This window comes from Python bivittatus, unplaced genomic scaffold, assembly GCF_059951505.1.
Source record: "Python bivittatus isolate LINGU-HERP-01145 unplaced genomic scaffold, Pbiv_v1 ctg000570_np1212, whole genome shotgun sequence".
NCBI lineage: Eukaryota > Metazoa > Chordata > Lepidosauria > Squamata > Pythonidae > Python > Python bivittatus.
The window spans coordinates 6291014-6419450 of NW_028277097.1; the positions used below are offsets into that span (position 1 = coordinate 6291014).

Consider the following 128437-nt stretch of genomic DNA (forward strand, 5'->3'; position numbering starts at 1 on the left):
TGATGCATGCCTAAATGGAAACATGCATGGTTTGGATGATTTGGTCCATGTATGGACCTAAGTTAGGGTTCCCCAAAGTGGTCAATATTGACCCACAAATGTTGATGAGACTATCCAAGGTCAATGTTAATTATCTTCCTCCTCCTCCTCCTCCTCCTCCTCCTCCTCCTCCTCCTCCTCCTTCATAGTACTACTAAAGTAGCCTGGGGGTTGATGAACAATCTGAAACTTCATAAAGGGGTCAATGAGCTGAAGAGTTTGGGGACCTCTGACCTGAGCGAAACTTTCTTTGGACCAGAATGTGATTGTTCCAGGGAGAAGTGGTGGTATGGGATTATAGCAGAAAAAGCCAAGGACACTGACAGCCAGGGAAGAAAAAGGAAGGTGCAGGGCAGACTGGGGGCAGGTGGGCTGGTGGAATATGCTGTACTGGGAATGGCGAGCTGCAGTAAGGAACAGGTGCACAGGCCAGTACATCAGTGGTGACTGGAGAAGGGAAAGGACTGGGCTGAGGGTGCAATGGAGGCAGTGGGATGTGTTGGGCTCGGAGAGGCAGAAAGGGAAGGTGCTCGAAAGATCAAGGAAATGCATCAGGAATTGCTGAGATTATACACCAGCCTTGCTGCACACCACTGTGTTCCACTTGCCACATAACATCACCCTGGGACCCCTCTGAATTTTGCACCATCTGAAATCCAAAGCAACAGAATATTCCAGCCAATCCAAGGTGTTTGGGCCTAGGTTCTGGAATGTGATTTGTTCTAGATTCCAAACAAGTATTTTCTCTTTTGGATAGAACTCTACCAATAGCAAATTGCCACAAGGCAGAAAATAAAAATATCAAGCCAGTCTAGCCTGTTTCTCTGCCTTTAGCAGGGGTTTTAAATTGTAGAAAAGAATGTGAAACTGAAACGGCTGTTTTTAAATAGCTAATTTCCTATTCAAAAGGGAGAACTACCGGGCTTGATGTGAGATTGGGCAATTTTCAAACTTCGAGATTCACTGTTTTAGCTTCATGTGAGAATTCTTCTACTTCTAAACCCAACTCAATTCATTGAAGTGAGTGGTTCTCACTTCTCAGTCACCATAGCGTAATCTTAAACATGTTTACTTGTTTGTTCTCACTGCAGATTTAAAAGTGTTTACTTGGAGGTTCCAAGTGATTTCCCGCATTTTATCCTACACCCTGAGTCTATCCAGGCTAGCTAAGAATCAAACTTTCTGGGCTGTTCGTACTACGGTTCCCAAAGCACTCTTTCCTGAGAGTAAGCTCCATTCAGCACGATCGGGTTTCCTTGGGACGAAGCTTACACGGGCCTTCTTTCGCCTGCCCGGCTGCAGGCTTTTAGCTCCCGTTCCCGGGCCTGTAAGACCACCACCCTGGCCTCGGGGCTTTCCCCTCCAATGACTCGCTCAGCCCCCTATGAACCACGGTCCCTTCCCGCGCGGTTTTGGAAAGGGTTAAGGGTTAAGGAAAGCGTCGGGGCCGAGCCCCTAACCCTCCCCCGGCCTGCGCGGAGGTTAGCCAGCTGGGCGCGGTTTCTTTTCCAGCAGCATCGTGCAAAGGGGGTTGGGCATCAGCCGCCGCCTTCTTGTGCTCTTCAAGGCCGCCAGCGCCGCTCGCCCAGCTCCTTCCTCCTCGCCTCGCACGCCGCACACGCTCGAAGATGGCGGCCCACCACCTCCTCGCCCAGTTGCCCCGCTGCCTCTTGCCCGCCGCTTCCCGATGGGGGCCCTGGCGCAGGGCGGCGGCGCTCGCTGCCGGGGCGCAAGCGAAGGTAAAGCAGCAGCGTCAGGAGGTCTGGGACCCCGCAGGGAGCTACGGGCTTGCAGCGGCGCTGAGCTCTTGGCGGAACCTGATCCGATGCCGGTGGATGCGGGCATCCTTCGCCCGGTTCAGGGCAAGCGGGCCGGGCGGGCGAGCGGGCTTCTCCCGGGTTGGCCAAGGGCGCGCGCAGGAGCGCGGCCATCCATTTGGGGATCCTTTTCTCCAACCGGCCTCTTTAAGAGCGGCTCGATCCGCAGTTCTTGGCGGGGGGTCAAGTTCAGCTCCGCGCCAAGGAGAACCTGAGCCGGGCCCAGAGGGGTCGAGCCGCTCTTGCGGGCAGACGAGCCGGTTAGACCGCTTGCGATCACGACTCGCCGTTCTCGGGTTTCTCTGCGCCCTTGTCCGCCGTTGCGCGGACTCCCCTGACTGCTAGTTGGACCTGTTTCTTTCGCTCCCAGCAGGATCAGATCTACCCCAAGGGCTCTTTCCGCCCACCCCCGCAGGGAAAATATCCCGCCCCCGCCAGGGCAGGAAAGGTGACCTCCGATCTGCTGCAGAATGAATGACACGCCTGCATCCTCCTGCCTCCCTCCCGGCTGGCGAGGTCGGCGCGTTGCGAGCAGCGCGTCCTTGGACGCGGTTGCAGAAAAAGCGGACGCCGCGCCGGCCTGACCTTGAGGAAAAGAAAAGGTGCTTTTCAGCTCTGCTTCCGCATCTCGGCGCTTCATTTACTTAGATGGACGAAGGGAGATGGGGATCCGGTAGGCCCGACTGAGGGGCGGCTTTAATGGCACTTGGATCTCCTTGAAGCCGCTGGAACGGTGGCTTCTTACGGCTCGGTTCTGCGCGTGGCTGACTCCGAAACAAGGCTTGCTGGTCTTCAGCAGCCTTTCCCCGCTGGGAAGCCTTATCTGTGTAAAATGAAAAGAGATTTTTTTTTGTTTTACAAAAACTGCATTTCCCCTTGCAGGAGTATTTATTGGAGGACTTCATTTTGCTCAAACTATTAAAGCTGCGTTGTCTGGCAGTTTGCTCACCTGACTTGTTGTATTGGGCTATGCTAGTATTTTTCAAACTTGGCAACTTTACGGCGGGTGGACGTCAGCTCCCAGAATGCTGGGTGGGGAATTCTGGGAGTTGAAGCCCACCCATGTTAAAGTTGACAAGTTTGAACAACGTTGAGCTACCATCTGTGAGCTGTAAAAATCTGGATGACCACAAGATAGGGAAAACGAACTCCTTGCTAGATAATGAATTGCATTGCTGGAGTTTGCTTCTAAGTCAGAACGTCTTAAGAATTGCAGCCGTTACCAGTTCCTGGCACCTACTGATCTAAAAAGGGATGGTAATAAATGTTCCAGTTCCGTGGAAGCTCCAGAAAGAAAAAGTTAAGTTGGCTGGGGTAATGCCACTTTCAGTTTAATTTTACATATTATAACATTTTTGTTTCTTCCTCTTTAAGCAAAGTTCCCCAATGGCTAACTAATAATAAAGATAAAAATGGCAAAAGCATACAAATAATGTAGAAATTTAAAAGAGTTAGTAGAACACCTCTGTTCGAGCTAGGTTTAGTCATCTGCCTGTCCAAGATTTATTTATTTGTTTTTATTTATTTATTAAATTTGTATGCCGCCCATCTCCCCCAACGGGTGACTCTGGACAGCTCACAATTAAAACCAAAGACCCAAGAACCATTAAAAAAATGATACCATATAAATAGTTAAAATTAATTAATCAATTAAAATCAGACTATAAAAACAACCCCATACATAAATACTAAAAAAAAAAGTTCAAGATGATGGGGGGGCAAGGTGAATTACCCCACAAGCCACTTCCACTGATGGGAACCCCCATCTGGCCCCCAGGCCTTTGGCGTAGCCAGGATTTCACGCCTTTCCTGAAGGGCATGAGAGTGGGGGCACACCACACCTCGGGAGGTAGGTTGTTCCATAGAGTGGGGGCTGTTGCAGAAAAGGCCCTCTTCTTAGATTCTACCAGTCAAAATTCCTTGACTGGTGGGGTCTGCAACAAGATAAGGCTGGAAACATCTCTGCACAAGACTAATGACTTCCTCTCTGGCTGGTTTAAACAATTAAAAGCCTAGATATCTGTCTTCTTCAGCCTGATGCCTTCCAAATGCATTGGGACCACAATTCCTGTGGACCAACCTAACTGGGATTTCTGGGAGCTTTAATTCCACACATTCTGAAGGCTGTTGTAAATTAAAGCTTTGTTCAGAAAGTGACGGTCTTGTCAAAAGTGATACAGGCAATCCCCAGTTTAAGAATGAGTTCCGTTCCCATGGTCTGTCCTTAAATCAAATTTGTATGTAAGCCGGAACAGTATTGTTGTATAATACTGGATAAGTAGTATTGTGTATTTAACTTGAACCATTGTGCACTGAACTCAAATTTGACTTCAACAGGCTCCATTCTTAAATATGGGTCATCCTTAAACTGGGTGTTCTTAACCAGGGGACTACCTGTACTTGAGGAGAAGCACAAGAGGATTATATTTTATTATTAGGTTGTTTGTTGTTAGGTTTATATCCCTGCCTTTCCTCCAGAAACTCAAGGTAGCATGCATAGCAGTCCTTCCATTTTTCCAACAGGAACAACTGTCTGGGAATTTGGGGCTGAGGGAGAATGACTGGTCTAGAGTCAATCATTAAGTTTTCATGGGTGGGATAGACTAATCCCATATCTTAGCCACTATGTTAGCATTCTCTTCTGGGTGAAAGCTTACTTAGGATCTTGACAATGATCTAACTGGCCTCTAGTTAATCACTGATGTTTCTGACTCGTGTATATTCAGAGCTGTTTCTGTCTTCAGGAATTCATAGATGTTCTCTGAGAAGCCTCTTTAAAATTCTAGATCTTAATACTAAAGATGGTTCAAGGGTGAAGATGCTGTTTCTCTTTAGTTTATCCTCTTCAGAATTGTTTTGTTTTTGCTTTGCTTTTTAATTTATTTTTCTTACATTTTTATTCATACACAATTAATAAAACAAAAATAACTTAAAAAAACTTTTCTAAAAAATTAGAAAAGAGACAACCCCAAACTAAAAATATGAATTAATGAAGAAAAGAAAAAGGAAAAAAGTCTACCTTATGCTTTATACTTATCAATAGTCACTGGTTTACTCATCAGTACACTACAATAATATGCTCAGTACAAATATTATTGTAAAATATTACAAAATTTCTGCCATCGTAGCACATATTGTTGCATCCTTTGATTAATAGAAATTAATCAATTTAATTCCCTTTTCCAAAGCAGATAGGTCACATATTACTGACAACCATTCCTTGACATCTGGAATAATACCACATTTCCAATTTCTCAATATTCTTTTAGCTGCTCCCCCCCCACCCAATAATTGATACAACCATAATTCCTGATGAACAGATTCCAAAGTTTTGGTATATAATTCAACATCACATTAACATTTTCCCATAAATCTGTTTATATACTTTAATACACTATCCCAAAAAGATACCAGGTGATTGACCATTTCCCACAGGCCAATGAACCCTAGAATTGTTTGTTACCTGATAAGTTCCCCTGCTACTTATCTTAACTATCAAATGTCGATTGCTAACCCTTGACTAGAAGAGACGAGCTTCAGTGTAGTACATAGCCCAAGGATAATTATTCAAGAATCTGAGTAGTGGCACAAACAGTTACACTCTAATGGTGCATCCCACAGATGCTTATGAACAAGCAGAAGTAAACTCCAGGATGCAGTGAGGTTCATTTCCTTGTTGCAGCCTTAGTAAGAAAGTCACAAAAGTTAGCATGCCAGATTGTTTGTTTGTTTTACGGTCTCCGAGAATGCTGGTTCCCAAACTGTGGTCCATAACCACAAATGATCCATAGTAGTTATCAGGTTGGTCCTCTCTCTACCTTTGGGGTTTTTTGGGGGGTGGGTGGGGAGAAATCAACTGCTTGGTCTAGTACAAAATCAGGGCAGGATTTTTGGATTACTACATAAGACTTTTATTTTTGGAAAAGGTCCTTTGTGCAAATGTGTGACCCTTCTGTCAGTCTACAAGATCACCCAACTTGCATGGTCTTGTGTTCCTTGTAAGAGAGAAAATAGAGTACAAGTCTCACATTGTTGTAAGTGCACTTTTTAGAAGAAAATGTTCAAACGTATTTGGTAGTTCACAGAATTTCAAGGAATATGGCAAGGTTTGTACAAAGGAAAAGGTTGGGAACTGTTCTAAGAAGCATTGTAGCCTGTTTCTTTTGCACTTTCTGTGGAGGAGGAAGGTTCCCCTCCTTTGTGATCAACATCAAAATCTCTCTCTTAATCCTTGGCAGTTTAATGGCCCAGCCTAAATACTGCATTTTTATTAATTTGATTCCTAACTGCTGCAATTAAAAGATTCTTGGTGGGTTGCAAGCACATCCAATTACATGAAAACCATGGTAAAAATAATGGAATGAAAAATAAGCGATCAAAAATAACACTTGAACCTATGATGGAAGACTTGATGGTGGATTAGCGTGGTGTCTATACTCAGCTATTGTGGAGATTTTGGTGGCCAGTGGTTGCTGTTGCCATCAGTATTGCCCGTGGACATGGTTTGAGATGCAAATCTTTCATAGACCTATCTGAAGATCCTTGGGATTGAACCCATAACTTTCTATGTGTAAAGCGTGTGCTTTACCACTAAGATCTTGCTCTTTTCTTAAATCCCAAGTTTTTATTTTGATAACAATGTTTTTCGGGTAACATGGAGTAAAATGACCTTGGTTCTCAGAATGCTTGCAATCGGCTAAAATTCTGAAGTCCCTATTGAAGATGTTTTTATTTTTTTTATTTTTTGGGCAAGGCAATTCTGCAAATATACTAGGCCTATTTTGAAAGTCTGTATGATTTATCCATGCGATTTGGTAACAAGGCAAGATTTCATGAAAATGGCAAATGTGTATTGTGCTGTCACAGGGCAAGCTCTACCCCATATGTACTTGTGATGCAAATACAAAGAGATAGGTTGCATGTTTTGTCATGCCTGCCCTATATACAGTGGAACCTCGGTTTATGAACTTAATTCGTTCCATGACTCTGGCCGCAACCCAAATTGGTTGCAACCCGAAGCAAATTTCCCCATAAGGTTCAATGTAATTACCATTAATCCGTTCTGGCGTGGAGGACAGGGAGGCAGCTATTGCTTGGAGGGAGAGTCCCCCTCCCTACGACCACGTGTCAGGGGCGGAAAATGGCCGTGGACCATGGGTCAGGGGCGGAAAAATGGCCGCGGACCACGTGTCGGGCATAAAAATGGCCGCGGACCACATGTCACAGGCGGGAAAGTGGCCGCGGACTGTGTCACGGGAGGGAAAATGGCCGTGGATCCTGTTCGTGACCTGAGGCGGAGTTCGCGAACCGAAGCAAAATTTTGCGGCCGGAGCTGGTCGTCACCCAAAAAGTTCGTGAACAGAAGCGTTCGTAACCTGAGGTTCCACTGTACATTTTTGGATGCATCTTTATTCTGCCAAGTGTGTCCAGGGGATTTTATTCTTGCAGGGCGTGGGGAGTTACACACTGATTGTGTTCATGCTGCTTATCTGTTGCATACAAATGCATATTCGTTTCCTGCCTGCTGTGTGCTTCATACTAAAGCACAGAGTGGTTTTTGGGGGGCTTAGTGTGTTGTGGAAACCTCATTCTGATTTGTGAACCAGATTAATGGCTCATTGTGATGTGCAAACCGAGCCAATTGTGGCTTAATAAACCATTGTTATCAAAATTAAATAATGTCATAGATAATGGTTTGGCTAATGTGTATAATGTGGGTTCCTGAACTTTCCACTCACATTTGAATTTCCAGATTGCAGAATGAATTGGTATAGTGTAGTGATGGGTTAATCAGAAAAGGCTCTTTGAGTTAGCTGGCACCGTTTGATTAATTGAAAACTGAGCTCTTGTTAGTAAAAGGTGATGAACCGGTTGCTTGGGTGTTTTTTTGTTCCAATATTAGTGAAATGCGGCATGTGCCATGTGATTTTCCATGCCGGGGAGAACAAACTGTTAGCTGCTTCTTTCAGTTTCAAGGGCTTTATGGCCTGCGTCATGCTGCCAGGCATACCTTATTAAGTACTTTATTTATGTATTTATAGAACTTATATGGCTTGTTACACACAATCCTAGGAGGCTCACAACAAGAAGGCAGTATCATCAATGCATCTGTCCTATTTATTAATAATTTATTAATAAAGTGAGCCACTCTTCCGTGCTTCTTACTGTTTTACTGACTGAATAACCTAATGGTGAATGCTGTCATGTTTTACTTATTCAATCAGCCCGTGAGGCGTCTCACGTGTTTGTAAACTGGTTTAAATGTGGATTGCTGAAGTGAGGCACTGCTTTGTCTGTTCTTTAAAACTGAATTTATTCATTTACTTACAGGGCTTATATGCTGCTCCAACTGAAAGTGAGTGGCTTACGTGCCTTGTTTACATAAATAAGATTAAAAAGTACAGAGTCTAAAATACCAAGACCAATATTATACAAAACAGTGCCAGCGATAATGAAACACCGCATTCATTCATTCATTCATTCATTCATGAAAATTCACATTTTTCACGGCCCCCTTTTAGCAACAGTTTTGTTGGCATTCATCCTTGGAGGTTGTTGATATTCTTTCTGATTCCAAAATAATAATCATTTGGTAGGATTCATTTGTTCAGCTCCTAGCCGTTGATGACAGTTGACCGTTTCTGGCAGGAATGATTGTGAGAATATGATTCTAAAACAAGTCACGCGGCTTAATCCGAACTTGGAACTAAAATTCATTTCTTATGTTTGAAATGAAAATTGCTGCCTGGTATTTAGGCTATTGACGCACTGGAAGAAACCGATTCACAATCAGGAGCAGTTGAACTGGAGTATTAGACTAAATGTGTTCTTTGGGCTTGTCAATTGCAAGCACGGTTTCAGGCTTAAAATAGGTTCACCCTTGTTCTTGTATGTCTAGAAATTGCTTAAGATGATAATCACTGTCTGTGAAGTTCTGTTTTCTTAAGAATAGGGCCATCCATAGACAGAAATGTTGCAGTTATGTTTTTTTGAGCCTGTAAGAAAATCCCCGTTTTTGACCTTTTGTTTGCTTAAGTCAGGAGTATTAATATTTATAATACAGGTACTTCTGTTTTTCTAGCTGCGCAGTGTTCTTATTTTGAATAATTAAGGAGTAGTTAATTGTGTAGTAATCCCAGAGTTGTTATTACTTGTCTTAAATATATGTTTTGGAGATTTTCAGAGCTAGCCATTACCCACTAGGTTTTTGTGCGTCTTTTTCATATTTGGGTAAATAAAGCAATATTTCAACAGATTTTTGTGATCTCCTAATAAAGAAAACACTGTCTCAATGCAGGAGAAAAGCGTTTCAAGCAATTTCTAAGAAATATCAGCAATTTTCTTAGTTAACTTTTCTTTTGTGAGGTGCTCTTGGTGCTAAATAACTTGCTGTTCCAGAAAGATGAGAAAACAGTTCCAAGTGCGTGACACCAGTAAGGAACAGGCATAATAAAGATGGGCAATGTAAAAATGTTACAATGTTAGTTATGTTAGCTGGGGATGATGGAAGCTATTGGAAGGACACTAGCTAGAGTAAAAGTGCTGGAAGCAATACTGTGTTAAGCTATAGCTCCTTATTGAGACCTTCCCCAAGATGTCACCCCTCTAGGAAAGTGGCTGTTATTCTTCCAGAATGATTACTCTGCTTCCATGCGAATGCCAGTTCAGGCAGGATCAGGATGATTGTATACAGAACTAATGTAGAGCCAAGCTCTTAATATCCTTATAACTGGCAGTTCCATATTCTCTGCTGCTTTCCTCCCTTTGCCCTAAGCAAGTGTTTCTCAGCCTTGGCAGCTTGAAGATGTGTGGACTTCAACTCCCAGAATCTCCCAGCCAGAAAAGAGGATGCAAACTTGCCCAAAGTTACGCGTATACTAATTTATGTGTATAGGTATGAAATATACAGCTAAGCCATGATTCACATGATGAACTAAGTCATAAACCATGGTTTACAAATCACAGGGGCTGTGCTCATAGTACTGTATGTGCTAAGTGAGAATTAAAGAAACCAATTCTGGTGTAATGTGATGTGAGAATGGAGCCTTTTTATTTAAATAGAAATGGAATGTATCATGCTATGATGAGGAAGACAACTCACATGTCTGTCAGTCATTATTGCTGAATCAACAACTTCTCAACTTACAGTTCTTTAATTTTAAATTGGATGGGGCACCTCTTCTCTCTGACTGCTCTCAGTAAGATAGGACACGTGGCTGTCTAACTTCCAGTACTTGGCTCCTGCTTTCCTATAATTTTAGTTCATGTATTTTGCATATTTTTTGTCATACACACATTACATATATTCTGTCTGTCTGTCTGTCTGTCTGTCTGTCTGTCTGTCTATCTATCTATCTATCTATCTATCTATCTATCTATCTATCTATCTATCTATCTATCACAAAAGTTATATTATTTGGATATTTTCTTACCCAGAACACCTGCTGTTTCAGCTCATCATAAAAAAAAAAAAGATCTAAATTTAATAATAGGTGAAGACTGCACTAGTAAATTATATGGATCTTTTTCTTCTTTTGTTAAGTTTTAGTTTATTTCCTATATCGTAGTTTTTATTTTTGTTTGTTAAATTCATTAGTGCAATAAAAAGGGTACTGTGTTCTGTGTTTTATACATGTCTACATCTTTAATTGTACTGTGATGTAAAGCTCTAATGTGTACTTGGGCATACTTCGCAGTTTAGCTCAGTGGAAATTGCTTTGTGTACATCTGTGTGTGTTGTTCCAGGAACACACTTGCAAGAGATCTGTTATTTTGATTAAGTGTACAATGTAGGATCTCTGACATTTTCCTCCTCCTCCTTTTTTTCCCCCTTTCTTCACTTTTAGACTTGTGGCTGTTATTTTTCAACCAGTTCCTGTCACAATACCCAATTTTATACTGATCCAGTAGAAGCAGTAAAAGACATACCTAATGGGTCCACTCTCCTTGTTGGTGGTAAGTAGTGAAATTCCACTGTTATTCCTAGATAAACTACAGGTAATCCTCACTTACTGACCACTGAAGTTACAGCGGTGCTGAAAAAATAACTTTACGGCCTTTGCAAAGTCCCTCAGTCACATGATTGCCATTACAGTCAGTATGGATTGTCCGGGGTCTGAACTGTGGTTTTTCTTTTCCCCCCTTGCAGAGCAGAGAGATTGGAGAGAAGGGAACTTCATAAGAGTAAACAGTTTGCTCTTCTACACATTGAAAGCAATGCAGTTGCGCTGGGAGCCGTGGGCACGCTACGCAAACAGCTTACAGTATTCTCTTGAAATCTCTTCTCCAATCTCTCCACTTGGGGGGGGGGAGGGAAAAAAAGCAATCAATTTCTTTAGGCAATCTTTCCTTTGCCTGACCCTTCCTTGCTGCCAGGGTAATCACGTTGCTGTTGATGTGTAGAAGAGCAAACAGCTTACTCTCTTGAAATCTCTTTCTCTATAATCTCTCCACTCTGTGAGGGGAGGGGAGAAAAGCAAGCAATTTCTCTAGGCAATCTCTCCTTTGCCTGACCCTTCCACCCGCAAAGCAGAGAGATTGGAGAGGAAGAGATTTCAAGAGAGTAAGCTGTTTGCGTAACATGCCTGCGGCTCCCAGCCCCTGGCTGCAGTGCAGTCACATTGCTTTTGATGTGTACAAGACAATAAGCAGGCGCTTGAGCCTTCCAAGGCAGGGGGAGTGGTTAGGAGGCAAACAGAAGCCAAAGGTGTGAAACTGACTAGTCTTGTCTCTTTCCAGCCGGAAAGCAGTCGTGGTCACGTGATTTCCCACTTAGCGACCGCCTTGCTTAGTGGTGGAGTTGCTGGTCTAATTAGGATCTGTATGTATATATATCTGTAAATGTCAATCTTTCATGCATCCTTCTATAAGAGATGCATCTAAATTATGTACACATAAGATGTGTGTATTAAGGGGGGGGGTTTGTAGGTACTTGGGTTGATCTCAAAAAAACTAAGCAGAGTAAGACCTGGTTAGTACTTCATTGGGAGACCGCCACTGTCTTTTTATGAGATATATTTAGCTTAGTCTATAGCCCAGTGATTTCAGGAAATCAAAAATATATCTCAGAAGAAGGCAATGACAAGCTCCTTCCTTACTGTTGTGAAAAAACCCAACTCAGACTTATAGATGCAATGGTAGATGCAACGGTAGATCTTATCTTGAGCAAGACTTTACCTTGTATAGTAAGACTACAGAACTACGCAAGCGCGTAGGAACAGCGTGTTTTAGTGAGACTGAATATACTTAGTCTGTGTATAATGTGGGGTAAAATTAAGGTTGAAAAAAATGCTTAATATTTCAAAGGCAGTATGGGCCATTAGAATGGAGATGTTGTTTTCATACCACATAAAAATCCTTAGAAGCTGAGGGTGTAAAGGTTTTAAACAGTGGCTGTACAGCCTGGGGTCCCAGAAACAGGGGATTCTCTAGAAGATACCACTCAGTACTGTCTTTTGAATGTGATATGTGGAAGAATAATAATTTTGATTCATTTAATCAAAATGTTGATTTAAATTAAATCCTGGTTAATTTTTGTTCTGGCTGTAATTCCTTGTTTGTCCTGATCCTACTCACTATTGGGCAGTGACTTCTGGTATAACATTCAAAAGCTACATGTGACTGTTGCCTCAAATAAAGTTGCTCAACACTCCCAGTCCTTCTTGTAAATGGTTTTGATTGCTTCTGTAACTCTATGACCAAGAAGATTGCTTCAGCCTGGGAAAATGGGAAGATAATAATTTAGTACATTGTTTTAGTGTGAAAACTGAGGTGTCACAAGCCTCTGTTTTCAGAAAGAAGAAAGCAGTATAAAATTCAATAAATAAGGAAAGCATGATTGGTGTTTGCAAAAAGTGAGCCTGCATTCTGAGTACAGGTAGTCCTCGCTTAGCGACTGCTTTGGATAGCGACTGTTCACAGTTATGATGGTGATGAAAAAGTAACTTTGTGACCAGTGTCTCCATTTACAACCTTTGCAGGTCTGTAAAGCAAAGGAAACCTGAAGTAAGAGCAAAAGCACAGTCATGGTCATGTGATTTTTCACTTAGTGACTGCTTTGTTTAATGACTGAGCTGCAGATCCCAATTGTGGTCACTAAACAAGGACTACCTGTAGGCATTAATAAATCTGTTATAATAATTTGGAAGCCCCCTTCCCTGTAAACAGTTTTGCTTACAAAAACTACCAAATTTATTATAATGGAAGCTTTTGTGGATCTCAGTCCTACCTGTGCAGAAATAGACTAGATCCAAGGTGTTAAAGATCTTTCAGGACTCTTCAGCATATAACATTCTTATATATTCCCATGAAAGTACTTTCTGTTTTCATTTATGATTCAAGTCATCCTCCCCCACACTTCATTTCACAGTTCATATCTCACTGAGATGTTTGGGTTTGGATTATAAGTGAGTCATAACATGTGGTTTCTGCAGACTTCTTCAAGTCTCCCATGTATGACAAACTATGGTATGGGGTGTCTTACTCTGATTATTGAACAAAAATTTTGCCTGCTCCAAAATCCAAGATATAGGATGCCTTCTCCTGAATTGGGAAATAGAATTGGGTCAATGGATCAGCATGAGAGAACTGTATTTTCGAAATAGAGTTATTTATTGCTGAACAATTTGTGTCACCTAGGTTTTGGGCTCTGTGGAATTCCGGAGAACCTCATAGAAGCTCTGTTGAAGACTGGTGTAAAAGGGATAACTGCTGTCAGTAACAATGCAGGGTAGGTCTCTTCTTCTAATGCCAGTTATGAGGATTATTTTAGACATCCCTAGTAATGCTGCATGGGGGAAGAAATTCCTTATCTTTGCCTTGTAAAGAACCTATTTTGCAACTTGAACTGATGAGGCTATTTTTTTTTTCTGTGAGTTCAATTAGGTCTGAACCTTGGCTATATTCTTCTCTCTCTACTTATTTTGCTGCACCTGTTAATGGTGTGATTACATAGCAATGGTACATAATCATGTCATAAACAGGGCTGCTATCATTGCTATTGCAAAGGGTAAAGTTATTCATTCATTTAAATATCTGCTATAAACTTCAGCTGGTCATCCATAAAAGACATCTGCTTGAAATAATAAGACATTTGATGACAGAATGCCAGAGCATGAAATGAAAAATCTGCTGTCTTTCAGACTCTGCACAAATACCAAAACATTTCAGAATTTTTTAAATAGGAATTTAAAACTGAAATTTGTACATTGCCTGAAAAAATGTTGATTTTTGTAATATAAAATCATCAATATCTTACCACTGTATTCAATTCTTCAAGTATTTATACATAAAGCAGAAGTTCTCAAACTGCAATTCAGCAATAATGTGACCCCATAAAATGATAAAATGCCTTTCCCTTATGTATAATGACCTCAAGAAATAAATATACAATTTTCTTTAATAATTAAATTTTAATCTATATATATAACAAAGCAATGGTATAACTTTGCAACTGTATAAAATGAAATAGTTTAACTGGAGATAAGCAATCACCTCAATAACACATAAAACTGTATTTTTAATGAGAAGGATGAGTTTGCTTCCTTGTGCATAATTGTTCAAATCTGGGCTTCATTGTCTCATTTACCAAGTCATGAAAAACGAAAGAAATTGCCTTAAACCAGCTTTTCTTAAACGGCTCTCAATTTTCTGCTTTGAAAGGCAAACACAGTGTGATGAAAACAGAAAGAATATACAAGCTTTAAAAGGGGATCTGGAACTCTAAAAAAAAGAATTCTTTTTTATTCAGAATATATTTGCATCAGACTGGTGAGCCTACTCCTGCGAGGAAGGGCCCCTCTCAAGATCCTCCATCCATTGTCTTGTGACCCCCCGCATCCCCTGGGAGTCATGGTCCATGCTTTGAGAAACACTGCCTTAGTTGCAGGTTGGAAAAGCTCCTTGGGCATAGAACAACCCAAGTTTCTCCCATAATGTTGTTTCCTTGCATTTACTGGTAGACTTAACAGGTTTAGGGTGATGAAGGAGGAGGAGCTGTTGCCTGCACTACTGTGAGGGAATGGCAACACAGAAGAACTTCTGTCACCTCTACCAACCTGGTTCCCATAATATTTTTTAGATAGCTGTATCTATAGCTGTATAGATATTTGGCAATATCTGTACTGAAGGAAATAATCTCTTATACTAAATCCTTCAACAAAGGGATTCAGATGCCTGAAGATCCAGAATGTATAGGGGAAAAGTATACATGGATTTCCCCCTTCTTATATGCTCAGCTTTAAGACTCTGCTAAGATGTTCCCATCAGGGCAAACTATTGGTGGAAGTCAACCACAGTATTTTGAAGTAGATTGCAGGTCATAATCTCAGTCATTTCTGATAATTTCTGATCTTAGGTAGCCTTGATTCAGACATTGCATTTTAACCAGAGATTAGGAAAATATGGAATGAAATGGGAGCTATAATATGATGCTTGAATCAAGCCAGAGATTAGCACGTTATTGTTTTTTCAATGGATTTAGGCACATTCCGTACAAATAGATGGGTTTGCACATCGTACAACCATAACATATTTTTACATAGTGTATAAACCTGGCTGTTGCGGCTTATTCAACAAGCCATGATAAAACATGGTTTAACATTGCAGAATGGCTAGTTTTGTAAATCAGACTTTATTTCTTTATACAAATTTATAATATATACCCGTATATTGAAAATACTGATTCTATGCCAGGGGTCTCTAACATGCTGTTGAAATAGTGCTAGGAAGGCTCTCACAATAGGAGTTATTTTTAAGGCACTTCCAAGTACTAGTCTCTTGTTACTCCTTGGAGGAGTAAGCATAAAGCTTTTTGTGTCTTGTCCAAATAATTAAAGCACGGTTGACTTTTTAATTTATTTGTTTAATTAGGGGTGCATTACCTTGGAAATAATCCAGTGCATGCTTAATTCTGGTAGTGAGTGGATCAGTGCAAAAATCCTCATACCATAGTAGACAAATAGCTGTCCAATCTTTTCTTGGATCCTCTGAAATCTAAGCATTAAAAATATTTTTAAAGGGAAACCCCCCCCTTAAATTAATAATGTTTCATCATATGTTATATACAAAACATTAAACCCTACATTTTCCTTTAATTAAATGTTCCCGTGGATTTATTGATATCGGTGAGCATTTCAGGTCAAATATTGTAAGGATGTGAATAACTGTTTTGTAGAATAGAAAACTTGATTTAGGCTTGCTATTTTAAAACCTTCTTTGAATGTAATACTGAGGTTAAACATTAATAACATTTTCTCCCTTAGTTATCAATGCTACTGTTGACAGTGCAACTAAATGATTAGATAACTCCAATTTTTCAATCATTCAAACACTTAGCAATTTTTCATTTCCCAGTTTGAATATCATTTTCAGAAACATGATACTGTGCACCAGAACTGTATGAACCTTTACCATGATGCTTATGAAATACCAGAATTTTCTCTAATCTCCTTTGTTGAGAGTTGAGAAAGATTTAGGAACTGCTGAGGAATTGAGAAATTTGGTACTATATTTTGTACTTCTGCCTTTTCAGTGTTGAGATCTTTAAGTTCATGCTAGTACATTCCCTAAACTGTTACCAGTGACCATTTGTAAGGGGTTTTCTCTTTTTTGTTGTGACTGTTAGTTAATCCCAGATCTTAAGAGTCAAATATGTACTTGGAATGTGGAGGATGAGTGGATAGGAATTAATTACTAAGCATAGAAGATCTGATGTAGCAGTTGAACTTCTACATCCATGGATACAGATGTAGAAGATCATGAAGTGTCATTCAGGCTAATCTATAGTGGTAGGCAAGATTAGAACAAAGTGCTCCAATCGTAATTTAGTAACTGGGAGATTTCACACATTACACTTAGGCAATGTTTTCATATCATAGTTTGTTGAATAAACCATAGTGGCATGGTTCACAAATAAGTGAATCCACTCAGTATGGATTAGAGTTATTAGACAAAGTCAGAACCAAACACCATTATGCTTTAGTTTGATGTATGAACCAGTATTGCCAATAAAATTCGCATGCCACACTGTTTTTGTATGTTTTAACTTAGTATACTGGTGAGCCCACCATTTATGGATTGTTTGTGGTTTGTGGCGTAATGCACTGTGTGAATTCAGCCAGTTGTAGTTTATTCAATAAAGCACAGTTAAAGAAACCATAACATGATGTGATGCACGAATCATGCTAGCTGTAGTATACTGTTTTTCGACAAGTAATGGAAAAAAAGATCCATATTCTCTTGTAAGCTTCAACTGAAGAGAAGGTGCTGATTAGCTCTGGATCACCAATTTCACTCTGGTTGTGTCAGCAGTAGCTTCCCTGGGATGTTTTCCAACTAATTTTGGAATATTGCTGCTTTGTGAAGTAAGATTTATGGAAGAAAACAGCCTGATAGTCTAGGAGAATTGATGACATGCTGCATAGAGTTACTAGCCAACTACGTGTGAGGGAATGACCCCTTAAATACATTGAGGAAGGTACTTGCTCCCCAAGGCTCAGGGCAACTGTTTTAAGAACCCTTCAAGAAGCATAGTTGTTTTGCTTTGCTGGTAGTCATAGCAAAAATGAGGTCTGTGACCTGGGAAAGCTCTTGAAATAGCTGCACTGAGCCTGGGAGAGGAGATAGCAGCCGCAGTGCTTTCCTTTGCCCCAGAGCACATTGTAAAGTTGCCTTTGAATGCTTTGCATAGTCCTGATATGTACATTAAAACAGCGTGAGCATATGAAATGAGAAACACCGAGGGTACAGCAGGAGTATATAATATACTGTGTTCTGTATGAGAAGTTTTGGAGAAGAGAAGATTGTGGGGAGAAATTATCTCTGTCTTCAAGTAGCTGAAGGGCCATCATGTAGCAAACAGGGCAAAACTGTTCATGGTTGTTCCAGAAGACAGGACAAGAAACACAGGGTTTTAAATTACAAGGAAGTAAATTGGATTTCTGGAAAAAATTCCTAATGGTAAGAGCTATTCAACAATGGAAAAGAGTGCTTTGGGAGGTGGTGGACTCTCTTTCACTTGTATAATGGTTCTTCGGAGGCTGAGAAAGATTCGCATTCAAACCATCAGGACATTCCTCCTTTATCAATTAAGAGAACAACCACCTAATCAGTCTGTGCATGAACTATGAGCAAGAGATTAAAAAAGCTTCTACCTTAGAAATCTGAAAGATAAGTTAGATTGTCATGGGGAACACTCTTCGTTTGTGAGATTTCTTTGACCTTATCTTATTCTCTTTCAATAAATCTTGGTAAAGAAACCAGAACAGTCTTGCTTTCTCTGTAGGTGGGGTAGCTAAGAATTGACAACTGGAAGTACTTAAATGGAGGCCGGATGGCCATCTGTGGGGATGCTGCTGTGGTGGATTCCTGTACTGATCAGGGGTTGAACTAGATGATCCCTTTCAAGCCTTACATTCTATGACTCTATGATTCTGTTTAACCACTAAAGAGTTTTTAAAAATTAAGCACTTAATAGCTTAATATTATATTGCTAATGAATAGTTGTTTGGCTGTTGTTTATGATGTGATCCTAAATGGTTATTGGTGGTTATTTCTCTGCTAACACAAGTCATTGATCTGTAAAATGTGTAACTGAGACCTGGATGGATTGGAAGGGGGAGTGTTTTCCTCTCAGAGACATCCCCACGTGGGTTTCATGTCTGGCAACAGCTGTGACCTAGGGCAAGGGAGGTCAGGTGAGATGGGAGCTGTCATTCACAAAGCCTTGACAGCTTTCAGAGGCTCTGTGCTGTGAATAACCAGATGTGAGATCTCGTGGCTGAAATTAGTCTGTAGTTGAGTTCGTTGCAGCTGTATCAGTTTCCCTGCTGTGCAGCAACAACCCTGCCCGGGCTGATTGATACCACTGCTGGGTTGGCAGTGGAATCCCCAAGGCTGATAATCTTGTGGGGTTTTAACCTTCCCCCAGATGGCATTGAACTGGGAGTGGCTTAGGCATTCACAACAACCATGAACTTGACCCAGATCATCAAGAGTTCACCGCATACCAGTGGTCACACATTAAATCTGGTTTTATTTTGGGGCAGTCCCAATGTGATCTGAGGGTGGAGGATATTAGCATCAGTCTCTTGTCATGGCCAGATCACTCTCTGATTGCTTCTCGCTTGCTGGTGTTCTGTCTCCCCTCAAAGAGATATGTGCTAGTAAGTCAGTCTACCCCAGAAACTGGACGGATTTCAAAGCGAGCATGGTTTTTTTCCTGAGACATGGTGGTCTGTTTCTCTGAGACCTTAGTCTCTTCCCAGAATGAGGAGGTGATGAGGGCCTTTTACAGGTAGTCCTCATGTAATGACCATTCGTTCAGTGACAGTTCAAAGTTAGGACAATGCTGAACAAATGGTAGTTACGCCTGGTCCGCAAAGTTATGGCTGTTGGAGCACCCCTGCGGTTATGTGATCAAAATTCGAGCAGTTGGCAGCCTGCCCACATTTATGACTGCAGTATGCACTTCAACTCCCCCCACCCACCTATCTCCCCTTCCCCATCTTTGCCCTTTTGGCCATCCTGCACTGCCACAGCCTACCCCTGCCGCCCCCAGGTGACCTTTGCCATCTTCTTTCTCCCATTGCTAACGAAGTGTGCCAGCTGAGGCAGTTGCTGGCCATTTGCGAGGCTGCACAAGGCCTCACCTTTCTCATGAGGCCATCATTGGATCCAACCATCTTGGTCAATTTTCATTCAGTGTCCACCTTTCCCCTTTTGAGGAACATTGTTGAGAAGGTGATCAGGTTGCAGTTGCAGAAGTCTTTGAGAGAAACAGATTATCTGGACCCTTTTAAGTCAGGATTCAGGTCTGGACATAGCACTGAGATGGCAATGATTGTGCTAATTAATGACCTGTGCCGGAGCTGGGACAGGGGTGGTGCAACCATCCTGGATCTCCTTGATCTCTTGTTGGCTTTTGATATTATATCTTTCTGGACCAGCTGTGGGGAGTGGGGGCAGGAGGCACAGTGTTACAGCAGTTTTCTCCTTTCTCTGTGACTGATTTCAGTTGATTTTGGTGGAGGGAAAAGTCAGGTGCAAGACCACTAATCTGTGGGGTGTTATCAGTCCTGACACACTCTCAGCCTTCTTGTTTAATATCTAAATAAGGATGCTGGGGTCAGGTATTGTCAGTATGCCAAGCAATGCTCTCAAGATCTTGTCCTAGTCCTTCAGTCTGTTGGGGTCTGAATGGGGAGGAATAGCCTGAAGCTCAACCCTAACAAGACTGGTTGTGGGTTCTTGGCCCACCCAGACCTAGGGTCTTCTATGTCTGGTCTTCACTGGGGTTGCATTGCCCCACTTGGGGCTGGTGTGTAATCTGAGAATCCTCCAGAATCTCAACTCCTACTTGAGGAGCAGGTGGCAGCTAAGTGCCAGTTGGGCTGATTCTTGGACCAGAAGGCCCTTATAGTCATCTGTGCTTTGGTCACCTTGCAAGTAGACAGTTGCAATGTGCTGTATATGGAGCTGCCTTTGAATACTACTCAGAAACTGCAGCTGATCCAGAATGCAGTGTCCCGAGAGTGATGGGCAAGCTTGACTATGCTCATGTAACACTTCTAGTCCATGAGCTGTACTCATGTACTCATAGTTATCAGTAAGCTCCTGGGTGCAATTCAAGGTGCCGGTTATTACCTTTAAAGCCCTACATGGCATAAGGCCTAGTTATCTGAAAGATGGTCTGTCAACTGTAGTACCTGCCCATCCCATATAATTCAGCAGAGTTGGCTTGCTTTAGGTCCCATTGATTAAGCAATGCTTTTTGATAGAGCCCAAGTAGTGAGCCTTCTCTGTTGTTGTGTCTGCTCTCTGAAACAGCATCTCCCTGGATATTTGTATGGTTCCTCACCGTGTCCACCCTTAAATCCTTAAAATCCTGGCTCTTCCCCATGGCCTGGAGTCAGTGTGTGGTCAGCCCTTTTAAGCTGGGAGATGGGGTGAATGTTTTTAGATCTTCTCCCTCCAGGTGCCTGCTGTTTGTTTTCTGTGATACTGTTTTAACCATTTTTCACTGTGAATCTGCTCAGATGGAATTTGACAAATGAATGAATGAGGGAAGGAAAGGGAAAGGAGGTTTGGTGATCCCCCCCTTTCTGCTGAAATTCCCCCTCTTTAAAATCTGCTCCAAAAACTCCCCTATATTTCTGAGAGATATGGAGAGGAAAGAATTGAAATCAACTGTTGACACATGCCTTCTGTTGACAGAGAAGACCAACTGAATATCACCCTGTAATTTTATTTCCTTTAGCAACATATGTTGGTGGGAAAAATACATTCTGCTCATAGTATAACTATCAATCCTGCAAACAAAAATGAAATTAAAATGTGTAACAGTGGCAAGGAAAGAAAAATCTGCTCCATTTACTCGGAGTCAGCACTATCCTCATTGGCCCATTCATTGTGGAGGGCCTTTGTGTCCTGTTGCACTAGCCTCCAGGTGGGTTTTGAAGATGAATGGCTTCTAGAGGGATCTGGGTGATTCATCCAGGAAGTAGCTGGTAGAATCCCAGACATTTTTTTAATGTTAAAAAATGGTGGAGATTCAAAGACCATAAGGCACATCTGTGAAAAGCAGGGTGTGTGCTAATCGTGTTGTTGGAAGTTTCCTATGGAAGCTCTGGCTTTAGTAGGGATACATATCATCTTGGTGAATTACATCTTGAGTTGGCTGAGGGAAAATTGCAACTACTACTACATCGAGGAAAGGTTACTGCATATTCTGCCGCTGTCTACACGGTATATGAGAAAGGTGGAGAAGTTGGGAAAATATCCACAAAAAGTACGATTTCTTATTCTTGTCTCTACTTGATCCTATAATTTTTGTTGCTAATTTGTCCTGCCCCTTCCAAATTCTTCTGACCCGATCGATATCTTTGTCCCAGGATTGCCTGTTATCAGCTGCTTCTTTGAGTTCTGGTATGCTTGTCCTAGTGTCCTCAGTGGGAGTATCTAGCCACCTTGTCATCTGTTGGCCTCTTTTTCAATTGCCTTTGATTTTTTCCAAGCAATAGGGTCTTCTCCATTGACTCTTGCCTTTTCATTACATGTTCAAAATGTGTAAACTTCAAGGTCATTATTAGTGCTTCTTGTGAGCAGTCTGGTTTTACTTCATCTAAGATAAGATTTGTTCTTCTTACAATCCAAGGTATTCTCAATAATTTTCTCCAGCATCACAGTTCAAATGCATCATTTTTCTTCATTCAGCCTTTCTGATGATCCAGCTTTCATAATCATATGTTACATCTGGGAAAACCATGGCCTTGATCATATATATCTTTGTTGTCACTGGAAATTTTGGCTAGGTATATGTGCCAGCCTGGTTCTTAGAGACTGTTTCTTGTTTCTCTGCAGATATAGTCTGGATTCCTACATATTCAGGTTGAAATTAGTATCATTAATCCCATGAGTGGTGGAAGCAGATGTGTCTTTAAAGTATAAGATCGAGGGGATCTAAGAGGCTGCTCCACCTTTCAGAGTTGCAGGCACAAATACTCCATTCCTTGCAATTTCACTTTTGAAAGCTCAATTCATACATTATGTGAATTATGAATGTGTAGTATGAATGTTCTTGAGGTTGGGGATCAAGAGTACATTTTTTCTTTTGCAACTTTGTCTTGGCATACAAACCACTGAGGGTATGTGCAGTCATGTGGATGGTACTGGGCAAGCTTCAGTGTGAACTATTCTTAATTCTTCATCCGTTGATGTGCTGGCACAAGCTTAAACATTCCTGTCTGTTAGCAAGAGGACTAGCAAGTACAGAAGAAAGTTGTTGGATATTTATAAAATCAAGAATGTGCTCAATAACTGAAGGAAGAAATGCTAGAACTAATTCCAGTTAATTTGAAAGCAGATGCTTTCAAGGCTGCCAAGACAATATACTGCCTAGTGCAGGATATGGTTCATTTACTATATTTTATTCTGCTTTTCTTTCATCAGGAAAGTCAAAGCAGCATAGTTAGTATTGGCCAAGAAGATTCCTGTCCAGATTTCAAGCAAACTAGTGGCATCATCTATCTTCAAAAATACGAGTTTCCCCCCATCTTCTTGAAGATATATAATGTGCAACCCCTACCCTCTTCACTTTCTCTAAGTTAGTAAAAAGTATCCTTTTCCAATAGGCCTTCCACCCTTGGATGATTCGATATACTATGATAAATGTGGGTGGTTATTATTTTTAATTGAATTGAATTAAATTGGCATAGAAATGCTTGTAAAATAAATAATTGTGTTGAAATTCAACAAAATATCCTGGTCTCAGGGTAGATGTTTAGATTTCTGTTCTCAGAATTCCCCAGCCTTCATGGCCATTGCTGAGAATTCTGGCACCTGAAGTCCACACATCTGATGGGTACTCAGATTGTTTTATTAATTGTGAATGTATAACATTTTTAGGGAAAAAAAAAGAAATTAGAATAGTTTGAAGAATCTCCAGACTAGTTCATCTAAATTTTTTAAAAGGTCTTAGTACTAATAAGATAGTTAAGTTTGAGTTGATAATGTTACTCCTATACTTAGGATTAGCTGTTTCTAATTTTAGCAGGAAGATTATTTCTCAACTTGCCAGGTCAGGTTGCTCTGGAATATTCCTAAAATGTGAAGGCTCTAAAGAGCCATGTTGTATTGGCAAGCTTGTATGCATTTTGGGCTACAAATGAGGAATGGAAACCTGTGAGATTTTTCCAAGATGAAGTCAGCCTCTGCATTGGGACAGCACGTCTCACAGGAGTGACAGTGAAGTTTAACATTGGTTGGTAGACTGTATTAGATTTCATTTGCTAGGCATGGGAATGGCACATGGTGGGCATAATAGATGAATATGAAAAAAGCAGCCAACAATTGATAACTTTGTTTCCTCTCCTCCTTTTATTACCATAATATTCAGAGTGACCAAGAAACAAATACAGTGGTAGGTAATGCTTAGCCCAGTCTTACTTCTGATCATGTAATTACATTCATGACATCTGGAAGGCATTAGGATGCAGAAGGCTGGCTTCGACAATCTACATGGAAATAATGGGGCAGGAAAGTGAGCTTCACTCCCATCCCATTGCATCTTCTTGAAGGCCCCCAGTCTTCAATGTTACATAAACAGGTCAACAATAGATAACAGGGTATCTTCAGTGTATTCCAGGGCAAAATCAGACTTTCTTATCCATATCACTCTTTCAAGGTAGTATTTCTAAGATATACACAAACTTAGAACATACTCATTTACAACAGGAGGATGACAAAAGTGATAACATCTTATTAGCTAGGCAAACCTAATTGATATCTATTATAGGAAGCATGTGTTTCCTATGTACAAATAGGCTAATGTCATGTGGCTGCTTTCTGGCCAAAGGGAACCTTCAAAATGGCAGCACGAGGTTAGCGTGGCCACCTGGTTTCCTTATTTATACAACATACCAGTCGCCTTATCGAGAGCTCTTAGGAGAAAGTGTAATTGAAGCAAATAAGATCAAAATTTTAAAAGCAAAAAAAGAACACTTAAACAGCAGCAGCTGTTTTTAGCAGCAAGAAGGATGAGCCTTTTTTTAAAGATAATCCCTCCATGAAAAAGGAAAGATTCAACAGAGAAAACTGGTCTGTTTCCATTGCTATGTTTTCAACAAATCTTAAGATGACAGTTCCATTTTAAATATCTTGGGGAATGGAATGAATGAATCTTCAGGGAAAAGTCTCACTTTCAGATACTGTGGTCCCAAGACAGTGTTGTTATAGCTTTTGATTTGAATCTGGAAACAAACCAGGAGCTCATGAAAACAATTTATTATACCTGAGATTAGTGTTGCCTCTCTTTTTAAAAAAGCCTTGATTTAATTCTGTTTTTCAAAAATAGAAGTTATGCATTAGCCAGTGTTGGTGGGGTTTCTCCTTGGTAGTTCCTTGATTGGGGTTTGTCTGGTATTGATCCCTGCTTATCTGGGTGTTGGCTGCTGGACAGGATGTGCTCTGGTCTTTTTGTTTCCTTCTTAGCTTTTTTATTGTCTCTTGAATGGTGTGTAAATGTGGTTTATTTCGATGTGTCCATAGAACACATATCCGTTGTAATCCCTATCATAAGCCATGCTTTGTAGTTTAAGATAGAGTGGGTAACTTGAGCCACCGAACCCATTTTTACAGACCTCAGAGCTACTTATGACTATAGTTGCTGAAAACTGATGGCATGGTTTCCTGTATTTCGAGATGGGAAAGGCTTGAAATGTAGTTCTGTATATTTATATAGAGTGTAAAAAAACAAAACTTCCCTAAACTCTAAAAATCAGGAATTCCTGTTCCTGTCCATTGACATTTAATTTCTGTGACCTCTGGCCTTTCCTGAAAAGGTAACATTTTTTTGCTAGACCATTGAAAAGGCTGCTTTTACTGTGAATACAAAGCCAGCCAATTGTAGTTTATTCAACAGACTGTAGTTAAACTAAACTGTGGCTTAGTATGATACTTTATTTTGTTTTTTAACTTCTGGCCACAGTATTTTAGGCATAATCTAATTTTCCATCACTTGGCTCTCAACCCTAACCCTGTTTTCTCTGCAGAGTAGACAACTTTGGGCTTGGACTTCTGCTCCAAACCAAGCAGATCAAGCGTATGGTGTCATCCTATGTTGGAGAAAATGCAGAGTTTGAGCGGCAATATTTATGTGGCGAACTGGAAGTTGAGCTTACGCCACAGGTAAAATGCTTTCCTTAAAGGGTTAATTGGCTCTTCTTTGAAGGCAGGCTCTGTATAGTTAATGGCACCAGCTTTTTGATTTCAATTCCAGTTGCAAGATTTCCACATCAGGAGCTGCATGTTTGTTGTGTAACTAGTATATTGAATGGTCTTTAAGAGACTGTTGCAAGCCATGAAGACCAGGCAGCTTTCCTCATTTCTGGCATTTTGAAGATGACACATCTTGGGAGTGTATGAATTGCGCCACTGTGGGAATCAGGAGGCTGGGCTAGATCAGTCTTTGGCCTGATTTCCAAACCAACCCTAGAGGCTGATTTATTTGTGAAGTACCAGACCCATTATAATGAGTATAATGCAGTTTTAAAATACAAGTAACCAAACCCAGACACTCACATACCAGCTGTAAGAGTGGGAGAAGTAGGAGGTGTTAGAAACATACACATATTTAAAGCCGTTAGCATTGCATTGGCTGTTACATTTTTTAAAGTCCATTAATTATCTGCAATGTTATGCTTGACTGAACTATACTCCATTCTTTATGCACGTTTAAGTAGCTTTTTGAGAAAGATTGACTGCTTGCCTGGCAGCCAAACCTCCCTCCTACACCAGAGTTAAGAACACAAGTGGCTCATTTCATGCTTACCACTCTTTGTAAGTTAATCTTTTCTTGGCCCCAACCACACTGAGTAAAGGAATTAACCACAGGCAAACAGGGTCTGGCCCCCTTCCCCTCCAGGTCTCCAAATTCTGGGAATATTCTTGTAAGCAAAACTAGCACCAGAAGTTTGAAAAGTGTTGGAATTAGCATTGCAAAGAAGCCATAATTGCCTGAAAAATCCATAATAAATATAATTGGGGAAACAGGTTTTTGGTTTTTTTTGAGGAACAGTAATGTAAGGAGTCCCCTGGACTGCTAGGAGGTCAAACCAGTCAATCTTAAAGGAAATCAACCCTGACTGCTCATTGGAAGGATTGATAATGAAGCTCAAGCTCAGATATTTTGGTCACCTAATGCGAAGAGAGGACTCTTTGGAAAAGACCCTGATGCTGGGAAAGATTGAAGGCAAAAGGAGAAGAGGACGGCAGAGGATGAGATGGTTAGATAGCATCACTGAAGCAATGAGCATGAAACTGAGCAAACTCAGGGAGGCAATGAAGGACAGGAAGGCCTGGCGCGATATGGTTCATGGGGTCACGAAGAGTCGGACATGACTTAACGACTGAACAACAACAAATGTAAGGAGAAAAGGATGGAATGTACATGCCATGTATTTCACGAGTGAGACAGTTATTACATTAAGAGGCCCTGCTGATCATTGACTGTATGTTATTATTGAATAATAATAAACTAACATTAAGAGGATAGAAAGCTTGGGTACCTTTGCTCCACATCTCTAGGGGAAATGAGTATTCTACGCAAATCCTCTTGCAGTATTCAGGAGCCATCTTGGTGGACCTAGAAGAGTAGAAAAGGTTCCTTCACAATGTTTGTCAAAGAATGGATGTGCTATTGTGAGTTCCAGCTATTATGGCATTTTGTTCTTTCTAGGGTACTCTTGCTGAGCGGATCCGAGCGGGAGGGGCTGGCATCCCAGCTTTCTACACCAGTACCGGGTATGGGACATTAGTGCAAGAAGGAGGGGCTCCAATCAAATACAACAAGGATGGCACGGTTGCCCTGGCCAGTGACCCAAGAGAGGTAAAATACCTGTGGATTTGAATGATGTTGGGGATGGAGAGGGAGGGCCTTTTTGGAACTTTTGAAATTTAAGGCAGATTCAGGACATGCCACACTTTGCCAACAATATGATTGGTTTCATTTTAAGTTAGCAGGATTTGAGGTCTGTTCAGTAGAACAAAGTTGAACAAGTCCTAACTTACTGGAGTATATTAAGCAGATTATAAGGCCACTGTGCAGATGATATCATGGCTCCTGATTTTATCCAGCCTGCACATATGGTCTCCAGCTTTCATTACCATCAGGGGCATTGTCACCCTATAGCATTTCTGCTAAAAGATGATCGCGTTCAATTGTAGTGTGAGCTGATGCTTTAAAGAGAGCAAGGCTTTTCAAAACTTTTTAAACGTTCTCCCCCTTTTTGTAAAGGTGAGGGAATTTGATGGTCGGCACTACATTATGGAGAAATCGATAACTGGAGATTTTGCACTGGTAAAGGCATGGAAGTCTGATCGTGCTGGGAATATTATTTTCAGGTATGGCATATCCACAGAGCAAGCGTATTTTTTTAACCTTGCTTTCAAAGAGTTTTCTGGGAAATATGGAGATTCTTCTGCTTAGGGGGAATTGTTTGGTTTCTGTTTGGATGCAGCTTTCAATCACATGGAGCAACAGGAGAGGCCCAGTTGGTCCCGCCAAAACAATTTATTTTGAGTTTCAGTTTGCTGTTTAAAAGATTCTTAGTCACCCATTAGGACAATGTGAGAGGTTAAAAGACAGTAAAAATTAAACAAAACAGAACACCGCCATAATTTTTAAAAACACACAACAACAACAAAACCCAGCAGCAATATATTTTAGTATTGAGTGCACAGTCTACAGCCCTAGAATTGCAAGCAGTTCTCCAAGATCCTCAAGAGTAGACCCCAGCACTGTTCCAAACGCTGATACAAATGGAAAATGTTCATTTGATAGAAGAATATTACCATACAGAGGGAGTAATCATATTTAAATTTAATTTTAGAACAGTGTTTCTCAAACTTGACAACTTTAAGACATGTGGACCTCAACTCCCAGAATTCCCCAGCTACACATCTTAAAGTTGCCAAGTTTGAGAAACACTGCTTTAGACCCTAGCCTGCTCATTTCTCCATCTGAGTGAATCTCATCCATTTTTGGAGTGCATTCACTGGCCTGCCATTTAAAGTCCAAGTACAGTGGAACCTCGGGTTACGAATGCTTCTGTTAACAAACTTTTCGGGTTACGACCAGCTCCAGCCGCAAAATATTGCTTTGGTTTGCGAACTCCGCCTCGGGGTACGAACAGGATACGCAGCCATTTTCCCTCCCATGAGACGGTCCGTGGCCATTTTTCCGCCCCTGACACGTGGTCCGCGGCCATTTTTCCGCCCCTGACACATGGTCCGCGGCCATTTTCCGCCCCTGACACGTGGTCGTAGGGAGAGGGACTCTCCCTCCAAGCAATAGCCGCCTCCCTGTCCTCCACGCCAGAACGGATTAACGGTAATTACATTGAACCTTATGGGGAAATTTGCTTCGGGTTGTGACCAATTCGGGTTGCAGCCAGAGTCACAGAACGAATTAAGTTCGTAAACCGAGGTTCCACTGTATGACCTTCAGTCTGAAGCAAATTGTGCATTCCTGTCCTAGGATATGTCCCATAATCTTTTGAAGCAACGCAAGGGCTTCTGTCTCTGTGCAGTGGGGCTGCTTCTCAAGAAGGTTGATGTGGAAAGGGATCCCTGAAGGCAGAAAGTCTGAAATAGCAAAACTGAGTTCTTGTTCATCAAGGCTAATGAGGACAGGAGGTCGGAATAAATTCCCCATTTATGATAATGGCTGTCTCATTCCAGTAGTTTATTCCTTCTATCTCTATGTTGCCAGTGCTGCCTATCTACAGCTGCTCTTCAACAGCAAGGGCTTGTCTCCAGGTTTTGCTCCTTGCTCTGTTTGTTCTATTGAACAAACCTGTGAAACAAAAATAACCACATGGGGGCAGTAGAAGGCCACTGTTTTCGGCATTGTATGAGAAGCAGAAGCTCTAGACACTATTCAGAAAGTAGCATTCTTGATTTAACATTAAGCCTTTTCTATTGAGGCATATACCATCACTTGGAGACATGCTGTCAGAAAAATTGACAACCATATGAATGCAGTGCTAGCACTGATAAAAAAAACAAGTATTATAATAGTGCTTATCCAGGACAGGTTAGGAAGTTAGAAAAATAGAAGCAGAGAACCAGTTTTTCCTGATGATGTAATGAAAACCTTACTTTTTCAAATAACGTCAAGATAGTAAGTAGGCTGAGAGCAGAATTAAGTCTGCAGATTAGAATTTAAAACTATGATCTTTTCTTCCAGGTGGAAATGTTGTTATTCTTCCTGAAACCCAAAGTTTCAGGACTTTTCCCAAGTGGTATAATTCAGAACAGTTGCCATGGCCTGGGAGATTATCACCATCAGTGCCCATAGAATTGTAAATCAGAGTTGGAGGGATGTTGTAGGCATAGTAGTCCCTCTAAACCAGTGTTCCTCAACCTCAGCAACTTTAAGATGCGTGGACTTCAACTCCCAGAATTCACCAGCCAGCACTGCTCTAAACTAATCCATATTTAATGCAAACCATCCAGAACTAGAGCATCTCCGGCTGACTCTCTCCAGCCTCTACCTGAGAATCTCCAGGGAGGGAGAGCTCAGGACCTTTCTAGTCAAACTCCTGCTGTCAAAAAGACTCTTCTAATATTGATTGGAAATCTGTGTTGCTATAACTTAAGAAATCATTAGAGGTAGTCCTGGCTTGGCTACTATCTTTTATTATTTGCTTATTTGTTAGATTTATGTTTCATATTTTCTCCAAAAGCTGTATGGCTTACACGAAGATCTCCTTCCATTCTGTCCCCACCAGAACTCAGCTCAGAAAGAAAGGCTTACCCAAAATTACCCAATGAGTTTCCATGGTTGAATCTCAATAGCTTCATTAGTCTAATACCTTAACCACCCGCTCATCTTCTATGCTACAAGTACAGGGTCTGAACATTTCTTATGCATTTGTTCATAAATATGTTACATAGTCAAAGGGGTATCACACATCCTTGTCTTACTTTCTGTTCTGTGTTGACCATTCACTAAGCACTCCATTTATTCTCCCCCCTGGAAGAGTGGGACAGTCCCAAGGGAGACTTCCAGTATGAAGCAGAAAGAGAGGAGTGGCGGCTTGGGGCTTGGGTCATAGAGATGACAGGGGAGAGAGTTGCAGCTGGCAACTTAATGACGGAAGAGACAACATGGCTTCCTAGCAGGAAATGTAATTTTTTATCTGTTTACTTCCTGGAATGGGAAAAAGCAGGCTGTATAAATGTGATTAAAAGATAAAAAAGAGAACTGAAGATGAGACTGAAAACTAGGGCAACATTTGGTTGGCCATCATTTTCCATTAAAGCCTATTCTGTTGATGTTTTTGAGGCGGAAATATCTATTCAATTTGTATGTAAACAACCAATGCCTTAAGGAGAGGGGGAACTCCCTTTACTGGATGTGGTCAAGCAGAAGCCAGACAGCAAATTACTGGGTTTGCTTTGGCTGGGATTTCTGCAGTGAGTGAGAGCTTGGACCCGAAGGCTGGCTGAGGAATTCTGGGGGATTCTGGGAGTTGAAGTCCACCCGTCTTAAAGCTGCTGAGGTTGAGGAACCCTGGCCTAAATAATCCCTTTCAACTCTGAGATTTGATTATGCTCTGAATTTTGTTCAGTTGACTCCGTGTGTTTCTCGATATTATGGAAAATAATTAATGCAGCCTCTATTAAGCATATATTGCTCACTTTCTTCTCAAACAGGAAAACTGCAAGAAATTTCAATCAGCCTATGTGTAAAGCTGCCAGAACAACAGTGGTTGAGGTAAGACAGAAAAGTTCTTCCTACCCCCAGCAGCGGGTCCTATGCTAAATACGATTCATCCTTTCTCTTCTGCAGCTTTTTAAGAAAATGAGATTGTGGTGTCTGTAGCTTGGAGCTGGGCATCTTCTTCCATATCAAGTATCTTCAGAGATGGTTGGCCTCTCTTCCCTTTTTTTGTTGTTACATCTAAATCAAACTCTGTTTTACAAACACAGCCTTAGGTAAAATTGGGAAGAGATGAATATGGGGAGTGCACTGTCCTCTTCCTTTGTTGGGCAAATGTATGGAAAGACCCGTAGGCCTTTCTGAGTTGATATATGACATATATACATAATTAAAGCCAAGCAGCTGATGAGAATGGGGAATTGATGATATTGTATCTCTGTGCAGCAGAAATGGAATTAGCGCAGGCAATTATTTAATCCTAAAAAACAGAATCCTTGTTTCCAAGAAAAGGGTTGCTCCTTACTTAAAGCCTCAGTTACTATCCTCTAATGGAGGAGCACAGATCCTCTTTATGTTAACTATTTCTTTATACATTTATTTATTAGTTGCCCCTGTAGAAATAGCTCTAAATGGTGTACAGTACAGCACAGCTAAAACAATGTTGTAAGTAAAAGAAAGATTTTCTCAAGTTGAGCTTGACTCTTGATGACAGTAGGCACATCTAGGTGGTGGCTGTTGTTTTCTCCTGGGATTCTCTCGGGATCTCCCATGCAAATGCTAACCAAACTCAAACCTGCTTAGCTTCCAAGCCTAAACAAAATGGGCTATGTGCTTCCATCAAAGAGATTTATCATGTTGTAAAGCCAGTCTTAAGAAAAACTTAATTTGGGGGGACCAGGTCGAATAGAATAGAATAGAATAGAATAGAATAGAATAGAATAGAATAGAATAGAATAGAATAGAATAGCTTTATTGGCCAAGTATGAGACATACAAGGAATTTGACTTTGGTGCAAAAAGCTCTCAGTATGTTTGCACAGCATCAGGAAATAAGGAATAATAAAAAGTAATAACAATATATACTAAAAACTATGCAGTCAGAAGAGGAGAATTGGAGGAAGAATAATACTACGGCTATTATTTTTAATTAAGGTTTTATGTATTTATATATTTTATGTTTTAATGTTTGTTGTGAATCGCCCAGAGTTCCCCCATTGGGGGGAGATGGGCGGTCAAAAAATTTAATAAATAAATAAAATTAAAAAAATTATATTGTGCTTATAAAGCTTGTCATCCATTAAATTCAGTAGCAGAGGGCCACTTATGAAGTGAGACTGTGGAACATAGATAGCCTGCTCTTTTTGCTTTGTCCGTTGATATTTCAACCATAGATGATTCCTAAACTACCTGCAGTGGGAAGGACTTCCTGCCTTTGATCATGGAGAAATGTAACATTTAATAAAAACAGTACTAAGGACAGCTTTTACCAAGCTGGTGCCTTCAGATGTGTTGATCTTACAGGATTTGAAACCCAATGCACCTAGACCAGATTGAAGAAGACTTACAGCAGGAATCTTCATACACTCTATATTTCAGTCCTCATATCTGCCTCTACTCCCTCCATCCTTTTCACACACCATTCTGCTTTTCTTCCCCTTACCTACTTTTATTATGTTCTTTGCAAATTGATTTTTTTCTTGTTGGTGGAAGAAGCTAGAATAACAAAGGACTGTCTTTTCTTTAATTTTTGAGAGATTCAAGATGAATGTTGATTAGTGGAAGAAGAAATAGGGTGGGGGCTCTACATGGTGTGTAGAAATGCTCATTCACCCATAACTAATTAAGTAAATGTAATTAAAAATCCTGCAATGTATCCCAGGTTGCTTAGCAACAGCTGTCCTGTTCCATTATTATTCTGCTCTCTCAGGTACAATGGATCTCATTACAGTGTGGGGCAGCACTGAACTATTTCCTCTTCTCCCCTAAATGTTCGTATTTACATTGTTTTACTGAGAATATGAAGATTCTGAAAAAGGCTTATGTTTATAAAATATAGTTTATGCAATCTTAGTTTTCCTTAGTTCCAGGATTACCTTGCAAGCTAGAATGATAGGAATCTATTTCCTAAACAAATATATAGAAAGCACATTTTTCAGATCCCCAAACCAACTTAAAAAGAAGCCCATAAATTCAACTAGTCTGTATGATATTAGCCAGCCCATCTAGCGTAATACAATATGTCAGCCCAGCTGGATTTCTGGATCAAGTTATGCCTGCTCAATTTAGATGTATTTTCTGTGTGTCTGTTTGCTGCGTATATCCTATTGTCTCCAGCCTACTGTCAATTTTTTTTTCTAAATAGTGATAGAAAACATGCATTCAATGCAGTATGACAAAAATGATAAAAACAGCAATGAATCTAGAGATTGCCAACTGAAGCTTGATCAGATAAACCTCTATCAAATCCTTCTAAGTTCCCAAGTTAAAGTGAGAATCCAACTATTCCAAGTACTGTAAACTTAAACAAGGGTTGCCAACACATTTGAAATGTTGAGGACACATTGCAGGCACTTATAAAAGGTGCTGCAGAGGGGAGGCAGAACTTATCCATACGAAGAAATGGAGATCTTGGGAGCATAACCAGTTACAAGACAGAGTTTCTGCTTCCTGCCACTCTTCTAGACTCCTGTCCTCCACTGGATGCTCTCTGTTAACCTATCTTACATTTGTTATTTTCCTGGGCCCAGTAGTCCCTGCCCAAAGCACTGGGTTGTCCCTGCCCATCTTTTTGGTTTTCTAAGAAAGTTTATAGGGCCCATTTCCATGATGATGGTGGAGACAGGTACTTTGTAGAGGGCCTTTTTAAAGAGGAGGAGGAGGGGACAGAGACTATTGAACACCCACTATATGGATGTAGGAAGATGCTACAGGCGGAGTATCTGGAAAGACACAATAAAATAGCCACTTTGATTCATTGGAATCTTAGTAAGAATTATAACTTACCAGCAGCAAAGAATTGGTGGAATCACAATACTGAAAAAGTATTTACTGAAAAAGTGGTTGAGAACAAAGAGGTTAAGAACCTGTGGGATTTCCAGATACAAACTGATAAACATTTAACTCATAGTAAGCCAAACGGGACTGTACTTATGAAGAAGCAGGTATGGATAATTGACACTGCAGTCACTGGAAATAGAAGGGCCACTGAGAAAGAACTAGAAAAGTAGGGAAATATAAAGATCTTCAAACAGAGATTGAATGAATGTGGAAAAAGAAAATAGTACTGGTGCCAATAGTGGTTGGCATGCTTGGTGCCCTACCAAAAGCACTTGGACACAATAGGAATGGATAGAATTTCAACCTAACAGTTACAAAATTGAACAATGCATACATTGCAGCAATATATTTAGCTATCCTAGATCCCTGGCAAAAGTCCAAAAGTCAAAAGTACTAAACCCAGTCAGAACTATCTGGTAGACTGTGTATAAATAGCGATGATGATGATGACGACAACAACAGTACTAATAGTAAAGAATGTAAAAGCTCAGATAGGGCAGATTGTATCAAAATAAGTAACTGCAGAGCACATAGACCTGGAGAAAAGCTAGGACCATTTTCATATTTTTGTGGAGTCCTTGGGGTTCTCTGAGCTTGGTTGTTTTCTTGCAAACGTTTCATTACCCGGCTAGGTAACATCTTCAGTGTTAGAATGGGATGAGGTTTGCTCTCTGCTTATATATTGTGGCATGCCCTGCCAGTGTTGGTGGGGTGGGGGTTTTGTTCTGTTCTATTTTTTCCTCTGGTAGTTCCTTGATTAAGGTATTGTTTACTGCTTGTATGTCTGGTGGTAATCTTGGTATTAATCTCTGCTTATCTGTGTGATGATTGCTGGTGAGGAGATGTTCTGGTCTTTTGTTTTCCTTTCTATTGTCTCTTTTGAATAGTGTGTAGATGTTGTTTATCTCTATGTGCCTTGAAGATGCTCAACAACTTCATCAAAGGAATAAAATTCACCAGAGAGGAAGAAAACAACAACACGCTACTCTTCCTGGATATCCTCACCAGCAGAGGAAACAACAGCAAATTAGAAACCCAAGTGTCAGAAGACAACCCACACTAATCAAATACTCCATTACCCAACCTCCCACAAGAGGAGCTGTGTAAGAACATTATTCAAACGAGCACTAACGCATTGCAGCAACCCAGAACAGTAGAAAAAGGAAACAGACCACCTATATAACATCTTCCAACAAAATGGATATCCATGCAACTTTATCAAAAAGTGCCTGACCACTCAACCTACTATAACACAACCAACACACGCTTTGAAAAGGATAACACTGCCATATATCAGAAACGTTTCAGAAACTACCAGCAGACTATTACAACCACATGGCATCTCTGTAGCACACAAACCAACTAAAGCCCTCCAAAACATCTTAAGCAAACCAAAAGACCCAGTACCCAAGAAGAAAAAATAGGAGTCATCTACAACATACAGTATAAGGACTGTAACAACCACTATGTAGGACAGACAGGCAGAAGGCTTGCAGAGTATATCCATGAACACCAACTAGCAGTCAGAAGACATGATGAAGACTCCTTAATCTCACAACACATGGACAGACTTCAACTGGGAAACTGTCAGCATCTTAGACCAAGCTAAATCCAAAATGCAAGAGAATTCTTGGAAGCTTGGTATTCAGACAAGGCAGCCATCCGTATGCACATAAACAACATCTACACACTATTCAAAAGACAATAGAAAGGAAAACAAAAGACCAGAACTCTCCTCACCAGCAATCATCACCCAGATAAGCAGAAATTAACACCAAGATTACCACCAGACATACAAGCAGTAAACAATACCTTAATCAAGGAACTACCAGAGGAAAAAATAGAACAGAACCAAACCCCCACCCCCACCAACACTGGCAGGGCATGCCACAATATACAAGCAGAGAGCAAACCCCATCCCATTCTAGCACCGAAGATGTTAACCTAGCCCGGTAATGAAACGTTTGCAAGAAAACAACCAAGCTCAGAGAACCCCAAGGGCTCCACAGTTCAACCCTGAGCTACACATATTCGCTTCTATTGGTGCATAATATTTTGTATGATTTAGTACAGCCTTTGCCAACCTTGTGCCTGCCTTGCAGATGTGTTAGGAGTAGCAGAAGTCAGTTCTGGGAGTTGTATATTCAGTACAGCTGAAGGCCACCTGGTTAGGAATGGCTGGTCTACTATTAAGCCTGTACCTTCCTGTACAGCTCCGTATGGAAACCTTTTGGGATGGTGACATACTAGGCCTGTTGAGAATATTTCATGGGGGCTCTCACAGAATGACTGGCATCAGTTGTAATTGGCCTATATAGGAAATGGCTGTGAGTCACTCCTATAATACTCAATTATCAGAGTTAAACAGGTGTCCCTGTAGAACTGATCAACAATGGCACGCTGGGAGCATTGCAGAGCCTCTTGCCTGCAACACAGATTTTAATCCAGGAATTCCAGATCACAGATTGGATTGCAGTAGATCATGCTGTACAGTTATTAGCTAAGTTTGGAGGTTAAGAATCTATCTGTTTATTGCCCTGTTTTGTTCTGCTGTTTTTCCTTTTCAGACTTTAAAGGTGTTACATGAATGGTTTGTGTGGATGAGGAGTTGATGACTTACAAGAATAATAAAATTCACTGACTTCATTTTCTGCCTTGGTTTTCTGCTGTACAGTAATCACTGTTAAACAAAGGCAGGATGGAAGATTTTGCATTTTTGGATTTTGCTTCTTTCAAATTGGCAATTGCACATTTGTTTTTTCGCTATGCTCTTCAGACTGGTTTGTTGTTTCTACCTCTGCTCATCTGAGAGCATATGCAACTGTATGCGTCCACCTGTTTATTAGGAATAAATGATAGAGATCTTAGTGGTAAAAGGGCCATAGCAAATAATTAGTACTGGGGAAGATCATATTTAGGCAGTAATTTATTGGCATGTGCTGTAGGACCTGTTGAATCCAGTGAGACTTCCTGCTTTTGTGAGTTAGGTTTATCTGAACAACCTTCTTCAAATTACTGCCTTCAGGTACATTGGGATGGCAACTCCCATAATTCACAGCAAGCACAGCTTTGGACTATGTGTGCTAAGATTTCTGAGCATTGTAGTCCTATCACATCTGGATTAGATTAGGGAAGGCTGCAGTCTCCTTATTCTTGTAGAAATCATATGGTAGACAGTAATTCTGACTTTATCTTTCCTATTTTCCTATCATTCCAGGTAGAAGAAATTGTTGATGTAGGGGCATTTGCCCCTGAAGATATCCATGTCCCCAAAATCTACGTCCATCGTCTCATCAAGGGAGAAAAGTATGAAAAAAGAATTGAGGTAACTCCTAAGTGGGTTTGGAGCCAGTCTGTGAGTACAGGCATGTTTGCAAAAGATTTCCATTGGCAATGTTAGTTTGGATTTGATGATCATAATAAGAAGCAAGGAGCAATTTCATGTGCTGAAGCCTCATTTCCAGAGACAGGTAATGTCCTAGGTCCTGTCCCTCAGACCTCCAGACATTCAGCATAGGCAAATCTGATGTATGCTTTGTACTAAGTCATGTTTGAGAATGCAGATAACTTACAAAGCCATCTCTTTGTGGAACAACAAAAATCTCTGAATCAACTTATGGAGGCCATGGCTCCTAATGAGTAAATTTGGTCCCAGGGTATGTGCTGCATCAAATTTTCTGATATAAAGGGAGTCTGGCCTCATCAGTGCCTTGCTTTGAGATTGCTTTGAATTCTATGTATGCTACCTTGAGTTCTGCAAAGGAAATTACAGGTAGTCATTGCTTAATGACCATTCGTTCAGCAACTGTTCGAAATTAGATGGTGCTGAAAAAATAGACTTAGGACCTGTGCCCAAAGATGTGGCCATTGCAGCACCCCTGTAGTCGTGATCAAAATTAGGGCACTTGATAGCCCACCTGCACTTATGACCACAGGGGCTCTGTAATTCCCCCCACCCGCCTATCTTCCCCCCATCTATGCCTTTTTGGTTGCCCTGCATAGTGGTACTCGGCAGCAGCAATGCTGGGGCTGGGGCTGAAGTAGAGGCCTGAGGCCTTCAGCAGTGCCAGCCAACTGCCATCACCCACAGGCCTCGATTTCAGCCCCAGCGCTGCCACTGAGAAATGCCGCCTCATGTCCCACACTGCTGGCCTTTGCCATGTCGCGCTGTTCTCCAAGCCATGCCTCTTGTTCCTTCCTTAAAGTTGGTGTCCCATACCTTCTGCAAGCGGGCATTCCGTTCTTGTGATCCTTTGGAAACCTTCTGGTCTTCCCCAGGTCTTGTGAGAATGGGACTCTGGCTTTAGAGAAGGAACGGGAGAACGGGACGCCTTAGGCACGAAGTCAGGTGGGTGACCTTGGGCCAGCTATTCTCTCTCAGTCCTAGGAAGGAGGTAATGGCAAACCACCTCTGAAATTTTGCCAAGAAAACTGCAGGACATGTCCAGGCAGTCACCAGGAGTCAACACTTGATTCAAAGGCATGCACACACACACAGAAGTGTCAAAAAGTATTTTAGTTCTGCTGAAAAACAGCTTTTCACTTTCCCAGTTTGAGCCTAGTTTTCTAATTTTGCTTTCCTTCCTTCCTTCCTTCCTTCCTTCCTTCCTTCCTTCCTTCCTTCCTTCCTTCCTTCCTTCCTTCCTTCCTTCCTTCCTTCCTTCCTTCCTTCCTTCCTTCCTTCCTTCCTTCCTTCCCCCTCCCTCCCCTCCCCTCCCCTCCCCTCGTTTTAATTTTAGCCTTTGCCTTCAAGTCAGTATTGACTCTTGTTGACTGCCTGGACAAGTCCTTGCTGTGTTCTTTCTTTCTTTACATTAAGTCAAAAGTGTCTATGTCGATTGTCATCTTATTATTCAACCGTATCTTCAACTGTCCTTTACCTTTTCTTTTCCCCAGTTCTATTTTCCTTCTCCCTTTGACTCCTCATTCCTTTTTGCCAACTTATTTGAAATGTTTTCTATAGTCTGGACCAGAGTTGCAACTGGGATTGAATTGGGTTTGTTCATTTTTTAAATCCTGCTTGGGACCTGTCTTGGTAAACAGACAATGAAGCTTCAAGCTTCCCTATTTACTGAGTTGTGGGGTGGTGAGGGGAGCAGGAACTGCAGAGAGAGGCTATAAAAATAGCATCCATCTAGGAGGTGCTGATTGCATTTTCAGATAGAAATTATATTGGACGTAATACAGTTTTCCACCTGCCTGCAGGGTGAGGATTCTGGTATAAAACAGATTTAACTAGGGAGCCTGGCAAAGAAAGATAGGCTTTATCTTATTAAAAGAGGAATAATTACAGTCATATATCTGGCCCGACTGCAGTTGTGTAAGTTAAATAGCCAAAGAGATACCTAATTTCTATTTATCCCCCTTTTCCCCCTTCAATAACTCTGTTAAGATATTTATTCTCTTGATCATCAATTTTAAAATAAGAAGCAGAGACCAAGGTAACAAGCTGCAAATTTAGTCCAGAAGCCTTGTCCCTGGACATCACAGTAGCAGCCTGGCATACACGAACATGCAGGGCTCCCGCAGACACTGTTCTTGCAACCGTGGAGGTGATGAAGCTTCACTTCCCCTGTTGCAGCCCCTGTTGAAAATTCATTCTGCCGAATAAAACCATCTGTCTTGAATTAGGACCGAGCAGTGATTTATTCGACCAGTACAAAAAATGATTTAAAAAAACAACAACAGTCCAAAGATTGTATTGTTGAAGGCAATAGCCCGGAAGACCCACACCAGCCAGCCCAAAGATTTTTTTAAAAAACCATCAGCTTGTATTCAAGTACTTTAATGGAAATTGATGTCTGCAACCCCTTGCAATAATCAAAGGGGATCATTTTGCTTACTGGCTGTAGGTGATCTTGCCAATATAAATCACTTCAAGTCGAGAATTGCTCAAAACTTGCAACACCCTTCTTGGGAGTTCACATAGACAAATATCTGTAGGTGCTATCTGTTGCAAAACATACATTGCATAGTCGTCCTGCTTAACACCAGTACTTTTGGTAATAATGTTAATAATAATGGAACTATCAAGCATCCAGCTGATGTCTGATTCATTCTTGAGTTGATCTCTACACTGAGGCTAGAAGATTTCTTACTCCTTGTAGAGAGCATAGAGGATGGCTTTGACAGAGAGGGAAGATCTGTTACCAAGGCAATTAAGATGAACATGGCTTAGGCCCATACGGAGACAGAGATTTACGAAAATGCCTAAGGCAGGCATGTGAAGAAAAAAGAGGGAGGAGGGGAAACGCATTCAGACTTGCAAGATTCTGTTACTATAGCCATTCTAATAAAAGTAGTTTTAGGCATATGTGGTGTCTGCTTCTTCATCTGGTCAACTTTGTAGGGCTGACATCTCTTCTGTCACAATGTAGTTCATTGTTCTGGCTGTGCTGAGTCATAGCAGATATTTCTTGGCATTCATTTTGGAGAATGAGAGTGAAAGTTGGGTTGTTTGTGTGCGTAGATATGTGTACATGTATTGTCTTTCCTTTCTGAGCTACCATTGCAAATATCACTCTTTAGGACTAGGCACAAGTTGGAACATTATTCCAAGCAAATGGGCCCCTCCATCAGCATTGTCTGGGAGCAGAAGTTGGAAGCTTTGTGTTTGCTATGTTGTCTGAGTGAACAACCTTGGGTTGCTTAGGAAAAGCTTGTTGAAAAAGGGAGGGGAAGAAGTAGAGCAGGGTTCTTCAACCTCAGCAACTTTAAGATGGGTGGACTTCAACTCCCAGAATTGAAGTCCACTCATCTTAAAGTTGCTGAGGTTGAGGAATCCTACTATAGCACACCAATGGCTATGGAATGCAGAAGAGAATAGACGCTAACAGATACTTTTGAACTTTTATTATTATATTAGTGCTATTATTGTCAGTGTCAGCTTGTTTTTTATTACTTGATGTTGACCGCTTGGACTCTAGGAAGGAGAGTGGAAAACAATGTGAGTAAATAAATGAATATTGTCTAGCTCACCAGTGATATTAAATTTGCCCCCCTTGTTCTTTGATCTCTGAATAGGAAAAGAATGATCATCCTTGAGATTTCTCTTGTTAGATTAGTGGTGAAACTATCTACTGATTATTTATCCACTAGAAGACAACCCCTCCCACCCTAACAGCCCTAGACCTGAGTGCAGTCTGGGCATACATTCCTTGATAAAATCTGAATTCTGCCTTAGGTAGCGCCTGTGTACTGCAATGGAGTAATCAGGGTAGGACCCTGGGGAGACATCTTAAGTCTAAAGCTGACTGTATGGCTGATACAGTGCTTAGCATAAACCAGAGATACATAGTCTGAGGCCCCAGGGCTACATGTAGCTCCAATACAACCTCCCAGGCATCTCAAAAATTAATTAACAGATTCTGGAGTGGCTGGAAGAGCACCAAAACACTTCCAGTAAGGTCAGAACCACCTGTTCTAGGCTTGAAATGACCATTTCAGATTCAAAACCTTTGCTTTCGTCAAGGGATTTGGAACCTCTTTCTCTTGATGCAGCTTAAATTATGTCTGCCTTTTTTTCAGTCCCACCACACTGCTGACTCATTTTCAAAATGTAATTCACCAAATATTTTCACAAATACTGTTCCTAAGCCTGACTATATCCATGCATTTAATTTCTTTTTGCTAAATAAAGAATGTTGTATTTAGGTTGGTTAAATTTCATTCTATTTTCAGCCCATTTCTTTAACCTACCAAGATGTTTACATTTTTTTTTTCAGTCTTCTAGAGTCGCAGCTATTCTAGCCAGTTTTGTATCATTTGCAGATTTGTAAGCATTCCTTCTACCTCTTTATCTAAGCCATTAATTAAAGTGCCTGAAGAGCACAGAGACTAGAACCTAACCTCATGGCACCATCTCTTAGTACTTCTCTCTAGTTTAATAAGGAAATATTGATGAGAACATGTTGAGTAAAAAATTTGAGTTAGCTTTATATCCACTTATTTGCTAGGCCATCATCCACATAGATAATTGGCTGATCAAAATGTCATATGTAGTTTTCATTTGTTTTGCTGAAATTAAGGTGCATTCCACAGAGAGTCAGTTCAGTATAGTGGTTAAAACATCAGGCTAGAAACTGGGAGACCGTGAGTTCTAGTCATGCCTTAGGCACAAAGCCAGCTGGATGACCTTGGGCCAACCCCTCTCTCTCAGCCTTAGGAAGAAGCAGGCAATGGCAAACTACTTCTGAAATTCTTGCCAAGAAAACTGCAGGGACCAGTCCAGGCAGTCACAAGGAGTCAATACTGACCTGAAGGGACTGAAAAAAAAAAATTACAGCATACCCACAATCTTCTGCAAAAATTACCCAGTATAGCGAGACATGTTTTGTCAAAGCTTTGCCATTTTCTTATTATTATTTTGCTTTCAAGATGATTACAAATAAAACTTCTATGTTCTGCTCTAGAACATATTAATATCAACTGATTTATAGTTCCCTGGATTCTTCTTTTACCCCCTTAGAACATGGGACTCTTTGGAACACTCTTCATCTGATACTTCCCAAGATCTCTCAGAGATGATGAGTAGAGAAGACCACCAGCAAAGTCCTTCATTGACCTAGAATGCAATCCATATGGCCATGGAGATTTGCATTTACTCATATTAAATACGTGTTCCTTGACCATGTTTCAGTCAATCTCGGGCTTCAATATCCCCCTTCATCCTACTCTTCAGAATTGCCCAACAAGGCATATGTTGTTGTTTTCCTGAACAAGGCTGAGCTGAAGTAAGGCTGAGCAGCCCTACCTTTTTGCTGTCTTCATCAAGTGGTTCATATATTGATTCATTTCTCTTTATTTTGATCATATCTGAAGATCTTTTTAGTATTCTTAGTCTATTTCAGCTCATTCTGAATTTCCAACATCATCTCTGGGGTTCTGAAGTTTCCTATATGTACTCTTCCTTGATACCTGTCCCTTTTTTCATTTCTTACTTGTATCCTTTTTTTGTTTTCAATTATTCACTCTGCTTTTTGTGTAGCTACATTGGCTTTTCCTCCTGCTCTTCCTTTATTTCTTCTTCACTGGAATTGTTTGTAGTTATGCTTTTAGTATCTTGTTTTCATCCACATAGAGTTCCTTTTCCCATCAGGTTTTCTAGCCATGGACAGTATCCATTACTCTGAGTTTATTCAAATCTATCATTTTTTAAAAATTGGTATGCATTTTACTACCCTCAGCTTCAATTTCCTTTAACATTAAAAACTGTAGCATTACCTGGTCTTCTTTAATGTTCCTGCTGTTTTCAGTCTGTTGGTCAAGTTTTTGCTATAGGTTAATACAAAGTCAGGCATAACTAATCCTGTGACTTCTTCTAAAGAAGAAGGTTGTCAGCAAGATAAGACCAGATTGGATGCAATGAAAGAAGCTTGATCCCAATTCCCATGAGCAGCTGACACTCAGTCAAAACCCCGCTTTGACCATCACAAGTAAATCCATCTGTCTGCCTGTCCATCTGCATTCCCACATGTGTATGCGCACACACATACGTACATAGAAAAAAATGATATGACTGTGTTGGAATATAAAATGGTGGAGGGGATTGTACATTCTTTGGGGCCTACTCCATAACTGCCCTGTTTTGGTTAAATATTTATAAGTATGTTAATATGATGCTGAGACCAGTTTGGTGTAATCATTAAAAGCACCAGGCTAGAAACTGGGAGGTTGTGAGTTCTAGTCCTGCCATAGGCATGAAACCAGCTGGGTGACTTTGGGCCAGTCATTCTCTCTGAACCCGATGAAGGCAAACCATGTTTAAAAAACGTTGCAAAGAAAGCTACAGGGACTTGTCCAGGCAGTTCCCAGGAATCAAAATTGACATAAAGGCATGTAGACACGCCCAGAAGTTATATCAGGAAGAGAAATAAAATTCAAAGATATTCATTTCATGCTGAACTATGTAAAAAAAATTTGAAACCCGTGAAGAAGTCTGAACTTAGCACGCATGGAATATAACTAAGTGTGTGGGTGTGTGCACGCACTCGTTTATTTTGCTTTGGCTGTGTTTTAGGTTTTTTTCTTTTTTCCTTTCTGTCTGTTATAGGATGGATGAAAGGATAGAGGGATAGATAAATATAAACAATACAATGCAACACATAATATATAAAGAGAATATATTATATATTCTAAAAAGTAAAAACCAGGAGGCCTTGCTGGGCTGAATTTGTCTCCTAGCAGATGTTCAATTAAAGTCTACCATGTTCCTCTGCAGTTAAGAATGCATGATTTGCATCATCTCCTTGGCTGCATGGGTGAGAGTAGACATGAATAATAGTACTGCTTGCATTTGTTCCTCCACTTACTTTAATCCAAATCCTCTCTACTATTTTCAACATTCACTGCAAGTTTTCTTCCATTCTGTCCCTTTTGTACAGATAAATTGCCTATAATTAATTTTAATTAAATGCACATTTTAAAAAAATCAATGTAAGCTTTTGACCTTTCCTCACTTACTATTTTTTGGAGTGTAGATCCCAGGATCTCATTCAAAAACCAAGTATAACTCTCAACTCAGAGAAGGTTGCTATAAATAGCCCAGGCCACCTAATGCTGTTTCTTACCATTTTGAAATACCTGAGTGTGAAGGAGCATCTGTTTAAGACCCCTGTAGTGCTATTTGCTTGTTCCAGATGTCACATGGAAGGATGTAATTGTCACCAACTTTTTGCTCTCCTTGTTTTCTTAGAGATTATCACTTCGCAAAGCTGAGGACACCCAAACCAAACAGAAGAAAAGTGGTGATAACGTAAGAGAAAGGATTATCCGGAGGGCAGCTCTTGAATTTGAAGATGGCATGTATGGTATCCTTTAGCCATTCTGAAAGTTCTTTGCTTTGTTGTTTCTGAAGGCACAATTGAACAAATCATGTCAGGTAAAAGTTGAATGGAACCTTAACTTAATTAATTAAAGCTAACTTGGGTATTGGCATTCCCCTGCTTGCCAGCAACTTCATCAGTCCTGATATAACCGTGCATCTACAGAGCGAAAATGGAGTCCTTGGTTTGGTAAGGATAGAACATAGATAATACAGAAACCAGTCCACTCACCTACCCCGGCCAGATGCCTTCCAGATAAGCTGGACTACACTTCCTATCATGCCCTTGTGTGAAATGGGGCCTGTAATTCAGTCAAAAGCAACAATTTGTTGAAGGCTGCTGTAAATATGGCTGGGAATGCTTATGAATGAGTCCAACAAATATTTGGTTGGAACAAAGTTTCAATATTTTTTGTTGTTGTTGAATTAGGGACCCTATCCATCTGAAAAAGAAGTTGACCCTGACCTCATCAATGCAGGTAACTCCCCCCCACCTTTGTTGCTTACATTTCTACCCTGCTTTTTCATTGAGAAAGATCAGTGCAGCTGACTATCTTAATCCAGGTAGAATCCATGGGGAGGACCAGGAAGCAAAAGTTCAAGATGTAGAGATGTAGAAGTAGAAGTAGCTTTAGCACAGGGGCGCACCCTTTTTTTCCCGAACCAAAGATCTATTTGGTCTTTCAGTAGTATGCCCTACTCCAAAAAGCAAAGGTTGCAGCCATAGCAAAGACTAAACTTAATGTCATTGCCACTTAAATATAGTTGGTAAGATTAAACTCCAACTAAGTATTTGAAAAGCTTCCTGTTCTGTCATATCAAAATAACTTTTTACAAGTTTGGGAGTATTACACCTAAGACATTCAGGATTCACACAAAGCTAGGAGGATGTAGGCTACATGTACCCCAACATGTTTTTGCTAGTCACTTTAGTTCCTCAGCCTGGAGCAACTCTTAGCTTTAGTAGCCAAGTTACAAAGTGAAAATGTCACAAATACCATGGATATAGCAATGGAGGCGAATATGTGTAGCTCAGGGTTGAACTGTGGAGTCCTTGGGGTTCTCTGAGCTTGGTTCTTTTCTTGCAAACGTTTCATTACCCGGCTAGGTAACATCTTCAGTGCTAAAATGGGATGAGGTTTGCTCTCTATTTATCTGCTGTGGTCTGCTTTGCCAGTGCTGGTGGGGGTGGGGGTTCTGTTTTGCTCTTCTGGTAGTTCATTGATTAGCATCTGTTGACTGCTTGATTGTATGCCTGGTGGTGACCTTTGCTTATCTGGGTGATGATTGCTGGAGATGATTGCTGGTGATTGAATGCTGGTGAGGCGGCCTTCTGGTCTTTTGTCTCTTTTGAATAGTAGGTAGATGCTGTTTATGTCTATGTATCTGTTAATTGCTGCCTTGTCTGAATACCAGGCTTCCAAGAATTCTCTTGCATATTTGGATTTGGCTTGGTCTAAAATGCTGATGGTTTCCCAGTTAAAACTGTGGTTAAGTCTGTCCATGTGTTGTGCAATTAAGGAATTTTCATCATGTCTTCTGACTGCTAGTTGGTGCTCATGGATGCGTTCTGCTAGTCTTCTGCCTGTTTGTCCTATGTAGTGTTTGTTACAGTCCTTACACTGTATGTTGTAGATGACTCCTGTTCTTTCTTCTTGGGCAACTGGGTCTTTTGGTTTACTTAGGATATGTTGGAGTGATTTTGTTGGTTTGTGTGCTACAGAGATGCCATATGGTTGTAATAATCTGTTGGTGGTTTCTGAGATGTTTCTGACGTATGGCAGTGTGATCCTTTTCATGGCTTGTGTAGGTTGTGTTGTAGTAGGTTGAGTGGTCAGGCACTTTTTGATAAAATTATGTAAAATTTGATAATGCCTGGACATTTGCAATACACCCAAATTGAATCAAATTTTAAAAATTTGATTAAAAATACTTGCAAGGTCTCATGAGGCTTTAGCATTCTCTTAGGGGCAAATGCCAAGTACTTGAAACTATAAATACTTTCTCATTTTGTACTAATTTTATTCTCAAACTCTGGAATAGCTTCCATGAAGGTCGTGGACCTTCTCTTTTTACTTTTTTGCCTTACAACCCACCAATCAATTTTTTTCAGAGTGAGGTACTTCAGGAAAATTCTCTTTAATGCAGAAGGAATGGGTTTTCTTTCTGTACTAATCAAGGATCATAATAAATAAAGTAGAAATGAGTTGTGTTGACAGAATGAATTTGCAATGCCACCCTGGAAGTTCTCTGGTTTCACACCCAGTTTCTTTTTCAGGTAAAGAAACAGTCACCGTACTGCCAGGTGCTTCGTACTTCTCTAGCGATGAATCTTTTGCAATGATTCGAGGGTATGTAATGACCATCTTAAATTTACTAACTGTGCAGAGTACAGTCCCAGCTGGTAATTGAATTAGATAAGCGCCCCAAAGGGACTACATACTTATCCATCAAAACAGTCATGCAGTTGATAGTGAGATATTTGAACTACATCAGCAACTCCAGCAGCTTTAAGAATTGTCAGACTAACTGTTGTTTCTATAAATCCTTCTATTTTATGTACTCTTAGTATGGATGCTTTTGTAACTAATTATGCAATACATATAAAGTACTTTATTGTTTATTAAATGTTACATTTGCTTGCTTGCAACATCTACTGCTCAAAGTCTCTCTGTAATGAGCCAGTCCAAGCCACCAGTGATAGTGGTTGGTTTGTTTTGGGCTTAGCAAGTTGCATGAACCCAGCCATTGTGGTTTATAAACCATGGTTTAGAGTCCTAACCAATTGTGATGTAATCAGTTAATTAATGCCACATATGAACCCAATTACTGAGTTCATACATATTTCTCCATAAATGTCCCTGGGATTTCAGTCTTCTGTTTATCCAAATACATTTAAACAAACAATTGTTTAATCTCACTGCTGTTTAGTTTTTCAACAGCTTGTGGATTAAAGTAAATAGTGTGTCAGAATTCTATGTGTGGTTGTTCTTCCAAATGTGCACTGATTTTGTGCTTTGCTGTTTTAACAGGGGACATGTTGATCTGACTATGCTTGGGGCAATGCAGGTATCAAAATACGGTGATTTAGCCAACTGGATGATTCCTGTAAGTAGATTTAATTTTGTACTATTTTATTGCTGGATATAATTTGGAGTGCTGGTATATGTCTTTGCCAGAGATGCTTTCTTAACACTTGTATTTTGAAAAAGTGCTAAAAAAAGGTAGATAACTTGTGAATTCAGGCTCAAATAAATGGTATAGTCATCTCCCAGTTTGCCCAGAAGTGATCACAATATTATATTTTTGTTTTGTAACTGAAGCTTTCCTTTAAAAATCTAGCTTCGCTACTTGAAATCTTGCTAGAACAAGACAGCTGCAGCTGATTGGCTCTACCAAATATTTACATATGTATATCCAGCCTCCTATCCAGATGTTTTTGAACTACCAGCCTCATCATTGTTGGCTATTTAGGTGGGAATGATGGGAGTTGTAGTCCAACTCTTGAGCAGTATCTGGTTGGGGAATGCTGATGTAATCAAAATATTCCAGATATCCCATAAACCTCAGGAGGACAACTTGCAGCCTCCAAAACTCCTTTTCTACCTTCTAGATGCCTTTCCAGTTGTACCAAGAAATTCAGAAAATCAGTGACATAGTTTTCCACCATTTTCAAGTGGAAAAAACACACAAATTGTAGCATATGCCCTAAAACAGCATATACAGAGAAATTGTCCCACTGCTCCTTTAAAATGCAAAAAAAAAAAAAGGAAAATCTTGGTTCAACTCATTTTCTGTCACTGCCCCTCCCACTAGGGCCTCCCCAGTGTTAAGTGTAGCTTTTAACTATCCAGTGATGGCTCAACCATACCATACAAGCATAAAATGGCACCTTGAAACCAGTCATTTAGTCCCTGGCTGAGGAATGAATGACCTTCAGATTCTGTGGGATCAGAATTCGGTCACAGTCATGGTAGAAGTTGTAACCCAAGACATCTGAATCACAGAACAGAACCAAGGAATTTATAAAGTGAGAAGGGGCCAGTTAGACCACTGCTGAACTGTTCTTGTGCTTAGGAAGTTTTTTCTAACATTCAATCAGAATCTGATTGATTCTGTAATTTAAATCTATTTTTCTTTTTAATAAAAACTTTATTATATTATATAAAAAAGTACAATTAAAACACAAAACAGAGAGTACAGCAAAGAAAGAAGATAGAACTAAAAAAAGACAAAAACTAAAATAGTGAAAGTAGGTAGAAGAATGAAACAGAAAGTGACTTCTGACTATCTCCAATACAGATATAGATACAAATTGAAAGAAAATTAATCTCTTACCACTAATTAATCCAAGTTCACATTATTGCTATCAACACAAACCATCTAATCAATAAAACCCACAATCAGAGCCTCATTTTTTTCCCACACAAGCACGTAATCTAAGAAGGGCTGCCATGAGGAGACAAATTTAGAAACAGTATTATCTCTTATTAACACTGTTAACTTCGCCATTTGAGCCAAATCCATAATTTAAATCCATTTTTCCATGCCCTGTACTCTGGAATGAGAAAGAACAGGTCTTGATCTTCTATGTAACATCTATTCAGGTTTTTGAAGAGCGCTATTCTATTATCTCTCAGTCATCTTTTCTCAAGGCTCAACATTCCCTGTTTCTTCAATCTGTCTTCATAGAACTAAGTTTCTAATCCCTTAATCTTCCTTCTTGTTCTTCTCTGAATTTGTTCCAATTTCTCAAAATTCATTTTAGAACATGGTGCCCGGAATAGACACAGTACTTGATGTGGGGTCTGACTAAAATAGAATAAGGAATAATAATTATTTTTTGTGATGTGGAAGTTAGACAGACAGAAACTTTATTTCAGTCATTGACCAGTAAAAGTACATTATATAAAACAAACAAAACAAAATTATCCCCTAGTATCAATAACTGTTAGCAACCATTTGTGGGCAAAGCTTACACATAATGTAGCAGAATTTTGCTATTTTTAGAGAAATATATTTATCTTGATGGTTTAGCAGATAATGCAAATAAAAATTATCAGAGTGTCCTGGAGATTTAAATAAAAGGGGATGATCAACTGGTGGCAAATGTCCCTGTAGAACTGACAATACAAAAGAACATGGGCTGTGGTTTCTATGGCACCCGTGTCACGGGGCAATATCGGGTTTCGTATGGGGTTTTCCTATATTTCCCTTCCAGAACAGCTGTGGGGAGGACATTAAATCAGGCTAGAGATAAGGCTCTCCTGAATTTGGGGATTGTGAAAGCTGGTTTGGGTGCTAAGATTTGGTAATTAGCAATTATATTATGAGAAAATGCAGCGGTTTCTGTTTGGCCTTCTATATCGAAGATCCTTTGTCTTAACATTGATCTTGCTTGTTCTAACTCTAAGGTTAAAGTGGCATCACTGGAGAAACCATAAAGACTCACTTTCTTTTAAATGGCTATTTCCCAAGAGGATTTGAAGCTATCTGCCAATATTAGATGGGTCAGTCCAGTGGGGTTATGATGTAATTTTGTGATTTGGAAGTTATATTTCTGTTGATGCAGTCTAAACTTGTATTTGCTTTCTTTGCTGCCATATTACACAGCTGGCTCATAGTCAGTTTGTAATCAACTACTATTCCAAGATCTTTTTCACAGCTCCCATTACCAAGCCAAGTGAAGAACTTCGCACTTGTGTCTTGTTAAATTTCATTCCGTTACTTATGGCATTTTCTAACCTTTCAAAATGATTGTGAATGTTATTTCTGTCTTCTAGGGTTTTAAACTACCTGTAACGGGGGGAATGTAGGGGTTCTGAGGGCCAAACTGACAAAACTACAGCACACAAGAGTTCCGTTATTTTCATTACTCATTACATTGATAGAAAGCATTGGTTTCTCTTTCAGGCATACAAGGCTAATCATATAAATGATAAACTAAATAACAAACTAAGCAGAGATACAAATAGATCTCCCCTTGCCTTGTTCACTTGCCTGCAAAGATTTCAGAGAGGCTGGAATGCAGCAACTTGAATTATAGCTTTATTGCAATACCATTTGGAGCTTAACTATTTCACTGCCTGCAAAAGTAAGAGTTCTGTAGCTATGTGTGCAGTTATAACAATCCCCCTTAGGGTTAATCAAGGGCTTCAGATAAAACTAAGCTGGCAATATTTTGTGCTATCAGAACATCAATCTTCTTCAGGTGCTCTATTCTCCCTGGGAATTCTGTACAGGATAGACTGATTCTTAAAACCTGGTCCTCCTCTACCTTTGGTGATCTTCCTTAACCCAGAAACTCTTCAGTGCTCTTTGGTCTTCCCTGGATTCCAAAGATCTTCAGTAGTCCCAAATTCAACTTAGTTTGCCTAAATCCAACGGCTTAAGTCCAATTTAGTTTGTCAATCATAATCTTCTCCATCTCTCCAGATACTTTCCCTACCAGCTCCTTAACCTATTTCAACTTCTTCCCACTTTCTATGAGAGAGTCTCTCTCTCTCTCTGTGTATGTAAGCCTGTTTCTCACAATTATTTTTTCAGACTGAGTTTACAACCTCCAGGAACAGCTTGTCTATCTGGGAGATCGTATGGCAGAATGGCAGAAAGTGTTTAGCTTCTACATCTGTCACACATCCATTTTTGTTTCATCTACAGATTTGATAAACAGTCCCACCTTCTCTTCATTCAAATCATTAATGAAAATATTGAAGATTAAAGGACCTAGGACTAATTTTTGTATTATCCCATTTGATACATTTCCCCAATTTGATTAGGAACCATTGATGAGCACTCTTTTAAGTATGTTTTTCAAGCCAGCTGTTGTAATGGTATATGGGAAAGACCCTGGGAGGTGGGAAGAGATGCTGCCTAAGGAATGGTCAGATAAGAGACAGCATAGCCCACAGCTGGATAGGGGGTAGGGCAAGAGGCTCAGAAGGGACCCTCCCTAGTTTCTCGGGCTGTAAAGGAAACAGCAGGAGAATTGTACTTTCAGACTTGCAAGATTCTGTTAATGTAGCTATACAGTAAAGTAGAATTAGATTATCTGGTCATGTTTCCTGTCTGGTCTACCAGGTACAGTTGACAGCTGTATAGTCACTTAATTGTCATGCAATCCAGCCCACATTTAACTAGTTTACTAATCAATATGTAATGGAGTACTTATTCAAATAGTCTGCTAAAATCAAGGTACCATTATGTCTACAACATTCCTACAATCTGTTAAGGCAATTTCTCAATCAAAACAAAAAAAAGGGAAGACTCTGTATCTCTTCATTAAGCTGACTAACCATATACCCAAGAAGAAGAATTGCTTTCAGCTGAACTTGTTACTCTGTTATAATTTTATCACATGATAATCATAAGTATGAATCATCTCCCACAATGAGTGCTCCTTAGGACAAAGTTCCTATATATTTCCTCATTAAAATTTTTAAAAAATACATTGATTTGAATGCTTTGTCTACCAATTAAAGCATATTTTATTCCTTGTTCTGTATTTTACTTATTTCCACACCTCATTGATTTCTTTGAGGCTGGAATCCAGCTATTCATAGCCAAATTTAAAATTTAAGTGACAGGAGAAATTTAATCAATTTTCAGAGCTAAATAGATTTGTTATAAAGAGAGAGAAGGGGAAAATAAACTTTCAAAATCCACTAGGCACTTTTCTTCTTGCAAGAATGTTCTTTTATTACTGTGGAAGACTGGAGCTGAGATTCAATTCATTTCTTGCTGTGAGCCAACAATGTGTGATATTTCACTATTGGCAGTGAAGCCTTTTCGTGCATCCTCATCTGACATCAACTTAGCAATTCAGAGAAAAAAATAGGCTGTCTCACCCTCAAGGCTTGCCAAGGGAAAGATAAAGTTGCCTTATGATTTAGGTCCTCTGTGGCTTCCTTGAGATCTAAACAAAACTCTCCCAATCTTGTGTCCACTAGGTACAATAGGACTACAACTCCTATAATTCTTAGCCAGCTTGCTCATCACCTGTTGGCTATGATGCTGGGCATGTGGGACTTGCAATTCCAGTACATCCAGAGGGAACTAGGTTGGAAAAACCTTGTTTAAATCCATCAGTGATTTGGATGTGATCAAAGGAGGTTATTAGCTTTGTTTATTCATTCATTCATTCATTCATTCATTCATTCATTCATTCATTCATTCATTCAATTATATAGCCTCCCATCTCACTTTTACTTGACTCTAGGTGGCTTTTGACCAAATGAATCCTGCTTGTGACCTTTTTTGTTTTTGTGAATGTTGTTTAATATTGAAATCAAACAAATTGGTGTAAGAGACAGGGCCTTCTCAGTAATGGCCCCAAAACTAAACTCCCTTGCTAATGATGCATCTGTCCCTTTCCTTATCTGTGTTTATGTGATTACTGAAGCCTAGATTGTTTTCTCTATATTGCTTGTAAAGGTAAAGAAACATGCTGAAGTTACACAAATTTTTTATGCTTGGCTAATTTTTTTACAAAGACTGATCTCCCCTAATTTAGCCACTGTCCCCAGATGTTTTTCACTACAATTCCCATCAGCCTCAGTCAGTATTTCAGGAAGAACAGGAGTGGTAATCTAAACTGTTGGGAAGGCATTAAGCTGGGTAAGGTTGATCTTATTCTTCCTTGGAAAGCTTTAGAACACAGTCGGATGCTCGCATACCTTAAGAAAGCCCAGTTGCATACAGTGATATTTGCTGCTTCTTTGGTGTGTCAAATGGCATTGTAAAAGTATTTTTTTCATTTTAAGTTAAGCTCCATGTGCACAGTGGTGCAATTAGTGTTTATTAATATTTATTACTTCTCTTCAGCAGAAGTCTCTCACTATGCTTAAGGCACAAGTGAGTTGCCACTACCACTGGGAGTATCTGTTTGAAAGATATTAGTCTAAATGTTACATTAAAAGTGAATTAAAGAAAGAAAAGACTTGAGACAGTGCATTTATGTTTGCCATCTTTTCATGGGAACTTTATTGATAAACTTGTAAAACTTGGCCAGAAGCATAAGTGAAGCAGATGGTATAGAGCGAGCTTCTTGTAAACCAAAATAATGATAAATATTATTTCTCTACTGACTCATTCATCCTACTTACACAGCTACATATTTGAGTAGCCAACTGAAAGCAAGTGTGAGGCAGGATGGAGGAAAGAAGGTTGAGCATAAACTGGCTATTGCAGATAAGGTTTCAGCTCTTTTCCTTAGGGTTACATCTTTCATAGGTCCCTTGCTTGTCATCGTTTTGATGGATGAAGGATCAGGTAGCTGTGGGTTTTAGGACCTCTGGATCTGGAGAGTTTCCATCGTTACCTCTGGATGGGGCATAGCTCCCCAGACAGAGTTGTTGCATGATCTGGGGATCTTCCTGGATTCACAACTCAAGAAGCAAGTGGCAGCTGTGGCCCAGAAGGTCGTTGCAACAAATCCACTTTTATGTATTTATTTATTTATTTATTTTCAGACTTGTATGCCGCCCATCTCCCCCAACAGGTGACTCTGGGCGGCTCACAATAATAAGAAAGAAGAAAAAACACAGGTCTCTCCAAACATGGATAAAATCTATAAATAATTAAAAACATATATTAAAAATGCCCTAAAAACCTTCTATGATTTTAGCCCTAAAAAAACCTGTAAGATGCTGGAGGGGGGGACAACCCATCACCCCACCAGCCATCTTCACAGGTGCGGGCCCCCCTCTGGCCCCCAGGCCTTCTGGCAGAGCCAGGATTTGATTTTGTAAGCCAGTTGTACCCTTTCGTGGACTGGGAGGCTCTGGTCCTGGTCACTCCTGCCTTAATCACTTCCCAGTTAGTTTATTGTAATGCCGTCTACACTGGGTTGTCTTGAAGAGCATTTGAGAACTGCAGCTGCTCCAGAATGTGGTGGCATGGACAGTTTTGGGTGCACCACAGTATGCCCCTGTAACCCCACTGCTATGTGACCTGCAGTGACTTCTGGTAGGTTTCCAGATGCAATTCAAAGTGCTGGTTATCATCTATAAAGCCCTATATAGCACAGGACCAAGATACTTGAAGGACCAAGTGTCTCTGGTGATTTGTACCCACACCATCAGAGCAGGCAGGGTGAACGTGTTCCAGGTCCCTTCTGTTAAATGGTGCGATCTTGTGGGACCAAGGGGGCATGCCTTTTCGTTTGCAGCACTTGTCCTGTGGAACAGCCTCCCCCCAAGGTTCAGATGGCCTTTAGGAAGGCCTTAAAAACCTGGCTCTTCCCCCAAGCTTTAGGGCAAGGAAGTGGAGCCCAATATTGTTTTTGCTTTGTGATGGTTGAGGAGTTTCTTTTTTACCTGGTGTCTCTTATTTTTCTTTCTATTGTTTTTGTATGTGTATTTCTGTTTTTATTCTTGCTGTTCACCCAGGGTTATTTGATTAAGATGGGTGGCCATATACATTTGCTAAATAAATAAATCTTTCTTGAAGCAGGTAGTAATTAGGCTGTGGCCATTCAGGCACTCTGACTTTTTTTTAATTGCCTTGCTTGACCAGAAGCTGCTTATGTCATATTCTTATGACCATCCTTGCTGATTCTAGGAATCAGTCCAACCCTGGAAATTAGTACATCTCCTGGAATGCACTCTGCTTCTGTAAGGCTTCATGTAGCTACTGCAGCTGTCTTTTTTGGGGGGTACTTATTGTTCTTCTCATCTCTTTTTCTAGTACATTGTTTATTTAATCAATTTATTAGCAACCTCGATTGCTGCGACAGCTTTAGGCAGCATACACAAGATAAAGATGTTTATAAAGTAGCAGAAATGTCAGACCAACAACAATACCATAAAAACAGTCATCAAGCAGGATTACAGATCACTCTGCTCCAGGCCTGCTGGAAAAGTCAGGTTTTTATGGTTCTTCTGAAGACCATCAGAGTTAGGGCCATATAGGTTTGGGAGAAAATGCCCTTCCCCACCCAGGGGCTGCCACGGAGAACCTGCGAGATGACATTTCTTCACAGATGGGTTCAGGGCATGCTGACTCTTCTCAATCCTACTGGATGGTCAGAAATGTTTGGAAAAAGGCAGTCCCATAGAGCGCTTTACCCCCAGAACTTGCTTTGCAGTTTTCTCTCTGCCTGAAGTCATCCAGTCTCTTTCCATTTTATACCCTCTCACCCATGGCCTTCCTTTCTACAACGTTTATGTAAACATTTCCTTAGCTGTGTAACATTAGGTGAAATATTGCTCTGGCTCTTATGAATAGTACTATAAGTAACAATTAATAGAAAGGGGTCTATTGTATTGCAGTCCAATCCATCTAACTAAACTTTTTGGGCTGTTGAGCAGATTCAGAATTTTGAATTCATGTTGTGGGCTTCCAAAATGGCTGCTGAAGTGGTACATCCAGTCACACAGCTCTGATTTATCAGAAGGCAAATTGGTGAGGTTGCTCCTCTCCACTTCCCTAGCTTCCCAGGGTGCTGTCTACTAACATTCAACTTCACAAAGGGAGCTGACCTGAGCGAAACATCCCTTGAAACATCAAAGCATCTGTATCCTCCAGAAAGCTCAGTGTTGCACAGGTTCTTTGAAGACTTTCCCTGGCTGTGTGCACATAGGTGTGCATATACAGTTGCTTCAGTTCACAGAAGTATTGCTCTCATTAGGAAATCAGCATCTAAAGGATCTTTCTTGGTTGAAACTCCAGCTTAGAACAGGTACCAGGAACTAGGAGTGTTGGACAATTGCCAGCAGTCAGGAAACTCAAAAAGATGTCAGATCTCCGATTCCAGCAGTTCTCTCATCACCTTTTCGCCCGGGGCTGGAGCCATGTTGATTTTTGAGCTCTGACATAGCTTTGCTTGAGGTTGAAGACCATGAAAGCAGTGGGTAGAAATTCAGATTGATGGAATGGCCTCATTGTTGCTTCTGTGACTCTGAGCACTTGCATGGGTGTTGCATTATAACACCCCATCACATGCTAGGCATTTCTGTTAGTGCAGACTAGTAAAATCAGTTGTACGCTAACAAGGAAGCTAGCATGGAAAAGTACCAGCAACAACCTGGGGAAAAGCCTCAAATTTCAGGAGGCAAGCCCCCGCAGCTTGTCACGTGCTCAATCGAAGCACATGATCCCTTGTGTTTCATGTATTATCATATATGGTTATGGGCTTGTATTAGGTAGTGTGACGTATATATGCTTAACCCAGCCCTCTGATGTATTAACCCAGCCCTCTGATGTACTAACCCAGCCCTCTGATGTACTCAATAAAAGAGGTTTCCAGACTCCGGTCTGGGCGCTCTCACCCCCCTCGAAGGAGAATCAGTTTGGTGTCTTCTTTCCCCTCACTCGTGGGAGGCCCACTGTAACTGCGTGAATGTTACACATGGGAACATCAGTGACATCTGCTTGATGTATACTATCTCTTGAAAACTTCAACAAAAAGGACTTTGGGGACGGTGAGTGAGTGAATGAATGAAAAGTAGCAGGATAGTGTTGGAAAAGTTACAGAATGATAAATCTTTAATTTCCAAAGGGGAAAAGTTATGCTACTTAACATGAATTGATATGAAATCTTTCATTTTGCAATTTTGTAGTGGGCCAGACGTTTCCTGCAGGGTCAATTTTGAAATGTCTGACATTAACTGGCAATTTTTACATGACATCATTTGTGGGCCGAATTGCTGTTGAGCCCAAAGGCTGTAGACTAGTCTGGGAAATTAAACAAAAAACAAAAAACTTTCCTGGGAGAAGACAATGGCAAACCACTTCTCTATAGTTGCCAACCAAACAGCATGGACATCTCCAGGAAGGACTAGGTGTCAAGCCTGACCTGAAAGAGACTTTACCTTTATTTCTGTAAATGCAATATTGCAGTGAGTTGCATTCTCTGGAAAAAAAGGGGGTGGGGGAAGAGAGTTGCACTGAATGTGATTAGTAGTTTGCTTGACTATCGATGGTTTGGTAATGTTAGAATAGCCCCATGCCATTAAACATTCTACTTTAAGAGCAGAGGATTAAGAGGTGGAAGAGAGAATAGAAGTGATAGATGAGGTCTTCCTATGGATTTATCAATATTAATAACAGAAACACTGATGTTGCTGATACAGTGCAGCAACATAGTAAACTACCAGATCAATGGCAGATACCCTGAGGCTATTAGTCAATGAATCCAAAAGAATAAATGTGGCAAAAGTTCTTTAGGGAATATGTGAATATATGGAAATGTCACTTCCTACTTTTATTTGCTGTTCTTGGTTCAGAAGAGCAAATAAAATGTCTGTTATGAAATACTTACTTTTGACAGCTGCTTTTCTTTGGCGAAGAGCTTGTTATTACTCTTGTCTTACATGGTTTTGAACCTGTGGATCTGTTTGCTGTTTACGGCCATGCCCAAAGATCATTCTAATCTCTCTGTATTCAGCTTTATAATGCTTTGAAAGAACCCTAAAGTTTAGGAAGTTGCTATTACCTTCCCCACTTCCTTTTTAGCTCAAGCTACCACATTTGTCTATTGATTATTGACATTCTTTGAATTTTATAGAAAATTTTCTGTTTGGAACATGCTTGCTTTCAGCTTCCTTGGAAGAGGGCTGCTGGTTGATTTCTTTAATGGTTTCTAGGCTTGCAAAAGTAACATATTGCTGAGCCCTTTTTTGATGCAGTTATTTTGAGTTCCTTCCTGGGAAGGAAAATAAAAATAAATCTCACTTAACACCTTTTGAGTACTGGTACACACTGTAAAGTGCTTTCTCTCTCTCTCTCTCTCTCTCTCTCTCTCTTTTAAATTGCAATCTCCCCCTCCTTGCCTTCCCCTCTCCCCCTTACACATGCACGCCCAAAATTGATTTTGAGCATCCACAGGATGACACACAGACGTAAAGAAGGAAATTGATCGTATGTTCTCCCAACATATGTATAATGTTGGGATGATACTAAGTGAAAGTATCATCTGTGGCTTACAAATAAAAAAAGTAATATGAAAGCATGGAATACATAATGAAGGATAACATTTAAGCACAACAAAAAAGCAACAGATTAAAATCAGCCTAAATGTTAAATATCTCTGTTCTTCAAATCAGCAACAAACAGAATTAATATAAACTTGGGTTTTCTGATTTAAAATCACTGGAATTTCTGAACTGGTATCTTAACTGTGTTGCCACTATTAATTTGGCAAATACACCGAACCATCAAGCAACCTAGGAGCATAATCCAAAATCTTTGATTATGCACCTCAAATGTGAAATTGTATCTGCTTTAAGACAATAGAAAGTCTGTGTTTCACCTGTTGGCCTTACTTCCTCACATTTAAATGTGTCTGTTAGTGACCCATCTCATTTGGTGGTAATATAGGATGGACTGAAACAAAATGTGTGTTCTTAATATTTGCAGGAATTAACCATAAAAAAACAAAAACAAAATAAAGAACTTCACTTTTGGGACATTTGCATTTTAAATTTATTTATTTCTTTGTTTTTTCTTGAAATGTGTTTCCAGGGAAAGATGGTGAAAGGAATGGGTGGTGCCATGGATTTGGTGTCCAGCGCAAGAACTAAAGTGGTAGTGACGATGGAGCACTCAGCAAAGGTAAAAAAAAAAAAAAGTTTTTAGAGTGAAAATGTGTGTTGCTTCTATATATGCTTGTATCTTGATAGCTTTCCTTGACCCATTCCTATAGATAGTTTCTCTCTGTTATGGCGTCGTAGAGCAGAGATGTATTAGTTTGTTAGAAAGAGTCTGGTAATACTTTCTCTAATTAACAAACCATCTCTTTTCAAAAGCTTGAACATTTCTTTCAGTTTTTGTGGAAAGCTTAGCAAAAGTATTTCATGATTTTTATGATAGGTTTATGACAGGTTGATGATAGGTTGATGAAGCATAACATAGATAAATCATTACTGAGCCAGGAAAAGTAGTTTGAAGTATCTACATTACTAGTCTAAAAAGTCAAGATTCTGTTTCAGTTACACAGGTGAAGCCTTTTGTATGTGCATCAATGTCCCACAAATGTACAAGGAACAGGATGTTGATTGCTTGGTCATGACTGTATCTTTACTTCTGACCTTTGCTTTTTACATAAAAAACAGGCAGAATTTTGATTGTACCGTGGTGGATATGATCTTGACTTTTCCGACTACACTCTGTGGATATCCGTGTATAAATTAGAATGAGATAATTGTTTTCTCTAGCAAGAGATTGGAAAACAGAAGTGGACAGCTATTAACTAAGCTATTCACCTATTGCTGAGGAGCACTCATAAAACTAGTGAAGCCTTTTTCAGACTAGCTGCAAACAGAAGTTAAAGGGTTCACAATTAGAAGGCATTACTTCTTGCTCTCACTCTAAATTTACTGTGATATCAAATTTTTACTATATTAACATATGATTATTTACATGATATAATCACATCACGTTCATGGCATAATTGTGTGTTCGTGGGGATCAATTTAAATAAAGTTAAAGAAAATTTAAAATAGTGGTTGAAAAGCAGAACTGAGGAAAGAAACAAGCTGAAAAGGCAACAAACAATTCAAGCTGGAAGAGGTTATAGGAAAACATTTTATCCCTGCATCACTACTACCCTTTTGTAGGCAGAAATGTTCCATCAATAATTCTTGGTGCAAGATAAATATAGTTGGCTCCTGGCTGGGTTAGCTGCATTTTGTTCCTATTGAAATAACTTTTCTTGGGTGCAATCCCAAAACATCTGGAGCACCACTTGAAGACCATTGGCATTGACAAAATAACGATCAGTCAATTGCAAAAGGCAGCTTTACTTGGAACAGCTTACATCCTGCCTTTACCTTTAACACCATCAAACAACATCTGCCTATCTCAGGTCCTTGGGGAGGAGTCGATAGGTGGATAAAAATGCCAAATCCAGTCTAAACATCTGGCTGACTATGTGACCAACAACAATAATCCTTTAATAATAAAAATAAATAATAAAATATAAAATAATAAAATTTTATATATTTTGTTTCTTAGAACAATATCTTAAATATCTAGGATAAATACAGCTTCCATCTAAGTAGCATTTTAAAAATATTAAAGTTAGATGCAATTACCTGTCATGTTGGTTCTAAATTAACCTCCCAAGATTAATGTAAAAATTCCTAAAGCCAAGATATCAGTTAGGTGTATCTTCTGCCTATGAATGTATTCATATGTAATGTAATATTCATTTTATTATTTTGCTCTGTTGGTATGAAAAAATCGTTACAGTTTTGAAGTAGTTCTAGATAGATCTGTCATTCAGAATTCCTTGGTGGAAGATGAAGTTAAATCTGGAAGTGATTAATTATATAGCAAATCTGTTTGTTTATAGTACCGACACCTTCAAGGAACTTTGCAGATCTACTTATGTTATTTTAATGGAGTAAAGTGGAAAAATAGGACCCAAACAGGACCATTTTATACCTTGATGTGTTGCCTGCTCCTTGGTAGAGGAATATAATATAGTCATAACATTGTATTAAACAGAATCCTTATATCTTTCATACTGCAAAATATGATAATTATAGCTTACTTCTCTGAGTAGTAATATAATACTAGAAAAGTAAGATGTTTATGGAAGTGTTATTTCCATAAACTGGAGCTATGGTTGTGTGATTATTTCAAGAAGCCAGGGTCTGTTTGTGTAACCGTATATGGGAAAGATCTTGGCAGACTGGGCAAAGAGTCGCTGCCAAGGGAATGGTCAGAGAAGAGACGGCATAGCCCACAGCTGGATAGTGGACAGGGCAAGGGGCTCAAAAGAGACCCTCCCTAGTTTCTCGGACTGTAAAAGAGGTGGCGGGGGGAGGGAAGAACTGTATTTTCAGACTTGCAAGATTCTGTCAATATAACATTACAATAAAGTAGAATTAGCTCATCTGGTTGTGATTCCTGTCTGGTTTACCCCTCGAGGCCGACAGTTTGCAAGGCACATCTGAGCATCAAGCCCCAGAATGTGTCAGTAACATCTATGGGGGCAACATAACATAGGCCAGACAATTAACATGGTGCTTATGTTGCAAGCGTTGATGGTTCTTCAGAGAGAAATATTGCTGACAAGGCTCCTGGTATAAGTGAGGACAGTGAGGTACCTGCTAAATTTGGGCATTCAGTAGAAGAGTCAAAACCAAGGTCTGGGCTATGGAAGAAAAGGTACTATCAGGACCCTGGAAAGTGCACTGCCATAGTTACAGATTAGATTAACTCTGAAAGAGAAACTTGTTCCACCATCTGTTTATGGCCAACCAAAGGCATAAGACTAGAAAGCCTGCTGACTCTGACATCAAAACACTGTTGGCCCTTTCAAAGTCCTCAGATTCTTGGATGTCTGAAATGGCAGAAGCTATGGAAGTGTTATCTTATTAGCCTAATGCTCAGTCAGTGGGAAACTACATTCTCAAGTGGGGTGATATAAAAGAAGGGCTTCCCTTAATTGGCATGATCATTCTACTCTGAGTTCTCAAGATAGCCTTGGTAAGCTCCTGCCTGTATGGACATGATAGAACAGAAGGAAGTAGATTGGCCTTCTCCACAGCATAACATGCTTCTCATGTCTTATGCCTGCATATCCCAGTATATCTGGAAAGGGCCAGGCTAGGGAAGACTGAATTTAATTGGTCAAATCTTATTAATGGCACAGTGGAAAATGGCAGGAATGAGGACAGGAAATGCAAGAAGTAGTCAGATTTTGCAAAATGTTCTGTTGAGTGAGCCCTACTTTATGTCAAAGATGAGCCTAGACTATACAGATACCCGAGTCCTCTATGAAAACTTCAAGGGTAGCTAAGGAGTTGTAATGTATTTGTAGCATTTTGGAAAGGAGTGTGCTGTGAAACCTTCTGATTTTCAAGCAGGTAGTCTCTTGAAAGATGACTATTGATTGGAGTGGAATTTGTGTTTTGTTGCAGGGCAATACCCACAAAATACTGGACAATTGCACTTTGCCAATTACTGGGAAACAGTGTGTGAATCGCATCATAACAGAAAAGGTAAAGTACTTGGCTTGGGTTACTTTTAGCTTATTCCCCTTCTCCTATAACCTAAAGAACTTGGGAGAGAGGAGCCTTATTATCTTCATAACAAACCTGAAGACAGAGCAGGCAATAAATTGCCCCTGACAAGCCCTCGAATATTAAATGTGTTCTGCTCAAACGTGTTTTGCTCAAATGACCATTTTTACCTTAGTCTCGGAAAACAAGGGCAAACGTCTGCATTTTTGTTCTGGGTTATTTTCAGTTAAACTACTTAGGAGAAAACAGCCTGAGCATTAGAATTAATCTATATGAAAATATATTTTAAAAAATAGACTCTTCATTGTTTTCTTTCTAACTCATTGTCTGCCTGAACTATAAGTTCGCGGAGGAGGAATAATTAAAAGGCTTTTCAACTGGAGCTGTCATTCAAGCTAGCAGGCTGTTGCTTTAGGGCTCTTAATTATTTATGGCTTGATTCCCCAACCCCATGTTTTGGCTCTGCTGGTTGGGAATTGCAATCCCAGCCCATCTGGTGGGCTCTTGGCTGGAGAAGGCAGATCCTCGACTGGGTTCACTGGTGGGCTAGAGAAAGGGACTCTAAAGGACTTTGAGATCTATTTATTTTTGGGTGATCTCCCATCTTTCTGCAGACCTTCTTTTTTCCCAATCTGGCTCCAGTTTGCTGGGAAGATATTAGAGTGCTCTGCCGAAGCAAACCTTTCATTAGTGCTTTGTGGAGTTTATCAACAGGTTTCAAGGACGGGAATATAATGCTCTTTTCTCATACCACATGATAGCAATCTGTTATCATCTCGCTGTTGCCAGGCTGTACCATCTACAAATTGTCGGTGAGGAATGATGTCCTGATAGTCTTGTAAAAGCTCTTGACAGGTTAAAAACCAGCCTGTCAAGGAAATAACGGGGTTTAGCACTTCCCTCCATCCTGCTGGTTTTTACATACAGTGAGTTTAAATATAATGCAGTTGCTTTCAGGTGCTTAACTCTGGCCTGCCTTCTCCCCCCAAGATGCTTACTCTCCCCACCAAGCAATTAGGAATGACATCGTCTGACAACAAGTATATCCCGTGAGATTGTGGATCGTAGCATCAGTGCCTAGTTTTTTCTGAGTGAGTGAACTGCTCATTTAAAATAGTCAGAAGAGAACAGGGAAATGGGCAGCTATGTACCAGGACCTGAGGACAGGGATTGGTTTTCAGAGGCCGAACCAGGTTTTTCTAGGTCAGCAGAGTTTTCCCTTCTAACTAAACCTCTTTACAACTTACTTTAATCCTTCAGGCCGTATTCGATGTCGATAAGAAACAAGGACTGACGCTGATTGAAATCTGGGACGGCGTGTCTATAGATGAGATTAAAAAATGCACGGGTGCTGACTTTGCTGTAAGTCACCAACTGGTTAAATATAGATTAGACATAAATTGCTAAAAAAGACAGGATTCTCTTAGCCCCTTACTTTTTGCAGAGTGCAACATGGGCTGTTATGCTGCCTGCTGCCTTTTAAACATGACTGACAAGATGTTAACAGTTGATAATGGTACAGTTTTTTTAAGGCTTGGTAAGCCGTTCTATGAATTGCACAGGCTAAGGGGAGGGAAATATTTGTCAATTTCAGTTTGTTAGGAAAGGTGGTTCATTGGCTTGACTAAAAGCAGTGTTCCGCAATCTTGCAGAGTTTAAGATGGGTGGACTCCAACTCCCAGAATTCCCCAGCCAATTCTGCAAGGTTGCGGAACACTGATTTAGAGTGAGTCAATCTGCTGGCACAATGATAATATTTCTATACAATGCTGTCTTATGCCTGTATGTTTAATTACATTCATAAGATGCTGTGAAAGAAGATTTGAGTGACTGATCACTAAACAAAAATAAGCCCATTTAAAGTACACGAAAATTGTAGATTAATCCAGAACTGGGTATCAGCATGGATCAACATCACCACTTTCTGGCACTACTCTTTAAACTTAGGATTCAGGAACTGAAGCCCCAAGTCTCAGATTTGGCCCTCCAAGGAAGGAGAAACTGCAGCTATGCACTTATAGGCATAAGGGATATACTGTACAAAAACCTGGGGTCTTGCCCTTCATGACTTGATGAGAGTTCACTAGTCTTGGTCCTCTGTTTTCTTCCTTAAAATGGTATTCCTTTAAAAATGGATGCTACCCAGGGCTGTAAGCCTTTAGATGTCAAAGAACGTGTTCTATCAAGCCTTTTTTTTAAAAAAAAAACAGTTTTAGAACTATCCTTATTTTCAAGATTTTATGTAACAATGTATTAATTGTATGCTTTTGTGGAGAGAGATATCTTAGTAGTGGCCCTGCGACCTGGCCTTGCATTCTTACCAAGAGGGCCAGAAGAAATCATTGTTTTCTAAATCGCACTAAAGTTCTGAAACCTCTAAATTAAATTCTGCAGAAAAAGGCAGAGTGTGGTAAAAATCATAACATGCAATTGTGCTCTAGAAGCTTAAAAGTGAAATCAGTTGTCTTAAACTGGATTAGAAAGATCTGGAAAGAGTAGACAAACTGTGGCCCTAAAGCTGCCTGTGACCTTGGCCCAATTTCATTCCTTCTGCCTACTCACCCATTGGAAGAGGTCAACCAAGCCATCACTAAGATCTGTTTGTCTCTACCTGAAGCCTACTGTTTACCAGTAGGAGTGGGGAGACAGAGTGTCAGAAAGAAAAAAAAGGGTGTGACAGATAATGGGTGCTGACACCAATGTTGGTTGTAGCCCTATGACCGCTTGTTTCAGACTATGTGGTCTTTGCCAGATTACTGCTGAGAGAAGACAAGAGAAGTTTGTCCACACACTTGCCATTCAAGCTTATGTATTTTTATGCCCCACTGAACTCAGTGCGATTTTATTGGAAGAGAACAGAAACCAATCTATACATGGATTAACTTCCCCAATCTAGTATCCTCCAAATGTGTTGGACCAACTCCCAGAACCTTTGTGTTAAATATTTGGAGGGCACAAAGTTGGAGAAGCTGCTGGAAGCTTTTTGTTTGCTTCAGTGCACAGAGACAGTGGTGCATAATAGAGTTAATCCATGTATACATTTATTTCTGATCTCTTCTGCTGAAATGCTTGAAGGGGCATCAATATGCACTAGAACTTTCAGTGCCTCCAGCACTTACATTTCTCATGCAATAATTACATTGTTGCATAGACGTCAGTCATCAGTTGTTGATAGAACTGTAGTTCATGGATCATCTTTGATTAGAGACAGGTGGCCATTTTTTTAAGAGTTCAAAGTCGTTTGTGACATGACAGCATTGGTGTCATGGCAAACCAGGAATAGAACCTGAGAATATAAAATCTTGCTGGGTCTGTTTTACCTCTGGGAGTTACACTGCACATCCAAATCAGTAATAGCAGAATGAAAACTTAGGTGTGAGAATGCACTTACATCAGACATGGGATGCTGTGCTTTCTAATCCGGAGCTGGTTGAAATCAGAAGGCACCCCAAGGACATGTAGGGCTCTGTGAATGAGCATATGGAAGCATGGGTTGATACAGGACCTTTTCTCCCCTCACCTGCACTTCATAGGCTGCAGAGATTTCACTGTGCTATTTTGTAGCACCTGGAGGCCCACTGCAGGTTGCTGTCAAAAATGAGCATCAAATCATTTCAAGAACAGCAAGCAAGATCTTGATTTCGAATTATTTTAAGATGTATCCCTGGGTTTAGCGATCTTTCAGTTCTCCCTCGCATCCCAGGCAGTGGTGTCTTAGTTACATCATCCATTTCCATGTGGTTGTCAGCAAGGGGAGCAAGTGAGGGTCTTGTCCATTTCTGCTCTAAAATTAAACCCCAAACAATTTGTATCATTAAACTCTCCATCCTGAATAGCAATTACCTATTCACAATTTCTTGATTCTTGGACTTCTTACATGAATTCTGCTTAATTTTCTTTCTTTGCTTAAAGTTTACTCAAAATTGTTATTTTTGATCATGCTCTTGTCTTCATTCCTGAATCCTTTTTCTCATGAAAATTTGCATGGTACTTCTTGAGTGTTCAAAACAATGTGATAAAACTGTTAATTGTTATTATCCCTACATGGCATATGGTTTCTGGGTAGTGGTGGCTTACCTGAAACGGTTACTCCATCATTGGTTTGTAGTAGCTGGCATCAAACCAGAGTCTCTTATGGTACAAAGGGGTATTGAAAAAACGCAACAGCACTGCAAAATTTGTTCCTGTTTGTCTAAATCAGCCCCCCCCACCCCACCCAACTTGGGGATCCTCCAGGTTAAGGCACTTCAACTCTGCAGGCGCCTCTTTTGGCTGGGGAATTCAGGGAGTTGAAGTCCACAAAAGGGTTTAGTAGGACCAGGTTTCAGAGCCATAAATTTAGAGGTAGAATTAGGCATAGGCATTCACAAAAATCTCATTGTCTCCCATCACGTGTGTGTGTTCTACCAGTGCCTCCTAGGCCTGAAAAAGCTAGATTTTTTTTCTATTTTGATGGGGGTTCTAAATTATTTTTAGTCCAGCATAATTTTTATTTCCAAGTTGTTTTGGTCCCATCAGTATTCTTAGACACTAAAAAAGCAAGTGATCGCAGCCCAGTGTTTTGTTTGAAAGTGTCTCCAAAATCTCAAGACCAGGGTTCTTTCTGCTGGGGTTTTGATTAAGAAAACTGTCCATTGAATGCACAGGAGAGGTGATTCAGGGCTTCCTGGTTCATGATATCAAAACCTGATCTTGTTTCTCCCCCCCCCCCATTTTTAGAAAGTTGAAGTTGAGGCTGGAGTTTTTATTGGAGGTAAAGACCACGTGCTTTGCTTGTCATCTATGTTCCCTGTTATAAGTATTGAACAGTAATAGTCACTGGCTGTAATCAGTAGCTGCTTTAGAGGGCTGCAGCAATGCTGGGAATTATCTATCAATTCATTTTTTTTTCTCCTTTCTTGCCAGGTTTCACCAAACCTCTCACCAATGAAGCAGATTTGAACCTGAAATGTAGACTGGTCCTTTTTCCCATACTTCCAGGAAAGGGGAATCAAACATCTGTTTTTGCGTTTATGCATTATTAAGAGGTCTTTGTAAAGAAGTTTTGTTTAACTAGTTAGCATCCAGCTGACTTGTAAACATTTATTTGTATGCAACAGTACAGTACAGCTTCCAAATTTAAAATTTCATTTGGTACTTAGATATTTTTAATTATAGTATTGCAGGTTTGACTGTTAATAAACAGTAGCAGAGGAAATGGCTTAGTTAAATAATCATCTCGGCTTCTTAAGCTGAAATAGGCACAGACTTTTCCATACACATAGAACTGCTTTGCATAAACTGCAGTTAGGTTATAGTTACCAACTTCAGGACAATCCAGCCATTTTCAATGCCTCTGAACGTGTCCAGGGCCATATGTGACTCCCTTTGAGGTAAGGTTACTTTTACATGCAGAAGAGCAATTTGAGAGTGCCTGTGCATTAGCTACTACTACTACTACACACACACAGACACACACACACACACACACACACAGAGAGATGAACACAACGAGGCACATATTGTTTACCTAAAACGTGTGAATCACCAGAACTTTGGATATTTGGACATTATATTTTCAGGATTGCATAGCTAAAAGGCTATATAAGGGGTGTTTATATTCTCTGATAAAAAAGTAAGCATTTTTAAACCTCCTAGTGACTGATCCTACCAAACACAAAAATGGGTTTAGATGGCCGGAGCATATATTAGCTTGTTGAGATCTCAGAACCTCTAAAGACTTGGAAACCTTGTTTCAAAGAATTGCAGTAATATGTGGCTTCTGTTCCGCATAAGCACTTCCTGATGGGCTATGCCAAGAGCACTTACTTGCTGAAAGCATGAATATATACGTTAATAATTAAATGTCTGGCAGGATAAAAAATGCAAAATAAATTGGGGAGAAAATTGCTTAATTTGCAGGAATAATACTGGCTGCAACATCTGTCAGTCCTTTTGTTTGAATTGGCTTGGCACAGGATTCTGTTTATTTAACTGCCAAATATGCACAGCCCTGAATTGCATAGGAAATGTACAGTGAATTGTCCAGGTTGCACATAGCAGACGCTCTGTTGCAGTGGAACTTTGATTGTCATGATGCTGTTACGATAACTTTCCTCTTTTCTTCTTGCCAACCTTATTATATTTATGCAGGAGCACATATTCATGCATCTAATGTGTGGATCCCACGTTTTCACTAATACCGAAATTAATTGTTCACACAGATTTTTGATTACATCAATATATGTGCCATTTTGAATTTGATCTTTTCCTTTATATTTTCAAATAATAACAAATAACATCTACTTTTCTTTCTTGGTCTGAGAGATTTCAAAAACAACTTTCCCCACGTCAAAGCTTTTTTCCTCATTTCCTTCTTTCCCACGTAATCACTGTCTGCAGGAACATTAATACATGGCAGATCATTGGCATTCCAGATCACACTGAGATGTGCCTCTGCCTTTTTTATGTGACAGGGCAAGTAAATCAGGTTGGTTTTTCAGTAGCCAGCGCTGACTTGGGTGAGCAGTCAGTTGTACATCTTTTTTTCCTTTCCAAGAAGCCCATCTAACCTGAAATACAGAAATTAAGAAGCAACATCTAAGCAAAGATTTGGGAAGGTGGGAACTGAACTTCTTCATTTCTGTGTGATGTAGGAAGCTTGGGTGCTTGCATATGGGCTAGCGAGCAGCTAGTGATATTTGTCACCCTAGGGGCAATGGGCATTTTGCAGCAGGAGGAGACAGTGTTTAAAGGCAGTGTTGTCCAAACTTGGCCACTTTAAGATGAGTGGACTTCAACTCCCAGAATTCCCCAGCCAGCCATGCCTGGGAGTTGAAGTCCACTCATCTTAAAGTGGCCAAGTTTGGACAACACTGGTTAATGGGGGAAACATGAGGGATGCTGAAAGGTATTAAGAATATTCAGCCTCTTCCACCTGAACCCAGAGATCATTATGAAACCAATAGAAAGTAGCTTGAGGGCAGGTTCAGCAGAAGCAGTCTCTACACAAAGCATAATTAGCACATGGACTTTGCCATGGGATACGGTAGTGGCTTTTGGCATAGCTGGATGCAAGTGGAGATAAGAGAAGGTCATGGATAGCTAGATAGATATCAGCTTCTAGTGGCACCAACAGGAATGAGTAATTTGCTGATGGTTGTGAATCTGTTACTGTCCAAGGCATCTGGAGGTTAGGGAAAGATGCATATAACGTGTGAGAGTTCATCCTTTAGTCTGGTCCATCAAGTGTCAATTTATCCAGAGTCCCTTTCTGATTGTACACCTAATAACAGAACTTCTTCCCCTAAGTAGAATGTTTTTTATCCTTCCCTTTTTATCCTTCCCTTCCCTTCCCTTCCCTTCCCTTCCCTTCCCTTCCCTTCCCTTCCCTTCCCTTCCCTTCCCTTCCCTTCCCTTCCCTTCCCTTCCCTGCTTTGTGCTTTGTCAAATATTTCATTCTGCCCATTGATAAGGAATAAAAGTGAGCTGAAATAATGAATGTACTGTATACTGTATGTCCGATCTTTTATATGTAACTTTCAAAACAATAAAACAAAGCGCACAGTGGTTGTGTACTGCTGTCACTGTTGTTAAGTATGAACTTGCTTGGTGGAAATGGTTTATGGCCCGCATCCAATCCCTATTCCTCTGAATCAGTTCTAATAATCATTAAATGCAGCGATGCACAACTTTGGAAGCCAATGGCTGTACTGGGCATTGGTGTGATGCGCCAGGATTCACACTTTGAAAAATTAGGTGGGGCCAGGGCAAAGAGCTGGTCAGAGCTCGGTAAAAATTTGTATTTGCTTTAATATATATTTGAACACAACTAATATGATTACTTGCCATGTAATTATAGTTTTCCCTTTCTGTCATTGAAATTCAGTCCAGTGACAACTTTTGGAGGGGCTCTGAGCCCACAGTTAAGGCTTTTGGGGATGGCAGGTTATGTATCCCTGATTAAAGATCTAAAGCGATCTTGGTGCTTTGCAGTTACCATCCAAAATGGTAACTCTTCTCATTGACCTCCAGCGAGTTCCAGAGCAATTGTATGCATTGATTTCAGTAGGGCTTATCCCTGAGTGAGCATGCTTGGAATTTCCAGCTTCAGCTCTAACGCTGCTTAAGGTCAAGCGAACAAAAACCATTGTGTAGCTTAGTCTACCCGTGTGATACTGTCAATTAATTTTTAGTTTTCCATAGCTGTCTTGCTTGTGGAACATTTGTATTACCCAGCTTCATACATGCCATATGATTATTTTAGTTTTTGTTTAAGAAATAGCTACTTGGGAGTTGTATTCCAAGCAAGGCTATTTTGGCTTTGTTCACAGGACACAGTTACCATGATCTAGTCAACCACATTTTCTTGGTTTGCCACACCCTGAGTCATTAACTGTCCATGGCCTGGGTTTGTACAACATGCTAGACTAAAATACGTTGGATAGTTTATTGTGTACAGGTAGTCCCCAAGTTAAGAATGCCTGGTTTAAGGAGGACCCATACTTAAGAACAGAGCCTATTGTATCAAAATTTGAGTTAAATACACAATGATTCGAGTTCATTACACAATACTATTTATATAGTATTATATGATAATACTGTTCTGGCTTACATGCAAATTCGACTTAAGGACAGACCTTGGGAATGGAACTCATTCTTAAACTGGGGACTACCTGTATTGTGCCAATAGAAATAGAAAACATCTGAGATTCCTTCAGCTTGCTAAATTGGAGTTTTCAGATTCTTCCTCTTACTTTTCACTGCCTGCCTACGGGATTTATGGATTTTGGGAAGAATTGCCATGCAGTAGATTGAGTTTGTAAAGAAATCATTTGTCTACATTTATTGCTGACTGGAAACCCCTCATGGACTTTTTGTGTAAAACAGAAAAAAATGAACTTATGATTTATGGTTTTGATGATTAGACAGGATTGATGATAGAAAGAAGAGAGTTCTGTTGTAACAATAGAGTAAGAGGTAAATTTATAATTGTACTTACAACTGCTATAAAGTAGATTGGAAACTACTTTTTTCTTTCTTTTCTATTTTCTTCTTCCTTTCCCTCCCCCTTTCTTGCACTTTTAGCTTTCTCTTTGATTTCTTTTTCTTTTCTTTTTCTTACTTTATATTAGTTTGTATGAGTTTTTATCTTCCTTTTTAAAAATCTTTAATAAAAATTAAATATATATATAAAAATGAAATGATCATTTGAACTGAGCCACTGAGTGCAAAAAGAATACAGTGAGACATAAAAACCAGTGGCATTAGAAAGATTGAGAGGAACAAGGGCTCCTTCAGGCATAAAAGTTAGCAATTTAGATTAAATAGCTTCCTGGTTTGGATAGACTGCACGCAGGGTTACTCATACAACACAGCCACTCCAGCTAGAAACCACTGTGTAATAGAAAACCACTGAAATACAGTTGTTCTCTGAATACATATAGGTGTATATATCAGATGTTTCTTGCTCTATCAGAGGGGAAGGGCTCCCAATTGATGCTTAGCAAGACAATAGAGGTAGTGTGAGACTAGGCTGAAGCTGCCATAACCTAAAGATGAAGCAGCCATGTAAGCAGAGAGGACAAAAGCCAGGAAACTTATCTATGAGATCCCTTCGGGGAGGTAGATAAGAAGGAAGCAAGTCGTTAAGGAAAGAAACAAAGGACCTAAATCAGAAAAAAAGTTGGGCCTGAGCACATGGAAACTCCAATCCCATCAACAACTGCCAGACTTGTGAATCAACAAAGCAAGGACTTTGGGGATAAAAGGGGTCCCAAAGCCCGCCCACTCTGAGTTGTCTGAGTTGTCTTCTGAGTCATCTGAGTCACCTTTGGATCCAGACTTGGCGGCTTCCGTCCCTCTAGCTAGTGCCTGGCAGCCTAGTTGGGAAGGACATGGGTAAGTGCGTGTGTGTGTATGAGGAAGAGCAAATGTATCTTGTAACCAGCAAAGCCTTGCTGTTACTTCAAATTCACTGGGTCTCCGTGTATTACAAAGAACGTCTTGTGCCTCAGTGTTCAGTTGGAAGTGATTTGTGTGTATCCCCAATTATTTCCCCACTGTTGACCAGGGCTGTGTGTCTGTCTGCTCCAGCCGCACCTATCTGGAAAACCCAGGCAGAAAGCAAGGGGGGCTGACAAGATCCGCGTGCCTCAACAGGCTGTGCGTGTGTGAGTGAGTGACCATAAGCCGAACCTGGGAGCAGCGTGTGTAACAATAGGAAGTGTATTGTTGCTATAAGTGCTAATGGATGTTGGATGTTGACAATGGTGGTGAACTCTCCTACCCCATCAAACTGATGGAAGGAAAGAATGCTTCAACTGAGTTTTCTAAAGATCCTGCTGATAAGACAGTGAATGGGAATAGAGCAAGGAAATGAGAAATCAAATTTGCATGCCTCATCTCACTGAAATTTTGGCTAGAAGAAATCCTTGCCATGACAACCTCATCCATTATCCAGTCTGGATTCTTAAACATGTCAGCCCACCATTCCCATTTAACTGTTCCAAGGCTTGTGATCTGATCATCTTAAGTAATGCTGTCGCTGCATCCCAGCTCATGGCAGAGGCGGCGGGGGGAGATGTGTAACACTATGGCTAAACCTGCTGGCCATTGCTGAGTACTGAGCACACGTGATGATCTTCTCATCTAGGGCCTTGTTTACGGGGCCAATAAGAGGTCAGGGCGGTTGACAACTATGTCATCCTTATTTCCTAATGTAGCAAATAATAAGGCCATAGAGCCTAAAGGCAATGGGGTGGAACTGCAGCAAAACATAAGTCGTCGTCGTCTTTGACAGTAACTAGGGCCAAAGTCTCCTTAACTCTATTTACTGCAACAACTACGATATTGCTATTGCCTCAGTGAATATCTTAAGTGTTGCTCATTTTTCACTATGTAGTATGCTAACTATCACTCTTATGAGTTTGCATGACTTTAATATTACTTCACTCTGAGTCTTGTGGCATCACAGATTGGTTGGCATAGTTAATTCCCACCCATTATTTAATGGGGTGTGCAACCAGACGATCTGCTTGTATGTCAATTTTTATTTGAATTAATTTCTTATTTTTCCTTATTTTATAACAACTGTATTTTTGTGTGGTTATTTCATTGCTTTTATTTCGAAGATTTGTTAGAGGTTAAAGTTACAGGAACCCCACAGGGATGCTCTGTGTCCCTTCCTCATCGATGGGCCACCAAAAAGGAGGTCGTGGAGTTGATCATGGGCAAAGCAAGATGGCAGCATTACTGTTCTTTTAACAGCAAGAAATGAGATCTTGGGTTTAAAAATAATTTTTCCTCCTTAAACGTACGTGACCTAGTCATGGGTGACAGAAAATGGACAGCCTTGCTTTTCTCTGCCAAGTGAAGTTGCTGTAGGCTTCATCAATGTGTCTTTCTTTTAAATGCATCTTTATATGCATCTTTTTTCTTAAAACAGGGACATATTTCAGTTACAAGCAAATTAATCAAAACTGATTTCCATCAGCAGTGATTACATTTACAAGCTGACAAATCTGGTTTTTGATCCTGCAGTTGTGGTCGAACATTCAAAATCACATAATCCTGGATATTTTTTCAAGGTGGTAGGACTTTCTTAAGAGCAGCCCTCCTCAACCTGGATGATCTGCAGATGTTGGAAATCAAGTTTAAATTTTAGACTGCTAGCCTGGCCATTGCTGACAATTCTGGGAACTGAAGTCCACACAATTGAGGAAATTTGGACTGTCTAAAAGGAATTCATTTGGATGTTTTACTGTTTGTTAGGAAGTCAAGCTGCAAGTAATGATTAAACTTCATCTTTTAAATTTTTTGCATTGCTGTGCTCTCTTGGGGTTTATCCCCCTAGACTATGAAGCACAAGAATCAAAGCTTCCTGGAGCATGGTTTTGATCTAATCCAGCTTTGGAAAGTATAGGCAGTTTTTTCTTTAATAACATCTTTTCAAGTAATTCTCCAAAAGAACCTTCAGTTCAGATAAATCGTCTACCTGTTCTTTTCTCTCTTACTTTGGCAGCAGAGATTTTTTTTAAATGGATTAAATCGTAACAGCTTTTCTTTTCTCTCTTTTTTTTTTTAAAAGCAATGGTTAGATTGCAATCTTGAATTCATTTGCATTCCGATAAAGAGTTCAGACTGCTGAACTTGATTATCCTCATAATAAAATGTCATGAAAAGACTTCAAGTGTTATTTCAACACTCTTACAGTTTATTAAGCTGATCTATGCTTATTATATATTCAGAAAGGCTGGGTAGCACTTTTAGAGGGCATTTTTTTGTCTATTGGCAGTGCTGGAAAAGGGTTCTGTCTATGTGCCTTATCAAATTGTGCCATTTGTTTGCCTTGGCAGAGTCTTGTTGCCTCCTTCAGGTCTTCATCAAGGCAAATGAAAGCTGCTTGCACACGCCTGATCCTCTGTAGTACCGTGTCACAGAATTTCATGTTATTTATTTGTTAGATCGATATTCCACAGTTCATGGCGAGGTATGTCGCACTCTTTCCTCCCATGTTCCCCTTCACTAGCAATCTTGCAAAGTAAATCGAGAGAGGGTCTGGGCCAAAGTCAGCTTCTGTGGCTGACAGGGGACCTCAGCCTGATCTCCCTTCATGTAATGGCCTGCAAGAGCGTCCTTGAGAGAGAGAAGGAAGAGCAGCAGACTAGGCAATGGTCAGAGAAGAGGCAACTTACATGGCAGGGAGAGAAACGAAAAATTAAATATCTAACTTTCCAGGACACAAAGGAAAGAGGAGGATTGGGCCTGCCAGACTTCAAATTGTATTTCTCAGTCTGCTGTTTGGTATGGATAAAAGAATGGCTGTTGCTAAGAAATAAGAGACTGTTGCAATGAGAAGAGCACAAGCTGAGGTTTGGGCGGCATGGTTTTTTATGGTATGATAAAGTCAAAGTTAATGTAGATTTTAAAAATCATCATGTCAGGAATGTCATATTGAGAATATGAAATAGATACAAACCCAAGCTGTGCCCGAGAATACCTTTATTGGCTCAGCACAAAAAGTGTTTTATAGACAAGAAAAAGCAGGCAAAGAAAAATGGTTAAGATATTGTTGGAATATTTTTTCTTATATGTTTTAAGATTGTATAGGCTGTAGTAAATAGGCAGTAGTAATGCCATTGTACAAAAGTTGGCTTCTCCATTAGAAACAATAAAGACATCACATAGCAAAACCCATGCGTACCTATGTAAAGGAAGACATATATCTTATGCATAGAAAAACACATTTCTAGAAGAAATGCCCATTTGAAACATTTCTGCTTTAGCTCTAGATAAAGAGACACTTGTTTAACCATAAATAAGGAGGTATCTGCTTTTACTCTAAGATAAGGAAACCTTTGTTTGTAACAAACTAGCACATTCCATTCCACTGGTAATGATTGGCTAAATTTCTAAACTTCAGAACCCTATAAAAAGGGAAACAAGTGTGTGTGGCCGCCCACCCAAAGCAACTGGATAACTTTGGGTGAATAAATATATTTTTGACTCTCCACTATTGTCTGGTGTGCTTCATTTCCGGCTTGGAACAAACCAAGGGAAGGTGTTTTAATCCTTCTGATAATATCAAGACTTGTTAACAGAGGAAAATGGAGAACTTAAGATGAAATCAAGAGAACAGTTGGCTGCAGAGAGATTTACTTTTCAGTGATTTTCATATGCACAATTAAAAGGGAGGTTTAATATGGATAAAAAGTTACCAGGGATAGAACAACATGTAACCGAGTTTGAAATAGAACTATGTACAAATTATGAACACGTAATTGCTAAAATGTATAAACTTTTGTGGAGACTTGAAATGGAAGATGATCAAGTTAAAGAGTGTCTGATAAATTGAGCTAAGAATTTTGGTTACAATATACAGATGGATCAATGGGAAAGGACTGAAATTCATATTTCATACAATTTAAGAGAGAACTTTTATAAAATGATGTGCTGTTGGTATATGTTACCACAGAAATTGTCTAAGATATACAAGGGTACTTCGAATTGTTGTTGGAAGTGTGAAAAGGATGAAAGGACATTTTACCATGCATGGTGGACTTGTGAAAAAATGAAAAAATATTGGACACAAATATATATAGGATGATGCAGAGAATTTTAAAAATATCCAGATGAAACCAGAATTTTTCTATTAGGATTTATGGATAGCCAATTAGAAAAGATTTATGGAAGATTGATTTTATATACATATAGTAACAGTAGCAAGGTTATTATATGCACAAAAATGGAAGAATATAGAAATACCTACAACAGATTATGAAGATGGTTGAATTTGCAGAAATGGCTAAACTGACTTGCTCGATTAGGGAGGAAACAACTACAACTTTTATAACAGACTGGAAACCCTTTATGGAATTTTTTGCTGAAAATGGATAAAAATGAACTGATGATTTCTGGATTTACTGATTAATAAGGCAGACTAGGGGGAGAAGGGAACTATGCTATATGATTTTGAAGGGGAGAAATGGTTTTTGATATGTCTGTAACTGCTGTGAAGATAGGAAGTTGTTTCCTTAGCTATCTTTCTGTTTTCTTTTTCTATTTTTTCACTCTTTATTGCTTTAACACTTTTTTCTTTTTCTTTTCCTCTTGTCTCACTCTTTATATTGTTTTGTGTTTTGTCTTTTTAACTCTGTAAAAAAAATTCAATAAAAATGATAAAGCAAGATAAGAGGCAGCTTAGCCCACAGAAGCAATGGGGCATGGCAAACATCTCAGAAGGGACCCTCCCTAGTTTCTTGGCTTGTAAAGGCGAGGGGGGAGGGGGAGTGATGTACTTTCAGACTTGCAAGTTTCTGTAACCTTACAATAAAAGTAGTGTTAGTACTCATAGTTGGTGCTTTTTGTCGGGACTACCTCTAAAGGCTGACATTTACAACTACACCATACTGGCTGTCATTATGATGTGAATGCAGTATAACTAGGTGACTGGGGGAGAGTATCCAGGATTTGGGCATCCTCTTGAGGGAGGGGTGGGGAAGCAAGATGGCAGCCTTCTTGGTAGTGTTTTTTAAAATTACTTCTGGAGGAGTGTGTGTTTAATCTGAAGGGCAATGATGGACAGCAAGGGGAAAGCTGGATTCCCAAAGTTGGAGAGCAGTGAAGAGTTCTTTGTCACACACAAGATGCCAGCAATAGTTTGCAATGAGAGCCATACAGTTGATTGGGGGCATCTCAAAGTAGCGATTCAGAGAGAATTCTATGATTTCATAAAACCACAGATTGGGAGGGACCATTCAGTGCATTGAACCAAACCACCTGCTTAGTGCAGGAGCCCAAATTAAAGCATCCAAACTCCTAACTTCCCCTTGAAGACATCCAGAGAAGGAGAACGTACTGCGTCTCAATGCTGTCACCTGCTTTTACTGTCAGGAATTTTTTTCTAACATTCAGTTGGAATATATGATTCTGTATCATCCTGTCCCTGCAGGTTTCTTTTCCTAATCTGTCCTCTATGGAACATTGAATCCGGTTTTCTTTTTTGCACACCTCAGAACACACATCTGAATATGTTTCCCTACTTGATGCTCAGACCATCTTTATATTTTGGCATCTGCTCTTTCAGTCATGCTTCACTTGAGCCATTTTCCAAAAAGTATATTATTTGTTTCAAATTAACATTTCATGTGACCTTTGGTAGATGTATACTGCAAGAAATGTAGGCTTCCACATTTGAGACATAGCTTGTCAACAATCTTCTATCAGATTTCTAGAATACAAGAATACAATTAGAGCAGTTCTACTTCAAAGAACATGATGTTGCCAGGAATAATAGCTGCAAGGCTTTTCCATTGACAGGCATCTTGTTTATGAATTATTTCATCTTTGCTATATTTCCTCTGGAATACATTAACCATGCTGTTATTTATAATTGCCATGTTCTTATAATTTAATCCAGATCAGATGTTGTAAGAGGTATCATACACATCTTTTAGCTTTGCTATTGAAGCGGGAGGTTCTTCATCTTTTTTATTCATAATTGTATTATAATAAAATAGATTCCCTCTTTTAAGCTGGTAAATGTATAAATGTGTATATGTAAATACACATAGTCACATACTTACACACTCAAAAATATGTACAAACGTGTAGCAACAAATACAAATAAAAACAAGCTCTATTGTGATATTAGCTTTCTTTTCTTTCTTTTCTGCAGGACAATAAAATCTGTCTGTAAATCTGTGACTATAGGACTACATGCATCCCCAACAAAACTGTCAATGTAACCCCCAAACCTTCACTAAGTTATATTTTTTTTAATGTGGGAGAAGGGGGAGATTCTAAAATTCATGGGAAATAATATCAGCTTATCTGATTTTCAAATTTAATGTTAAGGAAACATAAACATTAATCAGTTTCCTTTGTTCTGGCCCCACCCAATTTACCTTGGTCCAAACATGGTTGTGAACCCTTGAAATAACAGAGGGAACCAGACTTAATGAAAAGAGACAAGGATCTTAGAGCATACAAGAAAACATATTCCATTACACCATCCATTTTTCACTTCTGTGAAACAGTACCACAGCTTTGTCGCTTTTTTAATACGCTCCATAATTCATATCCTCTTATCTTTCTTGAACAAATGTTTTTATGGAAAGTCAGAAAACATCCAGGAAGAAGTCAATGGCAAATCACTTCCATACAGTTATCAAAGAAGGAGGAAGTAGAGTTAAAGAGCAAACTTGATAGCCTTACTCGTTGCTTTGCATTGAACTTGCATAGATATCAACGTCCTGCTTGAAGAGAAGAAATAAGCTGCTCATTCACATTTTATACTTGTAGAAATATAAGATGATTATTCTAAGGAATGTGAAAGGAGGGTGGAAAACATTTCGACATCTGCAGAACTGCTGTAAGTTCGCTACAAACAAGGATACAGAATTGGTTGGTGGGGCACTGTAAGCAGTCTGGCAGTTAAATAGCAATTATTGAAGTTGGAAATTATCTTTTGTCTGTGGTTATGGTCACTAACTTTGTGCTATATTTTGAAAGGAAAACAAATGCATGTCAATATTCAGTGTGGCTTGGAGGAGTCTGCAATTTCTCAAAATAATGAGTTGGGTTCATGACTTCACTGGGTTTTTCACAAGCCAGTTCAGGGGCCTCCCCCTGGGGTTTTCCACCACCCTAAAAATGTGTACAGCCATTGTGACTCAGGAATTCACTACAGTACATTCATAAATCAATAAATTTGTTTCTGGTAGTTCCAAAGGTCATATGACTAGAAGGCTACTATATCACACTTACTAACCCCCTCACCCTGGCACTCATACCATCCTTGAATCCACTCAGATTGGGACTCAGTGTATGTGAAAGTGGTAAAAGGAAGAAAAATAGGAATGTTACTCCCAGAGGAGAAAAAGTAACATGGGAGATTGGAAAGGAGAGAAAAAGTAAGATTTAGGCATTAGCGTATTCCTATCTATTCTCACTTGGTCTTCCATGTTAAGATGCAGCAGATGGCTTCTTAGGAGCAACCTCAGTATTGGATTCAGTTTTCGGACTAACCTCCCCAGAGAAGCACACAAACATCTGAGTCTGTTCTCTGTTCAAGACTAGAACCAACCTTTTTATTTTCTCAGGTCTTTTAATTTCATTTTTCTCTATTTGGTGTTAGCATGTGGGTTTTTATTAGTCTTGTCAACCATTGTTTAGTGCCTACTGTTTGCTGCTATTTTTAAGTTTTGCTATTTTCTTGCATTCATGTTCCAGCTATTTTTATTTGTTTGTAGGTGTGTAGGTAAGTATATGTTTTATTTACTTAAGTCATATAGCTGCCCATTTGCCCTGTGACTCTGGGTGGTTAGCAGAAGGTTAAAAAAATAAAAAATACAACAGAAATCCTTAAACCACATCATGTGCTATTTTCAAATTTTGATTAGTCCACAACTTATAAAGCATTTTTGTAAAGTCTGTACAAAATGTGAATCTTAGTTTCTTATAGTATTCTACAGATACTGTAAATCCCAAAGAGAGCAAATTAGATTTTTCCAATTAACAGGATAACCAGAGTATAAACTATACTGCTGTAAAATTTCAAAAAGCTTTGCTAATGACACTACATTATTATCCAAAATACAGTAGCCATAGTATCATCAGCATGTAACAATTTATATTCAGTATTAAGTGCCAACACACCCTTAATATCACAAGACTCACTACAGGTAGTCCTCACAACCATAATTGGGACTGGGAACTCTGTTGCTAAGCAACATAGTCATAAAGCAAAAAATCATGTGACCTTGTGCCAATTTACAATGGCAATTCTGTCAGTTCCAGTTGTGGTCGTTAAGCGAATTATACGTAGTTGTTAAGTGCGATGTCACATGACTGTAATTTGCGACCTCCTGCCGGCCTCCCCATTGACTGCTTATCAGAAGCTGGCAGGGAAGGTTTCAAATGGCAATCACGTGGCCTCAAGATGCTGTGACTCTCATAATTTCGTGTCGGTTGCCAAGCACCAAATCACGATCATGTGACTGTGGGGACACTGCAATAGCTGCAACTTCAAGGACCAGCCATAAGTCTCCTCATTCAGCACTGTTGTAACTTCAAACGGTCACTGAATGAGTGGTTGCTAAGCGAGGACCACCTGTAAAAGAAGAATTCAAAGGTTTAAGAATCTAATTATAAATTAAAGGAGACAAGGGGCATCCTTAATGGGGGCCATGATATAACTTGATGGATCAAGAAATAAATCCATTTGTAATAACTCTAACCACAAGGGGAAGATACAAAACCCCTATCTTAGAACAGATTTGACACATTTGACCTGAACCATACCAAAGGCCTTTTCAGCATTCAACAAAATTAAAACAGCCAGTTTCAGTTTATCTGCTGCAATATTCAAAGTAACAATCGTCAAATGGATATTGTCAGATGCTTGTCTACTTTTTACAAATCCAGTCCTGAGATGAGTAGATTAACGATGCTATTATTTTTTGTAACCTCCTGGCTAGTGTTGCAGTTAAAACTTCAGCATCCACATTAAGCAAAGATAATGGTCTATAATTTGCACAATGAGTAGAGTCTTTTTCAGGCTTTAACATTACTGTAATAGAAGCCTCATGAAATGATGGAGGACATGTAGAGAGATTACATGATATATTATATACCTTTTACAATATAGGTTCCAATAGGGTTGTGAAACTTCTGTACTCTTCAAATGGAATTCCATCTGGTCCAGGGATTTTCCCCATTCCATAGATTGAATCGTTTCCGCAATTTCTTGTAATGTTAGTGGCTATGCTAGTGGCTTTACATCTTCCTGAAAGATCACTTACATTTCAATATTTTCCAAGAAATTAATCATTTGCTGTTCAGTTAGAGATATCTCCAACTTATATAACTCTGTATAAAAATTATAAAGCTGACAATTAATAGATTCTGTGTCAACTTGTAACTGATCAATGTTGGCCTGAATTCTGGATATAAAATGTTGTTGTTTTTGTTGTTTCAATCAATAAGTCTATAAACTTTCCAGCTTTCTCTCCTGATTCCCAGGAGTTGAGTTGAAAACATCTCAAGGAATATTCAAATTGTTCTGAATTTGGTAGACCCAATTTAACCCTAGCTGCTATAAATACTTGATATGATTCATCTGTGGGGTTTCTGGCATATAACAAAAATGAAAACTGAAAACTATCTTTTCCAGCTGTATAAAATTAGAATCTCTAAGTCTCTTTTTTTGCTGAGGCAAAAGTGATAATGGATTCACAAGTGAATGCTTTAATTGTGTCCTAGAGGATTAACATATTGGTAGCACCCCAATTTATTTTTAAAAAAGAGCAAATATCCTTCTTAATAATTTCTACAAAAGAAGATCTGTTACGGGACTTCCTGAGGAAAAAATAGTGGACTGAAGATGGCTCTGTGAAAAACAGAGCCAACCACCATGGCAAAGAATGAACAGCCAGTGAGTAAACTGGCTCTTTGAACCTCTCTGGACAATGAGAGGACAGGAGAACACCCACAAGTGTTCCCAACAGTTGCTCCTTGCAGGGAGACCACAAGACAGTGGTCTCTGGTGGGTTTTGAGCACTGAGAGATGAGGGAATAGCCATCTTGCTCAAACCGTGGTCAGTTGATCTGTTCACTTTTCAAAATAAGGCAAGTTGGTTTGGAGTTGGGCAGTGCCTAAACTGAAGAATAGAATAGAATAGAATAGAATAGAATAGAATAGAATAGAATAGAATAGAATAGAATAGAATAGAATAGAATAGAATAGAATAGAATAGAATAGAATAGAATTTAGCTAGTTTGTCATCCCACAACTATACGGATTGTACTGGTCTATGACTGTAATAAAGATTGAACTGAACTGAACTGAACTGAACTATACGGATTTACCCAATGGAAGATTTTCAAGCAGAGAGAAACAAGGAAGATAGATCAATGTCTGGATGGATGGTCAAGGCTATTCATCACACTGAGGACAGACTGATGAGGCATAGGCCATCCAAAAATACTTCAGCTGTGTTGGGTTGCAGATAGTCAGTCTCCACTTTGGAAGATTCTTAACACAACAGAAATGCCAGTGTGGCTCCCTCCTATCCATGCCATAGATCTACCAGCTTGCAATACACCTGATGGGGTTAAGGACTTTCAGGTGAAAGTGTGGCTTTCATGGAACATGCCTGAGGAAGTTTTATAGCATTCAGAGTGTTCATTTTCCAGTTTTTTTTTCTTTTTTGGTCAGGAAATGAACCAAATCAGAATTTCATTTATAAGAGGCCAGCAGCCACAGCAGATAGCAGCATTTGGCTGAGTTTGTCTGGGCTCAGAAGCTTTGGAGGGTCAAGCTTACTTGGGTGTGAGGGATTCTGCCAGGAAATCCCAGGGCTGTAGATTAGACTGAGAAGTTTGAAGACATCCCATAGAAGTAAAACATGTCATACTGTTGTGAAGAAAACTCCATGGATGTGTCTATGAAGATTCCATGAATTGAGTTCAACCCAGAAACATTCCCCTTTGAAAGGCCAACAGTTCTTTATCATGACTGTAAAGTTTGGCCTAACTGGCTAAAGATTTGGCAGTAAGCAAATTAACCCAGCTTGATTTCTTCCATGATAATAGGTAGATAAGAAAATGATTAAAATATGAGATGATTACAGTATTATTGCTTCATATTTTGAAATCAGTTGTCCTTGTTCCAGAGTAGGCATGTTTAGGAGAATGGGACCGTACTGGTTTAGTAACAGCACCCTTCAGTTGTTGGGACTGGAAATTCCAGTGCCAGCCCAGAATGGCCAGAGAAGTAATTGAATCATTGCTTCCCAAGGATCAGCCATAGTTCAGTAACTCATTTAGTGCAGTTTCACATAGTGAATAAACTTCAGTTTTTGATAAACTACACCAAATGATCTCAGTTGAAAACTTAAGCACAGAGAAAGGAAAACAGACTTTCCCCCCATTTTTTAAAATAGAATGATTGAAAATACAGCGAGTTGAGTTTGTCATTATGTGTCAGAGCAAAATAAATTTAGTAATAACGTGTCAAATGATCTTCCTGCTTCACAGCACGTTTTCTGACAATCATGTAAGCAAATGTACACAGCACCTGGTTTTTTTTTTTTAATTGGCAGCAAGTTTGTGCAATATTTAGAAGAGAGAGTCACCGCCAAGCGGAAATTTATAAAGACACTTTAAGTTAAGGAATTACTGAGATCAGAAAGCAGTACTTGAAACTGTCTTAACAGTTAAATAACTGCTTTGTAATTAGATGTCTTCTACTATGTTGGGGCGGCAATTCCCAGGCCTGAAATTCTGGGAGTTCTTTCAACATTTCTGGTGGGCGTCTGGGTTAGATTATAATGAACCCAGAAATTAGATTCATATCAGTTTCAGAACCACAGTTGTGGTGTGTTATCCCTTCCATTTTAAAAACTATTTACAGGACTACCTTGCACAGATTTACTGAGAAATGAGCTGTATGAAGTTCAGTGTACCTAGATTTTTGATCTTCTACTGTTTAGTTTTGAGCGTTGGGATCAAGATGCTGTTTCTTCAGGCAGTTGGGAGTCAGGAGATCAGATGATCATTATTTCATTAATTTACAGTCAGAGCCATCTGCAGGATGGGGTCAAGGGGACCAATGAAGGCCAGCAGCATTGTGCTGACAAGATGCAAATTCTACCCCCTTTCCATGTGTGTCGGGATGTCACACAGACATATAAAAGGGACAGAGTTTGCACTACGGTGGCACATTGCTTTTGCCATTTTGATTAAAGTAACGGGGTCTGCAGATGTCCCTATTTATAGCCCCTCTTCTGCCAAAAGTAATGTGCACAGCACAGCAGCTAATGTTAAGAATAAAATTGTAACAAAACTATAATAAAAACCATTAAAAACACAGAGGAGTTTGCAGCTGGTTGTTTATACAACAGTCTCTTCAATGTTTACCACTCTGGAACCAAGTATGACATCATTCCTGTTGAGTATACTAACAATGGGCCATTTAAAAAGCCAGAAAAGGCCTGTGGTTGTGTTGAGAGGAGCAAAAACTAAGGTTAATATATCTGGCCTTTCTTTTAAAAAAAAAAAAGACCCTCTTGAGAAAGCATTGTTTGAATTCAGTGTGTTGTGAATAGTGCAGCATGCCAAATGTGTTTATTTATTTATTGCTCCTCTTTCTTCTAGCATGCATCTTGTCCCTCAGTCCAACTATAAAGGACACTAGTAACCGGGGCTGAAAGGAGTCCATATAATGCAGTGTTGTCCAAACTTGGCCACTTTAAGATGTGTGGACTTCAACTCCCAGAATTCTGGGAGTTGAAGTCCACTCATCTTAAAGTGGCCAAGTTCGGACAACACTGATATAATGAGTAAGTGCTATCTGCTCCTCAGCTGGGTTCACACAATGCACTAAAGCAGCGTTTCTCAACCTTGGCAACGTTAAGCTGCGTGGACTTCGACTCCCAGAATGTCTGGGGAATTCTGGGAGTCAAAGTCCATGCAGCTTAAAGTTTCCAAGGTTGAGAAACACTGCACTAAAGTCTGAATTGGATAAAAAAGCACCTTTGCTATGTTCTCATTAGCAGCAGCACAGCAAAACAATATGATCAAATGCAGTAAAACCTAATACAAAGCTTTTTAATAATCAATTCTGGTGTCAACCATTCTACAGCAATCAGCTTGTAAAGGCTTTTTGGAACAGTCAGGTTTTCATAAGGTTCCAGAAGGCCATGAATGTGGAAGCCATCTTTGCCTTGGGGGCAAGCTGTTCCAAAGCAGGGGAGACCCCCCACCCAAGACTGCCTGCTTTTGGGGCCTCATTTATCATAGCTGTTGGAGGATGGGAACCCCCAGGAGATATTTTCTCTTCACTTGGACTGAGTGGGCAGAATTTGGGTGGGATAAGCAGTCTCAGACACCTGGCCCTGAATCATATGGGGCATTATAGGTGATTATAGTACCAGTATCTTCATCTGTTTTCAGAAATATGCAGCCTCTGCAGCAATAGTGTTACATGGCAGTAAGGAGGTTGGCCATTAAATGAGTTACTGCATTCTGTACCAGCTGAAGGTTGAGGGTGATCTTCAAGGACAGCCCCATGTCTCACCCCACCTGGTAGGGGTTGACAGCACCCTGAATCACCAACTAATCAACACAACTCCAGCCTAGTCTAGCATGTTGTGAAAATCCAGCCTTCCTGTAGCAGCGGCTGAAAGCTATTAGATGACACTTGGATAAGTATTGCTTTGAAATGGTGTGTATGACTTGATGAAATATCAGCAAAGTATATTATAAAGAACAGACTAGACATGACTACCAAGTTATGCAATGAATGCAAACATTTCTCTCACTATAAGTATATATTTAGAATATAAGAGAAGAATATGGAAGAAAAGTAACTTGTGTCACCTTGTGTGAGATGGGCGGCTATATATATATATATATATATATATATATATATAAAAATAATAATATTTAGTGTATTATATAAATAAGGTTTTCTAAAACATACCCTAGGTGGATCCAGAACAGACTACTCCTGTAGAGAAAATGTCTTAGTTTTTTATTGTTTTAATTTGAAAATTGCTTTGGATTGTTTTTTTGTTTTTTTATTTTTATACATAATTTTTATTAAAGCTTTTAAACAAGAAGATAAAAACTAACACAAACTAATATAAAATTAGGAAGAAAAAGGAAAAAAGAAAGAAATCAAAGAAAAAGCAAAAAGTGCAAGAAAAGAAAAAAGTTGATAAAAATAGAAAAGAAAAAAATATATATATGAAGAAGTAGCTTCCGATATTCTTCACAGCAGTTATAAGTACAACTATATTTTAACCTCTCTCTCTAAAGTTACATCATAGTACTCTTCTCTCTATAATCTCTCCTGTCTAATCATAAAAACCATAAATCACAAGTTCATTTTTTTCATTTTTATGCAAAAGGTCCATAAGAGTTTTCTAGTCACCAATAAATGTAGTGTCTTATCTCTAATCAAAGAAGTTAGTTTATCCAACTCAGGAAGATTTCACCAACCATTCCTCCATAGTGGGTACTGTCGAATCTTTCCATCTCTGTGCATATAGTAATCTTGCCACAGTAATCATATATTGAAATAATCTTCCATAGTTTTTTTTCTAACTGTTTGTCCATTAATCCTAAAAGGAAAAGTTCTGGTTTCAACTGAATATTGATCTTTAAAATCCTCTGTTAGCAAAGTATGTATTTGAATCCAATTTTTTTAGCTTTTTTACATGTCCACCAAGCATGATAAAATGTCCCTTCATGCTGTTCACACTTCCAACATACATTTGAAGAGCCTTTGTACATTCTTGATAATTTCTCTGGCATCATGTACCAATGATACAACATTTTATAAAAATTCTCTTTGAGATCATAACACAATGTAAATTTCAAGCCTTTTAACCACATATTTTCCCACTGATCCATCTGTATATTATAACCAAAATTCTTAGTCCACTTTATCATACATTCTTTAACCTGTTCTTCTTCTGTTTCAAATTTCAACAAAAGTTTGTACATTTTAGCAATTACATGTTCATCACCAGTATACAATTGTATTTCAAATGCTGACTTACTTTGCTCCATACCATAAGTGTTTCTATCCATTTTAAATCTTTCAGGTAACTGTAAATGGGAAAACCATTGACTACTATCTCTATAACTATTAATTGTTCTCTTGATTTGGTCTTAAATTCCCCTTGATAGTTTTCTAGTAAGTTGAGATACATCAACCATTTAACTTTATCTGCCATTTCTCTTCTATAATATGCTTCTTGAGCTGAGATCCATAAAAGTGTTTTCAGGCACAACCTGGGTTTATATCTATTCCATATTCTCAATATGGCATGTCTAATAAAATGATTTTTAAAGTCCACATTAATTTTAACTTTACCGTACCAACTTTGTATAGTTTTTTCCAAGGACTTGGATTTTAGCGTGGATGCAGATTTCTTAGTAATAATTTCTCACTACTACTCTTACTTAATAAGCTCGGCTCCTGGGGACTTCATGGAGAGGGCCATGTAATTTTCTTGGCAACAATATGGATGTGGTTGGCTATTGCCTTATTCCAGGAGAAAGAGAGAGAGGGAGAGTTTGCCGTCTGTCCTATGGCTTGGTATTCCCTGGTATGTCCTGCTGAATTTTTTGAGATCAGCCAAAGTCAACTAGGTGCTGCCACTAAGATGGGCTAGATTTTTTATACTTAGTAATGAGGAGGCTAGGCAATATGTGTGATAATCATTCTGTGATCTGCTGCCTCCCAGACTTCCCACTTTTCTTTTAAATCTCAAGGCTGGAGAGTGACAGGAAGACATGGAACCCACCTACAGACAGAGAGAGAGAAACCCCCCCCCCCACAGCAATTCCATCCGTGGTCAGCTTGAAATCATCTCTTGGCTCACAAACACTACAAAAAGAAATTCAAATGAAACTCTAAAGCACCCAGAGACTGAAGTACAAAAACAGAAGCTACTTTTGGAGGATAAGAAAACTTTTGGGGAGTTGAAGGAGAGTGTTTGGCACAGGATGGAAAGAGTTGTTTAAGGAATACTTTTCTTCAACTTTTTTTTTTGAGAGGTATCACAGTGGGATTCTTCTGCAAAAAGCTCACTTAGTTCTCTTGTTGTCTTGGTATTCACCACTCAGTCTTAGAGAGAGAGAGGGAGGGAGAGAGAGAGAGAGAGAGAGAGAGAGAGAGAGAGAGAGAGAACAATTAAAGGGAATTATGCCAAGCTAGCATCACACATAGGACAAGGGTGGGGTAGGGTGGAGAGAGAGTTGCCAAGACTAGGAGTGCTGTTTTCAGTATTCTGGTCCATTAGCATTGTGATTCTTTCTTCTTTGACAGCTGGGGCACTGAGATCATTATTTGGCTCCTACTCATAGTGATAAATCAGAATCATTAAGTTCAACTAATTTGCAACAGCAGCTTGAAACCAAGACTGTTTGGCTGCTTGAGAAACCTTTTCGAAATGCCAGCTCCAGCAGACATTAAGAAGCAGGTTACAGGCTGACAGCCACAAAGTGAACCCAAGAAGAGCAGAAGTTGGGTGGTGTCATCACCTGATATTCTTCAGCATATTGTTCCTGTCTCATAACAGTTCAGGAGAGCTGCTCAGCATCCCCTTTATTAAATCCAGAAAAGATTGTCTTTTTCTCTGTAAAGTTTTCACTGTGCCAACAGAAATAAATGCTAATTTTAAGTTGCGTCTGATTGGAGTCAGACACAAAGGAACTTTTGAAATTTTGTATCAAATTCATGGGTACAGAAATTGGTACAGAAATTTCTTCAATGAAGGAGAAATTCTTCAACAATTTTTCAAAGGGAAGGACTCTCCTTCCCTCACAAGTCCTGGTGTGCTGCCTCACTGGGGGGCAGGATGTTCCTGGGAGGGATGAGCAAAGAATGCCAGGAGTGTATGCCAAGAGTATATATTCCCAGCAGAGCCACCCAAGGTGTAAAGGTCATCACAGATGCCCAGCTAAAGTAAGCAGGCACCTCTAATGGGGAGTAGCGATATAGGAAGATGCAGAGGCAGATGATGACTTAAGTGGCAATGGCAAAGGCATCAATTCATACTGCACAGGAGAAGGCAGTGGTAAACCACTCTTCTTACCAAAAAAAACCACCTGGATAGAAAATATAAAATAACTGACTATACTTCTGGATGATGGGCCTCTCAGGTCAGATGGCATGCAACATGCTACTGAGGAAGAGCTGGGGATCTTTTGGATCATGGTGTTTATGATGTGGTAAAATTAAAGCCTTTGTGGTGTCTGTTTGCTGATGCCATACAAGAAAAGAAAATCTGAAGCTGCAAAAATGAAATTAGAGTGGGAACATGGAATGTAAGAAGTGGGAACATGGGAAAGCTTGACTCAGTGAAAGATGAAATGAAACAACTATAAATTGACATCTTAGGCATTAGTGATTGAGATGGACTGGGATTGGACACTTTCAGTCAGAAGATCACTCTGTTTATTACTCAAGACATGAAATACAAAGAAGGAACAGTGTTGTTTTTATATTTAGAAAGGACATAGCAAGAATAGTACTTGACTACAAAGTGACCAAATAATATAAATTAGACTTCATGGACAACTCTTTAATATGATAATCATCCAAGTTTATGCTCCAACCAATGATGCAGAAGAAGAGGTTACTGAGTTTTATAATCAAGTTCAATTTGAAATTGACAGAACATTCTGGCAAGATGTGCTGCTTGTGATTGGAGACTGGAATGTCAAAACTGGAAATGTTAAGGAGGAAAACGTAGTTGGATTATATGGTTTAGGAAACTGAAATGAAGGTGGGGGGGAAGGGTGAGTTATCAATTTCTGCCACTCCAATTATTTCTTCATAGCTTACAGTTATAGCATAAAAGACATGGTCAGGTGCTGATTGCAGAACAGATCATAACTGCTGATGTGCAAGTTCGAAGTTAAGATAAAGAAGAAAAAGAGAACCAACCAGTATCCACCATATGTTCTTGAGCATATAACCGTTATTTTCAAGAACATCAGGAATTGCTTTGAAGCACTGAACCTCATTGATAGACAACCAGAGGAATTATGGAATTAACTTAAGGAAACTTAAAGAAGTCATTAAGGATTTATGTGAAAAGAAACTGCCAGAAATGAAGGAAGAGAAGAAAGCAAACTGGATGTCAGAACAGACTGTGAAAATTGCCAAGAAGAAAAGAGAAGCCAAAGCCAAGAAAGACAAAATCTCAGAAAGGAGCTTAACAAAAAGTTTCAGAGACCTGTTAGAAGAGACAAGAAACAGTATTTTATTATCAATTTTAAGGCTAATGGTTGTACCTGTAGTCATTAGTTTTTAATTCTTTATATTTATTTTTAGTCCTGTTTTTTTCACTGCGCTCTTTGACTTTTAATACTAGGGCTTGCAGATCCTTTGCATTTTTGGCTATCAGAGTAGTGTCATCAACATAGCGCAGGTTATTGATGTTTCTTCCTCCAGTTTTAAAACCATGCTCATCCTCTTCCAATCCAGCTTCCTCCATAATGCCTTTGAATAACAGAGTATTCAGCCACCTAAATAAATGCAAGAATCTTGCACTGCACCTTCAAAAATTGTTGTAAAATTTCTCCTTGTTTGAAAGAACTGCTGTCATCAAATGGAATGAGAACTAGTGGGAAAATATACAGGAGAATTTACAAGCTTTCTTCACTTTATGCTAGGATTATGTTCTCCCAAAAGCTCACATAAAGCAAATTTTCATAAAGTAAGACATTGAACCAGTGGAAAAAAGTGAGTTGCAGGATATGGTGTCAAATTCTGTAACCCAAATGCACTAACAAATATACTTATACATTTTTAAAACCTTATTCATAAGCACTACATTTACTTAAATATGTGTTCTTCCTTGTCTCATTTCAATGTACAGTGAAAACATGTTTCCATATTTCCTACAGCTGGATTTCTAATGCAGATGATGGATAAAAAAGCAGAATGTCTCACAGCAGTATACATTGTATCAGCATTATTTATTACATTATGCACAGTAGATTCGCCCAGGTTAAAAGCTCATCCTAGGGCTGAGGATCCATCACCAGCTTCAGAGTGACTTCATATGTCCTACTTTGCTTCCAATGTTGGAGTAGTTCTTCTCCTTTTGGGTAAGGGGTTTGGACAAGATGGTGATGGTTGTTTTGACCTCATAGTAAGAGGAGTAGCCATTACAGATGTGGAAGTAAGTAGGAGACAGTTTACGCTACTAGAACAATCACACAACACAATGGTAAATGTGTGAGTGAGGGCAGAAAGGGGTCTTGGCAGGAAAATGTTCAAGTGGTTTTGGTTGGAAGAAGTCTTGACATATTTCCAGACTTTTGACACAGATTGACTGTGCTGGCACAAATTGCATAATAGTGGGTGGTGTTTGTTTTGCATAAAAAATGATCAATCGCATCATTGTAAATTAGCATTTAGTGAATTTTCATGAAGTGAGGGAAATTTGCATTTTCCTTCTACAGGTTTGGATGCCCTTCACCTTATCAATAATAGGGTGGAGCAACTCTTGGAAAAATGCCTCCCCGCCCCCCCCCCATATTTTCCACCTCAATCTCCCATTTTATAAGAGGTCTTGCAAGAAAAAAACCCAAACTCCCATGAGTCCTTGTATAGGAAAATGGAAATCTTGCAATTCTCATGTGATAGCTCATGAGATTTTCTATGGCCTTGCTTGCTGTTCTCAATGAGACTTTGCACAAGGCTGCCAAAAGTTCACAGCAGTTCAGTCTTTGGAGGAAGGGACCCCAAGCCATCACACAAAACGACACAGTGGTGCCCAAGAAGAAAAAGAAATTGCCAGCAAAGATAGGTTCCGACCAAGAAGTAGTTACTAATCGGCAGAGTAAGATGGGTGCCTCTTGAATATTATGAAAGGACAGAGAAACGTGACTTTTTCATGTATTGGTACTGAATGTTTATCTCAAGGAGAGAGACCGAAGGGATTTTCAGCACATGAGATGTTAAAAAAAATTGGATAATTGAGGATACTGTGCAGTTTGATTTGGGAGTGGCAATGGGAGAAGGAAAGATTCACCATTTTGCCTTAAGCAGTTAAGACTTTTTCAACATATGAGGACTGTTCGAGTCTTGAATATTTAAACTTTACTGAACTCTCCTATTTGAAATAACAACAATACTAATAACAATTTGATGAAGCTACCAGGAACATGTTTGCAAACAACGCATTATGTACCACCACAGAGAGAGGTTTAGTCCACAGAAAAAGCATTTCAGAAAAACACACCAATCTGCCATCAGTGCTTAGTATGACTGCTCTTTAGCCTCAAACCTGTTACATACAAGATAGAGTAGTAGGGGTAAAGAGAGGCCTTTAATCAGAGTTTCAGCCTTGAAACAGCCATCTAGGATGTCTACTGACAAGCCGAAAAATAAGCCTGGCATAATTTCTGTCCTCATGGTTCTTAATGGACTGAAATCCAGATGCCCCAGGGAATACTCAGACAGTCTGGCAATAGGCAAGCACTTTGGATTATTTAACTGTGGTATAGATTTTGCGGGGTAGGAGTTAAGTACTCAGGGTTTCTCATTGCACAACCTCTGCTACAGATCTATTGGCTAAAAAAGGCCCTATTGTTAATGGAGTCCTTCCATGGAACAAGATAATGAAACAGCATTAGATCAGCATTTAAAATCTTCAAGGGGCAAATTGCACGTGATGTGGAGGACGACCAGGATGCTGAATTTAAATGTTGGCTGCTATCCTGCCCTGCAATTTTTCCTCTAGGCTGCTGTTTCTGCTCTTTCTCTTTTACCTCTTTGCAGCTAGATTTTATTTTATTTATTAAAAACATATCAATTTCATAGACTTGTAGAACTATAAAGTTCAACGTGGCCATTCCATTCACTGAGTCCAACCATCCTCCTCAGTGCAGGAAGCCAAATTAAATAATCTCTGGCTGATGGCTGTCTAACTTCTACTGTAGCACATTTGATGAAGGGAGCTTACCATGTCTTCGAGTAATTGGCTCCACTGTCAATGTATTCCTACTGTTAGGAAGCTTCTTCTAACATTCATTCAAAATCTACCTCCCTGTAACAGGTGGTATCCTTCAATTGCTATATTTCAGGCATGAGAGTCATCCTACCAGTTCTTCATTAAATCATATTTGCCATTCTGTAATAAGCTCATCTGAGATGAAACTCATTTTCTTTATTTCCCATACTCTGATCATAGACAATGAAGGCCATTAACTTTATGAGCCAATGTTCTTCCTGATTTTTAAAAGGGGTTTAAGAGGCCCTATTTCAGCACACAGACACTTTCTATAGTGCACTGCATGGATGCATCTGTCCTACCTTCCATTCTGCAGTGTCTCTTTCTTTCCCTGACTGCCAAAGCCTGTTTCATCTGTAAGAGCCTGAAAACTGTTTCTGAGTTCCAGAATATCTTCCATGCCTCTTGCTTCAGGTTGTTATTCTCATACACTACACTTACTCTTTTGTTTGTCTTCCTTCTTCCTCTCTCCCTTTCCTCCTGACATTTGGGTGCCTTAGTCGTGTGACTCTAGATGGCTTAATAAGCATATATTAATACTACCGCAAAATCAATACAACCTTAAAACTGTATTTGTTGCTATCCCAGTTAAAATTTGTCTCACCGAAGGACCTAAGGAAGAAGACTGTTCCTAATGGAGGATTTTCCATTATCTATTTCTGCTCTGGAGCCTCCTTTCTTTTAACTTCATCCTTAATCATCATATGAAATGTGTCCACTTACTGCTCTAATCCTTTCACTTTTTCTTCAAGGACTGCTATAAGCTTGCATTTGCTACAATTACATTTCAGGTGGTTTCCAGGCAGTGGGGAGGAGGGAGAACATGCTACAATCACTGCAGATCGTAATTGCAGCCTTTGTCCATTAATCTCTCCTACAGGATTTTGAAGCCATTTCCCACCCATTCCATAGCTCCATTGGCACTCTCATTAGCATGCTGTTGATGTAGAGGACCACAGAGATGACCTTGCAGAAACTATGCACCGACAGTGACAAAAACAAAAATATGTCTTAAGTCTGGGAAACAGGGAAAGAATAAAAAAGGAACTCCATCCTAATTCATTGGAGTATAAGAGGGAAGGGAAGGAACTGTAAAGGGTAAGGAGGATGACCTTGACGGAAATCTGCAAGAGCCGTTCTCTAGGTGAAAGGGGCTGAAACTTTTTTTAAGCCCTGAGAAACAATATTCAGATGCATCTCAGGTAGAGGGTTCCTGAGTCAAGGGGATATAAGAAGGAAGAAGGTACAATGCAATCAGACTTGCAAGACTCTGTTATTATAGCTCAGTGTTGTTCAAACTTGGCCACTTTAAGACGAGTGGACTTCAACTCCCAGGCATGGCTGGCTGGGGAATTCTGGGAGTTGAAGTCCACTCATCTTAAAGTGGCCAAGTTTGGACAACACTGTTATAGCCTATCTGTAGAGAGTAAGGAAGATGACCTTGACAGAGATATACGGGAGCTGTTGCCTAGGCAAAAGGGGCTGAAACATTTTTAAGTCCAGGACAGTGAGAAAATGTTTGGAGGTGGCTGAAGCAGATGTCTCCCTAATTCACTGAGCTAGAAGGAGGAGGAGGAGGTACAGCACAATCAGAGCTGCAAGATTCTGTTTTTATAGCTAATCTCAATAACAGCAGTGGAGGGGATTTCCTGGTCTGGTCCATCTAGTGGGGCTGACAAAAATATACAGTGAAGCTTTCAACATTTTGTTACTGTAGTCTTTGGTCTAAAGCATATCTTTCCAGTCCAACTTGTGGAGTCTGTTTCCTGACCTGGCCTACCTCAAAGGGCTAGCAGGATGATACCAGAGGGTGTCAATACCGGGGCTTCATTGAAGAGTTGTTTGTAGAATGGCCTTGAGGGACAAGAGGAAAAGCTGCTGCCAAGACAACAGTCAGATAAAAGAGGCCTGAGTGCGGGGCAGGAATGTAACGTGAGTACAGGTGATCCTTGGTTAACAACCGCTCGTTCAGCAACTGTTCAAACTTATGGTGGCACTGAATGAGTGGTACTTACGACCAGTCCTCGAAGCTCAGTCTGTCGCAATGCTCCCGCAGTCACGTGATCACAATCTGGGTGCTTGGCAACCGGCCTGGATTTCCAACCGTTGCAGCATCCTGCAGTCACTTGATTGTGATTTGTGACCCTGCCAGATTTCCACAAGCAAAGTCAATGGGGAACCTGGCAGGAAGTCAGAAGTCTCAGTCACTTGAGTCCTTGCTTAACAACCTGTGGTGATTTGCTTAACGACAGTAACTGGAGACTGCCAACATTGCTGTTGTTAAGCAGCACAGTCATATGACATCATGCTTTACAACCACACCACTTAGCAGAGGAAATTCCAGTCCCTATCTATCTGTCTGTCTGTCTGTCTGTCTGTCTGTCTGTCTGTCTGTCTATCTATCTATCTGTCTGTCTATCTATCTATCTATCTATCTATCTATCTATCTATCTATCTATCTATCTATCTATTTATCAAATTTCTATGGCTGCCCATCTTACAAAAAGTGACTCTGGGCAGCATACAATTAATTAAAACAATAAACATATAAAACAATCATAATTAAACATATAAAAACTACAAGGCACAAGAGAGAGTGAAGGTTAACCACAATAATGGAACCTTCTGAGGGTTTCACTGGTCCCCTGGGACTGCCAGGCCTGAGGACATAGCCAGGTCTTGAGGGACCTCTGGGACATTAACAGGGATGGAACTAACCTCACTTCAGGGGGAAGAATATTTCATAAGATGGGTGCCAAGGCAGAGAAGACCCACCTCCTGGGACCCACCAAGTGTAGTTCTCTAGCAGATGGGCAGTATGCCTTTTCTGCCAGTTCTGGTGGGACAGCCAGATATAATCGGGGAGAGGCAGTCCCTCAGATAACTCAGCCTCATGCCATGAAGGGCTTTAAAGGTTAAAACCACTACCTTGAATTGGACCTGGAAGTAAACTGGTAACCAATGCAGCTTGCAGAGCAGAGGTGTAACGTGTTGTTCTAGAAGCACACATAACTGTCCGCGCCACTACATTCTGCACCACCTGAAGCTTCCAGATACTCTTCAAGGGCAGCCTCATGTAGAGCACATTACAATAGTCCAATCAGGAGGTTACTAGCATAGGAGTGACTGTGAGCAGAGCCCCCCAGTCCTGGAATGGGAGCAACTAGCACACAACACAAAGCTGTGCAAAGGCCCTCCTAGCCATGCCTGCCACCTGCTCACCTGGAGTTGTGAGTCCAGGAGGACTCACCCCCATATTATGCACTGGATCTTTCTGGGGCAGTGCAGCCCCATCCAGCACCAAAGATGGTGTAGTCCTAGATCCAGCAGGCCCCAAAACCCAAAGCCACTCAGTCTTGCCAGGGTTCAGCTGAAGCCTGTTGTTCCCCAGGCAGACCCTCACAGCCTCTAGGCACCGGGACAAGATATTCATGGCATCACTTAATTTCAAGAGGGTCTTTGAGAAAGGATTGTGTGCTATCTGAAGCTGGATTTCTTTAGCAAATTTCCTGGTCAAATATATTCTTTATTATTATTCTTAATACTTTGCTTTACTTGAATCTTGTTATTATGGAGGTTCTATTGAGTTTAATATTGGTGTACATTGAAGTGAATGGTGTACATTGAAGTGATTTGGTGGCATGTACACACAATTAAATAAATAAAATATTCAAATGCCTGTTTTAGAAGTACCTTTTCTAGTCACGCTCACCAAAGCTTCTTGGGGAAGCTGGGAGGGAATGTGAGCAGAGCAAAGCAAAGTGAATCCATGTGGTCAAGGAAGTTCTGCACTCATGCTTGTAATGAGATGTTACTAGGTGGAATTAAAGTGAAATTTCAAATTGGATCTGAGGGGGTTTTGCCCTGGTCCCCAACCAATTGATTGTCCTGGCCTCAATAACTTTTGGTATACAACTCCCAACATGTCATCCAAAATCCAAGTACCGCAAAGAATTTGCACATATCCCTGCACAATGTGTAATTTGACCTTCAAAAAGGAACTGTGAAGCAGCAAGGGTCAAATTTTACAATTCCTTCTACGTGGAAAAGTAGAACGTAGAAATGTAGATGATGCAGAATGAACCCTGTTCTTAGATTCCCTGTCCACATATGTAATGAAAAGTAGATTTAAATGAATCTGCTATTCAATTTTATTTTTCACTGTTCTCCAAGCTTATTACATCAGCCACAGTCACATCCGAAATCTTTCTGTGGGCAAAGCTTCTAATAAGGAGACGCTTCGAGTTATTTGCTAAAGTTGAACAATCGTCTCTTAACACTGAACTATGATATCCACCTATATTGTTTTTCTCCCCTTGCATCTAATTTTTTTCCTCAGTTGGCAAGCATAACTACTGCTCGAAATGATTTAATGAATTAGAGAAGGCCAGCAATAATATTGCCACAAGGAATATCCCTAGTATTAAATTTCGTCCAAATCTCTTGCGATTGTTTGAAGGTAAGCATCTGGGTTAGTAATTTGTTTTCATGGTATCTCGATGGGTGATTTCCTTGGCTGTTTTAATTTTCTCCAAATGCATTGTTCCCCACTGTATGATCTTTCCTGATACTCTGATGGATCAATTAATAGAAGTAGAAAATTCCAGTGATCTGGATCCCAATGGACTAACTGGTAGCTTTCAGTAATTGTTGGTATTAAAATTCATATTCTATCTTTCCTCTAGTGATCTAGTGATCAGTTATATTTTATAATAACAAAATGCAAACTGATATTTAAAACTTGATCAATTAAAAACATGTCAGTAGCAATGATAAATACCCACATTTGCCTGACTATGCCATATTTGGCCCATCAATATTTTGTACTCACTAGTAGTTTATACTCGTATATATACAGGTATGAACATATTGAGCTCATAGTCAATATATTCATATGGCTATGTAGCATTATTTTTATTATTTTGAGTTAGATTTAGCCTTTTTTTCAAGGAAGTCCCTTCTTCAAATTTCCCCTACAATAAGCCTATGAAGAAGATTGGACTGGAAGATAAGTATGGAGTCCTTGGGGTTCTCTGAGCTTGGTTGTTTTCTTGCAAATGTTTCATTAGCCAGCTGGGTAGCATCTTCAGTGCTAGAAGGGAGTGGGGTTTGTTCTTTGTTTATATATGGTAGCATGCCCTGCCAGTGTTGGTGGGGGTGGGGTTTTTTTCTTGGTAGTTCCTTGATTAGGGTATTGTTTACTGCTTGATTATCTGTCTGAGTTTCCTTTTTATTGTCTCTTTTGAATAGTGTGTAGGACTTCGCTTCCGAGCAGGGCCGTGGCTTGTTCGCTGGTGGCGGCGGCGGTGGCGGCGCAGGCTCCCGGGGCCCGGTTGGAGAGCGGCACTGCACCATGGAGATGAAGAAGCAGCTGACACTGGAGCTGCACAACAAGAAGCCCAGCGAGGTGAAGAAGCTGGTGCTGGACAACTGCCATTTGGATGATGGCAAGATCAGCAGGCTCTTTGAAAACCTGGAATTCCTCAGCATGATCAATGTCAACCTTCTGCCCGTCTCCAACCTCCCCAAGCTTAACAAACTCCAGAAGCTGGAGCTGAGCGACAATCATATTTCTGGTGGCCCGGAAGTCCTTGCAGAGAAAACGCCTAATTTGATGCACTTGAACCTCAGTGGGAATAAAATCAAAGAGATCAACACGTTGGAACCTCTGAAGAAGCTGCCGCACCTGAGGAACCTTGACCTGTTCAACTGTGAGGTGACGATGCTGATCAACTACCGGGAGACCATCTTTGCCCTCCTTCCCCAGCTGATCTATCTCGATGGCTTCAACACCAACGACAAAGAGGCCCCCGATCTGGAAGCCGACGGGCTGGACGATGAGTGAGATGAGAATGGGGACGAAGATGAGGAAGAGGATGATGAGGAAGGCGAAGAATTAGATGACGACGCTGTAGATGATGAAGACGAAGATGACTTGGATGACGAAGAGGAGGAGAATGGGAGCGATGATGAGGATGAAGATGATGAGGATGATGGAGACGATGATGAGGATGACGAAATAGAAACTGAGGTCCAGTGGGGTGAGCAGCAGAAATGGGAATTTGAGGAAGAGCCCTATGAAGAAGAGGATGAAGACAACGACATCTTCCTCCTGCTCCTCTTCCTCCTCGGCTCCTCGGCAGGCCAATCCGTTTTTTGCGGACTGTGACTTTCCTGGCCTCACCGTCCCCCTGTGTGAGACTGTGATGAATCCCCCTTCTGCCTCCCTGCCACCCTCTATTTTGTACGGCTGCAACACCCACAGTATATATTTTTTTTAAGATGTAGAAAATGATAGGTGTTTCAGGAGAAGTTGGATTTTTGTTAGCTTTCTCCCCCGCCCCTCCTTTGATGCTCCTGCAGTGCATCCCTTCCTCCTTTTATTACCAGTCCCTGATATGGAGTATTTGGCGACCAAAGGCTTACTAATTCGAGGGCAGGTTTGGTGAGCCTGCAGTGATTTGTGTTTCTCTCTTCCCCCCCGCCCCCACTTTGGCCCCCCTCCCTGACTGCCCTGGGGTCTGATCCAGGATGCATTTGGACACAGCTACTCCTGGTTTCGGCAAAAAAGCGGCCCCAGGGCCTTCAAGCCGGCCACGGACCCCCTGCTCTGCCTACTTTCTGGAGGGTATGTGGTGCAGATGTGGCCATCAGATGAATCCCAGATGCTGGGCCCTCCCTGCAGCACCGTGTCTGTGGCGATGCTGATCAAGGTGTTAGGACTGGATTGTCGATTGTTTGCTGCAATTTTTATTTTGCTTGCTTGCTTTTCTTCCCTGATTTATTCCTTACTGGTCTGTGGCCCTCCGGAGCCAGGATGACTCTTGCAGTTCCCCTTAGAGTTCAGCTGGCCCCAAATGGGCATGCTCCAGATGTGCGGGGCAGCAGTTCCCATCGCAAGCCACACAGCAGGGAGAGTTTGGCACCCGTGGGGGAAGCCCTGCTCACAATGAGGTTTTTGCTTAAGAGTCAGGATAGCAAAAGCAAAATGGGGAGGTTGCATCCCCTCCCCAAGAACTGCAGTTAAAAAAATGAGATTTCTGCAGTTGCGAGCCCTATTTTGTCTTTTTTTTTTTGTACAGTTCCGTACAAACCTGGCTAGGAACGCTTTGCACAAACAACACAAATCTCACAGCTCAAAGTTTGGAGCTGTGGTTAGCGTTTCCTCTCCTTCCCTGCTCCTGGATGATGGTGGTTTGAGATTACGTCTTAGCCCTAGTTTACAAAGTCAGCCCAGATTTGGTCAAAACTAGTCCCATACATAAATATCTTGCCCTCCTTGGAATTTTTGGTCCTCTTTTATATATCTCCTTTTTGTTAAGAAATTTGAATAAGAATAGTGTGTAGATGTTGTTTATCTCTATGAGCCTGTTGCTGGCTGACTTGTCTGAATACGAAGCTTCTAGGAATTCCCTCATGTTTATCTATCTCTATGTGCCTGTTGATGGCTGACTTCTCTGAATACCACATTTCCAGGAATTCCCTCCTGTTTTTGGATTTGCATCTACATACTATTCAAAGAGACAATAAAAAGGAAACGAAAAGACCAGAACATCTCTTCGCCAGCAATCAACACCCAGATAAGCATAGATTAACACCAGGATTAACCTCAGAGAAACAATCAAGTAGTAAACAATACCCTAATCAAGGAACTACCAGCTCAGACTGACAATCAGGCAGTAAACAGCAGCCTAATTAAGGAACTACCAAGGAGAAAACCATACTCCCTTCAACACTGACAGGGAAAACTACTGTATATAAATAGAGAGCAAACCCCACTCCCTTCTAGCACTGAAGATATTACCTAGCCAGTATTTATTTGCAAGAAAACAGCCAAGCTCAAAGAACTCCTAGGATTCCACAGTTCAACCCTGAACTACAAATATTCTCTTCTATTAGATAATAACTAGCCCAAAACATATTGCCTTAACCACAACACCTCATATGCCTCTTCTTTCACAAAATGCTATATCTTGGCCTTGCTCTGGCCGCTGACACCTGCTTCAGGCTATTCTCTACCTGTATACCAAACTAATTTACTCTGCAAATGGCAGACCTGAACAGCCTTCTGAAGGTGCCTGAGTTAGTCACCTCAGTATATGAAGTTTGATGTATTTAAATTTGTATAAGCTCTACATTGTCATGAGCCCCCAAAAAGTTTAAAAACTTAAAATTACTCATGAGAAGAAGTGACTCCAAGTCATTGCCAGACTTGGAGACAGCAAATGATAGCAGCAGAAGGGATTGACTTTAGTAAGTGAAGATCATATACAAAAGGTAGTCTGGGCTATTTAGACTTTTGTGAGTAGCCATCAGAAGTTTATATTTAACCTAAACACCAAAGGTGCTGGGTTTGGACTAAGTTGGGGGAACTCAGGTTTAAGGTCCCACTCAACCACACAGAATTCAACTTTGAGCTAGTCACTCTCTTCCAGCCCAGTCTATCTTACTGGTTGATACCTGACCAGAGACCTGGCCAGTTAAAGACCTAGCACTGATTTTACACAGGATGGTTACTTTTTTGTGGCCTAGTGTATAGTGTGAGCCAAGCACAGTTATTTGGTTTATGATTCAGTGTACTGTGCATGTCTAAAAAATGAATGAATTAATTCCATAATCATGTCAAGTGCATTATTTATTTATTTATTTATTTATTTATTTATTTATTTATTTAATGTATATGCTGTCCAACTCCCAGCAACTCTGGATGATTCACAAAATAAAAAACACAAACAATATTTAATAATAAGAGCAAAGGAGCCAAAAAATGCAAAAACTGGGCAACAATGAAAACATACACATACTATTCAGAAGGGGCTTCAACAACCCTAGCCAAAAGCCTGGGCAAAGAGTCAGGTTTTAAGGTCTTGCAAAATGTCAGTAGGATGGGAGCTACCTGGATCTCCAAGGGAACCTCATTCCAGAACTATATCTATGTTGAGGGAAGTATGCAGTGGGGTACCTCAAGGTTTTGTCTTGGGCCCAGTGCTCTTCAACATCTTCATAAATGACTTAGATGAGGGGACTGAAGGGGTGCTCACCAAATTTGTGGATGACACAACGCTGGGGAGAATTGCTAACACTTCAGAAGATTGTGACCATTGGGCCCTATCCAACAAGATGCAGTTCAATGGAGAGAAAAGTAAGGACCTGCACTTAGGCAGGAAAAACCAGATGCACAGGTACAGGTTAGGCAGTCCCTGGCTCAACAATAGTGCCTATGAGAAGGATCTAGGTGTCCTGGTGGACCACTGCTTAAGTAAGAGTCAGCAGTATGCTACAGCTGCCGTTTTAGCCAGTGCAGTCCTGGGCTGCATCAAAAGAGGGATAGTATCAAGATCAAGAGAAGTGATAGTACCACTCTACACCGCACTGGTGAGGCCACATTTGGAATACTGTGTCCAGTTCTGGTCACCACAATACAAAAAAGATGCTGAGAATACAAGAAAGAGTGCAGAGAAGGTCTGGAGGCTAAATCCTATGAAGAATGGCTAAAGGAACTAGGTATGTTTAGCTTAACCAAGAGAAGACTAAGGGGAGACATGATAGGGAAGAGGGTATCGATTTATTCTCCATAGCATCTGTGGGTAGGACAAGAAGCAATGGGGGGAAGCTCGTGAGAGGGAGATCCAACCTGGAAGTAAGGAGGAATTTCTTGACAGTGAGAACTATTAACAATGGAATGGCTTGCCTCTCTGAGTTGTGGGTGCTCCATCACTAGAGGTTTTCAAGAAAAGATTGGACAACCTTTCATCTGAAATGATATGAGGACTCCTGCCTTGGGCTGAGGGTTGGACTAGAAGACCTCCATGGTCCCTTCCAACTCTATGATTCTATGATCCAGAAGGCAGGCACTGTGAAAGGGAAGGCAACTTCCAGGCTCCTTTTAGGTGGCATTTTTAATCATAGAAACCCAGAGTGTGCCTGTCAGCAGGGTAGATATTATGAGAGATAGGTGGTTCCTCAAATAACCAGGCCCTATGCCACATAGAGCTTTATAAATTAGAGCCAACTTCTTGAATTGCATCTGGAAGCAAACTGGCAATCAGTGCAGTTTGTGAAGCAGGGGTATTACATGGGCATACCAAGTCATGCCCATCACTGCCCACACCACTGCATTCGGAACCAGTTGAAGCTTCCAGGTGATCTTCAAGGGCAGCCCCAGTAATATTCTCCAGTGATTCATTTTGTTTTTGTTTGTTTACAAAGATGAAAATAAGGTGCCAGGAAAAATATAACTGGTCTGATGCTGCAGAGTAAGAAACAAATGGATTCAGATCTAATAAAACATTTAGGGATTCATCATGAGAGTTAATGGGCCAATGTAAAGGAATTTAGAGATGACATTGGAAAAGGTATGAAAGAACTGTTAAGGTGGGAAGGAAGGAACAAGCCACGAAGAAGAGACTACACAGTCCTCAGTCCTCAGATAGCAGAAAGTATGAGAAAGAAACTCAAAATAGCTCTGTCATGATTTTGTTGAGTATAAGATGGGCACAGAGGAACTTGGATGGGCTTTTACGACTGCAATTTTATCTTACTACAATAAAAAGTATTCCTCAAATCCTTCCATGTTTGTTTCTTCACCTGCCCTACTTTTAGGGGCTGACAACCAAGGTGCTTTAAAAATCACTATCCTCATAGAGATCTCCCTTCCCCACACATCACACACACACATACACACCATTTTAAAATATTGTTCTCATACAGAATGAAACGTTTCTCCTCTTGGTACAAAAGAAAAATATTAGTCATTTTGTTTACTGGATGTGTCATCCTGTCTCCAAGATGAGAGAAGTGCTTATTTTGTTACCACATCCCTTTTTGTTCCTATTTTCTCTATTTGCAGAAATAACAAGATTTGTATTTATAATCCAAGTTTTATTCTCTCCTCCTCATGCTTAAGGGTGAAAGTAAAGAGTGACAAGAGGTGGGGATTGGAACCAAAGGTAGAGACTGGGAAAGTTGGGGTGCTGAGAAAGGGGGAGTGATTCACATATTAGATGCCTTTCAATTCCTGAAAATAATATAAGGTGCAAATATGTAAATTACTTTCCTTTCAACATATATTCTAGATTTTAGGATTTTATACTTCATTTCAGAGTCACCCCATCCTCAGAAGAAGACTTTGATTGTAGTCTATGAGCTTAGTACACTGGTGTTTATAGATCCTCCAACAACAGAATTTAGAATACAGATTCATGAAAGTTACTTAGCCAATTTGATCCATTTCACACAAACTTTGGAGTCCTTGGTGCTCTCTGAGCTTGGTTGTTTGCTTGCAGACATTTTATTATGCTGTTATCTAGTTGGGTAATGAAATGTCAGCAAGCAAACAACTAAGCTCAGAGAGCACCAAGGGTTCCACAGTTCAACCCTGAGCTACAAATATTCTCTTCTGTTGGAATCATGTAAACTTGTTAAACATGCTATAGTTAAGTCAAAACCTCACCTTTTTTCCACTCTGCCTGAACAAGCCAACTGCCCATTGATCCAGGCAGAGCGAGAAGGAAAATTGAAAGGATGGTCTTGCAAGGATTGGACTTTGCAGGTGCAGGCAAAGCCAGAATCCTAATAAGACTGTGCTCCAGCCTTACTTTTCCACTTGGCTTGGACAAGCTGAGAGCTGCCTTGTCTGGACAGAGTGGGAAAACTATGAGGTTTTGGCTCAGTTCTAATGGTATTGAAAACATTGGGACTTAGGTACCTAAAGGAAGCATTTAACTTCTATTCATTCCTTTTTTATGGAACTAGGGGCTTCTAGTGGCCCTATCAAGTACACCCAGAGATGACCAGTTGGAAGTGCTGGAGGGTTTGAGGGTGATTGAGGATAGAGAAGGAGATAAGGACATTCTATAAGATGGATGATATCTACTATAGGCAGGAGGAGAGGTTGGAGATGCTGAAATCTGAGAATGAGATGGGAGAAAAGATGGGGAACAAGATGGTAATGGAAGAAGAAAATATGGTGGGAGGCAAGAGGTGGATCACTTGGGAAAGGGGGATTGGTTATTTGAGATCAATTCCCATTTCTAGTACCTGCTCTCATCCCAAGAACCAGGTCATCAGGTGTTTGAAACCCTTAGTTTCTGACTGAAGTTGATGAAAGCCAAGTTTGCCTATAATAAACCTGATTCAATCTTGGATGAGAGGGCAGACTTGGCATGTGTTTGGGCATCCTGGATGGGTGAAGAAGGAGGGGTTTCCCTCTTAGAAATGTGCTGGATTTGGCAAGTATAAAAGTGCCACCTTAAAAGAAACATTCCACCACTTCCTCTTATAGGGTACCATATTACTTCCAAATTTAGCATAAGAGTCCTCAGGTGTTACTTCTGATGTACACCTGGCTATTTATTGGACACCTGTCCACATGGAAATATATAGCAATTCCCTGCACCGTGGCCTTGTGGTCGTCTTCTTTACTGGTGCTCTAACAGCACGGTAGTGTGTTTGAAACAAGAATCTGCCTGTGTTTTAATTATGGTAATTGTGTTTTAACAATGGATTGTTGTTGATGACATTATGTAAGCTACCTTGACTAACTTCTTTTTGGAGGAGAAAAGCCATGGAGCACACGTTTCTATAAATAAATAGCAAAAAACAAAAGAACTGCATTATCTGAAAGGAAGAAAATGATGTTTTTTCCACCTTGGAACTTTCACTGTGGAACTCTCCTGTTCCAGCTCAGGAGATGCTCCTTGATTATAAATGGGTTTTATTTTGGGAAAGGTCAAACTATGCACTTGTGAACTGAGGATTTTTTAAAACGCAAATACCCAAATTATCTCTTTTAGCATAAGTCATGGAAACAGCAGGTTTTCAACCTATTCTAAATTCTTCTAATGCTGTTTCTTCTTGCAGTCATGGAAAACAAAGCGTCCATTTAGGGATTTGGCGTATACTTTGCAAACTTCCTGTGCGGCTATTTCATATAAACAAACAAAAAGAAAAAAAGGGCGCAGGCTTATGTGTGTGTGTATGAATGATGTTCCTGGTGAATTAACATATTCCTGGCTCCCAGATGGAACAGGAGAAAGTCAGATGTGGGGTCCTTTGGCAGTCATTTATTGTATGAGGTGATATAAATAGGGAATGAATGGCATGTATAAATAATTTAATGAAAAGGAAATGGGGTTGCTGTGTATGAGCTGAATAGAGGCCAAATAAAATAAATGCTCAGATTCACAGACTGAATTAAATTGGGAATTTCATTGGCTAAGCCTTGCAAAAACTTTACTGACTCACAAATAAAAACACCAGAAGCAACAGCACACGTTGGTATATTTATTAGATTTATGTCCCAGACTTCCTTTAGGAGCTCAACGTGGTGTCCCCTAGAACAAGAAGCCTGAAGTAGGCTTGACTGACAGAGTGGCTCAGTCACTAGGGTGAACTTGAATTTAGGTCTTCCTGATCCTAGTCCACTGCTCTCATTTAGGAGGACCAGCTAAGGAGTTTGCGAAAGAAGATTGGTTGTTAATGGATTATGTTAGCTCTTTGAGGCAATCCAGACAAGTACAACAATGAATATTAGCTCTATCTTTATTGTAAGGTTACATTAACAGAATCTTGCAAGTCTGAAAATATTCCTCCTCTCCTTTCCTTTTACTCTCCAGAAAACTAGGGAGGGTCCCTTCTGAAATGCTTCCCACACCCCCTCTGCTTCTGTGGACTAAGATACCTTTTGCACGATGGTTGTCTAGTCTGCAGCTCTTTCTCCTGTCTCCCAAGGTCATTCCCACATACCATTACAGATTAATACAGGATTCCTCAACTTGGTATCCTCCAGAAGCGTTGGAATAGTTGGTGGGGAATTCTGCAAGTTGCAGTCTCAACAGATTCCCTCAACAGATAGCTTGGGGAAGGATAATCATCTGTTAGAGTAATTACTCTTTGTCAGATAAGTGAAATCAAGACTAAGCTGAGTAGGCCAGAGGGATCTATACATTCCTAATCATAACAGTAATTTATACAAGTGAGTAAAGTGTTGTAAATTTTAGCATTCAAATTGCAAGATAATAGAAAATGATTACTTGACTTCTGACATTAGCAAGCCTAGAAGCATACAAGTGAACGAAATTATCCATGTCCTACAAAGTCTAAGACACTTGTATGCAAATGAAGTAAAAGCCAAAGGTTACTATGTAACTAGTTCCTTTTTTTAAAAAAATACGCTTTGGGTAAAAGATTTGGTCTAAAAACTGGTATTTTTGGGGAATTCTTTAATATTATTCCTAGCTCAGTTACAAGAAGTTTTGTTCATTATTTTGCAAAAATACTACCATTCATCTTTTGACATGAGAGATTTGAAAACTGGGAGAGAAACTTGGGAATAGAAAGAAGAAAAATATGAGTCCTGGACACTATGACAATTCAGAAGTGGCTGTGAATTTCAGAAGCATCCCTAGTTTCTCAAATAATCCTCCTCCTCCCCCATGGCAGTGCAACAGACAGTGTCATCAAATAGATGGGGACAAGGCCAGACTCCTTGAGAGTAAATGAGTACTAGCCAAGAGCTAATTAGCACCAAATGAATCCAGAAGGGACTTGAACACCCAGTGCATAAAAGAACACAGACTGTGCTAAAGAGATAGCTGGAAACTATATTTACAGCCACCCATCTTATTGCCTTGAACCCAGAAACCATGACCTTGGTTCAAGCATGCAGACTTTCAAACTCTTATCTGAATCGTGACCATACTTTTTGCCTTACCCCTCCTAATATGGTACTGTATCTCTGAATTTGAACCCTGGACTGGACATGGTTTACACTCTTGCTTGGGCCAGCCATATGTGTTTACAACTCTGGAATTGTTTGATTTCTTTTCTTCTCTCCCTCTTCACCCCTCCTCCAACTCTGCAGGCCTGTTAAGCCAGGCAGGTGATATATTTCTCTCCCACCTCATTGATAGAAATGTAAAAGATCATGTCTTCCTACAGTATGATGGCACTGTATGAAACGAACTGTCTGCGTCCTTCCTTTCTTAATGCCAAATGCTCTGTAAAACATTTTACCAAAATGGATACCCTCCTGTTATTTATCTCTGTCAACAAGATACAGAGCATCGTTTGGAGAGAAATTCTGAAATGACTCAAAAGAATGGCAAATGTCTGATTCTTTTTTTCCTTGAACTTCTTTCAGACAGGGAAACTCTTTCAAGTAGCAGCCTCCAAGGACAAGCTTAGTATGATTCTTTTTTGTTTCATTTTAAAACCGACGCTTGGGAGAATGGCAAGAGGCAACAGACTACAGTAATAATTTCAAAGGATTCCTTTATTATTACTGGTATTGGATGACCTTCACCTGTAGAAGGCCCCAAGTCTGCTCATTCATTCACTCATTTCTTGGTTCATGATAGAATTACAAGCAGAATCCAGGACTCTGTGTGTGTGTGGGCGGGGGGGGGGGTAGTAGTTCCCACTGCCAAAGAGACAAGCCTTTTTTAGAACTATCTGTGTAAGAAATATTAATACAAACTAGGGCATGCATGTTTTTAATAGTGATTCAGAAAAGGTATTTTGGAACATGTTGTAGTATAAGTCCAGTACCTCTTTAAAGTACCTGTGTATTTTTTCAGGCTTCTGCATGAGTCTGAAAATAGATGTGGCTTTTAAGAAGCCTCTCTCTCTCTCTCTCTCTCTCTCTCTCTCTCTCTCTCTCTCTCTCTCTCTATATATATATATATATATATATATATACATACACATACACATACACATACATACATACATACATACAATATATATTTTAAAAGCACCTGGTTTGAATCGAATCTGAAGCCTGTACAGCCATAATACATGTAGTCCTCAGTTTAAGAACGAGTTTTGTTCCCAAGGTCTGTCCTTAAATCAAATTTGTATGTAAGCTGGAACAGAATTATTGTATAATATTGTATAAGTAGTATTGTGTAATGAACTCGAACCATTGTGTATTTAGCTTGAATTTTGCTACAGTAGGCTCCGTTCTTAACTATAGGATGTCTATAACCCAGGCTTCTTAACCCGGGGACTACCTGTATGAACTGTATGAGGTTCTATCTTCTATCTTTCTTCTTTAGAATAACATTAATGTTTAGCTATCAGTGTCCCTTTAGGCTGAATAGAATTTGATTGGCCCCATAATTCTTTGTCTTGGCCCTGTCCAGTTTCTAAAAAAGGCCCCTGCCATGTTTTAGCCAACAAGAATTGTGATGAATGATACCAGCTTATTGAAATGTATAAAAACCTTTGGACAACGCCCCTTTGAGCACTTGATTTGGGTTTTGGTCCCAAGTGTGCCTCTTCACTTCTGTACAGAAATAAAGTGTGAATGCCTTCCCTCTACTCTGTGAGAAATTTGGCTTTCTCTCTCACTGAGTAAAAGCATGCACCAGTTAGTTGGTCACCTCATGGCCAACAACCTGACTGGAGTTTTTAAAATTTGGATTCCAATGCTGAACAAAGGGTTATACCTGATGACCTAGATGACCTCTTACAAGCCTAGATGATATGAATACTCCTTTTATGAATCTGCTATTGCTGTGAACTACTTGATCTGTATGGAGGATAATAATACCTTGACCAGACTGGTGGTCTAATTCACAAGTTTCCTTATGGAATCACCACCAGGATGGTAATTTTAATCAGGAGGAATTATTACGTTGTGGGATACCTCTGACAATTCCTTTCTACCGGAGGTGGATGTACACCCTTAATTAATTGAATCATGGCGGTACATAAGCAAGAACAATCACTGCCTATTCTTCCTGGAAATTCCCAAATTCCTTAGTTTGTTTGCCTTCTCCAAACAACATATATGCTTTGAAAGAAGGCACCAAAACACATGGGAGCCAAAAGCCAGCACAACTGAGGTTTTCTGCAACAAGTTATTTGTACCACAATTCTGCAAGTAGATTATGGTACCATGTTTTCAAGATGAGGCCAAGAGAAAATAATTTGCTTATAATGAGTCACTCGGTTAAAAAAAAGTTGAGGATGATGTGTGCTTCATTTTCCAGCAAATTAATCATAGATCCATACTCCCATTCAGTAACCAAACAGTAAGATGAAAAAGAGCCTACGGATATAGATCGAGCAGCATCTGTGAATAAATTGAACTGGCTTTCAATTTTATCCTTAATAAAACAAGATGTCATTATACAGTGGGTTGTCATTAAAACATCTCACAGGGGAAGAATCCAAATACAGCAATGACATTAATCAGTTACAGACATCTATTGATTTGATCTGCTAAATAAGGATGCATTTAACTGGGAAGGCATAATATCATCTTGGTAAAGGATGGCAGTTTTATTGACTCTAAGGCAAAAAGAAGCAGCTGCAAATAACTCTCTACCTTTTAACATAAGAAACGGCACTGATAAATGGCCCAGTTTATTGCATTTATGATGCCTGTTAATTGCATAGATAGAATTATAGGGCAAAGAGAGAATCATAATGTTTTAGTGCTCACCAGGGAAATGGTAAGTCGAAACTCTTTGACCTTCTATAGGCTAATGCTTTATTCTGAAGCCTTTGTTCTTAAGACAGTTGCTACAGCTAAGTGGCAATGAACCAGCAGGGTCAATTAGCAGAGTTGCTGCTGTAAAGGGCTGGGACTTTTGGCCCACCGGCCAAATGAAGCCTTCCATCCTCCTCAATCCATATTTCTGGAGTATTCTGAGGAGAGGGGTCATTTCCTCCTGACTATGTCCCTTCTTTGGACTCAATCTAGGTTACTAACATTCATTCAGTTGCCCTGTCCTGCCACTAGGAAGCTGATGAAGGAAAACTTGTTCAAGTTAGAGAAGGATGCTGATATCATTGATTTGTTATTATATTAGAGCTACCATATTTGAGTGCAAAAATCCAGAAGACCACAGGATGGAAACCAAGAGACGTAGCTCAGATATGGAAGAATGTTATATAGTGACTACAGGAAAGAATCTTGTCCTTAATTCTGCTCAGTTTTGGCTCTAGACTCATCCACTTTGGGCTCAAATTACATTCCTGACAGGTTTCAATTAAGAAATATTGATTTTGACAGAAAAGTGGTTCCTTAACTCTGTTGTAAAATAAGCAATTCCTTCTGATCATGGCGGGAACCTAATCTTCTCTGTATCATTCCAGTTTTAGTATATGTGCTGCCAAAGTGAGCACAATAATAGAGTGAACCTAGATGACAAACCAACTCACTGGTTTGGTTTTCATTATTTGCAGAATCATGATTTGCAGTTTGTTGAACATGTGGCTTTGAAACCCCAATGTCTGGGTTCATAGAAAAAGAAACATTTTGGCCTAGTGTGATGTGAAAAACCAGTTATAGTAATCAACCAATATAAATTAAAAAACAGAACTATACATAACCTTTACAGGGGCTCCCTGAAGATTCATAGAGACTGGAGGAAAGACTTAGTGAACAACTCTTTTCTGATTTTTTTTTTTCATTTATTAAGAAGCACAGTAAAGTAAGCAGCACCTAACTGCATTTCAAGGCTTGCCCACCTTCTTCTCCCAGTTGCCTGACAAACATGGCCTGACAAACATCTGGCTTTAGCCTTGCAGAGAGAATTTTCTCCTCTGCACTCAAGATTACAGCCTAGGTTTTTGGTGATTACATGTGTTTGCAAGCTATAACGGTAATCTAACATGTATATACACATGGCTAGTTCTAATGACTCTAAATGCATCCTACTTTAAGGGCAAAAAGGGACTACATATATACTGGTTGGCATTCTGTCACAGACTGGCAGACATTCGTTCTCTTGCTGGTCTTCCGTCACCTTCAATCCCTTAGGGCAGAGGCATTCACAGGAATGGTCACTGGCTTCAAAGTGTGGGTACAACTGAACAATTAAAGCTCTACCCCTTTTTATCATGCATCACATGAGGGAGAGGGGGCTTCAATCACCTGGCTGTGTCTACCATTTGAAGCCAGTGACCATCACTGTGAACACTCCTGCCTAATTTTATTTATCTTTGTTGAATAGAAGAAGTCTCATGGCATGTCCTCCTCTCTGTCTACAGCACCTTCTTCTGACTGTGCCCTCCTTCAGATGTCTTTGGCCATGACAGGAACAAAGCAAAGCTTCAGCAGTGTACATCATCTAGATCCATCTTAGCTGCCAGTCATTGCACTTTCTCCATCCCAGTTCTCCTTCCCAGTTTTTCTGGTAATATAGGACTCCTCTTTGAATGCAGGGGTGTCCTGGGGGGGGGTCATAAAAGTCAAAGAGACAGCCACAACCATGCAATTGACCTCTCTCCCCATGAATGCAGCTGAGTTTACAAAGCATTACTAGCCCTTCATTGGCCATTTCTCCTGCACCATCACCAGAAATTAACTAACCAGAAGCTTAAAAAGGCTTCATAGCAGGCTTTCAGTTTAAGATGTGAAAGTCTTTCTGGATCCTTTTAGAAAGTATGATTCTCCCCATCCCAATTCATTGTTTCCCATCCACCCCGGCAATATTTTTGTCTTCACTAGGATTGAGCTCTAAATCATGTAAGGCATCAATGCCATTCATTCTGAAAGCATTGATTTATAGTTCTCCTGAGTGGCTTTCATATAGTTTAGACAATCTTTTATAAAATAACATTTTACCCTCATCAAAATAACCTCTCCTTTACTTTAACTATCTTCACTACATCATTTCTCCCAAACTCAATACATTTTAAGATAATAATCTTCCAAGGAACTCTGACATTTCTGTTTTAGAATCATATAATCATAGAGTTGGACAGGAAAAAAGTCTGAAAATGAGACGCATGTGTTTTTTAGCATAGCAGCCTTTCAACATTTTTTAGAAAGCTCCTGTTCTATAAAAGATGCCACTAAGCTATAACCATGGTTGAACCCAGTGCTCTTGTTACAGCAACCTATTAGCTTTAATACAACTTATCAGTTTTATAGCCACCTATCAGTTTTAATCCAAAGGCATAAATAAAAGCTATAATTATCCATTGAATTGATTGATAAAATTTATACTTGCAGTGAATTCAAAATACATTTTGCTTCTCTATAAACAATTTATTTTCTAGCATTGATTTCAATGTAGCCATAATCTCTGCTTTCATTATACAAACTCTTCCACGGTGCTCCCCCACCCAGAACACATAGATATCTGACTTCCTTTCTTCATTTGTTTATTCCTACATTCCTTCACTGGATTAAGGTTGGAGATGGAAAGCTTTAAAATGCCTGCAGATGTTATGCCTATGTACAAAATGCTGCTTCTGATCCATCCCAGTCAGAGAATCAGTTCCCTATGTATGTGTAATGAAATAACTTTAAGACTTAGGCATAGCCTGTATTGTTAGTATGCTTCTAGCCTAATATTTCTAAACTTTAGAAACTTTGAGATTTGTGGACTTCAACTCCCAGAATTCCCCAGCCACCATGCTGACTGGGGAATTCTGGGAGTTGAAGTCCACATATCCTAAAGTTGCCAAGGTTGAGAAACACTGGTCTAGACCATACAGTCAGAAATTAAATGCAAGCCCTCTAAAGGAGTGAGGTTTGCATCATGGCACTCCACCCACCATTTGGCAGATTTTGACACACACACACACACACACATCCTGTGGATGTCACTGGATGTAATACAAACTGATAACAATCCGCTGCCCAAAGTCCATGTTCTGACAAAGTGTGGAAGACATTAAGCCAGTGTTGTCCAAACTTGGCCACTTTAAGCATGGCTGGCTGGGGAATTCTGGGAGTTGAAGTCCACTCATCTTAAAGTGGCCAAGTTTGGACAACACTGCATTAAGCAAGTCCTATAGATCAGCTGAAGGCAGTAAGGTGGAAAGGTAAGGCATCTTGCAGAGTTACAGCTTACTGAGACCCTCAAGGAACCTAGCAAAGGCTGAATATTCACAATAAGTAGAAAAGGCTGGTTTAGGCTTTGGTAGAATTAAACACTATCAGGACCTTGGAGAGCACAGTAGAGATTGTTGCAACCTGGTTGGCTACAATGCTCTGCAGGATCGTGTCTTCTGGTCCTCTTAATTCTTGACTGCTCTTTCTAGAATCAGAGTTTTATCAGAAATGTGAACTGAAGATTTGCCAAGGCCTGACCCAGTCTCTCATAGGCTTCTATCTAAATGTAGTGTGAACTGTGTTGTGTTATTTAGCTAGCATGCTGTTGCTGCAAAGGTGTTGGACTAGGCCTGGGGAAACACACTGTCTTTAACTAGGGAAATTCACTTGGAGACTTGGCCTGTTCCTATCTTTCTATACAGGATGGAAAACATCCATTAGAGCTGCGCAGGATTTTGGTTCTGAAGATAAGCAGGTGCTTCAGAGCATATAGGAATATGAATGCAGCCCTTGCCTGCGACTTCTTAAATGGCATTTTAAGCTTTAAAAAAAAAATATTTTTTTTAATGTTTTAAAAAGAGATTTAAAAATGGCAGCTTGGAGGGCAGATGCCTGATCCTGGAAAAGGCCCAGCTGATTTGAGAAGTTGCACATGCAGTACATGCTCCATTTGGATTCCTGCATGCTTCAGAACACCTGCTTCCTTTCACATCTGAAGAGCTGCACAGACCTAATAAGTATGTTGCCTTGAGATTCTGGTGGAAAGGTGGCTCTGGGTCCCACCTGCTAGAGAGTTCCATCTGGTGGGGTCCAGGAAGAGAGCTTTTCTTCTGGGGCCCCTGCCCTCTGGAATATCATTCCCCCAAGATCAGGCTCACCCCAACTCTGCTAGCCTTTTGCAAGGCATTAAAAACTTGGTTTTGCCATCTAGCCTGGGGCCCTGTCAATATGGGTGAGCCTGTTTCATGGTCAATTTGAATGTGAGACATTGAATGTTCTCGGTAGGTGTTCTACGCTATTGATGTTGTTTTTTAAAATGTTGGTTGTTTTATCCTGTTTTTATTTCATTTTTAATGGTTAGCCACCCAGAGTCATATATATGAGATGAGCGGCCATATAAATATAAATAAACAAATACCTACTGAAGATGGAATAGAAACCTACTGAGTAACTCTGGTGAACAATAATCATAAGGGTTGTAAATGCTAACCAATAATAGTACTGAATCCACCTTTTAGGCTCTATGGAAGGTCATGAAGATTTGGTTTTTCTCCCAAGCATTAGGGCCAGGATATTAGTGGAATCAAATATGGGTGTTTGGTGTTGTGAGTTGATTATGAGATACCTTGATTTCTTTATTATGATTATTTTAATTGTATTTTGTTTTCTTTTATATTGTTTTATAAAAAATGTTTTCTGTGTAGCATTTGTTAGCCACCCAGAGTTATTTAAGATAGGCAACCATATAACATTTTCTACATAAATATACAGTAAGAAGACAGTAAAATCCTGGACATATGCAGAAAATCACAATCATGTGGAAACAACTCAGTTAGGTGTTTGTGACTGCAGAGTGTTTATGAGGAAAGCATCAAAACCTTTTTAAGCTGTCTGTGGACCAAATCCAGCATATTGATTTGAGTGATATGTACAGAATGTCATTAGCCTCATTGACGGGTCCTCACGCTTTGGAGACTGCTGAATTACTATTTAAAAGACAATGATGGCTCCTTTCAACATCCAAAGAGTAGTTGCTCATTGGCTGAGAAACAAAGCCTTAGAGAAGCTACAGACGCTCGAGGAAGATTTATTGCACTACCCAGTAATTCCCAATATTACTTTTTAACATTTGTATTACCCTTTGAATTCCCAAAACTCTTTATAAAACTGTGTGTGGTTTGATGATCCTCAGAATATGGCAGATTTATAAGGCTTCATACCTATGGGGTAAGAATGTCCAAAGAAGAGTTTGATAGTTGCTATTGCTTTATTTTTGTTTTCCTGTGGAGGAGGGAATGCTAGAGATGGATGGGGTTTTTTTTTATAACAACCTTTCCTTTATTGAAACAGATGCTAAATAGAGAAATAAAAAAAGAAAATAACAGGTAGTATGAACCTCAATCAACAGTGACATTCTTCAAACCTTTAAGCCTGCTACAAGACAGACAGACAGACAGACACACACACACACACACACACACACACACACACTAGACCAAGTAAGATTATAGGATTTTCTGGCTCATAACTGGCTACCCCAATGGAGAGTTTCTCCAAAGGTTACTCCTTTTGTTGGTCTTCCAAATGTTGCTGTGCAGCCTCAGAGAGGCTGTTGAGCAGTGAAAAATGCCGAGAGTTGTAATACAGCAACATTTGGAAGGCAGCAGATTTCCTTTTCTTGCTTTATGGTAATATATCAACTCTATTCATGCATCACAGCAAACTATGGTATATTTAACTATGTTTTGTGGAACAAGCCATAAGTGACTAGCTTCATGTAATACACTAAATAATAATCAATGTTTAATAGACCAACGTTTGCAATTTATTCATTTAAAACATCTGTATAGCTGGCTCCCAACCAACAGTTAAAACAGTGCCATTGTACAGTTAATATATACATATATCTATTAAAACCATAAATAGCCAAAACCTGGCACCATAATAATTTTTAACAAGCAGCCCACCACAAAAACTCTCGCTGATCTCACCCTATCCCAGTGCTTGGGGGAAAAGCCAGGTCTTAAGTGCTTTTGGAACGCCAGGAGGATGGGACCCTGCTGAACATCTGGGGGAAGGGTGTTCCATGGGGCAGGGGGCTGCCACGGAAAAGGCAATCTTCCTAGGTCCCATAAGATGGAAGTGTTTAAGAGAAGGGACTAGGAGCGTGCCCACCCTATCTAATCCAGTAGGACGGGTAGATGTCCTTAGGGAGAGGCAGTCCCACAGATAACCTGGCCCTATGCCATATTTGAAAGTTGGGCAGCCATATACATTGATTAAAAGACTGAATTCACCCAGCACACTAAGTCAAAACCAATTGAAAAACATGATAGCTTAGTGCAATATCTGCATCCCAGTTTATGGCTTAATACAATGTATGAACCTACTTAATTGTGGTTTATACAACAAATTCTGTTTAAGAAACTGTATTTTAAGAAGATGTGGGAATCCAGCCCTCTGACTGTAGTGATTCTTTGGAGGCTCAAACAGAAGGAGGTCTTCCCAACATCAGACATTCACCCTATAGAATTGGCTGGTATGATGTGATCTGCTTCCTTCTGCAAGTAAAGGCTATGCACTCTCAGTTTCTCCAGTTCAATTGCCAATGGCATCTCAACCTTACCAGATATAACTCAGAATGTGAAGCAGCTGTGTCTATAAGTGTAATGGATAGAACTTATTTTTGGCAGATCTTTTGTTACTCTAAAGCGAGTTCTGCAGTATAAGACAGCTTTTTCATTAATGGACTTCAAATCTTTCCTCAAAAGACCAAATAGAAGCAATAATCCATTTTGTTTTTAATTAAGTAGTCTTTTAGTCTGCTTAATTTGATATGTAGATGTAGATGTAGATGTGAATCCCATGTCAGGAGTCCTTTATTAGCAGAATTAAATTTCATCTGGTTAAACTTCCCATCCAATTTCACAGGATAATAAAAGGAGGATCTCTCTGAAGGTTTGGGATTGCGTTTCCAATGATCCTACAGTTCAGAAATCAGAAATGCCTAAATAATTGCAGCCTAAATGGCATTCAGTTGTAATTAAGGTTAATTGCAAAGAATGGCATACATATCTTCTAGTAAAATCCACTAGTATTTTAATATACGAAATGTGCCTGTTCTATAAAAGGTGAAGAATGTATTATTTTATAGTCTCACTTAATTAGATTCATCAGAAGAAAAGAAGTAGGAAATTTATCTGTTAATAAAGAAACCTCTTTCCCAAAGACCTATTGTTTATTCATGCATTCATTCAATTGAGATCATGTCTTCCAACTGTTGCACACTCAAGGCAGCTAACAAAATATAAAAGCCATAAAAGGCAGCTAACAAAATATAAAAGACATAAAAGATATAAAGAATACATAAAGTTAAAACATACTAAAGTGACTTTAATATAAATTATCTAAAGTTAATGCTAAAAGCAATTAGCAATCAAAAGCCTGGTAAAAGAAGCACCTTTTTACAAGTTTTCTAAATGTTGAGTGAATGAGGGGCCAAATGCAACTCTCAAAGGAGTACCTTAGCTTGAGGAATACACAAGAGAAGGTCTTTTACCATGTGCCAGAAAGATAGGCCTCTGATACCAAAGGCCTCCTTAGAAGAGCTTGTTCTGGAAAGCTTAATACCTAGACAGGTTCATAAAGGGAGAGGTGGTTTTAATATTGTGACTGAAGGGTATATCTCCATCTATAGTTGGATTACAGCTTCCATCATCCTTCACCACAGGCCATAGTCCATTCTGGCTAAATTTGGTAGAAGCCAGAACCAACAGTAACAATCGGAGAGCCACATGTTGCCCTCTTTGGACTTCATTACTGAAAGGGACTGCTGGATCAATCAAATGACAACTATGCCCCTACCTGGAGCCTCAACGACTCTGGAGCCAGTCCAGAGTCTAGGACAACCCAGCTAATGAACATCCTCAACACCTCTCCTTCTACTGGCTCAGTTTAAAACAACATCTGTAGCCCATGATGTGATTTTCACAATTTGAATGTAGAAATTATTTGATCAAAGATGAAAATCCTGCATGCACAACAAGATCCTGAGATGAGGAATCTCCCTGAGTTTAACATCTCTTACATGGGGCCAAGAGCAGCATCAGGCTTTCGAGTGGCATGCCAGGAACCCTACATTCCAAAAACTAGACATGAATTAAACAAGGGGTTTAATTAAATATAATTGACATGATTATTTCCAGTCATATTAATCATTTCCCTCTTCTGTTGCATTAAAAATTACAACTTAGACTACTTTCAGAGGTCCCAAGGACCCCTGTGCAAGGCGTTCAGAGATTGTGAACCTCAGCTGTAAAGGAAATCAGTGACTCTGGAGGCCCATAGTGTCCCATTGATGTTCTGCAGCTTTTCATTCACATCAAACATTATCTTTCCTTTTCCCTCCAGCCTTTTAAGCCATTTTTCAGTTGTCTTTTATCTACTGTCTTTTACCTATTATATTTCATCCTACCGATTTTATAGGTGTTTCTCCTGGGGCTGACTTAATTGGCCTGGTTCACATATAACATTAAGCCACATTTTGCTTATTCATGGTTTGTCAAATAAACCTCATGTCTGTTTGTTTTCATTTTTAGCTACTTCAACTCTTTTCAGTTAAAAGCATAGAAAACCAGAAAATGGCTATACAACAGGATCAGAACAAATAAATAACCCAAACTTTGTAAATACGGATGGGAAAACCATGGGATTTGAAATAAATTCATTGGACCCAAGATACCAGGTTTGATATTGAAATGTCAGCATGGAAATATTTATGGTTAACTGGCTTCAATATCTTTTGTATATGAACATTCAGGAGAATGATTTTAACATTAAAAACAAGATATTATGTTACACTAGTAAAGATTTATAATTTGAACAATGCTTATAGTTCAATATTTGGAAATGTAAAAAAATGATGAAGAGAAAGAGAAGGTTGCATTTTTATAGAAGTTTTGTCCATCAGCAAAATATTTTGGAGAAAGATTTTTTGGGGGAAGGGTACTGTATTAAGTCTCAACATTTGGCAACAACTGCCTAACTTTGTCTAGGTTCAAAATTTAATCCTGGTTAGACTGGGATGAGAGTCCACCAGGAAAACTGCATGTTATGTGCTTATAGTCATCAGTATCTCTTTGTCTGAGGGCACCTTTGACTTCTCTCATTAACGAGTCACCATTAAAAGTTATTTTGGGATACCATTGATTTCCATCCTTGAGGAGAGAGAGAGAAGAAACAGCTTCTCCATTCAAGGGGAAGATACATGCTCTGATGCCCTTTATTGGAAAAGAAAGAAGAAAGGAAGGAAGGAAGGAAGGAAGGAAGGAAGGAAGGAAGGAAGGAAGGAAGGAAGGAAGGAAGGAAGGAAGGAAGGAAGGAAGCAGGCAGGCAGGCAGGCAGGCAGGCAGGCAGGCAGGCAGGCAGGCAGGCAGGCAGGCAGGCAATAACTGGGTTTAGTAACAGATCCTGAACAGAATACCAAAATGTTCCTGACAGTTAATGGCAAACTTGGTAAAACGCACACAGGTGATTGAGTGCTTTGGCTTGTATTGCTATGCTTGCCTAAAAGTACAAAAGTAGAATATACTTATAGGTCAAGCATTTAAGATCATCACACTGTATGATATTACATCAAATCTGACACTTTCCCACAAAAAAACTTGATCTAATTTGTCTTCCAATAAAGGAAGGCTTATGAACTCCAGATAACACTTCTGTGAACATGGAGAAGATTTCCATATCCATGCAATGAAAAATATTAACTGATTATGCTGTATTTCCTTAAATCTCTTCAACAAATAAGATTCTACACATTTGGCTATATTTGCAATCAACAATTCAGCTATATTGTTTAGAATGGTACTTGAATTTCCAATTTGTATTCTGTTTGGTAAGGAAGGGTGCATATAATATTACCTCATTACTTATAAAATGGGGTTAATCTGATAATACAATAAAAGCATTTTCTTTTATAATGATTCAGATAGGTAATCTTTTAAAAAAAATATTTCAGATCCACTACAAGCCATTCTATTTCTGATGATCAGCTGTAAGTATAAGATTCTTGGCACCCCATCCTTGAATGTGTTCAAGAAAAGGCTAGACAGCTATCTGTAGTGGATACTTTCATTTTTATTTCTGTATTGAGCAATGTGTTGGTCTGGAGGACTTAAATGGATGCTTTCAATCCTTTGCTTTTGTGATTATACAGCCAAACAGTACTATTCACACAAGGGAGGGATGGAACTGGGAGACATTTTGAAAGAGGCATGGTTGATTGACAAACCATCAAGAATATGACTTTTCAGCAGGTTTGTTAGGAATCTCCCCCTATTTGTTAAAGAACCTGCAGCCAAAAGATGAGAATCCATGTTGGAGATTGCATCATCTCCTTGAACCTATCAGCCTATTTGACCCCTAGGGCAAATGGTAAGAGATAGATGAAGGGAAGACTGAAAGACTGCAGTTGAAATGCAAGAGTAGTAAATGATACAGCACATGAATCAATGAATGAAACAAATGAAAGAATACATATGTTTTTTGTTTGTGAAACCAAGGCTAAGTGGAAGGATGTAGTGAATATGAATGAAGATGGCTTCATCCTGTGAAACAGAGCTGATGAATACATGTTTGGAAGTGAACATTTAGGTTTAATTGTGAATGAAAGGGCTGAAATATATGTCAGAAAGGGTAATGTCATCTAGATTGTGGTTATGTATAGAATAGAAATTCATATATTGTTTCTGGTCATTGCATGTTAAACTCCAGCGAATAGTGTCAATGGAAAAAATTATGCATTTTGGGGAAAATGTGCAATGTTCTGAATGAGCGTGATCCGGGGGGCGGGGGGGAATATTCTATTCAGTGACATCAATGTATGCATGGAAATGAGATGAGATATACAGCAAAAGTGATTGGCCTTATAGAGATCCAAGAATGAGTAAGAATGATTATTGATGCTTAGTTAAACATCTATTAATTTTGAACATGTGATTTAAGCATAAGTCTGTTCATGTGTATACATGACAAAGGAAGGAATCTAAATGCATCATTGATTCAACTGTTTAGCGGAGAATGCAAGGGCTGATGAGTGGTTATGAATGTGGATCAGATAATTTTTTTCTAGGGTTAAGAATACATCTTGGGGAAAATGGGCATGAAAGAAAAGGAAAGAAATCAGAGTGAAAGTACAATGACAGCAGGAAGAGAAAGTACACTTCTTATGAAAAGATTCGATTAATCTCCCAACAGATTGAATGGAAAGTGGATATAGGAAAAGAGGAATGAAATGAAAAGGAAGATGTTACAGACTGCCACAGAAGTGGGGGCAATTATACTAGTGGGGAAGTATGAAGAAAAATGCACAGTGGAATTAACATAAAAGAAGCTATGAATGAGGGGAAAATGCAATAAGAGAATATTTGCAAAAAAAACCAAAAACCAAAAAACAAAAATGAAACTGAGAATTATGCTAGATACATACTGTAAATAGATAGATGCGAGGAGTAGAGTAAGAGAAAGCAAAGGATAGTCAGGACGAAAAGAGGCAGAGAAAATTCAGAGTGATTTTGATGGAAATAAAAATTGTTCTGGAAGTGTGTGAAAATGATTAAATAAGCAGTATCAAAGACCATGGTAGTTGTATTCAACAGGGAAAGTGGAGCAAATTATTGAAAGTTATATATAAATGGCAAAGATGCTAGAACAAGTAGGCAGATGTATTGTTTAGACTCCCTTTTTATACAGGAGCAAAAGCCAGTAAACAGCATAACCTTCCTCTTACTTTTTCTCACAACAACATCCCTATGAGGTCAGTTGGGCTGAGAGCATATGACTACCCTAAAGTCACCCATGGAGCTTCTGTGGCTCAAGCTAGACTAAAATATGGATCTCTCCACTTTTAGTCCAATGCTTTAATTAATCCTCCAGACTGGTTCTATAGAGTGCCTTGATAGATTGTTTACTAAAGATGGAAAAATGGATGTAGAAAATTTAAGACATGCAAATGCTGGTAAAAAGGTAGTGTGTGGTCAGTGGTCTGTTGGAGGCAGGAATATTTGGTGAAAGAAATGAAAATGGCTGTGAATAAAAGTGTTTCTACCCAGTTTGGTATATGGAAAGGAGAGCTGGGTGTGTTCGGAGAAATATAAAAAATGAACTGAGTGGATATGAGGTACTTAAGAAGTGTGAGTGGAAAAGAAGTGAGAAGATTGCACATGAACGAGTGCTGAATGAAAATGGAGTGAATACAGAAGTGAGCAATCAATATAGAAGTAGTATGTTGAGGTGGCTTGATCAATCAAGAGAGCATGAATGAGGATCTGTTTGCAAAAATTATATGAAAGGAGAGCCAGTTTGGTGTGGTGGTTAAAGCATTAGGCTACAAACTAAGAGTCCTACCTAAGACACAAAGCCACCTGGTTGATCATGGGCCAGCCATTCTCTCTCAGCCCTAGGAAGCAGGCACAGACAAGCCACTTGCCAAGAAAACTGCACAGATTAATCAAGGCAATCACCAGGAATCAACATTAACTTGAAGGCACAAAATAAATAGACAATTAAGGCAAACAAACAAATTTCTTTTTCCTATATCCTCCCTTTAATTTCTTTGGTTTACTAATTCTTACTCCCTTTCTGTGCTTTGCATAGCGCTGCTTACCCTGAAAGGGAATACTGTAGTGTGATGAGTATGTATGTTTAATTCCTCTGATTTAGCAACATTCTTAGTTTATGTGTGATTTTAATTCCTCTAATGTTTTCAAGTTGCTTTAGTCTTTCTAAACAAACTACTGCTTTTCCAATCTGTCCTACACTGTGGCTGTTACAGTCCTTACACTGTACATTGTAGATGACTCTTGTTTTTTCTTCTTGGGCTACCGGATCTTTTGGTTTACTTAAGATGTTTTGGAGTGCTACAGTGATGCTGTGTGGTTGTAATAGTCTGTTGTTATTTCCGAGATATTCTTGTGGAGTTGTCTACAACATACGGTGTAAGGACTGTAACTATAATAAGCAGTTTTAACACCAGGTAAACAATTCAGCAGAAAACAATACCGTAATCAAGGAACTACCAAGGAGAAAAAACACACCTCCACCAAAACTGGCAGGGCAAGCTACTGTATATAAACAGGGAGCAAACCCCACACTCACTTGCACTGATGATGTCACCTAGTCGCATAATGAAGCCTCTGCAATCAACCAACCAAGCTCAGAGAGCACTAGGGACTCCATGGATAAATCCTGTATTGACTATCTGATCAATGAATCTGGATCAAAACTTTTTTCTTTTGAATCTCACATTCAGTTGAAAGCTTGCCATGTTTGCCTTTCAACTGAAATCTGATCTAGATTGAATCCTGCAACCCTAATAAGCAGGACCACTTCATATTGCAATGCTATGCTATGGGAATCTCTTGCAGTATGTAATAGGCTTGTGCAGATTGCAATCAAGCCATCCCGGTGCGATGCCTTGGCTGGCCGAGACGTGTCATTCTGCCTTGATAGGGTGGAGCATGAGTCAGTCCTGAGGAAGCAACCAGCTAGAGCTGTTCCGATCCAGCCGGCTGTTTCATTTTGAGTGAAATGTTTCTCCACATGCTGAACAAAAATCACGTTAGCCAAGTGGAGGGAAGCATTGTAGCCACTCTGATGGTGGGAAGCTGGGTCCGGTGGCACTTCACTGAGTGTACCAAAGGAGGACCTCCCTTGAACACTTGGTGAAGCAAAGGGCACCTTCAAAGATTTGTGAGCCCTGCTACATGATGCAAAGTATTGACCTACTTCAGCCAAGGATCAATTCTTGAAAAACATGGATCATATATTAACGACTGTGGAATTAATTTATGTAATAGCATTTTAAAAAAATTGATTAAAATATATTTTGCAGTGCAACACAGAGGAAAGTTGTGAGTCTGTACATATTGCATTGGCCCAATAGAATTGGTTTCCAACCTTGACAATTCATGAACATAATGGAAGGATCTAGATGCCTGTCTCATCGCAGCCTTGAAGCTAATTGGGTTGCCTCTCGACAACTTCCAATCAAAATAATTTCATTTTGGTGAGAATCTTTCAGTAGGCTGCTGCCGAGTGGTGCACTTTAAAAAGAAAATGTTTATTGTAGTGAGAAGGGTAAAAGAAAGCACTGACTGAGGCCAAGTGGGAACATCAATTCATTCTCAGAGATAGTTCTTTTTCCCTTGAGGTGCTCCTCTTTTCCCTCATCTCTCTAAATATATCCTCTCTTTTCCAAGTGACCAGCTGCACAGAGGGAGCTTTTAACAGAGGGCTGAACTAATGTCTTGTGTACAGCTTTGACATTGGCTCAAGGGCTTCATGTGGTTCTAGAAAATTACAGTACAAGTGCAGTAAATTTCTATCCTCTGTAGAACTTCTCCAATAAGAAGCCTCAGCAAATGGCAGCATCTGGCTGGTCTCAGAAGCTAAGCAGGTGTGACCTTGGTTAATACTTGGGTGGGAGACTTCAAGGGAATTTGAGGGCTATTCAATAGACTGAGAAGTTGAAAAATATCCAGGAAGAAGGCAATCACAAACGACATCTGTAATATTGCCAAGAAAACTTCATGGATGCAATCACAGAGAAATACCGTAAACTATATACTATTGAAATATACTACTAGAAAATGGGTTGTATTTATAAGTAAGGTGCTTAAGACCATGACAAAAATTAATGTAGGGAGAGGGTGTAATTATGCTGTCATCTTTTAATTTAATGTTATTTTTTTTAAAATAGTAGTCATTAATTATTGCCAGTTCTGGACACTTTGCTACTTTTTAAAAACCTGCCAATTTTTTCATCCAAGACAGCTTGAGGAAGGAAAAAAATTCACTGATGAGAAAGGGTGAACCTCACTTCCATAGGGGCTGTGATCTCGATCCCCTCTGCCTTTTTTTTTTACACCAGAAAGTTGTCATATCTTGTTTTGTCTAATTCTCCACATTTGCATAAAGCTGAACCATCTTGAACTTTACTCCAAGCAAGTGAATCGTCCAGGATGGGCTATTTTAAAAATTGCTTTGGTTGCCACCCACTTCCTTCTTCACAGCTTTATTGGTATCAAAGTTAAATATGAAACAGACAGAGGGGAAAAACCCAATGTGTTTCATCCCACACCTTCACCCAGAGTCTACTGTATGTGTATATAACACCTTCATGTTCTAGAGGACACTTTGGAGTTAAAAATACACTGTTAGCAACAGGGCTAAAATAGCGTGCTGGGAGAAGGAATCCAGCCCATTGCTTGGTAATTGCAAAACAAGAATTTACTTGCCCAAACCACAAGGAAGAACAGTTGCTTTTCCAGTTGCTGGCCTAGAATATAGCTAGCAGTATGTGGAGAACTACAACTTTTCTGTTCCTGGTCTATAAATATTATAGAAAGAAGAAAGTGTGCAAACACCAAAAGCCCAAGGATGGGAGGATACCTTGTCTCAAAACATTGTACATTTGTTTTTAACGTGTGAAAGTTCAGTGTTTTTCAGATAGGTCCTTTGGATTTCTTAAAACCCAAGAAAATATAAAATATAAACAATTTATATACATTGTATATATATTTTAAAATGTCTATTTTTCCTTCCTAAAGGGATTTTCTGAAATGAGGTTCTGCATAATGTTTCTTTTGAATTAATTTTATCATAGATATCGTTGAAAAGATAATCATTTAGATTTTTTTTTTCTCACAAGGGTTGAATTCCCACTGGAATACTCTGTTACAGGCACAGGCATCTGTGAGGGAGTTCAAGAAAGTCAGGATGGTGGCTGTGAGCACACAATTGAAGCCCTGGCTTTTTTATGTGTATTACATGACATAAGGAAAATAGCATCACGTGCAAATGATGTGCAGGACCAGTGTGAAAAGCAAGTGTGGCCACTATTTTCTTTTTATCTGGCCTATACTCTTCTCACATAGCAGGTTGTAGCAGCATCTGTGAGGGGTGTGTGTCAAAGTTGGTAAAATGGCAAGGTGGAGCATTGCGAAGCAAACACTGCTTCTTTTCTCTGTGCATCAATGTTGCATGCATGTTCCAAAGGCTTGCACCCTTATGCTCCATCTTCCATCTTGCTGATTTTGGCCACTACCCCTCGCTGATTCTGTTTGCAGATTGCTGGGAAGAAGCACCACAGATTCTTTTTGCTAAAGGCCTGAATGTGTTACTTGCAAAGATACCTTAGATGAGTCTTTCCCAACATGCTGTCTAGGAATTATGTAATCCTAAACTTCTGGAGAACATCAGATATAAGCTGAGTTCAACTTGATTTCTGGCAGCTATTTGGGACATACCCCTGTAGTTTTCTTGGCCCCAAAAACGAATGAATGAATGAATGAATGAATGAATGAATGAATGAATGAAATCAGAGAAGGTTTGTGATTGTCATCTTCTGAGATTTTTTTTTTTCCAATTTCCAGTCCAGCTGACAACCCTAGTTTTCTCGAGTGGTTTCCCATTCACACACTAACCAGGCCTAATCTTGTTTAGATTCTGGGCCGCTACCTGTTGAGAACTTAGTTTAGATAACTTTCAACTCATGTTCCTGGATCTGTCCCCCTCCCCCAAATATTATTTTGGGTCAACATTTTTTTCAAAACATCATTAAAAGCAACCAAGCTTTCCTGAAAGATGTCTTATTCATAATTATGGGGATGCAGGACATCTGCAGGAGGCTGATCCCAGTTCTAATGGTGTAACAGTCATGGACAACATTTTATCACAAAGCAGCCACCACTGAAGAATTAGCTACCAAAGTACAAAGACAACAGTAGATTTGATTATTGACTGGCTGTTGAATCAGATATGGAGATATGGGAGGGGATCACATTTTCCATCTGTTTTCTTCTTGGAAATGTTGGGGCAGCATGGCAAAATTATTTCTGGCGTAACAGGCCTGGTTTGGACTCAGAGGAAGGCCGATGTGAGCAAAACAGGCTGGGCATATGTTGCCC

At 39.8% G+C, this 128437-nt stretch overlaps 2 protein-coding genes and 1 pseudogene across 2 annotated transcripts; 2 read left to right on the top strand and 1 right to left on the bottom strand.

Moving 5' to 3' along the window:
• Positions 1 to 1553: 1553 nt before the first annotated feature.
• On the top strand, positions 1554 to 70475 carry OXCT1 (3-oxoacid CoA-transferase 1). The gene is made up of 17 exons (XM_007426730.4): positions 1554 to 1778; positions 10703 to 10811; positions 13494 to 13584; positions 25403 to 25538; positions 27088 to 27237; positions 27646 to 27752; positions 31071 to 31131; positions 37351 to 37458; positions 44827 to 44941; positions 45051 to 45145; positions 45386 to 45434; positions 47234 to 47306; positions 47988 to 48063; positions 59419 to 59508; positions 62826 to 62906; positions 64188 to 64289; positions 67833 to 70475. Exons 1-17 carry the CDS (start codon positions 1668 to 1670, stop codon positions 67866 to 67868), a joined length of 1590 nt encoding a protein of 529 aa, XP_007426792.1. The 5' UTR covers positions 1554 to 1667; the 3' UTR covers positions 67869 to 70475.
• Positions 70476 to 98828: 28353 nt separating this feature from the next.
• Positions 98829 to 102751, top strand: LOC103052278 (acidic leucine-rich nuclear phosphoprotein 32 family member B-like). The gene has a single exon (XM_088152853.1). It carries the CDS (start codon positions 99306 to 99308, stop codon positions 99795 to 99797), a length of 492 nt encoding a protein of 163 aa, XP_088008979.1. The 5' UTR covers positions 98829 to 99305; the 3' UTR covers positions 99798 to 102751.
• A 9250-nt stretch (positions 102752 to 112001) lies between these two features.
• On the bottom strand, positions 112002 to 112090 carry LOC148214321 (U6 spliceosomal RNA; annotated as a pseudogene).
• Positions 112091 to 128437: the final 16347 nt, after the last annotated feature.

What these genes read in the sequence shown, in the direction of transcription:
- LOC103052278 (XM_088152853.1), top strand. Translation starts at nt 99,306, where the DNA reads ATGGAGATGAAGAAGCAGCTGACACTGGAGCTGCACAACAAGAAGCCC.
- OXCT1 (XM_007426730.4), top strand. Translation starts at nt 1,668, where the DNA reads ATGGCGGCCCACCACCTCCTCGCCCAGTTGCCCCGCTGCCTCTTGCCC. An exon ending in GCTGGGAATATTATTTTCAG is followed by an intron (nt 27,753 to 31,070) that starts GTATGGCATATC and finishes CTTCTCAAACAG; the next exon opens with GAAAACTGCAAGAAATTTCA. An exon ending in TAGCCAACTGGATGATTCCT is followed by an intron (nt 48,064 to 59,418) that starts GTAAGTAGATTT and finishes ATGTGTTTCCAG; the next exon opens with GGAAAGATGGTGAAAGGAAT.